This window comes from Ahaetulla prasina, chromosome 18 (genome assembly GCF_028640845.1).
Source record: "Ahaetulla prasina isolate Xishuangbanna chromosome 18, ASM2864084v1, whole genome shotgun sequence".
In the NCBI taxonomy this organism is placed as follows: domain Eukaryota; kingdom Metazoa; phylum Chordata; class Lepidosauria; order Squamata; family Colubridae; genus Ahaetulla; species Ahaetulla prasina.
Window position 1 is genome coordinate 4916870 of NC_080556.1, and position 134647 is coordinate 5051516.

Genomic DNA, 134647 nt, shown 5'->3' on the forward strand with positions numbered 1-134647 from the left:
CTGATCTTACTTTCTGTAAACTGACATGTAACTAGAATTCACTTCAGTGTGATGACACTTATCCCATCCTAGCGTACAAAAGATTACAGGTTTGTCCTCGACTTACGACCACAATTGAGCCCGAAATTTCTGTTCCTAAATGAGACATTTGCTAAGTGAATTTTTGCCCCATTTTACGACCCTTTCCTTTGCCGCAGCTGTTAAGCGAATCGCAGCAGGTTTTCAGTTAGTAACATGCTTGTTAAGGGAATCTGGTTTTGCTTGGCAGAAGGTCATAAAAGGGGATCAAATGACTATGGGACACGGCAACCGTCATAAATGTGGGTCAGCTGCATTTTGATCACGTGGCCATGGGGATGCTGCAATGGGAATGCTTTTAAGTGTGGAAAATGGTCATAAGGCATTTTTTTCAACGCCACTGTTAAGTCTGAACGGTCACCTAAAACTGTAAGTTTTTTTTTTTTTTTTTTGTTTACATTTATACCCCGCCCTTCTCCGAAGACTCAGGGCGGCTTACAATGTATAGGGCAATAGTCTCATTCTATTTGTATATATTTACAAAGTCAACTTATTGCCCCCCCAACAATCTGGGTCCTCATTTTACCTACCTTATAAAGGATGGAAGGCTGAGTCAACCTTGGGCCGGGCTCGAACCTGCAGTAATTGCAGGCTTTGTGTTCTTAATAACAGGCCTTACCAGGCAGAGCTAAACCGGCCCTTTTGTGTTTGTATGTTTGTATGTTTGTAAAATGAACTGTTGTAAGACAAATGTCAACTCACAAACCATCCCTGCCTTGCTCTTGAGTTGCCATAGGCAAGGGGGATGAGAAAACAGTGAAGCAGCACAGCAGCTAAAACAAAAGCACATTCCAGACATCTCTCTCTCAAGCCTGTCTCCCAGGGTTACCCACAGCGGCCGGAGGGGAGTGAGCTCTACGACCCATGAAATTCCTCCATTGGCGAATGTGACGAATGACACACTTTGGGGGGGGGGAAACAGGGTCAAGTCTGGGCCGTAAATTACGTGGGGTCAGAGTTGGCTTCACTTGAAGGGTGCCGACATTAATTAGGGCATCCGTCAGAAGCCTGACAACAAGGACTACTTGTATAAATTTGGATCAGTGGTAAGTTGTTAAGCAGACCATGGGATGCTGAAGGGCCTAAGTACTTCTATGGATCTATGCAAACATTTTTTTCCTTAGTGGCATCGTGGATGAGGAATATGGGCTCTCGTTTCATCCCACCTTCATTGGCAGCTCTCTTGATTGAAACAAAGCATCTGCAGTCAGAAGCCCTCGTCTCAAGTTCTTTCCTGACCTAAGGAAGAAGTAGAGAGGTTATCAGCTGTGATGAAGGGAGGACCAACCTGAGCACTGAATCATACTCTTTAACAAAAATTAAAACACAATGATCACAATCGTTAGTATAAATGCCTCCCTTTCTTTGCACGACTATGGCTATTTTCTACAATTTCTAGCGTACGTTCTTATTTGTTTATTCATTCATATTTTTAATAGTTAAGTTAGCTATACTTTTGTCATAATTTTAAAGCTTTAATCCAGCGTTCCCTCTGGTTCCTAGCCTCTTTTTGGATTGTACACCGTTCAGGCCCTTTTCATGTAGTTTTCCCCTTCAGATTTTTTTTTTTTAAATGTGACTTCCCTTTAGGCGTACTTTCTTTAAATGTGGTTCAGTCCTAAGATTTTAATTCTTACCAGTCTCAAGGTTGACTCAACCTTCCATCCTTCCGAGGTGGGTAAAATAAGGACCCAGATTGTTGGGGGCCAGAGGCTGACTCTGTAAACCGCTTAGAGCGGGCTGTAAAAGCACTGTGAAGCGGTATATAAGTTTAAGTGCTATTGCTACTAAGACAATATTTTGTTTGAGTATTCCATATTATGTGATTATAGCAATGGCTTTTTTTTAAATTTGAATTTATATCCCGTCCTTCTCTGAAGATTCAGGGCGGCTTACACTGTGTTAAGCAATAGTCTTCACCCATTTGTATATTATATACAAAGTCAACTTTTATTGCCCCCAACAATCTGGGTCCTCATTTTACCTACCTTATAAAGGATGGAAGGCTGAGTCAACCTTGGGCCTGGTGGGACTCGAACCTGCAGTAACTGCAAGCAGCTGTGTTAATAACAAACAGACAGAACTGACTTAACAGACAGACTTAGTCTGCTGAGCCACCAGAGGCCCCTTTCTTAACCCAAGTTTGTGTGGCGAAAAGCTTCTTTTAAGAGGTGGCTTTGAAACACCAGGATTGACAAGTGTCATCTGGAGGCGTGTCAGGAAGCAAGAAAGAAGGGGTGGGGGGAGAATATTATGTTGCTAGAAATGGACCAAAAATGCTGATTCCGTAAACTACTGAGAGAGGGCTATAAAAGCCCTGTGAAGCGGTATATAAATCTAAGTGCTATTGTTAATAGTTTTTTTTTTTAAAAATGCAGGTCTTGCAAATCTGCCTGGTTCCGTATTCCCAACAGTGAGCTTGTTGGTCCAACCTTTCCTTGCTGAGAAGGGCAGTGAATGCCGTCTTATTTTAATATTGTGCTGCAATATAATCCACTTTGGTGCATCGGGCCGCTTTGAGGGCCCAGGAAATCCATGTTGGGTTTCTTTTCCTTCCTTGGGTGTGAATGAATTACAGTTGCCATGTTGTTTCTCCCTCTGCCAAGCATATCCATTCACGGATTGGTTCGTGACATGATCTGGGGAAAACCTGCCTTTCTGCCCGTCCTTTCGTTTCCATGCCAGATGGTCTCGGAGAATATTCCTTCTCTTCTTTGTCTTCAGTCAGACCGATTCCTTCTGGTGAGGCTGAATGGGCTGCCAGTCAATTGTTAGGACTGGCGCCGCTGTCTGGAACTAACGCATTACCCACTGCAACAGCAGCCAAACCAAAAGCTCAACCAGGATAAAGAGGCTTAAGCTGCCGTCTGCCACCCTAATTTGGAAAGCCGGTAGCAGACGGTTGCCTTGCCGCTGAGAAGGAGTTGTCCAAGGTTGCCCAAGAAACCAAGCGCGCTAACGCCCACACTAGCTTAGCTAACCTCGTGGTCCATCAGAGGGGGGTGGCAAGGAAGCCAGCGGAGTTGGGAGAGGTGTGTGGATGAGCCCTTCTTCAGGACAGAAATGCATCCCTGACTTTATTCATTAGATTTATATGCCGCCCATCTCACAGAAATGGGACTCTTAAGGCAGTGTTTAATAAAAATCATTTTAAAAACCAGTAATTACAATAGCACTTTAGAATTAAAACATGAAATTATTTATCCTGTCTATCCATCCATCCATCCATCCATCCATTTATCTATCTATCTATCTATCTATCTATCTATCTATCTATCTATCTATCTATCTATCTATCTATCTATCTATCTATCTATCTATAATCTATCCAGAGGTGGGCTTCACATAATTTAACAACCGGTTCACCTAGTACAGAACCAGAAATGTGAGTGCGCTTGCACGTGGCTTCCAGCACACCTTCTCGAGCAGCTGCAGCGAGTAAAGCGGGTGAGGCGCAGAAATCAGCAGGGCTGCGTGGGCGGGGCGAGTAAGCCAGAGAGTGAGATATATAGGATGGGATAGCGCTGGGGTGGGTGGGTCAGAACTGGTGGTCAGAACTACCATTTCGCCCGAACCGATCTGAACTGGCTATATCTATCTATATTATCTCTGTCTGTCTGTCTGTCTGTCTGTCTGTCTATCTAATCTATCATTTATCTATATCTATCCATCATCTATCTCTATTATCTGTCTCGGTCTCTCTATTATCTGTCCACCTATCTACTTATCTACCTGCATACCTACCTCCTAAAGGGCTAGGGAGAGTACTAATAAAGGAGAATATTTGTAGCTCAGGGTTGAAATGAGGGGGTCCTTGGGGTTCCCTGAGCTTGCTTGTTTTCTTGCAGACGCTTCATTACCCAACTAGGTACCGTCATCAGTGCTCTTTTCCCAGTTCCCAGCACTGGTGACGTTACCTAGTTTGAGTAATGAAACGTTTGCAAGAAAACAAACAAGCTCAGAGGTCCAGATAGAGTGTTATATGTGACACACAATGTAGGCAATTCATTTAAAACCCCATGCCCTTGAGATGCCCCCCTCCCCCCTAGGCCTACTGACACAACCAAATTTTAAGGAACTTCTGGAAGGACATCAAGGATGGGGCCAGTCACATGTTGGGGCGTGATGCTCCATAAGGTGGGACCCATGGCAGAAAAGTCCAGATGCAATTCCTTAGTAGATGGGATTCGAAGCTTACCTCTTCTGCTGGACTTGAGGGGATGGGCAGAGGTAATCAGAAAGTGACGGTCCCGCAAATAACCTGGCCCCATACCATCAATGGCTTTCAAGGCCAAAGCCCTGCCTCGAGTGATTAGGAAAATGGATCTACATTCATGTGTATATGTATGTGAGTGGATGGTTGGATGGACGGATGGATGATCTGATGATACTGAAGGACAATAAAGTAATCCGAACAAATTCCTGTCTGCCGTTTCAACTTTCCGAAATCGAAAGAACACGCGAACAACATACAAGGAAAATAAGTTATTAAACTACACCAGATAAGCGGGGGAAAAAAAGCTTCAGGGTTTTTTTTTAATCTTCCCATTCATACATACACACATCCCAAATAATTTACAGTCAGGTATTCATGTTTACAATGACATCCAGGTCTCAATAGCAGCACAACCGTTAAAGAGAAACAGAATCAAAATTGAAAGGGGAAAGAAAGGGAACAGCGACTGTGACAGGTGTCTTACGGCGTAATTCTACCTAGGTTGATTCAGAGAAGTCTGTTCAATCCCCTGCTGGCAAACAAAGCTTTCATACCTGAGGTTAACACACCTTTGTCTGCCAGAAATCTGCTGGAGGTGGGAGAGGGGTGTCAGTTGAAAATATTGGCTTTCCAGAACCGCTGAGCTGTTTGCAGTTGGAAGAGGAGATTGGCTTGATCTAGAACAAGATGTCTCATGTGCCTCGATACCTTTCTAGAAGGTGTGTTGGTTTCAATTGCCATTAGGTCCCTGCAAATGAGACCAAGGCGGGGTGTGTCAGCTACGCTACCTTTCAAACTGTCTCCTTGCATTCTTCTTCTACTCCGTTTTCTTTCTCCCTTTTCCCATCATTAGTCATTTCTTGTTCTTTGGCTCCTTGATAATATCCCCTCCTCAACCGTTTTAATTCTTTTTTCTTTCCTTTTTTGTTTGTTTGAACTCTTATTCTTAAGAGATCCCACCCCAGCCTCTTGTCCATGAATGGTGCCATCTTGGCTCTGTTCAGAATCAGAAGTTAAGAGAATATGGATTTCACAGAACGCCTCCGCGTACGTGCCAGCTGGGTATTTGACATGGGTAGTTGAGCTAACATACGTCGCTTTGTCTAGCAACATGTGAATAGGACTGACGAAATGGATCCTCCCAATATAATTTGCTTTTCAGCCTCCAGCAGCGGAGTTGATTCTTAAAAAAAATTAATGGCATATCCCCAATTCTCTGTTTTATGTCTAAGGCAAAAGCTTCCTTAGTTCCTGACGCCAAAGCTATATTCTGCTGAGAACTGGAAAACATCCTACCACTGACATTTTGCTTGCAGAAATTCTTATTTTCTTCCTAGTCTGATCTAAAAATAATCATGCTGATGTTTGGCATAATTGACAAAAGCGGGGACTGAAATGTCTTCCAGGCAGGGGTGGGGATTCAACCAATCCGAAGGCTTGTTATTGCCAGCGAATCACAGAAATGTAGTTGCACGCAGCTATTTTTATTTCTCGCCTGAGGGTTCGACTATAGTCAGTTTCGGAAAAAGGCTAGGCTTAATTTTGGACACCGGCCGACTTGCATTGTGGTAACTATTGCTTTGTGCCTTTGCCTGTTTGACTTAGGGAACATGGGACAGAAGAGGAACAGAACATCAGAAACGCCCAACATAGATTTTTATGGGTCAACTCAAGCACAAAAAGTCCTTTTGCTCAAATGAAGAGCACGGATGCCTGTTATCGCATCCTCCCAAGACTCCCGGCGGTCCTGTTAATGCAGCCGATACAGAACGTTTCCTCGTAAATGTCCACTTAAGAGGTATTTTTAGAAGAAAAAAAATATATGTGAGTGGTTTAACATTTAACCTGAGTAAGTCTGTGAAATGTCGAGGATCCAATTTATTCCAGTCGAGGGTGGCCAGCTGAATCTGGTTTCCTCGGGAGAGCTTCGAGTCAAAACTAATGAGAGATTTAAATATATATATATATATACAATGGCCAGGCAGTCTCCCACTGCCCCAGCTCACCAAAAGTTAGACTGCTCTTTTCAAACAGGCTGCGGAACAGCTCAAAATAAAACTTGATTATCCGTAGGACAAATGTGGCAACAGAAATAACAGAAGGAAGAAGAAACAGTTTTCAAGTCAATCCAGGAATTCATCAGCACGCGGTGGGTGCGTCAGCTGCCTAGTTCACGGGAAAAAGGGGTGGGAGGGTTGTTGACCTCCGTGACCTCCATGAGCTCACTGTCTTCCACTGAAAGGCGTAGTCCCTGATCTGCCTTAGGAGCATCTGGAAAATCTGAAAGAGGACAATCACCCATTCCACCACCTGTCGAATGCCCAATCCCGTGGGTCCTATCCTTTGGGCTTTGACATTTCCAAGTGTGGGGAATTCACCGTTCCTCTTCCCACCCACCCCTGTAGAGAAACTGTCCTTTGAAAATGGCCTTGTGGCCGTTAACTCTTGGGATCTTGGTGTGTCCCTTGGTCTTCTTGGTGCTTAAATCGGTGAAGAACCACAGGCGGATATAGTTCCGGCATCTGATACTTGTTATGTTTGGAATATGGAGGGAGCCCCTCGTCGTGGACGAAGGATGGATTCTCGTAGCTGGCCTGACACTTCTCTGCATCTTGATCCGTGGCCAAACCTTCTTCGATGTAGCGGTATTTCTCCAAAGTCAAACTCACGCTTGGCACCTTAGGGGGACTTGACACTTTGTGTCTTCTCTTGGCCGTAAGCCGCCGATAGAAGAAGATGAGAGATAAGATGATGACGTCCACGAGGAACTCAAACATCTCGACCACCGAGAGGACAGAAGATCCAAACCAAAGACTCCATTGGCTTCCCATGTTGGACATCACCAGGGTCACCTAAACCCCCAAATAAAAACATGAACCATACAGTTAGTGGCTTCCGACGTTGTTGTCTTCCGGACATAAAATGCACGCGTGAAAGAGGAATTTCCCCCCCAACTTACGTTATATTCCGGAGACTCATCCCAAGAATAGTAATCTAATTGCTCATAGAAAATATTCACCTTGGCAATATCCTTGCTGAAATGGAGGGAAAGAAAATGTGAGCGAACCAAATTTCTCTAACAATATAAAGTTTGTCCTTGAATCTGAGAGCCCTGATTAAAAACAGAAACATTTCGTAAGCCCCCGAAAGGAAACGATCGTTGTTCCTATCGGGAAAGCAAGCAAGCCAACACACCACCTGCAAATCACGGGCAGGATTTCTCCAGCCAAGGAACAAGAAAATCCTGTAACTAACCTCTTCGTTGTGGTGATGTTGTACCTGCTGTCTGCCTGCAGTGCTCTGTGAATCCATTTCTGAAATAGAAATGCAGGGACTGAAGTTAAAATCTGAAAGGGAAGACATAAGAAGACAAAAAAAGCTGCATGCTAGATGGGGAGAACCGGTAGGAATAGGGAGTTCAGCCAAGAATTCTGATTGGTCTCAGAACGATGATGTAGGAAAGTTTGCCAATGATTTTGTTTTAAAATCATGCTCAAAGAAAGGAGCATGTGATCGTTCCCCCCGTTTTCCCCAAAAGAAGATTGGATGAAGCGTGACTGGCTCAAAGTCACCCAGGGAGGTTCTGTGGCAGGATTGCCATCATCCCACAGCACTGTCAAATTATTTACTAAGACCTGTATTACTATTCTTCTTCTCTTCCTTACTAGTATTCATCTCTTCCCACTTATGACTACAACCGTGAAGCCCACCCCTGTGTATACCCATGGTCTCTGTGAATTGTTATCCCTGAAAGATATCCCACGAAATATGACCTTTATCCTATCGGGAGCTATTGAGCTCGAGGTGTGCCCTGTCTGTTCTCAGCCTTCCAAGATCAAGAGAAGCATGGACAGCTTCCAGATTCTTTCAAGAACAGTGGGATGGAAGCAACTCTATGGGAGGTACTTTTAATTGTTAGGCTGTCCATTGTAAGTCGTTACTACATTCTTTCCCGTTTCCCAGTCTGTGCAAAAAAAGAAGAAAAGAAAAGAGAAGAGAAGGGAAGGGAAGGGAAGGGAAGGGAAGGGAAGGGAAGGGAAGGGAAGGGAAGGGAAGGGAAGGAAAGGAAAGGAAAGGAAAGGAAAGGAAAGGAAAGGAAAGGAAAAGAAAAAGCATTGCTTTACCTCGGATTTAGTTGATGGCCAGTTAGCGTATCCTGCGGAGAGCTTATACCAAGTTTCCCTGCCAATGACATAAGAGTTTGCTGTTAATTCCATACCCATCCAGCAAGTTTGCATTCGTGTTTACCTCAAATATTTTTTGCAATATTGTCAAGCCCTCCCCAAAGATTTGGGAATCACTGTAATTCTATAAGTTGATGAAAAAATGAACTGGTTGTGTACAAATCTTTGTCAAACATCTGTATGTGTGGGGGATTTTTTTTCTCCTGCAAGATTATCTTCTTTTTATATCACATCTAGAGCAATCAATACATTTATTTCTGAATGTCTTGTTTAATTTCTTCTTCTTCCTCTTCCTCTTCCTCTTCCTCTTCCTCTTCCTCTTCTTCTTCTTCTTCTTCTTCTTCTTCTTCTTCTTCTTCTTCTTCTTCTTCTTCTTCTTCTTCTTCTTATTATTATTATTATTATTATTATTATTATTATTATTATTATTATTATTATTATTATTATTATTATTATTATTATTATTAAAGAAGGCTTTCCATTTTAATGAGGATTCCCCGCCCCCAAAGTATCTTGCAAGATGCCGGTCCTTTTTAAAGGAGGCACTTGTTCACAGGATATGGGGGAAGATACTGGTGTTGGTTGATCAGTGCCCTGCACAGCTGGTTTCTGCTGGAAGCTAACTGAACATGTCACCACATTATAAAAAAAAAGACATTGAGACTCTAGAAAAAGTGCAGAGAAGAGCAACCAGGATGCTTAGGGGACTGAAGTCTAAAACAGACGATGAACGGTTGCAGGGACCAGACATGGCTAGTCTAGTGAAGAGAAGGACCAGGGGAGACATGATAGCAGCCTTCCAATATTTGAGGGGCTGCCCCAGAGAGGAGGGGGTCAAGCTGTTTTCCAAAGCCCCCGAAGGCCAAACAAGGAATAATGGATGGAAACTGAACAAGGAGATATTCAACCTGTAAATAAGGAGGAATTTTCTGACGGTGAGAACCATCAACCTATGGAACAGAAGTTGCCTCCGGAAGTTGTGGGAGCTTCATCCCTGGAGGCTTTCAAGAAGAGACTGGACAGCCATCTGTTGAAAATGGCCTAGAGTCTCCCACTTGGGAGGGTGGGGGTTGGACTAGATGACCTACAAAGTCCCTTCCAACTCTGTTCATCTGTAATGTCCCTGAGGTGGGGAAAGGTGGCCCAGGGAAGATTCAAGCCTTATATGTCTGCGTGCACGCTTGGAGGATCTGAAGCATGGGAGGAGATGAGATTTCACAGGACAAGACAGGGAACGGCAGAAAACGAGGGGAGGGTCAACCTGCCCTCCCTCCATCCACATGAACATTCCTCTGCTACTCACTTGCACAGCTTGGGGCATTGGCTAAAGCAGATTAGCTGGTGGTCGGTGAGCTCTTTGTACAGCAGATAGAAGCAATGACCTGGGGGAAAAAAGGAATGAGGTCAATAGAAAGAAGGCAACCACCACAGGTAAAACTGTGGCTGAAAGTTCAGGGCTGGAAGATCCCAAAGGAGAAGCTGAAACTGGACTTCGAGAAAATCCCCGTTTCCCGTTTCCAGACGAATACAGCTGGCCTGTCGCTTCCTATTTACAGCTGTGCAATGTCTGGCTTTCCCTTCCTGTTTCCAAACTAAATAACAGTTGGGTCAGGCTGCTGTCCAAATGCTAAAGGCAAGTAGGGGTTTAGGCTGCCTTGATCTCACGGAGACTTTGAAAGGACGAGTTACGGAACTGTCCTGTAGCAGCTCTGAGAACAAAGCAAAGATTAGCTCAGTAAATGCCATCAGCCCTTTGAGAAAGTCCAGAAGAGGAACCAAAACTACGAGGACTAAACGCAACTTTTATTGTAAGGTTACAACAACAGGATCTTGCAGGAGGCTTCCCCTCTGTTGCCTTTACGTTTCTGAGAACTAGGGAGGGGGTGTCAGGGTTCCAAGTAACACCCCCAACGAAATCAAACTCCGAGGCTTGCAAAGCTAACTCTTATTAGAGATGTCATATTGGCACATCTGGAAAAACCCGAATCTGAGAGCTTCCGGGTTTTCCTCACCTAAAAGAAAGTTCAAGACCTTGTCCACTTCTCCCACATGTCCACCACTGCTCCAATCAGTTCCTTCACCTAGAGAAAACAACCTCCACTTTCTTCTCTGCACAGCTGTCGGACACCATGGCTTTGAACCTCTCTGCGAAGTTTTGTTACGGCTAATTCTACTTCACTCATGCGATCCCCCCTCCCAACTTCCCACGGTAGGATTGTGGCAGGCCTGGATCCTGGAAGGCACCAAGGCAATATGGCTTCCAGGCATGACACGGGGTTCCTTCTGAGATGTTTCCTCCACCTCATTCCTTCTGTGGGCTGAGAGATCTCCTGTCAAACCATTGTTGCTGCCGTTGCTTTTCTTCCTGCCTCCCCCAAGGTTATTTTCACATCCCATTACAGAACGGAGCCACAATGACAAAATAAACAGGAATTGAAAAACGAAGGGGAAAAAAAAGAAAAAAAGAAACGTCCTCCCTTGTCAAACCGTACTGTATGCCCTTGCAAAACAAAGAATGGCATTGAAGCTCTTAAAATGTATAGTGTGAGAACTCATTTTGGCGCCAGGTGGCACTGCCAAATTGAGAGGGCACAAAGAAAAGGCAACGCTTGGGAGTTTCGAAAGGGCGGCAGAGGCAATAATGCGCTGTAGCCTAGAGTGAGAGGTTTGGCCCGTCTCCCCACCCCGAAATCTGACTAAAAGACAGTGAAGCAAGACATCCAACAAGCTTAGGGAGACAGATGTGAAGGACACCAGACAGATCAATGTCCTTGTCCGTCTTGATTCCTTACCCCAGGCAGGATGTTTATTGTAGTTGCAATACTCGGCCCCAGGAGGTAATGGGTAAAAATAATATCCACAGCCACACTTCTGAACCATATGATGCTGGAAGCAGGAATGCAAACAGGCCTGCAAGACGATGTGAAATGGCAACGTTGGTTGGGAGAGCAGAGCAAAACAGGGGGTTGGGTTCCTCTTATTGCACTGAATTTGGAACCTCAGATTCACTAGATTGCACGAGGAACATGGGTTAAGAGGAGCAGTGAGGGCTATACCTATAACACGAAAATGAGCGAGCAAGGAAAAAGTTCTGTTGACAAGAGGATAAAATGCTGAATTTCAGACAGGGATTGCAATTAGGTTCATAGCCCAGGCCGTTGTGACCTGCCAGCAGCCAGTGGATCTGGCAGCAGATTCGGACAGTGAGGAAATTGGGGAGGAACATGGGCCAGTCCTGGAGTCTGGGGAAGGCTCTGACTAGGGCTCTGCGTCGGAGGCAGAGATGGGGCCAGGGCCATCTGACAGTTGTCATCTGCCTTTGGAGTCGGACATCAGTGGAGCAGAAGAACAGCTGGAGCCTGTTCCCAGTGTGTGCATGCGCAGAGCTGCCAGGAGAAGGAAACTGCTAAAGAACAAGGGTCGACTCAGGAGTAAAGCCACAGGTGGACGGTGAATGGCCCCTCCCATAGGGGTGAAGGGGAGGGGAGTTTGCAGGAGACAATTAGTTCATTTGGGTGAAGATCTGTTCCTGCATTCTTGCCAAGTATTGTCGGTTACAGGGTGGAGTATGAAAGATATCAGCCTGGCCGCTCTCCAAGCCTGACAAAGGTCGATAATCGTGAACTATCTTGAAAGACTGCGGGAGAAGAAAGACTTTGATGGAGAGGAATTCACTGTAAATTAAATAAAAGGGGTTTATCGGGACGAGGGTTCGGCTTCGTGCTGCTGGGGAAGCCTAAGTCAGAACACAGGCATTGGGAGGGTTGGATATTGTCTGAATGGGGACATGTTAAATATATGCTGTATATCCTGTTTCTCCTAAAATAAGACATCCCCTAATAATAAGCTCAATTGGGCTTTTGAGCACATGTGCTAAACTAAGGCCCCCCAAAAATAAGCCCTCCCTGAAAATATTTAGACGCATGTGCAGCCATTTCCTCTGGTTAGGGTTAGGGAGACAGAGCTGGAAATCAGGTAAGTTGGTAAAAGCAGCCTGCCTTGCTGTACGTGCCCCAAAATAATAAGACCTCCCTGAAAATAAAGCCAAGCGCTTATTTCGGGGTTCAAAAAAATATAAGACAGGGTCTTATTTTCGGGGAAACACGGTATTTATACCGTGTAGTGATGGCTGCCAACTGGGAAGGCTTGAAAAAGAGGGACTAGTCAAATGAATGGACAAGATCATAACGGCCATATATTGTCTCCAGCATTGGAAACTGTAAACTGATCGATATCATTTCCTAAGGAGTTGAGTGACTAAAAGGATGCCGCCATCTCTGGACTTTCCAAGAGAAAGTCTAGGAATCTTGAACTTCTTTTCTCGGTTGTAACCTTGGCCCCAGGATCGACGGAGATGGGCGGAGATTCAAAGATGAGATCTGAACAAATAAATGGGGGCCGCGCCCTCTTCGCTTTCTCCATACCTGCAGTGTATACGTGCTGTTGTAGAGTAATTTGATGTTGACATCTTCCCCGTTATTGGTACATAGGCTGTAATTCCCACCCAAGCGTGACACCTCATCCTATGCCATTGGGAGAGAAAAAGAAGCATTTGATTGCAAAATTCAGTGTCTCCAAACCCAGCTGCTGATGCTTGGTACCCTCTGGACTAAAGTCGAAATACTTTCCCTATACCTGCCGTTTGGGAATATGCTTTGTTCGCTGGCCTTAGCTGGTTGCTTGGAAGAGTATATACTGTACATATAGAGAACAGTCTACTGCTCTTATGGCTAATGGGGCTCCTCATTTGTCAACACTGAACTGTACAGGTAGTCCTCGACTTACAGCCATTTATTTAGTGACCGTTCAAAGTTACAACAGTATTGTTTTTTTCACACTTAACAACAGTTGCAGAATCTCCATGTTCATACGATCAAAATTCGGATGTTTGGCAACTGGCATGTAATTATGATGTTTGCAGTGTCCCGGGGGTTATACGATCACATTTTGAGACCTTCCGACAAGCAAAGTCAATGGGGAAGCCAGATTCCCTTAACAACCGTGTTACTAACTTAACAACTGGAGTGATTCAGTTAAAACAACTGTGGCCAGAAAGGTCACAAAATGGGGCAAAACTCACTTAACAGCTGTTTTGCTTAGCAACGGAAGCTTGGGGTCCATTGTAGCCTGAGGTAGAGGACTACCTGTCAACCACCTGCCGGGAATTCTATAAATCAGGGGTCAGCAACCTTAAAATACTCAAAGAGCCACAATAGTCCTAACTGGAAGCCCCCTGTTCAATTCTGGAGCTGACCGGAAGTCCGGTTTCCCCCACCATTGTCTCTCCTCCTAGTGCAGCCTCCTTTTTCCTCTACCTGTCTTAACTGAAAGCCCCATCAATTGTGGAGCCAACCAGCAACGGGGAGCCGCAGCAGAGGGATGAAAGAGCTACATGCGGCTCCAGAGCCGCGGGTTGCCGACTCCTGCTATAGACAGTTCTTGAAAGTCGCCTTTGAGAGACCAGCAATCCCACCTGTTTGATGCCAATGGTACTTTTGGTCCCAGGCCTGATGTCAAAACCTTCGTGCTCCAAAAAGGGGGTTTGGTTGTGTCGGTGAATCATGACTTTCACGCCCGCCGTGGTGGACAGCAGAGGGATGTGGTCTTTTTGCTCCACTTTGAGAATGAGGGACAGGCCTGTATTGGGAAGCAGGAGGTAGGGGTAGGAGAAATGGGAGGACATTTTAAAATCAGGATTCAGCAGAAGAGGGCAGGGTTTGTTTCTATCGTTGCTCGGATTGTACTGCAGGCGAGGAGGCTGATAGAAACCGAATCTGCCCTGCACATGGCTTGCCTCTGATGTTGTGATTAGCAAGTATGGGAGCAACACTGGTTGTGTGGGTTGTGTTTCGCTTGTGAATTATTCACTGTGACTCTGCAGCCTCCCATGTGAATAGAGGAGGGAGTTAACTGCCTTGAGGAATACGCAGTGGTGGAGAATGCATGTGCTTCTATGTTCTCCTGTACGCACCGAGGAAATTCACAGATTTCAAATAGGTTAGGGGAAATGTCTGTTCACATTTAGTGTAATTTTGTGCCGTGTTTTCCCCAAAATAAGACCCTGCCTTATATTTTCTGAACCCCGAAATAAGCAATTGGATTTATTTTTGGGGAGGTCTTATTATTTTAGGGCGCATGGAGCAAGATGGGGCTCCTCTTGCCGTCTTACCTGATTTCCAGCTCTGCGTTTAAATATTTTCAGGGAGGGCTTATTTTCAGGGGGAGGCTTATTTTAGCGCATGCACTCAAAAGTCCGATTGGGCTTATTATCAGGGGATGATAATACAGCGATGTTTTTTTTTCTAGGACTTGTAAAAACAACAAAAAGCTCTGAAAGGCTCAAGGAGATTTAATGCCCGATTTGCACCGAGATGGAAACATCTCTGTGACTCACCCTATCCTCTTTCTTTGGCTCTCCCTAGAGTAACACGTTCTAAAAACAGCGTTAGCGTCTCATAAACTTGCTGTCTGCCTGTTTAAACACATCCTATATCTTATGTCTGCTATGCTCGGAGCAACCTGCATCTGGAATTGTGATAGCCCAAATGGCTGCCCAGGTCTGTAGCGCTGTTTTCGTTCTATCCGCCCTGCCCTCCAGATTTTTTTCCTCATTGCTTTTCACTTTCTCTGTTCTTTACCGTTAAAGTGACATGAGGTCATGGGATTCTGCTTTTCCACTGTTACTCTTTCCTTGATTAAAACCAGTCTTCAATTTTTTACACACACACACACACACACATACACACACACACACACACACACACACGTTTCCTCAAAAATAAGACCGGGATTTATATTAATGGTTGTTCCAAAAGACACAATTAGTTTTTATTTTCCTATTAAGTCTTATTTTCAGGGAAATACGGTACTAAATGCGTCCGTTTGGTTGACAATCTTAACTGGGGCTTACTTTTGGGTATGGCTTATATTGTGAGCATTCTGAAAAATCATGCTAGTGCTTATTTTCCAGTTGGGTCTAATTTTCTGGGAAACAGGTGTGTGTGTGTGGGTGTGGGTGTGTTGTTTCCCAGAAAAAATATATATGCACCCTGTTTCCCACAAAATAAGACCCAACCGGAAAATACTTTCTGTCAAGAAGTTGAGCATTATACCTGGATTGAAAAGAAAAGACTCCCTTCCCCCACATTCATTCCTAAACTGAATTAACTACAGGTAGTCCTTGACTTACAAAAGTTCATTTAGCGACAGTTCGAAGCTACAACGGCACTGAAAAAAGTGACTTGTGACCATTTTTCACAGTTACAACCGTTGCAGCATCCCCATGGTCACGTGACTTACATTCAGAGGCTTGACAATTGACTCACATTTATGACGGCTGAAGTGCCCTGGAGTCATGTGATTTCCCCTTTTGCGACCTTCTGACAAGCCAAATCAATGGGGAAGCCAGATTCACTTAACAACCGTGTTACTAATTTAAAGATCTGCAGGGATTCATTTAACCGATAAGTGGCGGGAAAAGTCGTAAAATGGGGCAAAACTCACCCTTCACAAATTTCTTACACAACAACATACATTTTTGGCTGAACTGTTAAGCTGAGGACTTAACCTGTATTAATTCTGGCTAACCCGGACTGACTCAGAAGTGAAGGAGCTACGTGTCTGGTTAGAGCAGGGTTTCCCAACCTTTCAGTACCCAGAAATCCAGGCTGGCTGGGGAATTCTGGGAGATGACATCTTATACTTGTCAAGGTGGATGAAACACTGGGTTAGAATGTGGATGGGAAACAAGGCAACGCTAGAAGTTGGAGCTACTTTTGGAAGCCGGAGAAACATCTTGGAGAAGGTGATTGTAAACCAATAACCCTGCCAAGAAAACTGCATCAACATGTTTGTTAAGTTTATCTTGATTTGAAGACTTTTTGATTTTGATATCTTTTTTTTTTTTGGAAAAACAGCAGTTGAGAGATCACCTTGCATTAAAAAGAACCTAAAGATAGTATCTTGTCTTCCCCACATGGCCAATCAAATCCTGAAAATAAAGGAAAACAGAAGGCGCAGCGCAGCAACCCCCAGCCGCTGGCATTTCAATCTAATTTTGCAAGATTTGGATTAATTGACTTATTTTTTTGGGTGGGTGGGGGATCTGTACATACCATAAACAATTCCCGGTTTGAAAGCTTTCCAGAACTTATCCGTTCCATTCTTGTTAAGGGTGAAGCAGCTTCCGTAGACCGGGTGGTGAAAATGTTCGTGATCGCTGTTGGGAAAAGACATCACAGAAAGAAAGAAGAATGAAAATAGGCCCAGAAAAAAATTGAAATGATAAAAAGCACTTTCTGGGCATGGTGATTGTTAACAGTGGGCCAGTTTTCTCCAAATTGGGAAGGGTTTTATGTTTCGTTTGTTCCGGTTGTGATAAACGGTATAAAGCAGAGGTCCCCCAACTTTTACAATATTGTGGAATGGCAGGTTAGGAGGAGACGGTTCCACGCAAGTGTCAGACAAGTGCACACAGCTCCATTGGCACAAGTACCCGCCACTCATGAAAATGGAGCTATGCGTGCACGCTCAGCGCTTCAGCGCCCCAGTTCTGAACGGACCATGGCCAGCTACTGGGTCATAGTCCAGTGGTGGGATACCCCTGCTATAAACAGTCCTTTTGCATAGAAGGTGGTCTCACCCTGTATATGCCCTGCAGCAATCCATAGGCTGAGCTATGAAAGCCATTGGCCTCAAATCATCCAGGAAGCTCCATAATCAATTGGTTAGTTAAATTGGGCCCTCATGTCCCACTCCAGCATTTATATATATATATATATATATATATATATATATATATCTTTACAGCAGTACGATCCGATTCAATCTAAATCTTGTGGAGACGTTGTGTAATCTGTTATATTTACACCCTGTTTGGTGGATTAAGTAAAGTTCACGTCTGGCGATTCCTTAGCATATTTAAGTGTTTGTGAATTTCTTAAATTTTGTCTGGATAAGCCTAAAACAAATGTTTGCTTAGCGGATACGGTGATAGCGTGGATATGGAGATAGCGTGATGATTTCGCTTCTTGCAGTCTGTTCCCTTGTATCCAGACTGGGCAGAGGTTGACATTTCCTGCTTGGGCTCCAGCAAATGGAGAAGGGGAAAAAAAATCCTAGGAAAGCTGATACATACAGACATGATGATGAGGCAGGATAAAATAATAATGGTGAAGAACCACATCAGTTCTAAGGTCAAAAGTCACCCCCTGCAGGATATTCAAGCCTACATCAGAGAGCTGGCACAAAGCGAAAGGTTACTGAAAATTTAAATGTTGATAGGCAAAAAGCCTTAGGCTGATAATAGGCCAATTAGGATCATTTGCTTCATCAAATCAGGCCTTCTGAAGTTGAAAGGGATTAGATGTCCTTAATCGGGAAGATTTAGAGCTAGCTAGAAGTTTGATCAAAATCTTGCTTAGCACAGAGATATAGCCAGTGGTGAAATTCAATTTTTTTTTTTTACTACTGGTTCTATGGGCATGGCTTGGTGGGTGTGGTGTGGCTTGTGGGCATGGCAGGGGAAGGATACTGCAAAATCCCCATTCCCACCCCACTCCTGGGCAAGGATATTGCAAAATCTCCATTCCTACCCCACTCTGGGGCCAGCCAGAGGTGGTATTTGCCTGTTCTCTGAACTATTCAAAATTTCCCACTACTGGTTCTCCAGAACCTGTCAGAACCTGCTGGATTTCACCCCTGGATATAGCCTGTATTTCAAGATTTGTGGATGGAATGGAAAAGTCTTAGGTGCAATTTCCGGGGAGACTTTTTTAAAAAAATGATTAGCAAACTTTTGTTATTTTATTTGCCACACTTCACGTGCAGATTTATCTAAATCAAGACCTCCAAGCTTGGCAACTTTTAAGACGTGTGGACTTCAACTCCCAGAATTCCTACATTGCAAGAAGGAACAGGGGGGAGCCAGGAGAAAGATAAACCTGGATTGGATCAATGCCTGTTTCTGAATTACAACAGACATGCTGTTCACCTGATTACTCTCCAAGCGTGCAGCTGAGCATTTCCCCTTTCTGGCGGGTTAAATATTAAAATCGGGTATCTATAGATATCTCAAATAAATAGAGAAGGCCGAGAAGAAAGAGGCATGGGAGGGAAGAAAACCCCAAACCAACCAATTTGTCCAGCCCAATGTGTGTTGTTCCAGTGACACAAAGTGAAACCTATCACTTCTTTGTGCAATCCGACTTAGCTTTGGGCTGGGTGGCTTCGCAATAGGGCAAAAAAGGGGTTAGCAAAGGTGGAGGTTGCAAAAAAGGGCTTAGCAAAGGTTGCACAGCTCTGCAATGTCCCCAGGACAATGTTCCAGGCAAGTGTCAGGAGAAGTTATTTAACCAGGTGTGGGTAGGTTTGCAATGGTTTTATCAGATTGTTCTCAACACGACAGCAGTTGTGTTGGAATGGAAAAGCTAATTGTGAGCATTGGGCGGCGCTCGGGATAGCTTCGTGCCTTTCCTTCCCCTCGAGAGATATAGGAAGCAGGAGGGAGTTTGGAGCAATGGCAAGGATGTCTCCCCTTCAATGCCCTGGATTTCTCCCCCCCACACCTCACCCCCCAAGGAGAAAGCTGTCAACGTCCTGTTGTGGAATTTCAGAAACGACTTGGTGATTGTGAAATTGGTGGTTTAAATAAGGGGTCCCCAAGCTTTCGGACCTCAGGGACCACTAAATTCATAATTTTAAATCCCGCGGACCACTAATATGATCTGCCTAATGACCGGCTGCATGGTCATGTGACTGGGTGGTCATGTGACTGGGTGGGCGTGGCCAACTCAATGTCACTCACATCGAGGGGCGCCGCCCCCTTGCCAGCCACTCCTCGCCTGACACCCCACCCCCCCAGCTCCTTAGGGCCCCAACAGGAAGCAGCTGTTGGAGCTAAGCAGCCACCAGGAGAAAGAGTTGGCAAAACAGGATCTGACCGAGAAGGAGGCTCAGCAGAAGCACTTCACTGAGGACTAGGAGCATAGGCTTTCCAAGCAGAGGGAAGACCTGCGGGAGTGCAAGGCCAGGTACTGGGGCCTGGAGGCTCAGTGGGCTGAGATGGTCAGCCAGTTCCAGGCCATGATGCTGTCCCACTGGAACGAGGCCCTCTGGCTCTTTGCCACCAGCGGCACTTCCCTCCAGCCTTCGCCCAAAGCCCCACACCAGGAGGCTGAAGCAGATCCCAAGTTGGAATTTCTGCCCCCCTCCGACCCGCACAAGAAAACCCCAAAAAGGGGGAGACTCTGTGCAGCAACACAAACATTCATTGCACGTATCCGGCCCAGGGACCTTAGTCTGAGGACCCCTGATTTAGTGCAATATAAAAAGTGCAAATAATTTTTTTGCAGATCACCAACATTTTCTCGCGGACCACCAGTGATCCACGGACCACCAGTTGGTGACCACTGATTTAAATAGGTGGGGTGCGCTTGACAAGCGGGGGTTAAAAGGGAAGATGCAAAAGGACACCCTGCAGTTGCTTTGAGGCTAATCCGTTTAATGATCTATGCTCGTTTCCAAAGGGGAAAACCGGCATTGTTCATTGTTCGCCTGGTTTTGCTTTCATTCCCACTCCCCCACCCCCCCGATGTCTTTAGCTCGATACTACGTACAGATAGTCCTCGACTTACAACTGTTTGTTTAGTGACCGTTCAAAGTTACAATGGCACTGAACGACCGTTTTTCACACTCATGACCCTTGCAGCAACCCCGTGATCGTGTGATCCAAATTCAGACGCTTGGCAACCGGTTCAGACTTACGACCGTTGCTGTGTCTCAAGATCATGGGATCTCCTTTTGCGACCTTCCGATAAGGAGAGTCAATGGGGAAGTAGGATTCACTTAACCATCGACCTGCCAACTGATCAACTGCACTGATTCACTTAACCACGGTGGCAAGAAAGGTCGTAAAATGGGGCAAAACTCTGTTAATAACTGTCTCACTTAACAACAGAAATTTGGGGGTCAATTGTGGTCATAAGTCGAGGGCTACCTGTATAGGGCGAAGAAGCACTTGAATTGGTTGTATCCGGATCCTTTCAAATGGTTTTTTTATGCAGTGATGGAATTCAAATTTTTTTACTACTGGTTCTGTGGCTGTGGCTTGGTGGGTATTGAAGGGGAAGGATACTGCAACATCTCCATTCCCACCCCACTCCAGGGCGAAGGATATTGCAAAATCTCCATTCCCACCTCACTCTGGGGCCAGCCAGAGGTGGTATTTGCCGGTTTTCCAAACTACTCGAAATTTCCGCTACCGGTTCTCCCGAACCTGTCAGAACCTGCTGAATAGCATCCCTGGTTTTATGATGTGAGTCAAAAAGGTTGGACAGGGGAAGGATTTCCATACTGGGGAGGTGATAATCCAGAGCAAAACAGCCCACCTCCCCCCAAAAGCAGAGGCAGACGTTAAATTACCTCGTTCGGCACGGCTCCCCATCGTATTGGCAAGAATAGATCAAGTTTTTGAAGTGATCATCATTTTGGGACGTTTTGATAATGGACGGGATCTGTGACATGATATTCATGTAGTGGAAACGGTACCACTCTTGGACGGCATCCACTCCAGAAATGTAGACCTTGTTGTAACAATTTCCACCTGTTGTGTTGCACTTGGGAACAAAATAGAAAAGAAAAGGGAAGATGCAAAGGGATACCCTGCAGTTGCTTTGAGGCTAATCCGTTTAATGATCCATGCTCGTTTCCAAAGGGGAAAACCCGGCATTGTTCATTATTCGCCTGGTTTTGCTTTCATTCCCACCCACCCAACCCCCCCGATGTCTTTAGCTTGATACTACGTACAGATAGTCCTCGACTTACAACTGTTCGTTTAGTGACCGTTCAAAGTTACAATGGCACTGAACGACCGTTTTTCACACTCATGACCCTTGCAGCAACCCCGTGATCGTGTGATCCAAATTCAGACGCTTGGCAACCGGTTCAGACTTATGACCGTTGCTGTGTCCCAAGATCATGGGATCTCCTTTTGCGACCTTCCAATAAGGAGAGTCAACGGGGAAGTAGGATTCACTTAACCACCAACCTACCAACTGATCAACTGCACTGATTCACTTAACCACGGTGGCAAGAAAAGTCGTAAAATGGGGCAAAACTCCGTTAACAACTGTCTCACTTAACAACAGAAATTTGGGGGTCAATTGTGGTCATAAGTCGAGGGCTACCTGTATAGGGCGAATTGGTTGTATCCGGATCCTTTCAAATGGTTTTTTTATGCAGTGATGGAATTCAAATTTTTTTACTACTGGTTCTGTGGCTGTGGCTTGATGGGTATTGAAGGGGAAGGATACTGCAACATCTCCATTCCCACCCCACTCCAGGGCGAAGGATATTGCAAAATCTCCATTCCCACCTCCCTCTGGGGCCAGCCAGAGGTGGTATTTGCCGGTTTTCCAAACTACTCGAAATTTCCGCTACCGGTTCTCCCGAACCTGTCAGAACCTGCTGAATAGCATCCCTGGTTTTATGATGTGAGTCAAAAAGGTTGGACAGGGGAAGGATTTCCATACTGGGGAGGTGATAATCCAGAGCAAAACAGCCCACCTGCCCCCAAAAGCAGAGGCAGACGTTAAATTACCTCGTTCGGCACGGCTCCCCATCGTATTGGCAAGAATAGATCAAGTTTTTGAAGTGATCATCATTTTGGGACGTTTTGATAATGGACGGGATCTGTGACATGATATTCATGTAGTGGAAACGGTACCACTCTTGGACGGCATCCACTCCAGAAATGTAGACCTTGTTGTAACAATTTCCACCTGTTGTGTTGCACTTGGGAACAAAATAGAAAAGAAAAGGAGGAAGATAAATATGCGGAGATTCTAAGAAACTGTAATAAGGGCAATCCTTGACTTATGACCGCAACTGAACCCCGACTTTCTGTTGTTAAGCAAGAGAGTTGTTAAGGGAGTTTTGCCCCATTTTAGGACATTTGTTGACACAGTTGTTCAGTGAAAGACTGCCGTTGTTAAGTTAGTAACACGGTTGTTAAATAAATCTGGCTTCCCCCTGGACTTTCGTTTGTCAGAAGGTCGCAAAAGGGGATCTCGTGACCCTGGGACACTGCAACTGTCGTAAATATGAGTCAGTTGCTAAGTGTCTGAATTTTGATCACGTGACCATGGGGATGCTGCAAGATCAGCATTCATAAGTCACTTTGTACAGCGCTGTCGTAACTTCGAAGGGTCACTAAACAAACTATCGTAAGTGGAGGACTACCTGTCCAAGGTTTGGATAGATGCTACTGCTTTCTTGGACACTGCTTCCTACAATAAGGTAAAGGTTCCCCCCGCACATATGTGCTAGTCGTTCCCGACTCTAGGGGGCGGTGCTCATCTCCATTTCAAAGCCGAAGAGCCAAGCGCTGTCCGAAGACGTCTCCGTGGTCACGTGGCCGGCGTGACTCAACGCCAAAGGGGCACGGAACGCTGTTCCCTTCCCACCAAAGGTGGTCCCTATTTTTCTACTTGCATTTTTTACTTGCTTTCGAACTGCTAGGTTGGCAGAAGCTGGGACAAGCTCACCCTGTTACGCAGCATTAGGGATTCGAACCGCTGGACTGCCGACCTTTCGATCGACAAGCTCAGCGTCTTAGCCACTGGGTCACCGCATCCGTATGTTTCCAACAATAGAGACCCGCAAATGGGACACAAGGGACGTTAGCCCTGCGAGTAGTGGATTATTCTGTCCTTTTAAACTTCGATCATTCTGGTCTAGCTTTTCTCCCTTACAGCAGACATTACTTCCTATGCCTGAGAGAGACGCAAGAATCAATCTTTAACAGGGGAGAAAACCTGTCTATTTCCCCCCCCCCTTTTAAATGGCTCCTCTTTGTGCCAGCACAAGGCAGCGAACACGAACACTGCCGCCACTAATGCGATGTTGAAATTAGACGTATATGGACCGCATCGCCACCCATAAATCTTGAATCCGGACGTCAAGATACTACGGGATCTTCTCACTGAGCCGGTATCTCATGAGCTCTGAGCAATACACTTCTTGCCTTCCTTAAGCTATTCTTAATTGCCAGGTTTGTTGCTGGGGTTTAACAATAACACATGCCTTAAGCCCATGATTATTATTTATTTTACAGGTACAAAAGGAGCGAGGTTATTGTGGGAGAGGCAAGAACTGCGCTGGGGGAAGTGCCTTGGGCTGGACTGAGTCATATTTATTTTTTTTTAAACAAAGCTCCCTCTTTCATCATGATGATTCTACACTAGTAAAAGCTTGCCTCACTTCTTCCAGATTGAATGGCCTGGGCTTTTCTATCACTGGCAACTGACTGATTTGCAGTAGAAGCTCTGCTCTCACCCAACTGGGGGGTTATCTCCTGGTGATTAAGGGTTATCTAATCAGGGAATTAAGAAACTTAAGGAAGATAAGCAAGGTTACTGGGCAAGAGTTCTCTTTTTCCAGATCAGCGCGCTGGGAATACTCGAGGTAGTCCTCCACTTACGGCAGTTCGTTTAGTGACCATCCAAACGTTACAATGGCATTGAAAAATGCGACGTAAGACCATTTTTCACGGTTACAACCTTTGTGGCATCTCCACGATCACGTGATCAAAATTCAGACACAGCTGCCTCATATATATGACCGTCGCGGTGCCCCGGGGTGGGGTCACGTGATCCCCTTTTGCGACCTTCTGACAAGCAAAGTCGACGGGGAACCCGGATTCGCTTAACAACGGGTGACTAACTTATCAACTGCAGTGATTCGGTTAACAAGGGTCGTAAAATGGGGCGAAACCTGCTTAACCAATGTCTCACTCAATGAAAGAAATTTTGGGCTCAATTGTGGCCGTAAGTCGAGGACCGCCTATACTAAATACGTTAAGTTTTCATTGATCTTTTGAGCAGGGGAGGATTTTTCCCTCCCCTCAAAAAATAAGTCTACGTTGAGAATCCTTCAAACTCTAAATTGGATGCAAGTGGTCGATCAAGGAAGGCATTACAAATAAGGTGTTCCACTTACCAGCCGAAAGCCCACTTTTCCACCCATCTTCACTAGGGCGACGTTACGATCCAGCTGAAACTTGGAGCTGTTGACCTTGCCAGGATTTTCTCCTGAAAAGTCGATGCTGACGTCTTCTAGGGTGCTCTTAGGAATGTGGAAGCCATATAAATTATATAAGGTTTCCCTCGCCAGATTATCCAGTTGAGCTAAATCTTGATTGATTGGACTGATCCTGGGAAGATAGCAGACATGACAAAGGATTGATAAAAAGCCGGGGGGGAAATTTCCGAGATCTTGTTTGGGAGGAAATTATTATCCTATTCCCTAAACGCTAGAGTATGCTGGGTTATGCTAATTATCCCATTAATTATGTTTGATTAATCTCCAGGAACTTTTGCGCTCACAGTCAACAGTCCTCAAGGACATCAGCAGGAGCTAAAATCAGTTCAGCTGTCTAGAGCCATAACATTGGCCTATTTACTCTCTGATCCCTGATTGGCTATGACACCCATATAAAATCATTTGATTCATTTATTCATCCAATGTGTAAGCGGCTTCAGTTCTCCCAGGGATGTTAAGAGGCAAACAATACTGTGTTTCCCCAAAAATAAGACCCTGTCTTATATTTTTTTCCCCACCAAAAAAAGCACCAGGTCTTATTTTTGGGGGTTGGGGGATGTCGTCCACTAGCTCACCTCACTTGCACGCATCGCCAACCCCGCCCCCAGCCTCCTATTCGCTGTCAGAGGCCTTCAGGAAAGCCTTACCAGTTGCAGAAGAAATGGGCTGGGAAGGCTGGTGTCGGGGTATGCGAGGCCTGGCTGCAACTGTCCGAAGGTAAGTAGTAGAACAGTTCCACCCCACCCACCCCCATCCCTACCTTAGCTTAATTTTTACCTGTGCACCAGGGGTGAAATGTTCCCAGTTTGGACTGATAGCGATGGCGGCAGGTGGTTTGGAGAACCGGTAGCAAAAATCCCTGCCCCCCCCCATGCCCAGCTGAGCCGTGCGATCATCAGAGGCTCTTTTTTTTTTTTAAAGCATTTTTTCTTTGGCCGAAAAAATGCTTTTAAAAGTTTTTTTAAAAAAGCCTCTGATAATCCCATGGCTCAGCCGGGATCATCAGAGCCTTTTAAAAGCATTTTTTTACAACCTCTTTGGCTGAAGAGATTGTAGAAAAAAATGCTTTTAAAAGTAAAAAAAAAAATGTTGGCCACGCCCACCCAGTCACATTACACCCCCCAACACCAAGCCACACCCACAGAACCGGTAGTAACAAATTTTACATTTCACCTCTGCCATGCACCTTGGAGTGGGCAGGATCTTAATTAGGGTTTATTTTGGGGGAGTAGGGCTTATATTGGGCACACGTGTTTAAAAAAAATCAAGCTAGGGCTTACTTTTGGGATAGGTTGTATTTTCAAGGAAACGGAGTATATAAAAACTAGAAGAAGTAGAAAACAGTAAAAGCAACAACAGTACAGATGACTAAATCCGAAGAGGAAACACCAAGTCCTAAAGAATAATATCCTTGGAACAACTGTAACAATTAAGATGGTAAGGAGCTTTTTTGGAGTTGGCAGGGGAAACTACTTCGGTTCAATTTTCCAAAATTCAGAAGGAATGGGGTGGATGGTGGGGGGTGGGGGACTTACCTAGAAGGATTCAAACTGCAAAGAGTGATGGCAGGGAACATTTTTGGCTCTGAATGAACCGACATTGACATGACCACAGGGTAGGCCCAGTACTGGTTGAAGATCAGCGCAAACTGCCAGTAGAGCATAGCAAAGCTGGATAAGAAGAGCAGGGCCCAGAAGGCGGTTTTCATCCTATTGCTGTTCGAGCAGACCAAGCGAATGGTGCCATGGATCGTGGTATTTAGACAGAAGAACTCAAAGAGGTCCTTGAAAGAGCTGTAGAATTCAATCAGGGCCGCGTCCTCCTCTTTTGTTTCGTTCTCCGTTTCTTTCGGCAAAACGTCCTTCATTCTGTAAACCTGAAACAGGAGGTTGGGATTCTGAATGAGGGCAACCCAGAGGTAAATAAATACCAGAGTCAGGCCCTTTTCAGGGATTTATAATCCATCACTCCTCCTCTTTTTTCTCTCTCTCCCCCCCCCCCAACTCCTCTCCAAGTTTGAGAGAATTTTCAAGCAGCGTGATTAATCCAGTGCCTGGATTCTAACCTTGCTGTCTGTAATAATTCCTCATTCTTACAAACCTTAAATAGGTCTCCAGGTCCAATAATTGTCCAGGAGAAGGAGTGAGGAATTTAAATCACAGGATACAACTTTCAGGAGTATCGTTCCACTTCCCAGATTTCAACACTGACTGGTTACACGTGTCAGTACCAGTTACGAATTGCAGTGTCCTATGGGGTGGGCTGGGTAGATGATTTTTTTTTTTTTTGGATTTTGAAAGTCTTGTCAAATCAACAAAGGGAATACAGCAGCAGTCTTAAGAGAACAGCTGTTTCTTCACTCTTGGAACCTATGCTAAAAACTGATTAGTCAAGATTGGTTTTTTTAAATTATCATTTTAATACAACTTTTTTTTTAAAGCAGTGACAGCTGAACTATAAAAACTAGACACCTGTTTCCCGAGAAGTCCTTACACCAATTTAAAAAACAGAGCAAAGTCTTTATAAGATACTGCACTCTGCTGGTTGAGATGAAAGATAGTCGAATGCGTACTGGGCAGAATGAGTAACAGTATTGATGTACGTAGTTTCAAGGCATTCCACCAAAAAATGTTCCAGGTCAGGCCAAATTTGGAAGTTTCAGACTTGTATGACAAAAGCTTTTCAGGGAATTGTTCTAAAAAGCCAACAAGCAGGAATTTCATGGCGCCAGAAGCTTAAAGAAAAGGAAAGGACAGAGCCAGAGAAGTTATAAGGCAGGGACTGGCAACCTTAAACACTCAAAGACCCACAAAGGTCCTAACCAGAAGCCCCCCTGCTCAATTCTGGAGCCAACCGGAAGTCCGGTTCCCCCCACCATAGAGACTCCTCCTAGCGCGGCGTCCTTTTTCCTCTACCTGTCCTAACCGAAAGCCCTATCAATTGTGGAGCCGACCAGCAACAAGGAGCCACAGCAGAGGGATGAAAGAGCCACATGCGGCTCCAGAGCCATGGGTTGCTGACCCCTGCTATAAGGAAATGGACAGGAGAAGCATTTGCCTTTATAAATGTCTCTGTAAGGAACTGTATTTTGGGATGTATTTTGCAGAAAACATCTATATCAGGATGGCGGTTACTAAATTCATCTCATTTCCATCTGCAGTTATCATGCTTTCTATGCTGACAGCCAGTGGAGGGATCCTACCGGTTTAAAAACCGGTTCGCTGAGCGCGTGCTTAGTGCACACACACGCTCTTGTCTCGCTCGTGCGCCAGATGCATGTGCAGAAAATTGAACTTCCACGTCGCTGAGAGCAAGGAAAACAGCTGAGGAGCGGCAATCCACTCTGCCGACCCAATCATCTGGGCTTTGGAAGCAGAAATATAGGTGAGTATAACGCAGGGGTGGGTGGGCCCATTTCAAAGAAAGAGAGAACCAGTTCACTCATGACTGGAAGTTAACGGTTCACCCGAACCGGTCCAAACCGGTAGAATCCCACCGGTTTCTGCTTTATTTACCTCTTCTCAGAAATGTTCCCCTTTTCACTGTTCAGAGGTTAGTTATAAAAAAATGCAAAATTCTGCTGCCTGTAACACACATAAAAAAATCCCCGTCGCGGCCTGAAACGTTGAAACACTCGGTTTGAGTTCTACCTCTTCCCGATCCGTTGGTTATCTGACTTCCGAAGCCATTTACATTTCGAATGGTTTTTCCTCAGTAGGAAAGTTAAGGCGGGTTCCAGGCAGAAAAGGAGTTGTGTAACAGCTATATGATGCAAGCAATTGAGTTATATCAATGTCATCATCAGGTTAAAAAAGCTAAACACCGGTTATTATCCGTACGGATGATAACATTAGGCCCCGGACAAGTAGCTACTGAATCATCTTTGCATTTCCAACACCACGTTGCATAGAAAATACAGTGATTCAAAGCCAGATTCTGCACCCGTTATCCGACATTGTGACTTCTGATGTAATGAAATCCTGTTGGAGGATGAGCGCCACCGTCTGATCCACCCATCAAAATTCACTAGCTAACAGGAAAAGTCCTTGATGCCATTTGGGGAGATCATAAAAGTCCCGCCTACTCAGTCAGGTGGAGTCAAAAGCATCACTAACCCATGGCTTGATGCACAGGAAGTCCTCGACTTAACAAAAGTTCACTTAGTGACCGTTTGGAAATTACCACGTCACTGGGAAAAAAAAAACACGACCGGTTTTTCAGACTTGCAACCGTTGTGGCATCCCCATGGTCACGTGATCAAAACTCGGCCGCTTGGCGACTGGGGTTCATATTAATGACGGTCGCGGTGTCCCGAGGTCATGTGATCCCCCATTTGCAACCGTCTGACAAGCAAAGTCAAGTGGGAAGCCAGATTCACTTAACAACGGTGCTACTAACTTAACTACTGCAGTTGTTGACTTAACAAATGTGGCATGAAAGGTCGTAAAACGGGGCAAAACTCAACAGCTCCCTCTCTTAGCAAGAGAAAATTGCGGCTCAGTGATAAGTCAAGAACTTACTTGTAGATGTCTAAACAACACATGCTTATAATCTAGCATTCAAGTATCTTTGGATCAGATCGTTTTCTCTTTGGTCACAGTTCAACCCCAGGGCTGTTGTTTCCAGAGGAAGAGGGACGAAAAAGATGCTGGCACTTAAAACTGGGGAGAAAGTTCTGCAGTTCTATGGCCCAATCTTTGCCTTCTGGGCACTAGATCCTGGGTTCAAGTTCTTGCTACACTCTTTGAAGACAGAGGAGAGGCCATTTTGTGGGAAAGGGCCTGTACCTGTTTTCCAGGTAACAGGTATCTTTTATGAGGACTTTTATACGAGCTTTGAGCAAATAAGTTTAGCTAGACAAATAAATTCACAACCATGCTTTTACTAGGCAACTTGCCAAGTGTCCATCTCCATTAGATGTCGGAAAGGTGCCGCCAGATGAAAAAGGGGACCTTTCTTCCTAGCTTAGTAACCCCTCTCAAACTGTGGAATGGATTTATTCGATTCTAAGAGTAAAAACCGAATAATCAGCATCTTCAGAGACACCTGTCTGTTGTGGCCCGCCAGCAGAACTGGCAGCAGATTCGGATAGTGAGGAGGTTGGGGAGGAACGTGGGCCAGTCTTGGAGTCTGGGGAAGGCTCTGATGAGGGCTCTGCATCGGAGGCAGAGAGGGGGCCAGGGCCGTATGCCAGTTATCAGCTGCCTTTGGAGTCAGACATCAGTGAGGCAGACGAACAGCTGGAGCCTGTTCCCAGTGTGCACATGTGCAGAGCTGCCAGACGAAAGGAACAGCTAAAGAACAAGGGTCGACTTGGGAGTAAGGCCGCAGGTGGATGATGAATGGCCCCTCCCAGAGGGAATAAAAGAGGGGTGAAAGAGGAGTTTGCAAGAGACAATTAGTTCATTACTGCATTTTTCCCAAGTATCGTGGCATCTGAAAGATCTTGGTCTGGCCATTCTCCAAGCCTAATAAAGGTCGGTAATTGTGAACTAACTATAAAAGGGGTTTATCGAGACAAGGACTCGGCTTCGTTCTGCTGAGGAAGCCTACGTCAGAACACCATCAAAGGAGCCAAAATAGGAGAAAGCAGTCAATCCTCACCACAGTCCAACCCCAGTGCTGTTGTTTCTGGGGAAAGAGAGGAGGAGATAACACTATGTAAGCTACCTTGAACGATGGGGTAAGTGCAGTTAAATGCTGAAGATAACCATGCCCCCTCCAGAAGCTTTGCCCTCTCTCTGCGTCTACTCTGAGTTATATAATTCACTGTGTCTGTTCTCCTCTAACTTTAAAGATGAGAAGAGGAAGTTTCCACCCCCCACCGGGAAGTAAACACCAATGAATTTCATAGAACATATTCTGTGACGCAAAGGTCTGACTTTAGTCTGCAGCGGATTGTAAACTTAAAAAAAAGTATGTGGCTTTGATTCACAAGAAAGCACTAATTTAAAGAGGTTAAATGCTGCCATCGCCTTAAAGCCTCCTCAGGAGAGAAGACAAAATGTCCATCAACGGGTTTTTAAGGGGAGGAAATGGATAGGTTTGGGTTGGGGTGGGTGGGAGGGATTTAAGGGCGGGTGTTGGGGAAACCCGCCGGTGGGAGTCCAGTTCCTGCGCATGCTCGTGGCGGGGTTGGTGGGTCCGAGGTCATGGGGGTTGGTGCTCCATTGGTTGAGGGTGGTGACATTTCCACGGTTAGGGGAGGGGCAGATATGGCGGAAGTGGGGCTCACATCGTGTTAGGGGGCGCGCCGATGTCTGCAGGCGATCGCGCGCCCCGAGCCCTCAAACTTCTCCCGTTTCCCGGATGGTCAGGACCCTCAGGGCCCTGGCCTTCGGCTGATGTTGTGCAACGCACGGTCCGTGGCCAATAAGGCCCCCCTAATTCACGATCTTATTCAGGGGGGTGCCGCGGACCTTAGGGGCGCACGGAGACCTGGCTGGGCCCAGAAGGGGGCGTGCCCCTGGTCGAGAGGTGCCCGCCGGGTTTCCGAGCATTCCATCAGCCGAGGGGTCAGGGTAGGGGTGGTGGGGTGGCGGTTGTGATTAGAGAGTCTAGAGTCGAGGAGACCACTGTGCCTCAGATTGCGGGTGTGAATCCTTTTGTGAGATGGGGTCATAGATGTCAGATGGGCTTGCTGGTCGTGTACCTGGCTCCTTGCTGCGTGACAGCTGCCCTGCCTGAGCTCCTGGAGGTGCTTGCTGGGGTGGCAGTTGAGACCCCCAGACTTCTAGTCATGGGGGACTTTAACTTGCCATCTTCCGGCTCGTCATCGACAGCTGCTCGGGAGTTCACGGCTTCCATGACGGCCTTGGACCTGACTCAAGTAGTTGATGGCCCTACTCACATTGGGGGTGGCACTCTGGATCTGATTTTTATCTCTGGTCAGTGGCTGAGAGATCTGGATTTGAAGGAAATAGTTATTGAACCTCTGTCATGGTCAGATCACTCTTCTTCGCCTGGACTTTCTGACCGCCACTCAACACCGCAGGGAGACGGAGCCAGTACGCTGGTTCCGTCCCAGGCGCCTGATGGACCCTGAGAGGTTCCGGACGGAGCTTGGGCCATTTCCTGAGGGTCTGGCTCACGACACGGCTGAGGAACTAGTTGCGGCCTGGGAACGGGCCGCGGCGGGGGCCTTAGATCGTGTCGTGCCTTTGCGGCCTCTGACCCGGCGCAGGTCCCAAACGGCTCCTTGGTTCTCCGAGGAGCTGAGGGGGATGAAGCGCCGGAGAAGACGCCTGGAGAGTTCTTGGAGGTCCAGCCGCTCCGAGGCTGATCGGACACTAGTGAAGTCCTATACTAGGACTTACCTAGTGGCACTGAGGGAAGCGAGGCGTTGCTACGCCTCCTCCCTCATTGCGTCGGCAGATAACCGCCCAGCCGCCCTGTTTCGGGTGACTCGTTCCCTCCTTCATCAGGGGGAGCGGGATGACCCGTTGCAGGGACGTGCTGAGGAGTTTAACGGTTATCTATACGATAAAATCGTTCAGCTTCGGGACGGTTTGGACCAAAATTGCAGTGGCCCAGGGGAGGCGTCCGAGGGTGGTCTTGGTGATATTTTATGGGATGAGTTTGACCCTGTGGCTCCCGAGGACATGGACAGGTTGTTGGGTAGGTTGAATGCCACCACATGTTTACTGGACCCGTGCCCCTCCTGGCTGGTGCTGGCCACCCAGGAGGTGACACGAGGCTGGCTCCAGGCAATTACGAGCGCTTCCTTGGTGGAGGGAGTCTTCCCGGCCGCCTTGAAAGAGGCGGTGGTGAGACCCCTCCTCAAGAAGCCTGCCTTGGACCCAGCTGTTTTAGGTAATTATCGTCCGGTCTCCAACCTTCGCTTCGCGGCGAAGGTTGTAGAGAGTATGGTGGCATATCAGTTTCCCTTACACCTGGATGAAACTGTCTATCTAGACCCGTTCCAGTCCGGTTTCCGGCCCGGTTACAGCACGGAGACGGCTTTGGTCGCGTTGGTGGATGATCTCTGGAGGGCCAGGGATAGGGGGTGTTCCTCTGCCCTGGTCCTATTAGACCTCTCAGCGGCTTTTGATACCATCGACCATGGTATCCTGCTGCGCGGTTGGAGGATTGGGAGTGGAGGCACCGTTTATCGGTGGTTCTCCTCCTATCTCTCCGATCGGTCGCAGACGGTGTTGACGGGGGCAGAGGTCGGCCCGAGGCGCCTCACTTGTGGGTGCCGCAGGGTCGATTCTCTCGCCTTTGTTCAACATCTATATGAAGCCGCTGGGTGAGATCATCAGTGGCTTCGTGTGAGGTACCAGCTGTACGCTGATGACACCCAGCTGTACTTTTCCACACCGGGCCACCCCAATGAAGCTATTGAAGTGCTGTCCCGGTGTCTGGAAGCCGTACGGGTCTGGATGGGGAGAAACAGGCTCAAGCTCAATCCCTCCAAGACAGAGTGGCTGTGGATGCCGGCATCCCGGTACAGTCAGCTGCAACCGCAGCTGACTGTTGGGGGCGAGTCATTGGCCCCGACGGAGAGGGTGCGTAACTTGGGCGTCCTCCTGGACGAACGGCTGTCCTTTGAAGATCATTTGGCGGCCGTCTCCAGGAGAGCTTTTTACCAGGTTCGCCTGGTACGCCAGTTGCGCCCCTTTCTGGACCGGGATGCCCTATGCACGGTCACTCACGCCTCGTGACGCCTCGCCTGGATTACTGCAATGCTCTCTACATGGGGCTCCCTTGAAGGGCATCCGGAGACTGCAGTTAGTCCAGAATGCGGCTGCGCTGGTGATAGAAGGAGCCCTCGTGGCTCCCGGGTGACACCTATCCTGCGCAGACTGCACTGGCTACCTGTGGCCTTCCGGTGCGCTTCAAGGTGTTGGTGACCACCTTTAAAGCGCTCCATGGCATAGGGCCGGGCTATTTACGGGACCGCCTTCTGCTGAATACCTCTCACCGAACCGTGCGCTCTCACAGAGAGGGACTCCTCAGGGTGCCGTCAGCTAGGCAGTGCCGTCTGGCGACGCCCAGGGGAAGGGCCTTCTCTGTGGGGGCTCCCGCCCTCTGGAACGAGCTCCCCCCAGGACTTCGCCAACTCTCGGACCTTAGAACCTTCCGTCGTGAGCTTAAAACACACTTATTTAGGTGCGCAGGACTGGACTAGGTTTTTTAGATTTTTAAATTTTTGAAATTTTAAATTTTATATTGATTTTAATTGGTTTTGGTAATCAGGCTGGTTAGAATAAGTTTTTTATTAGTGTTTTAATCTGTATTTATATGTTCTTTTTATATGCCTGTTAACCGCCCTGAGTCCCTCGGGAGATAGGGCGGTATACAAATGTGATCAATAAATAAATAAATAAATAAATAAATAAACTTAGAAAGTAGTTTTAGAAATGCAAATGAAACAACTCAGTGACAAACCCTAAAAATCAGCCATTCCTGCCAAACAACTGATAAAAAAGAAAAGTGGATGAAGAAAAGCAGTGTGTTAGGATTCACTTGCAGCTGGACAAAGAGGAGCTTTTACAGGTTTCTCCTGTTTCCAGAGAATTCGCCTCAAAATATGCTACCCTGGTTTCCCCCTAACTGACAGTTTAGACTACAGATTTATATAGTTATAGAAATTCCTGGCGCAGGCAGAAGTTAATTATGATGCCACGTTAACAAACCAAAGTGACAAGATATGCGTGCCATTAAGTGGCTAAAGATAAAGCCAGATTCATAGACTGTCTATGAATAAATACATTATTCTGAATTTGCAAACATGTAATCCTGTTACGAGACCATGGGGATTGTTTTGGCTGGGGTGGGGAATTCTATTGCCCTGTAAACCAGTAGTTCTCAACCTGTGGTCCAAGGACCCCAGGGGGGTGGGGGCTGCAATATCATCATAGGGGGTCCGTGAAGAATTGAAGAAATGTTCCATTTATGAACTTATGATGGGGGTCCATGGCCACAAAAGGTATTTAAAGGGGGTTTATGGTGAAGAAAATGTTGAGAACCGCTGATCCAAACTATATTTGGTGCTACAAAGCTTCACAGCCCGCTGCATAAGCTTAGAAACACTTTCTGCTGATTTATTCTCTTAATTTATACCCTATTTCCCCGAAAATAAGACCCTGTCTTATATTTTTTTGAACCCCGAAATAAGCACTTGGCCTTATTTTCGGGGAAGTCTTATTATTTTGGGGCAGGTGGAGCAAGATGGAGCTCCTGTTGCCATCTTACCTGATTTCCAGCTCTGCGTTTAAATATTTTCAGCGAGGGCTTATTTTTGGCGGGAGGCTTGGTTTAACGCATGTGCTCAAAAGCCCGATTGGGCTTATTATCAGGGGATGTCTTATTTTCAGGGAAACAGGGTATCTGTTTCAAAAATAATAATGATAATAATTGGGTAAAAGTAACTTTCCATGATTTTTTCCCCCTCCAAGAAAGTCTTCATGATCTGAAAGATGATGACCATGGCTGTGCTTTAACAGTTGAATGGATTTTTTTTCCACCCGAAAAAAAACTGTTTGTTATTTTTCCTGTGAAAGTTGCATTCTTCTGTCAGCTGGGAACATCTGCATTTTTGCGGTATTCAGGATACTTACGATGCATTAAGTATTTCCGAAGGAAATACTTTATATGTTCAGGGTGCATGAGTTAAAAAAAAATATTATTGTTTAGACCAGGGGCATCCAACCTTGTGAAGGCTTGTGAACTTCAACTTCCAGAATTCTCCAGCCAGCCAATTCTGGGAGTTGAAGTCCACAAGTCTTAAAATTGCCAAGGTAGGACACACCTGCTTTAGGCTGTCATTCCAAAAATTGTAGTCAGACAAAGCAAAGGTGATGTTGGGGGGGACTGTCTTAATATGGTGGGGAAGATACAGATACCTCGCATGCGGCAGATAATTTATTTACTCATTCCAAGCCTCTTTATTCATTTCGCTCATTCAGCTTCTGCTGGATCTATCCTTAATTGTAGTCAACAGTGATATATATATATATCTATATATATACCAATCATCTGTATCCTGAAGCCACACACAATAAATGCCCAGGAAAGAGAGGAGAACAAAATACCTCTAGTTCTTGTGCCCGCTGTTATGTAGGATTCTGCTGAGCGGCGTTTGGCAGAGCTGTGAGAAGGCGTCTCTGGGTTTGGCTTGAAGCAGCTGGCAAAAGTATCCCGAAAGCGTTCCTTTATAACCACAGATAAGGACTAGGAGCTGTCCAGCCTCAGTATGCAAATAGGGACCGTTGAGTCATATTTCCAAGGGGCTGGAGTTTTTCAGCCTCTGGTCCATCAGCTGGGCTTCCTTGCCTTTTCAAGGGAATCAGAAGTGATTGGACCAGAAAAGCCAGTTAGGAAGGGGGCGGGGGGGGGGGATGACAAATTTCACTTTGTTGGAATGTTGATGGTTCTGCTCGGTTTGGAATGGAAGGGCTCTTAGGAGGGTTTTTAGAGGGGGTCTGGTGCCGTCTTGCGCTTCTTTTCAGAACCGCTCGCTCCTGGGTTCCAAGTTCAAAGAGGCTCTTTGAAAGTCCAGGTTCCCATCTCTTTTCATCACTAAATGATTCAGACGTTTCTTCTGGTTTCTTAGAAGCTCTAGGACTTCAGGTTGATGTCAAGTTGCTTCCTGTATCCCCTGCGGTCCCAAAGTGGTTTCATGGAAGAGCTACTCTAGTAGGAGAGAGAATATAATCAGAAATAAAGGGCATGCACACTGTTAACAGAACCTGACTGTCTGACTGATTTCCAATTTAAGCAACTTTTAGTCCTTTTATCTTATTTCCTCCCCCTCTCCCAATGTCTAATCGCGTAATGAAATCACAATGCAAAAAACCCAAATCCATATTCTATCAATTGTGTTTCTTGTCTGAGAATCTAATCAACACACCAAGAATGTCTTTATTTCTTTGATTTTCATCTTGCCTTTATTATTTTTACAAATAACTTAAGGTGGCTGAATATACCTAACACAGCTCCCTTCCTCCTATTTCCCCCATAACAATAATCACCCTGTGGACGATGACTGGCCCAAGTCACCCAGCCAGCTTTCATGCCTAAAATGGGACTAGAACTCACTGTCTCCTGGTTTCTTAGTCTTAATCACTGTACCAAACTGGCTCTCAGATTTACACGCACATGTAAATACAGGAAACCCTGTAAAACAATGAGTCTTCTAATGGGAGATTCTTATGCACAATTATGCATACTTTATTTTCTTGTGATCAGGAAAACCAGAAACGTATTTGTTAACGGTTGAAACTTAAAACGCCTCGGACTCTGGATGTGAACATTGCTGACCAGGGAACAGAACTGAACCCAAAGATGTAATCTTAAATATTTTACAGCACCTATCTTAGAAGTAACCCGCTGCTCCTGGAGAATCATTGTTCCCCTGGGCTATCTTCCCAACCTCTTCTGCCTTTTTGTTATCAACTGCTTTTGCAGATAAGAGAGCATCATTGTTACACTTTCTATTTTACCTGAATTCTCAGGTTAGGATTAGGAAAGCCAGACAGGGTGGCACTTCAGCAATGCTGTGTGCTTAAAAAACATAGATTTACTAAACCAGGGGTCACCAACCTTTCCGACCTCAGGGACCACTAGATTCATAACTTTAAATCCTGCAGACCACTAATATGATCTGCCTAATGACTGGCTGGGTGGACATGGCTAGGTGATCATGTGACTGGGTGGGTGCGGTCAACTTGATGTCACTCGCGTTGAGGGGCACCTCTACTCGCCCCTCCCCTCCCCTCCCAGCCCCTTCTCGCCTGCCCACCCAGGCTCCTTAGGACCCCAACAGGAAGCAGTTGTTGGAGCTAAGCAGCCACCATGAGAAAGAGTTGGCAAAACAGCTGGCTCAAATTGGATCTGACCAAGAAGGAGGCTCAGCAGAAGCACCTCACTGAGGACTAGGAGCATAGGCTTTCCAAGCAGAGGGAAGACCTGTGGGAGTGCAAGGCCAGGTACTGGCGCCTGGAGACTCAGCGGGCTGAGATGGTCAGCCAGTTCTAGGCCACGATGCGGTCCCACTGGAACGAGGCCCTCCTGTACTTCCCCACCAGTGGCACTTCCCTCCAGCCTTTGCCCAAAGCCCCATACCAGGAGGCCAAAGCAGACCCCAAGTCGGAATTTCTGCCCCCCTCCGACCCGCAGAAAAAGACCCCAAAGGGGGAGACTCTCTGTAGTAACACAAACGTTCATTGTACGTATCTGTCCCAGGGGGCCATAGTTTGAGGAATATAAAAAAAATGCAATTCATTTTTGTGCAGACCACCAAAATTTTTTCACAGACCACCAGTTGGTGACCACTGTACTAAACAGTCCAACTGAACAGAGTTTCCTGAAAAATATTTAAAATATTGGCGTCAGGAGTCCAGCTTTGTTGCCGTTGAGAAAGTTGTTGCAACATTCTCTTGAACCTGTTGTGATGCCTGGAACCTATTTCAATCTCAGTTCTACTTGGAGGGCACAATCCTAACCTGAATTGTGACTAAAGCAGTACTAAGCCATTCCTCATCAAGCAAAGTTACTGCAAGTTTTGGAATGCGTAAGAAGCTTCTTCCTTGTAAAATCTTATCCCCACTGATCTGATTTAATGGGTATAAGGAAATGGTAGGTTGAGCAAAAGGGTGCAGGTGTCGCATTTTGAAACAGAGTGAGACAGATTTGCAACTTGTTGAATTAATGTGCAATGCAAGCCTTTACTATAGGATATAAGTATGGCAAGGCGCACATATGATACATCAAAATATATGGCCTTGAGGGTGAGGGTAGGGAACTGCTCGTCCAAAAGTACAAATACTAGAAAAATGACGATGAGATGTAAGAAGCAGTTTTTAATGTGCATCCGAGGAATTCATAAACTGATGTAGAAATGGAGCTCTGAACTGGGTTTGGAACAGGAGAGCTGAGAAACGAGGGAAATTTAGAGATAGAGATGTTGCTGGCAGGCAACTAAATTGTTCGCGCAAGAGAGCGGCTGTATTTTTAAATGCAAACCAAGCATCTGTGATCAAAGAGGGCGCACAGGGTGCAATGCTGCTTTTCAGGATTCCAGCCATCTCATTTTTTTTTATTATTGAATAGAATTCTTTATTGGGCAAGTGTGATTGGACACACAAGGAATTTGTCTTGGTGCATATGCTCTCAGTGTACATAAAAAGACAAGATACATTCGTCAAGAATCATAAAGTACAACACTTAATGATAGTCGTAGGCTACAAATAAGCAATCAGGAAACAATCAATATCAGTATAAATCGTAAGGATGCAAGCAACAAAGTTAATCATGCGTGGACGGAGATGGGTAATGGGAACGATGAGAAGATTAATAGTAGTGCAGACTTAGTGAATAGTTTGACAGTGTTGAGGGAATTATTTGTTTAGCAGAGTGATGGCGTTCGGGAAAAAACTGTCCTTGTGTCTAGTTGTTCTGGTGTGCAATGCTCTGTAGTATCGTTTTGAGGGTAGGAGTTGAAACAGTTTATGTCCAGGATGTGAGGGGTCTGTAAATATTTTCCCAGCCCTCTTTTTGACTCGTACAGTATACAGGTCCTCCATGGAAGGCAGGTTGGTAGCAATTATTTTTTATGCAGTTCTAATGATCCTCTGAAGTCTGTGTCTGTCTTGTTGGGTTGCGGAACCAAACCAGACAGTTATGGAGGTGCAGATGACAGACTCAATCATTCCTCTGTAGAACTGGATCAGCAGCTCCTTGGACAGTTTGAGCTTTCTCAAGTTGGTGCAGGAAAAACATTCATTGTGCTTTTTTGATGATGTTTTTGATGTTAGCTGTCCATTTTAGATCTTGCGATATGGTAGAACCTAGAAATTTGAAGGTTTCTACTGTTGATACTGTGTTGTCTAGTATTGTGAGAGGTGAACGTATGGAAGTATGAAAGTATTTCACTCCCTAGTCCCCATCACATTTCCCAAAAGCCAATGAGGTAAATCTGCATATACTTTTTTCTGTCCAAACTGCTTGGAAGAGTTCCTTCCACCCAGCCAAAGTTTTTGCGGCTTTTGCTACATTTGGGGATACGCACATTTCCCTCTTGTGCTCAGGAGTTGTTTTGTCTGGAAAAGGTACAGCACACACACTGCCTGACCACTGGAAACTGAAAGAACAAGGCTCTTAAGCTGCCATTTTCTCCTAAATCTTGTGACTCTGACAACAATGTCCGTACCACAATACTATTTAGATACCCGATACCCTGGGATTTCTTTCAGGCACAGGAAGTGGTCTTGTAATATGATTTCTGTGTGCTCATTGCCTTTCTCACCTTTGCGTCATAGGAAAGATCCAGATCCAGCTTGTATGTCATTTTAGGGTTCAGAGCCGGTTATACTAAACGTGCAAGAGTTAGAACAGTTACTTCAAACACGTTATCTCCCACTGACTAATTTTTCCTTTGATGTAGCAAGTGCTGTTTACCCTTTGAGCAATACTGATTTTCCCCTTTGTATACTGTAACCTTTTATCGCTACTCATCCCTTGTGCAAGGCTAAGACTAATTCTACTTTGAAAAAAAAAAAAGCAACAACTCAACCTTCTCTAACCTGTTGGTATCTCTGTTCCAATCATCTGCAGGCTGAACAAAATATTCCAGCCCGAAACGTAATTGGTATCTCTGTTCCAATCATCTGCAGGCTGAACAAAATATTCCAGCCCGAAACGTAATGAAAAAGAAAACTTAGCAAACAATTTGGGGGAAGTGACTCTGATTTCACACATGCTATTCCCCAGAAAAAAAGAAAACTTTCAGAGTAATGTTTTGATGCCAAGATTTTCTCCTTACAGAGACCACAAAGCAAGAGTCTCTGTATTCAATTTTTGTGTGTGAATATTAAAAGATGAACCGATTTGGACACTTTGAACCAAATCCTGTTGGATCTTCAGCTATCCACAAGTTTTTTTTCAACTCAGTACTGAATCCAAAAGTATTCAAGATTGCTCAATTATTGTAAAGAAATGCAGTTAGTCGAGTCCATAGTTCAAAAACACTCATTTGGACATGTCCTTCAATGCAAACTTTTACATGGGTATTTAAAAGCTAAATTCACAGGTTTATGCTTATCATGAGTCAGGTGATATTTCTTAGATTCACCTCCTTAAGAAGTTCGTAGAAAGTTTTTCACATTTATCTCCCCCTGGATAAATGTACATCTATAAAGGAGGATGTTTGCAGCTCAGGGTTGAAATGAAAGGTCCTTGGTGCTCTCGGAGCTCGGCTGTTTTCTTGCAGATGTTTCATTACCCAACTAGGTAACATCATCAGTGGTAGTAAGGAATGGGGTTTGTTCTCAATTTATATTCTGGTGGTTTACCCTGTTAGTGTTGGTGGAAGCGGCCTTGGTGGTCCTTTGGTTGGGCTGTTAGCTTGTTTGGAAGTTCCTTGATTGGGGTATTGTTTACTTCTTGATGGTTGGTCTGGAATTAATCTTGGTGTCAATCTCTACTCATCCGGGTGCGGATTCCTAGTGGGTAGGTACATTGGCCTTTCGGTTCCCTTTCTGGCTTGTCGATTGCTTCTTTTACGCAATATGCAGATGTTGTTTACGTCCGTCCATGTGTCTATTGATGGCTGACTTGTCAAGAGTGCCAGGCTTCCAGGAATGCTCTAGTATATTTTGGGGAATTGGCTTTTTCTCAGGTGGTCACGATTTCCCAGTTGAAACTATGATTAATTCTGTCCACGTGTTGTGAAATTAAAGCGTTTTCTTCATGTCTTCTGACTGCTAGTTTGGTGTTCACGGGTGTGTTCTGCTGCTTGTTCTTCATAGTGGCTCTTGCAGTCTTCAGATTGTATGTTGTAGATGACTCCTGTTTTTTTCTTTTAATAGTATAAAGGTAAAGGTTCCCCTCGCACATACGTGCTAATCGTTGCTGACTCTAGGGGGCGGTGCTCATCTCCGTTTCAAAGCCGAAGAGCCAGCGCTGTCCGAAGAAGTCTCCGTGGTCATGTGGCCGGCATGACTCAATGCCAAAGGCCCACAGAACGCTGTGACCTTCCCACCAAAGGTGGTCCCTATTTTTTCTACTTGCATTTTTACGTGCTTTCGAAACTGCTAGGTTGGCCGAAGCTGGACAAGGAACGGGAGCTCACCCCGTTACACGGCAGCACTAGGGATTCGAACTGCTGAGCTGCCGACCTTTCGATTGACAAGCTCAACGTCCTAGCCCCTGAGCCACTGTGTCCCTCTAATAGCATACTTCTGTCTAAATTAATACCAAATGTTAAAGTGAATCTTTTTCTGGGGAAAGAATCCTTTTTCGGGTCTAAGCAACTAACTACCCATCTTTGTATAATAATCAGCCCTTTCCTTTGGCCTAAAACAAACACCATTCGTTATTTTAGCACCCACAAACTTACAGAAAGGAAATTGACTTTCCCCTTGGGAATTATTTAACTTTTGCTTTTGGTGCTAGAAATTATCTCCTGCTTTTGTTCCAGGTAGAACAAGAGGGCTTTGCACCCATGTGTACTCGGTCTTCTTCTAAAACTTGCAATGGTTCTCTTTTTCAGACATCACAATTTTTTTGCCCCACCAATGAGACTTCTAAAGATCTGGTCACAATCCTGTCACACAAGGCTGGTGTTGTTGTTGTTGTCATCGTTAGCTGCGAAGTCATGCTCGACCCATCGTGACCCCATGGACAACGTTCCTCCAGGCCTTCCTGTCCTCTACCATCCTCTGGAGTCCATTTAAGCTCACGCCAACTGCTTTGGTGACTCCATCCAGTCACCTCGTTCTCTGCCATCCCCTTCTTCTTTTGCCCTCAGTCTTTCCCAGCATTAGGCTCTTCTCCAGTGAGTCCTTCCTTTTCATTAGGTGGCCAAAGTATTTCAGTGTCCTCTTCAGGATCTGGCCTTCTAAAGAGCAGTCAGGGTTGATCTCCTCTAGGACTGACCAGTTGAATCACCTTGCAGTCCAAGGGACTCACAGGAGTCTTCTCCAGCATCATAGTTCAAAAGCCTCAATTTATTTATTTTATTTTATTTTATTTTTTACATTTATATCCCGCCCTTCTCCGAAGACTCAGGGCGGCTTACATTGTGTAAGGCAATAGTCTCATTCTATTTGTATATTTACAAAGTCAACTTATTGCCCCCCCAACAATCTGGGTCCTCATTCTTTGGCGCTCAGCTTTTCTTATGGTCCAACTTTCATAGCCATACAGGGCTTGTGTTGGTGTTGTCTAATTTTGGCATCACATTGTCAGCAGTAAAGACAGTTCCTGAAACAATCCTGTGTTTGGATTCGCACAATCCTCTAAAGAAGAAACTTTACCAGATGATCTCACAAGACACAAAGCCCCAAAGTCTAGCAGCCAAGTTCATACAAGTTTGTTTTTTTTTTAAGAAACTCACGTTCAGGTAGATTTTATATATAGATTTAAAACATCTCTCTGGCATTTTTCATTTTTAAAATATCAGAAGCAGAATAAGCCCCTGACTGTTTCCTTACTTTACACGGAATGAGACAAAAATGATTGGCAATTTTTTAATTTATTTTTTTAAAAAACCGCAGATGTTGAAAGATTATGATTCATCAAGTTGCTTTAATTCATTTTATATTTCTGTGTTGTTGCCCTAAGAATCATTCATTATAGGATGACTAACTAATTAAATTCATGTACTTAAAAAAAAAAATCCTGCTCTCTCTTATTTAATTTTAGAAACTTGACATGTTTTTATATTGAACAATTAATTCAACAAAGAACAAATAGTTAGAACAAATTAATCATTGGAACGACTTACCTCCAGAAGTTTCAAGAAGAGATTGGAGAACCGTTTGTCTGAAATGACACAGGGTTTCCTGCTTGAGAAGGGGATTGGACTAGAAGACCTCCAAGGTCACTTCCAAATCTATTATTCTGAACACATTACTCGGATGAGAATGAGGTTCGAATGCTACAGCTTGCAGAAAAATGTCCAAATGGAACTTCCATGAATAGGAGTAGTCTGTCTTCTAGAATATCAGTTGTTGGGGCAGAAACATACAATTATTGGCTTTCTGATGCAGCTATCGCAGGCTGATAATTCAGCAGAGCCATCCGCGGTAGTAAATGAAGAAAGCAGTCTTTCTTTCCTTTTTTTTCCCTTTTAAATCCTTTTAAGATGCCTTGTGCTTAGAGGGGAATGCCTTTGTCAAGGAGACACTCCTTTCCTGTGGGCAAAGAAATATTTCAGATGGCTCGGGGAAGTGTACACGTGTGCTCATCTGTGGAGTCATTAAGCGATTAACCAAAAAAATGTCCCTTAAAATATGATCACAATCAATTCGTATTTGCTGTCTATCAAAAGGATATAGTTTTCTTTATGGCCAAGAGACAATCTCCTATACTTAAGAGAAAAAGGGCTAAACTTTTGCGCAAAGAAGAAGAAATGATTTGTAAGTTCTGGTCTGTTGGATGCTAGCTTTGGCCTTAGATGCAGAAACCGGTGCTCTGAGAAGGGCGGAGAATTTATTTTCAACTGCCGATCCCAAAAGTTCCAGGCTTGACCATATAATATATCAATAAGTGAAAATGTCAAATATTGGAGAAGGGGGTGAAATTCCTTTTACTGAAAACTGCTTGCAAGAATGAATATCGATAAAAGAGAATACATGCAGCTCAGGGTTGGACTGCAGAGTTCTTGGTGCTCTCTGAGCTTGGCTGGTTTCCTTGCAGACATTTCATTACCAAACCAGGTAACGTCATCAGTGCTAGTAGCATATCAAATAATAGCAAACCCCTTTCCCTACCTACCTAGCACCAAGAAGCCCTGAAGAATGAATATGCTGGGGAAAAGATGGTTGAAGGAGCTGGTTGAAGGAGAAGACACATTTTCACATGCTTGGGGGGGGGGGAACCCACTCCTTGTAGATTGATTGTCAAAGTTCGGAAGATGAGAGAAGAAATTAAATTGAACTTGGCAGTTTCACCCAAGTTCACACATGTGTGTGGGGGGGGGGTGCAACATGTTGCGCTGTCAAATCTCCCGCGCTTTTCCAGGCGAGGAGACAATGAGCTCCTTGTGGCTTGGATGAAGCAGTCATTCTCAAACAAACAAGCAACACGAGACTGGAAGTGACACATCACACCTGCATCTCAGGTGGCAGGAAAATGCAAGCAACCGACCATGTGAATTGTTCTCCGACCGGGCATTTAGAGTGCCATTGCAGACACACTTATGCGTCATGTTCAGGTTCATGATACCCCTGAAGAGCTTTTGTCTGGAGGAAGGAAAGCATCCTAGGAATGAGGCAAAGAAAGACGAGCCTCTTTTAGCTGGGCTGGGGGGTGGGGGAAGCAGGTTAGGCTTCAGTGCAGAGACAGTTCCAAGGCAGCTGGTGATTTGCTTCCGAGAATTGGATAAATGGAGGTGAAAACAACCCCCCATACACACACACATCAGACTTTCCTCTAGGGAAGATGATTTTGGCTCAACCCAACTCCATCGTGTTGCAGCACAAATGATTTGCCTTAAGCTGATGATGATAAGTGATTAAAAGGTAAAGGTTCCCCTCACACATATGTGCTAATCCTTCCCGACTCTAGGGGGCGGTGCTCATCTCCGTTTCAAAGCCGAAGAGCCAGCGCTGTCCAAAGACGTCTCCGTGGTCATGTGGCCGGCATGACTCAACGCCAAAGGCGCACGGAACGCTGTTATCTTCCCACCAAAAGTGGTCCCTATTTTTCTACTTGCATTTTTTTTTTTGGCGTGCTTTCAAACTGCTAGGTTTGCAGAAGCTGGGACAAGTCACGGGAGCTCACCCCGTTACGCAGCGCTAGGGATTTGAACCTAAGGATTCGACTCACTAGGGTATCACTAGGGATAAGCGATTACTGCAGGTCAAAGTTGTACAGTGTATATAACTGGCTTCAGCCTTTTCCTTCTCTCCCTGCACAGCTTCACAGAGAAATCCAGGAAGAATCTTGCTTTTTAAAAAGTATATCCCCTTTTGTTTCCAGATTGCCTCCAAGAGAACCTTCAGTGCTGAATTACACCTCAGCCAAGTGCAGGTGAAGGAGAGGCTACCAAGACTGATTCCTTGTGTATTTCAGAAGAATCGCCTAAGGACTGGAGTGAGTGTTAATCCTGTGTTCCACGAAGATGATTTAAACCAGGAAGGACAGCCAGGTTTAGCCAAGTGCAGGTCCTGGCACCAGTATATGTTTTTCATTGCTTCTTCCATCAAGGAGTTTCACAGGTCATACTCTGAGCCATTACACTTTGTTTGGCGAAATGGAGAAGCGGTCTCACTTACTCCATCCTGGCTGCATGGCCATCCACAGACATGAGGCTGACCAGGAGCGGTTTGGATGATGCTGGACAGAATTACTCCAGATGAATCAAGGATCATTCTCTTTCAACATGTGCTCCTCTATGTCTCCAATCAGACAGCTGGACTATTTTGGGACATACCATTATTATTCTTCCAGAAGAACCCCAGAGCCATGTCGAGAAATAGCCAACCTGACAGGCCCAAACATGTTTCCAACTTGCAGACCACTTGACAAGTGACCAAAGATGCCATTCCATCAGAATAGAGCCGGAAGGGACCTTGGAGGTCTTCTGAACCAACCCCCTGCTCAAGATGGCGACCCTATAGCAATCCTGAGAAGTGACTGTCCAGTCTTTTCTTAAAAACCTCCAGTGATGAAGCACCCACAATGTCTTGAGTTGTTCTGATAACAACTTCATTCCAAACACCCTGCTAACCTTTCCCTAAAGCAACCTCATCTTTTGTGTGGAAGTGATGAACGTTGTTTTTCCATCAGCAGGTAATCCTCATTGGGGGAACCTATCAATTACTTTCCTTAGCTTGTCCAGACAATAAAAACAAACAAGACAGCTGCAATCACCGGTTCTCCTTTGTATGGCAGAATACAGCTGGGCAGCTTGATTTTTTTATGTTTTATGTGGTTTTATATGGCTCAAGAAATGGGAATAAGTCCTTTAACACTGCTATCCGGATGTAGCCTAAGTAAATGGCCAGAGTTAGCTTGAGATAACATGGGCAGCCTATAAATTTTATAAATAAGTTTTTTTTAAAAAAAAAATGAATGGCTTTTGTTATTTACTAAAATGCTTACAGCAGCCTTCTTCAAACCACTGCCTTCCAGATTGGGGGACTATAATTCCTACTGGCGGGAATTCATGATGAAAAGTATCCACAGGAATTAATCTTAGAAGGCATAGCAATGGTTCTCAAATTAAATATTTATCACGGTCACTAGACTAGCCTAAGAAATGGCTCTATTTTTTGGCAAGGGTCAACCTTGCAAACTTCTCTTTGAAACCTTGGGAGAGGTTTCACCCTGGGAAATATGTTATTTGTTTCATTTCATTTGTGTTTCACAGGGTCCCAACTGATAAATCAGCCAATGGTAATTAGGAATAAATGTTGTTTTTTTAGCTTTCTTTGAGGAGAAACCTACGTAGGAGCAAAGCCAACAGTCTATTGTGTGAAAAAAATATGGGAAAGACTGGCTTGGCCTCTACTGGAGATGTTAATTGGCTTTCAGAATAGGTAGGATTATCTTCCTATGCAGGGACAAAAGTAAGGGCTCTTGGCACCAAAGTTTCCTTAAAAAGCATTTCAGTGGGAATCTCAAAAACATTGTGACAGGTCTGAAGGCCGGGAACCCTGACAGATTGTTGTTCAGCCTACCTGTTGACCACTTGAAAGCATCTGGCTGGCATCTGACTGACCTTAAAAAAAGCTGCCAGGCAAAATGACCTTTGCTCTGATGCCATCTGAGGCTTTTTTTAAAAAAAAACCAACCCCAGGTTCCCTTGCATTTTCTTAGCTCTATTCCTTACATAGTTCTGCTGATTCACCTGCTGATAACTAGACAAATACTAAAGGGGCCCTTGTAACTTTTGCAAACCTGATTCAGCAAACCTAGAAAGCTCTCGATGACTCCAGCCGTTCTTCGGAATTATAAAATGTTTTGATGAATTACGAAACACCGTTCTGATTAACTCGTTAACATTTGAACGTTTGCCTTATTTAAATATCCTGAAGTTTGGCTCCACTGTCACTTTTATCTCCTGGCCCTGTTCCTATCTGTTTTACATAACCTTGGTGCTCAAAAATGAAAGGAAACAAAACAGAACAAAACCAGGTGAAGGTTCTCCCACCAAATTTAATTATGTTCCAGTGAATTCAAAACAGTGTCTGTACGTCAATCACTGTCACTGCCTCTAGATTTTATGCACACAAAAAGAGACTGAGACTCAGAGAAACCAGTTCAATACATCCTGAGATCTTTTGTGACTGGGTGAGGTTTTTAACATATTATCCCAGACTTGCATTGCTGTGATCTTCCCAGCAGGACAAAAAATACACATTTGGTCATGGTCTATTTTAACACCCAATACCTGGTAGAACTGCCAGCCTAGAAATGCAGATCCTAAATACATTATATATAGAAATTCAGTCATAGATACAGGTAGTCCTCAACTTATGACTGGTTGCTTAGTGACCTTCTGCAGTTATGATGGACCTCCCCCAAAAGTACTTATGACGATTTTGAAATTCCAATGGATACACACATACCACAGTGATGTGATTGCATTATGGATGCTTGGCAATCAGTTTATCTTTTATAGCCATTTGCAGCATCATATAACTGTCTTTTTCAATTATGGTTGTAAGACAAGGAATACTTGTGAAATAAATCTGTACTGTCAAGAGCAGTGGAACGTCAGCTGCCCAAATTCCCCTCCTTCATGACATCAGAGAGTAATGGCTACAAATAAAACAATGTTTTTTTTCCCCTCTGAATTTTATAATTAATTATTTGAGTTCTGCGAATCTGTTCAGCCACTTTGGGATTAAACCAAAATACTCTTGGCTGTCATTAGAACACATTTGTTTTTAAGGTGAAAATCAACACTTAAAATTCCTAATTGTATATTTAACCAAAAAAAAAAGTGTTGCAAGATTTCTATGCCCATTATAGACTGAGAATTTAGGATATAACGATATCTTTGGAGGATTAGAACAGTTTTTGAAAGTTAAATTGACCTATTTAATTCATGAGCACTTCAAAATGTTCCATCTCCTTCCACTTATGACTGTAACTTTATTGCTTGTATCCTTACAATTTATATTGATATTGTTTCCTTATTGCTTATTTGTAGCCTATGACTATCATTAAGTATTGTATCATTAAATATTAAATTTGTACCCTATGACTATCATTAAGTGTTGTAAGTGTTGTGCCTTGATGAAGGTATCTTTTCTTTTATGTACACTGAGAGCTTATGCACCAAAGACAAATTCATTGTGTGTCCAAACATACTTGGCCAATAAAGAATTCTATTCTGTTCTGTTCTGTTCTGTTCTGTTCTGTTCTGTTCTGTTCTGTTCTGTTCTGTTCTGTTCTATTCTATTCTATTCTATTCTATTCTATTCTATTCTATTCTATTCTATTAGTTTTGCTCCCCATTTCTTTCAGTGAAACCAAAGCTAATGACCTCTTAGTGCACTTGCTTGACTGGAAAAGATGTGGGATGTGGCGACTGGAAATATCAGTGAGGATGTCAACGAGTCTATAAATATTTAGTTTATATTTAATTTATTGAAATGTTTTGATTAAAATTTTAGTTGGATCAAAATCTGAAAGGCCGTTTTGCTGTGGGCTGATTCTTTTCAGCAGACCAACGTTTAGAAAGAGTCACAACTATAATCCATGAATTCCTCAGGAGCTGAGCTCAAACTGAAGGAGAATTTACCTCAGTTTAATGATAGCGATATTTTGCTTACCTTCAGCTTTGACTCCATGCCAGTCGGGTGGACAAAACTCTGCACCTGGAACGGATCCCTGAAGAAGGAAAGGACAAAATCCCAGGTTCTTTTCTGCCTTGGCAAAGTGTATCCATCCTCAAAATGGCTCGGCAGATCTGGAGAGTTTCGGCCTTCCTTTGGGAAGAGGAGTGATCCCTGATCCTATAGTTTGATTAATCTGCAGGCAGGAGAAAACAAGACGTGTTGAAATCTTTTTTTAAAATGGGCCCTGGCTGCCCTAGTAATGCACATGGGATCACTTAATAGCAGTATTAAAATACCAGAGAAATGACTGTAACCTGTCAAGCAGCATTAGCTATCCCAAGGGGTGAGCTGGATAGTGGTGAGAAATAAGGCGTGTTCGGTAAGCTACCCTGAGTTTGATGGATGCCTTTTTATCCTGACAGGTGATTGTCATATTAGGGCAATGCAACTAAATGGGCCTTTTGTAGTAGAAAGGAAAGTAGATAGGTAGATAGGTTGGCTGGCTGGCTGGCTGGCAGAGAGTGGGAAGAGAGGGAGGGGCTGATTGCCCAAGCTAATTGCTACCCATAGGGGTGCAGTACTCTCCATATAAAAATAAGGGGCAGACAAGAAGGGATAAATAAGAGTTGTAAGGGACTTTGGAGGTCTTCTAGTCCAACCTCCTGCTTAGGCAGGAAACCCTCCACCACTTCAGACAAATGGTTATCCAACATTTTCTTAAAAACTTCCAATGTTGGAGCATTCACAACTTCAGGAGGCAAGTTGTTCCATGGGTTAATTGTTCTCACTGTCAGGAAATTTCTCCTTAGTTCTAAGTTGGAGAATTACTATTTGAGAATTCTATTATGATGCACGTTACACAAAAGAATTATAACCAGACAACACACAGTTTATATGGATTTTGAACATGTTGCTTTTTTTATCTATATTCATTTTTTCTAAAAAAAGAATATTTTTCTCTTTTTCTTACGGAAACCTAGCAAGCCATTTTTTCTGGCCCTGAAGTCAAAATACTGTACAACCCATTGTGTTCCTTCTCTCTAGAAACCTTTGAAAACCGCAGCTTTAATATGTATTGGCTAAACATCTACATCAGCGGTTCTCAACCTGTGGGTCGGGACCCCATTGGGGGTCGAATGACGATTTGCCAGGGGTCGCCTAAGACCATCGGAAATATGGGAAGTATACTTGCGAGTCGAAGAATCGCGCTCCAATGGTTGACTCCACAAGCCAGCTGCAGGCTCTTCAAATCGCTAGCCGAATTCGGCTTCAGGTGCAATGAATTAAAAAAGAGAGAAATCTTTGCTCTGATCTCTCCCTCTCAAGCCAGCTGCAATCACTCCCCATCGCTAGCCTAATCTGGCTTCAGGCGCTATAAACTTAATAGGGGAGGAGTCTCCGCTTTAATGCCTCCGTCAAGGCAATCGCAAGCAGTTCAGATCGCTAGCCAATACGGCTTCAGGCACGATAAATTCAAAACGAAAATAATTTTATGGTTGGGGTCGCCACATCGTGGGGAATTGTATTAAAGGGGTCGCCACATCGTGGGGAATTGTATTAAAGGGGTTGCAGCACTATAAAGGTTGAGAACCACTGGTCTACATCTATCACTAGCAACATTTAAATATAGGTAATTCATATATCTATATCTATATATCATCTATATATCTACATACCTATATATCCAAATCTGTATCTATATATCTAATCTATGTATCTACATCTATATCTATACCTATATCTATATATATAATTTTACTTAATTTACATGCTCCTCCAATCATGACTGGGCATATTCCAAACCCCAGCCCCGCATATCTTTTTACTTTATATACTTTATAAGCTCCTCCCCCCCTGCATCTTAAAACTATAATAGACCCCCTTCAAGGTAATACTCTCAATATATGTTTTCTATTTTCTATTGAAAACTTTCCTTTTTTTCTATGCATCATGGAGTTACATTATTCAGTTACTTGTTAACAAGTATCCAATTTAAAAAAACAAAACAAAACACCAAAGTTTGAAAAAGATGCCCTGAGGCGGCATAGGCACCTTCGAAGTAAAATGGGTCTCCATATTTTCTGGGTGTGGGCGTCTTAAATATATTTATTTAATAAAATATAAATAAATAAATAAATAATAAATAAATAAATAAATAAATATTTATATTTATTTATTTAAATATATTTAAACATAGAGTTTGTTCTATCTATATAGTTCTATCTATAGTTTGTATTACATATGGTTTGTTCTCGACTTCTGAGGTGAAGCGACTGAGGGGGAAAAGCTTTGCGTCCATGGCGCTATTTTGGACCGCGCTCGCGTCATCCCGGGCGCATCCCCGCGCGGTTTCCACGGCAACGGGCCAGCAACGCGCGGGAAAAAAAGAAAAAAAAAAAAGAGGACCAAAGCGTCTCGAGCGGCCCCACGCGCACGCGCACAACGAATGAGCTATTAGAGGGGTGGGGGGGTTTAGAACGCTCCGCCCTGGGGGGAAAAAAAAAAAGCCGACTACGACGACAAACACGGCGTCGCTCTAGCCCCGCCCTCCGCCGGAGCTCTATGGCAACCCCCGCGCCCTTAAAACTTTTCTTCTTCCCATATCCCTTCGCCGCCGGTGGCAAGGCCAAACCGGAAGCGCTCCCCCCCTTTTTTTCCCCCCCTCGCCGGAACCGGAAGTGGCGAGGGAAAAGCGGGGAAGCCGGCCTTTTAGTCGGGCCTGCCCTGGGCAGCCATCTTGGAGGGTCGCGGTGGCCGGAGCTGGGGCAGCCGCGTCTGAAGGAGACAAGGCGCCGCCGGGTTGTGAAGCTGACTCCGGCGCCCGGCTTCCCCTTCTCCCCCCCCTCCCCCTCGCCCCGAGCAAAGAGGATCGGAGCCTAGCGAAGAGCGGTAAGGACTCGGAGCCGGAGGGCCCCTTTGTTATTGGAGTGGTTCCCTTTCCCCCCCACCCCATGGTGCTGATGCTGACTCCCATCGGGCACAGCCTGGGCGCCCTGGCAAGGGGGGGGGTGGTGGGCGTCGTTATGACCCCTTTCTTTACTCGCTCTCCTCCGGCGGGGAAGGGGAGGGGGTTGGGTGGGTGGGTGTGCCGGGGATCGTTTAGAAAAAGGGGGTGAAATCCAGGAAAGCAGGTCGTGTGGATGCAGCTCCCGCTAAACTGGGAGCCGAACACGTGTACTCCAAACGGGGAGTTTTGGCCAAGGACACCCCCACCTCACCCCACCCCTCCTCCACCAAGCCGGGTTGCTTGCTTTAGGAACCGCAGCTTGGGCTTTCAGGATGCTAACTTCCCCCACCCCACCCCCTCGGATGCATCTAGCTTAGTTTACTTTATTGTCATTGTACATGGTACAACGACATTAAATGCCGTCTTCATTGTATTATATATATACTCTGTGTGTGTGTGTTTGTGTGTGTGTGTATGTATATATAAAATGTATACATGTATATTATATATATGGGTGTGTGGGTGTATATACATATGTATATATATATTATATGTGTTATGTATGTATGTATATATATATGTATATTATATGTGTGTATGTATATATATGGGTGTGTGTGTGTGTGTGTATATATAAAGTGTCTTGGCGACGTTTCGACGAAGTCTCATTCGTCATCTTCAGGCTTCAGCTTCATGCTTCTAGGAGCAACGTGTGATCGCAACTGTTTCTTGCTTTTAACTGCTAGCGTGGGTTTTAAAAGGTTAAAAGGAAGAAACAGCTGCGATCACACATTGCTCCTAGAAGCACGAAGCTGAAGCCTGAAGGTGACGAATGAGACTTCGTCGAAACGTCGCCAAGACACTTCCAATTTTACGTGGGAGAAACCCGAATAACCAAAGACCTATGTATATATATGTACATGCATATATATAGTTAGATAGATATAGATATAGTTTCCTGATTGCTTATTTGTTCCCTATGACTATCATTAAGTGTTGTACCTTAGAATCCTTGATGAAGGTATCTTTTCTTTTATGTACACTGAGAGCTTATGCACCAAAGACAAATTTCTTGTGTGTCCAATCACATTTGGCCAATAAAGAACTCTATTCTATCTAATATGTATGTATGTATGTATGTATGTATGTATGTATGTGTATATATATATAAAGTGGACTTTTTTCCTATCGAAGCAACCTGGTCTACCCAAATATAGGAGGGAGCATTCTGATTCCCTTTCGCCTTTCAGGCCCAGTCCAGGAGCCCTCACAGGCAATCGCTTTCGCGACAAGCTATTTTGTGTTAAATTTATATCTACTGACAAAAGAAATAAAGTCATAATAATATAACTATAAAAATAAAAACACAAACATACATCCTTTACATTCTATATAATTCAAATTGAAAACCCGATATTGCACTATGTACCGTAGAATTCAGTATGGTTATTGCCCTGGGAGAGAAGCTTGAGAGATATAGGCTGATGAGAAACTCCCTCGCCCATCATCCCCGGCAGCTGGGGCTTCTGGGAGTTGTGTTCTATCTAGGCTGTTATAAACTGGCTATCTGCTATAACTGGGGTGGCAGGGATGGTGGTGCTGATGGGGACACTTAGCAAAAGCAGGCAGAAAGAAGCTGGGTGGTTTTGGCTTTTTATCTATGGTGCTAAGCTGGAGATTTTGCTTTAGTTTAGTGGCTTAGCTCAGCTATTGTGGCTTGTTCGCTGAACTGTCTCTTAATTGATTTATTCGACTTTCCCGACTCGCACAATATATAACTTTTTGGGGGCGGCTTACGGTTGCGTGGAAACATTTTTAAAAAAAAAACCACAGCCAAATTATATTGATTGTTTCCTAGTATGATTCAACTGCTTATTTGTACCCTATGACTATCATTAAGTGTTGTACCTTATGATTCTTGATGAAGGTATCTTTTCTTTTATGTACACTGAGAGCCTATGCACCAGAGACAAATTCCTTGTGCGTCCAATCACACTTGGCCAATAAAGAATTCTATTCTATTCTATTCTATTCTATTCTATTCTATTCTATTCTATTCTATTCTATTCTATTCTAAGAATTCAAAACGAAACGCAGCATCTGGAACCGCAAGAACAGAATAGCAGAGGAACAACATAAAAGGGGTGGGGGGAAAAACCCCATTGTACAGTCCATTCACAAAAGCCTTTCATTCTGGAGAGTGATTGGCTCTGTCCAGGTGATCAGGGAAGAATAGTGCTTTTTTGAGTCCTGGCAGATGACATTGTTTCAACCCAAAAGTGGAGCTCCCCAGGGTGAACGGAGAGAGATGGACACGGGCAGTAACCTGGTCTTGTGCCATGAAGGGCTTTATTTAATCTCAAATCTTGAATTAAACGTGGGAATCGTTAGGGAGCCCTGTGGAAGTCACAGTGCACAGGTGTTATGTGAGTGCATCAAGGTGCACCTATAATTAGTTGCATCCTGGATCCTGGATTTCAAGGGCCTTCCCACGCAACACACATTGCGGTTGTTCAGGTGACCAGGGGCATGAGTGATCATAAAAGCAGGCCCTGGGATCAGGCACCACTGACAACACACGATAAACCAGCCACAGCTGTCCTGTGGTTCTCCAGCAGAAGGCCAAAATTGAAGATCCATAGGATAGGATAGGATAGGATTTTTTTTATTGGCCAAGTGTGATTGGACACACAAGGAATTTGTCTTTGGTGCATATGCTCTCAGTGCACATAAAAGAAAAGATACGTTCATCAAGAATCATAAGGCACAACACTTAATGATAGTCATAGGGTACAAATAAGAATAGGACAGGGATAGGATAGGATAGGATAGGATAGAATAGAATAGAATAGAATAGAATTTTTTATTGGCCATGTGAGATTGGACACACACAAAATTTGTCTTGGTGCATAGGCTCTCAGTGTACATTGCATCTCGGTTCTTATTCGTGGGGATTCTGCCCGATTTAGAAAGAAAATAAGAGGAACCCCTCCCCACCCGCAAAAGCAGCAAACTCAAAACCTGTAAGTTGTTTGGGTTAAGCCAAAGCTTATTTCTCACTATCCCAGATCCCCACAGCTTTCAGTCACCGGGAGACAATCTTTGCTTAGGGTGTAATAATATATCTGATTTTTTCAGACAACATTGACTTGGTATAAAGCTTCAACAGAGTCTAAGGCAGTTTCTGAAATGTGTGGATTGTCCCAGTTTATAGCTGCACATAAACTTTGTCTGGTGTAACCTGGTTTAACCTTTGCTAAACAAAGGAAATGCTTTGCTCCTTCATCTAGGTCACCATTCCAGCCTGGCTGCCACATAGGGCCTGGCGTGGTCTTGTTTGTCCCCAGCCTCTGTCCTTTGAGCCTTTGCTCGCTGGAAGGGACCGGTTCCGTTTCTGGGAAAGCGATCAAAACTTAGAATTAAGGAGAAATTTCTTGACAGTTAGAACAATTAATCATGATGTGCCTCCAGAAGTTGTGGGTGGAGTTGTGTTTTTTTTAAAGAAGAGATTGGACAGCAATTTCTTTGAAATGGAATAGGGTCTCATGCTTGAACAGGGGGTTGGACTAGGAATCTTCAAGGTCCTCCTCCAACTCTGGTGAAAAAAGCTGATTGGCAGGTAGATCGGCCTCCCGGAATACCCCCAATCAGCTGTTCCCAGAGGTGAATTTTAGCAACAGGTTTCTTGGTTGTGAGCTTTTGTGCCTTGCCTTTTTTTTCTGCCTCTGAAAGCCTCCAAAACAGCTTCAGGAAAAAAAGCCTCTGAAACTCTGTTTGGGGGCTTCTTTTCTGAAGCTTCATTTCTGATGCTTTTTTCAGCCTCTGAAAGCCTCTGAAACAGCTTCAGGAAAAAAGCCTCTGAAACTCTGTTTGGGGGCTTCTTTTCTGAAGCTTCATTTCTGATGCTTTTTTCAGCCTCTGAAAGCCTCCGAAACAGCTTCAGAAAAAAAAGCCTCTGAAACTCTGTTTGGGGGCTTCTTTTCTGAAGCTTCATTTCTGATGCTTTTTTCAGCCTCTGAAACCTCCGTTTGAGAAGCTGGGCATGGCTACATTCAGAGTATAAGACGCACCCAGATTTTCACCCTCTTTTTTGGGGGGAAAAGGTGCGTCTTGTATTCCAAAAAATACGGTAACAACTTCTTCAGCTGAGTGCCTCAGATTAACTAGGCCTGCCAACAGGATGGGGTAATCCCAAATTATTTCCTTGCAAAAATACAATAGGCCCTCTTCTAAGGAATTCTCCCATTCCTCAGAAGGAAAATGATCTTGTGGAATTAAGCCAGGGGTCAGCAACTCGCGGCTCTGGAGCCGCCTGTGGCTCTTTCACCCCTCTACTGCAGCTCCCTGTCACTCAAAATATGGGTCACAACCACCAATGTGCAACACCCGCCGGCGCGCGATCTATTGAGCTTTTCAACCCCCGGTAGGCCAACCGTGGATAAATCCAAGAAAAGAAGAAAGTTTCAGAAGAAAACAATTCATATGTAGTTGAATTTAATGCAACTACATAGGCTAGTTTTGTGGCCACTCAAGAAATAGTCAGGCACGGGAAGGGTTTTGTGGCTCCTGGTGTTTTCTTTTCTGTGGGAAACAGGTCCAAATACCTCTTTGAGTGTTTAAGGTTGCAGACCCTTAAACTAAGGCAAGCCTCTTATGTAACAAGAAAGCCCTTTTCTTTTGAGAAAAGCTTATTATTGGAAATTAAACTGGTAGGCTTTTAGTGCCAGGGAAGAGAATTAATACATTTTTTTTAATTTAGGGTATGTTTATATCTAGGCATGGTAGATAGAGTGTTTCTTTTTCCCCACAATAGTCCTTTGGGATTGTTTGATTTGCGCCTCTGCTTCCTAGAGTCTAGCCCAGCTCCTTGGTGACCTCTTCCCGATTCAGTATTTGTATTTATGATTCAGCTATATCTGAGCAAGGAACTGTTGAGGTGAACTGGATTTATTTTGCCTTCCGTCATCCTTAGTCAACGAGGTTATGACGTTTCCTCGCCAGGTAATTCTGGAAGCTACCTGGATGAGATAGGCAGGCTGTGTGGTATTTGGGTGCTACTTGGCTGGGGTACGTTTTGAGGAGAGGAATTGATCAAGGCAAAAGTGGGAGGCAAATAAATTTGGGGCAAGTTGAGCCCTTTAGTTGTGAAGTCTTTCACTGGGACATATGTGAATCCTGTTCCCCATTTCCCCTGGAAACGTTAAAAGAAATGGCCTTGATTTGGCTTAGAGATGATCTCCCTGCTGGCTCATTTGCCAACAAAAGGCAAGTGCATTGCAGTTCTGGATTGCTCCCAGTGGCTGCCAAACATTTGCCTTCCTCCCCCAGCTGGTACATCATCCCAAGATGCTGTTGGGACTGCAGGCCCCCACCCACCCCAAATTTCCTGGGCTTGAGTTCTTCACCTTTGGAGCTTTCTTATGGATCCTTGAATGTCTCCTGGACTTTGTGATGACACTGATCCAGTTCTCCTTCCAGCTTATAAAGAGGTTCTACCAGAGGGAGGTCCATGGAGTTATCGACAGTCCAAGCAAATTTCTCTAGTCGGTTGCGTGAAGGTGGGCAGAGGTCAGAGATCGGCAGAGGGGTCAAGGGTGGTGGTGGGTTTGGAGTTTGGAGTTTGTCTTACTGAGGAAAAAACCCGGATCTCCAGATTCGGATTTCATCCAACTGTGCCGGTTTACCTATACTAGTAAAAGAACTTTGAAAGATTTTTTCTGCAGGAGGGGGTTTTCTGGAACGCTGACGCCTATGTGACTTCGAAAACTCAGGTGCCAACCCTGCAGCTGACCTTAACTGAGGCCATTTTGAGGTCACCGAAAGGGGCGTGGGAAAATACCAAGCGGGCTTTACGGGAAGCGGCGGAACCCCACGCAACGCAAGTCGACAAACGCCGCAGCCCCCCCCCCAAAATGCCGTTCCACGCGAGGAGCAAGGTTTCACCTCTCAACGAAAGTACCTAAAGTTAAAAACTCCCTTGCAAAAAACTTAAGACCAAAATTTCACCGGGCCTTTCCCTATAGTGAAAGTCATCAACGGTACAACTTTAAACTCCCTCGCTAGTTCGGGAATGTGCATCCGGTTTTTAACACGGCAGCTTGTTAACGCCAGCAGTAGGGCTCTTAGATCAGGCAGCTGCAAAACCAAGAGTAGTGCAAGGGGAGATCCGTTAGGAGGTGAAGCACCTCCTGGATTCTCAGTTGCATAGGGGCCGGTTGCAGTACCTAGTGCAAGGGGAGGGGTACCCCCCGGTCTCTGAAGCTACCCAAAGTCATTCAAGCTGACATTCAGCCTGGCTGTGTTAAAGCAAAAATGAGAATGGTGGCAGTGCAGCTGGAATGAACAGAATAAAAATAGAATTACACTATCATTAAGTGTTGTGAGTCTTACGAATGTATCTATTCTTTTATGTACACTGAGAGCTTATGCACCAAGACAAATTCCTTGTGTGTCCAATCATACTTGGCCAATAAAAGAATTCTATCTATCAAATAGAATAGAATAGGAATAGAATAGAAAAGAATAGAACAGAACAGAACAGAATAACACGAGTTGGAAGGGACCTTGGAGGTCTTCTAGTCCAACCCCCTGCTCGGACAGGAAACCGTACACCACTTCAGACAAATGATTATCCAACCTCTTCTTAAAAACTTCCAGTGTTGGAGCATCGACAACTTCTGGAGGCAAGTTGTTCCACGGATTAATAGTTCTCACTGTCACCACTGTCCATGGGGTCGCTCGGCAGTAAAATCCCCTTTTGCTCTTAATCTGATCCCAGGTTCAAACCCCAGCACCTTCTGATCTCGCGTCCAAATCAGGAGACACAAAGATGTGTCGGTCTTTGGAATCGGTGGTCTAGGGGAGAAGAAGATGATGCTGGAATAAAATATTCATTGTGCCTCAATTATAGGACTGGGTGAAAATGTCCCACGAAGGTTGTATTAAGTCTCCCTTATTGAGTTCTAAAGCATTTCACTTCCAAGTCAGCTAAGAGTCCTTCTCTCAGGAATGCAAAGCTGGTCGCTGTTTAGAATTCTTACCAGCTATCTTACACTTTCTCAGAGCATTACATACCAGCCTCAATTTTCCCATCCTCCTACACCTGGATATTTCACAACGGAGCACAATCAGAAAAAAACAAAAACAGAACAAAAGAATTGGAAGTGACCTTGGAGGTCTTCTAATCCAACCGGTTGCTCAAGCAGGAAACTTTATATAATTCCAGACAAATGGTTGTCCAATCTCTTCTTAAAAACTTCCAGGGTTGGAGCATCCACAACTTCTGGAGGCAAGTTGTTCCACTGATTAATTTTTCTAACTGTCAGGAAATTTCTCCTTAGTTCTAAGCTGCTTCTCTCCTTGGTTAGTTTCCTTCCGTTGTTTCTTGTCTTGCCTTCTGGTGCTTTGGAGAATAGCTTGACTCCCTCTTCTTTGGGGCAGCCCCTGAGATATTGGAAGACTGCTATCATGTCACCCCTAGTCCTTCTTTTCATCAGACTAGACATACCCAGTTCCTGCAACTGTTCTTCATATGCTTTAGCCTCCAGTCCCCTAATCCTCTTGGTTGCTCTTCTCTGCACTCTTTCCAGAGTCTCTACATCTTTTTTACATCATGGTGACCAAAACTGGATGCAGGATTGCAAGTGTGGCCTTACAACAGCGATTATAACTTGTTATCCCCCCCCCCCCGGCTAACCACTTTGAGGCTTCTCTTTCAGCTTGTGGAGAGCTTAAAACCCTTTGGCTCGGTTGTTCCTTATCCGTTTCCCCTCTCTGCCTGCAGATGAGCAACTCCAGCAACAAACGCGCCCCCACCACGGCCACCCAGCGACTCAAACAGGACTACCTGCGCATCAAAAAAGATCCAGTGCCTTATATTTGTGCTGAGCCTTTGCCATCCAATATCCTTGAGTGGTAAGAATCGGGGGTGGGGGGAGGTGTTTGCTGAACCCAAAAGGCGTCAAGAGATTGAACCTCCTTAAGACAAGAATGGGGGGGAAAATAGTGGTAGGGAAGTTCTCTAGAGGAGGGGTGACAAACTCAAGGGCCGCAGGGCCACTCCGGAAGCAGCGAAGGATCGGCCCGCATTGCCTCTGCCTCCCGAGCTACGTTTTCCCTGGCTGAGGGTTGCAGGAGGTCACCACAGCTGAAAATGGAGCTCACGGTGGCAGAGTGGTTAGAGTGCAGTACTGCAGGCTGCCTCTGCTGACTGCCGGCTGCCTGCAATTTGGCAGTTCCAATCTCACCAGGCTCATGGTTGACTCAGCCTTCCGAACTAGGTAAAATGAGGACCCCAATTGTTGGGGTCCTCATAGGCTGACTATAAATCGCTTAGAGGGGGCTGTAAAGCGGTATATAAGTCTAAGGGCTATTGCTATTCCCTCCCTCCCTCCCTCCCATTAGAATGCAGTATTGCAGGCTAACTCTGCCCACTGCCAGCAGTTCGATCCTGACCGACTGGCTCCAGGTTGACTCAGCCTTCCAGCCTTCCGAGATGGGTAAACTGAGGGCCCAGATTGTTGGGGGCAATAGGGCTGACTCTGTAAATCGCTTAGAGATGGCTGTAAAGCACTGTAAAGCGGTATATAAGTCTAAGCGCTATTGCTATTGTGCACAAGGGCTTTGTGTGGCCCTCCCGGGCTCCATTTTCACTGGCAGAGGGTTGCAGGAGGCCGTCGCAGCTGGAAACAGAGCTCGGGAACCCGTTTCCACTGGCAGAGCACTTGGTCCACCAAAGGCACCCCCAACACGAGTGATATCAAGCTGGCCACGGCCCCCCAAGGTCAACCACAGCCCTGATGTGGCCCTCAGTGAAATTGAGTTTTACACCCCTGTTCTAGAGGCTAAAATTCCTGATCCAGCTCACTTTTCCCAAAGTCTCACCAGCTACTTAGTATTTTTTTCACACTGTTGGAAGTTTCTGGTCTGTTTTAAGCCTTATGGGAGGGGCCAATCATCTCTTGGCCCTACTCCCCAGTCGTCCTCTTTGCTTGAGCTGCTCTTGCCTTCTGGCAGCTCTTCTCATGCGTGCATTAGGAACAGGCTCCTCCTGTTCCTCTGCCTCACTACTGTCAGTCTCTGGAGGCTCTGGAGTCCGCACCTCACTCCCAGATGGCCCTGGTCCTACCTCAGCCTCATCGCTGTCCAACTGTTGCCAGCTCCGCAGGCTGCTGGTGGACCACAACAGATCTTTTGAAAGGGCAGTATATCCTCGTTCCTCACTTCTGATTCGATATATGACTTGTGTTAATTGTACTTTTTGTTTTGTTTTTTTGCAGGCATTATGTTGTACGAGGACCTGAAATGACACCCTATGAAGGTAAATTGTAGTTTGGCATCAGAGTAAAAGCACGCTAAACATGAGCCTCCCTCATGGAGAAGTTGGGAACATGTGTTTTAGTCTTGCTTGAGCACAGAGTTCCAGGGCCTTTTTCCCCCCCGTTCTCTTTGTTTAATATTTTTATAATCACGTGTGTGTGTGTATATATATATCATAGACTCCTACGTAGTTGGTCAAGAAGCATCAACTTCCAAAATTTATTGCCAGGAATGTTTGTAGTTGCCAGGTGAGATTCAGGTGCTTCAGAGCCTGGGTGGCGCAGCGGTTAGAGTGCAGTACTGCATCTGCTGACTGCTGGCTGCCTGCAATTTGGCAGTTCGAATCCCACCAGGCTCAAGGTTGACTCAGACTTCTATCCTTCCGAGGTTGGTAAAATGAGGACCCAGATTGTTGGAGGCCATAGGGCTGACTGTATAAACCTCTTAGTGGGTAAAATGAATCCCTCCCTCCCATTGGTTAGAATGCAGTATTGCAGGCTAACTCTGCACACTGCCAGTGGTTCGATCCTGAGCAACTCGCTCAAGGTTGACTCAGTCTTCCATCCTTCCGAGGTGGGTAAAATGAGGGCCCAGATTGTTGGGGGCCATAGGCTGACTCTGTAAAGTGCTTAGAGAGAGCTGTGAAGCACTGTGAAGCGGTATATAAGTCTTAAGAAGGGTGAAGGGCTGGTATCTAGAAGCGCTAGCATCGTAGGAGGATAAAGGAGATGGCCAGAGTAACTCATCAGGCAGGACTTGTTTTTAATCTCATCTGCATATTTCGGAGAACTTTCTCCTTTTCATTGAGTTGCTTGTAACCAAAAGGAGGCCCCCATCGTTAAATCCAGAAGTTTTCTTCTCAAACTCCGTTCATCAACTCCTTTGGATAACATGCTTTGCTGGGAAATTTAAAAACGGTTCTCTTTTCCCGCTATTCCTCTTTCAGGTGGCTACTACCATGGGAAGTTAATTTTCCCCCGAGAATTTCCTTTTAAACCTCCTAGTATTTATATGATCACACCAAATGGAAGATTTAAATGCAATACAAGGTAAGATCATTTGCTTAATGATTTCCTGTTTTCTCTCTCTCTCTCTCTCTCTTGGCCGGTGATTTGAAAGCATCTCTTTCACCTCTTGCGCTTAATTAATATTGAGAAATATTTCACTAGGGACGACTTGACCTCGTGGTACCATGTTTGAATGTAAATCCGCATCTTCACTTTGAACATGATTGCTTCCGCCCTGCGTATTCTCAGTTGTCTTGGAAATAAACAGGTACCCTGTTTCCTCCCAAAATAAGACATCCCCTGATAATGAAACCAATAAGGCCAAGCGCTAATTTCAGGGTTCAAAAAAAATATAAGACAGGGTCTTATTTTTGGGAAACATGGTAGTCCTCGACATACGACCACAGTTGATTCCCCCAAATTTCCGTCGCTAAGCTAGGCAGCGGCTAAGTTGAATTTGGCTCCATTTTATGACCTTTGTTGTTGTTAAGCAAATCGCTGCAGTTATCATTTGGTGGTTAAACAAATCTGGCTTCCCTTTGGTCGTCAAAAGATGGCTGGGACGGTTACAAATGGTGATGCTGTTTTATCAATGGCTAACTAGGAGAAACAGAAGTTAGAAACTTAAAAAGCATCAGGAGATGATTAATAACCCTGAAGATTTACTAAAATGGATGAGCAAATATTATCTATTTTATTCATTTAACATGAAACTCAAGTCAACTGAACATTCAAAAACGCATCACAAATACCATTGACTGGTGCTAATGGTTGATCTGGGTTGCTGCCAGCGTCCTAGGTATCAACCAAGTACCTTCTTAAGATGTACGATGTTCCGAGTAGCGCAGTTTTTTGCAGTTCTCCTGGTGTTATTGCGGGAAGTTGCAATTCGTTGATGTATCTTATAAAATTCTTGGACATGGTACCAAGTGCCCTGATGACAATGAGCATCACTGTGACATGTTTCATCCATAGCCGTGTAGTTTCGATGGCCGGGTTGCAATATTTCGTGATTTTTTCCCCAGTTCTTTTTCTTCGACTCTGGCATCTCCTGGTCTACGTTTCGGTTTTCGACAACCGTGATATCTGGTGTGTTGTGTTCCAAATGACAATCTGTCTGTATTTGAAAGTTCCACAACTAACAACATAATAATTATTATTATGTTATAAATATTATTATTATTACCATTTCTTAAAAACAACTGTATTCAGACAACACAGTTTATATAGACATTGGATTTTTAGGTTTAACGTTATAAAAAATAAAAAAATCATTTAAAAAAAAAAAGGGAATCTTGTCCCGGTGAATATTTGCTGTATCTCTGCTGTGATGGAGCTTCGATGTTTCTGCTTTTTTTATCCCCTGTAGATTGTGTCTTTCCATTACTGATTTCCACCCCGACACGTGGAACCCAGCTTGGTCCGTCTCCACAATCTTGACAGGCCTTCTTAGTTTTATGGTTGAAAAAGGCCCCACTCTGGGCAGTATAGAAACAACAGAATTTACGGTGAGTGAGCCTCTGTTGCCGACTGCCGTTTGTTCGCTTGCTGATTAAAAAAATCAGCCACAAAGGAATCCAGAGGCAGATGTGGGACTCTTGGTTTTCTTTTGGTAGTTCCAAGACTGACTTTTCCCCCCCTCTTCTCTTCTTGCTCCCCCAGAAGAGGCAACTGGCTTCGCAGAGTTTAGAATTTAACCTAAAAGACAAAGTTTTTTGTGAATTGTTTCCCGACATGGTGGAGGTGAGTGAGTGACAGGCTAGTCTTTTCCTTGGGCAGTGGTTCCCAACCAGTGTGCCGCGGCACTAAGGGGTGCCGTGAGATCTTTTGAGGGTGCCGGGAACTTTTGAGCTACGGAGATTTTAAATATCTATTTCCTTATAAGGGTGCCGGGAACTTTTGAAAGGCTTTCCAAGGGTGCCTCAAACAAGAAAAGGTTGTGCCTCAAACAAGAAAAGGTTGGGAACCACTGTCCTTGGGTGATCTTTCCAGTTTTTTGGTGTCTTTTTTATTACACTTGGTCGTGTTTTTTTATTTGGAGACGTCCACGGTCCAGAGCAACATTTACTTCACCTAGAAATCCACCCATCCTTGTGAAAAGAGTCTCAAGGCTCTTGATTGTGTCACCACCTGAGCCCATTCCAGCCTCATCTTAGTGTCCATGGCTTGCTTGTGAGCAATAATGCCATTAGAGCAGGGATGTCAAACTCAATTTTATTGAGGGCCACATCAGGGTTGTGTTTGACCTTGGTGTTGTGGTCCACTGACGGCCAGCAGAGCTGGCAGCAGATTCGGACAGTGAGGAGTTTGGGGAGGAACATGGGCCAGTCCTGGAGTCTGGGGCAGGCTCGGATGAGGGCTCTGAGTCAGAGGCAGAGAGGGGGCCAAGGCCATCTGGTAGTTCTTTGCTGCCTCCGGAGATTGGCATCAGCGAGGCAAAAGAACAGTGTGAGCCTGTTCCCAGTGTGCGCATGCACAGAGCTGCCAGAAGACAGGAACAATTAAATAAACAGGGTCGACTTGGGAGTAAGGCTTGGAGATGATTGGCCCCTCCAATAAGACACAAAAGAGAAGCAAATGGAATATGAGCTTTTGCAGGAAGCAATTAGTTCATCTGGTCAGTAAAAGCTCTGGAAAAGTTCTGTTTGACTCTGTGCTAAGTTTGGCCTTGTCCTGGGTGTGGCAATTAGTCCTCTGGCAGCATTCCAAGGGAGATAAGGTGGGTGTTTGTAAACACTCCCCTGATAGACTGTTTGAGAAGCCTTTCGGACTGGGAATGACAATAATTCACAGCCATTTGAATTAAAGAGGTTTGCCGGGACTAAGATTGTGCTGTTTACTTTCTAAGGAAGCCTAAATCAGAACACTTGGGGGTCGGGGGTGTGTGTGGACAGGATGGGCGTGGCCAGCCCAAAATCACTCGTTGAGGAGGCAGTCGCAGGCAAAAACGGAGCCCAGTTGGGATGCGTGCAGCTTCCCTGAACAATGTTTTCGCTGCCAGAGGGTTGAAGCTGTCGTGGCTGAAAATGGAGCCTGGGAGGGCCCCATGTGGGCCTACCGTGCTCCATTTTTACTGGCACAGGTACTGTGGGCCGGCCCTTCGCTGTTTTCAGAACAGCCCCGCAGACCAGTTTTAAGCATCCTGTGGACCAGATCCAGCCTGTGGGCCTTCAGTTTGACCACCCCCGCATTAGAGGATGACTATGGACATCTGAAAACCAGACCAGAAAGTTTCTCTTCTGCGGGCTTTTAACCATAAGCATTATTTTTGAAGGTTTTCCTTTAATTGTATTTATTTATCTTCCAGATTCTTATGTCCTATTGATACCTTTAATATTCCATAAATTTAAAACAGAGGGATTTGAGATATTTGCATAAAAAACAGTTCAATAGCTTCTTTTACTTTTTTCTCCTATACCATAGGTTTTCATACTATAGCGGGAGGCTTATAGAATCCTTCCATCCGCACAAAAAAAGAGCTAGGGAAAAAAAAAATCTAGGATCGTGGGGTTTTTTGCCAGAAACAAATAGGAGCCTGCCATCTGAAAGCTCTGAAAAGGTTTTGGTTCAAACCCAGAATGGTGAAACTACCGTATTTTTTGGACTATAAGATGCACCTAAATTTAGAAGAGGAATTCAACAAAAAAAAAGTTTTTGGCCTCTGCACGCCCCATTTTCAGGCCTTTTGCAGCCGTTTTTCAGCCCGTTTTTAAGGCTTTTAGCTGCCTGTTTTCAAGGCTATTTTCAGCCTGTTTTCAAGGTTTGTTTCAGCCTCTTTTTGAGGCTTTTTTCACCCATTTTTGAGGCTTTTTTCGGGCCGTTTTTGAGGGTTTTTCAGCCTTTTTTTGAGGCTATTTTCAGCCTGTTTTCAAGGCTTGTTTTGGCCTGTTTTCTAGGCTTTTTTCAGCCCATTTTTTGAGGCTTTTTCAGCTCGTTTTTGAGGCTTTTTTTTCGGCTTGTTTTTGAGGCTTTTTTCAGGCCATTTTTTTCTGAAAAAAATTGGCCAAGAAAGCCTTGAAAATGGGCAAAAAAGCCTCAAAAATGGGCTGAAACTCCCCCCCCAAAAAAATGGGCTGGAAAAAGGACAAAATAGGGCGTGCGGAGGCAAAAAAAAAAACAATGAGCGGAGCTTCGGCAATATTTGGTCTATAAGACGTGCCAACATTTTCACCCCCTTTTGGGAGACAAAAAAGCGCGTCTTGTAGTCCGAAAAACACAGTAAGTTCCCTCTTTTAACTGAACTTCGGCTTGCTTATCTGACAGAATTTTCAAACTGGCACGTTCGATCTTTGATCTCTTCCTGCTCTCTTATCTCTCCTTGCCCTTCTCGGCTTTCCAGGAAATCAAGCAGAAACAGAAGGCCCGAGATGATCTCCACAGCCGGCCGACGACTCTCCCGCTTCCGGATGTCATCCCCGACGGGGAAGCTCATCACGGTCAGAACGGCCTGCCGATCCTTAATGGGCACCCGCCTTTGGCTGCGGCGAACAACCCCCTTGGCCTCCAGCAAGCTAACCGCCACCACGGACTCCTGGGTGGAGCTTTGGCGAACTTGTTCGTTATAGTGGGCTTCGCGGCCTTCGCCTACACAGTGAAGTACGTCTTGAGGAGCATCGCGCAGGAGTGAGAGACGCTCTGGAGTTTCTCCTCCTCCTCCTCCTCCTCCTCCTCCTTCCAAATCTGGATTTTGAGACCAAAATAACAGTAGTGGCAGGAAGGAAACGAAAACGAAACATTTGGGACTCTGCGGGGTCTCGAACTCCCGACTGTGGGCTAACTGCTGTGATGTGTACAGGGTTTTTTTCTTGTTGTTGTTGTTTTTAATGACTGGTTTTGGCCCATGGAATTAGTTGTATCGGAGGGAAGGGGAAAACCTTGCTTGGGATTGAAAGGATGGGATGGGAATGGAGCAAGGAAGAAGACAAACACTTAACTCCCAAGAAAAGAAGAAGAAGGAAAAAAAAAACCTTTCTGAAGCTGTAGGATCTAAATTTACCGGCATACAAAATCTCCGTTTCTTTTTTCTTTCTTTCTTTTCTTTCTTTCTTTTCTTTCTTTCTTTTTTTTTCTTCAGTGCACTCTGAATTTGTTCTAGCGATCTTGGAGCTTTTGGAGAACGGGGGCTGGAAGCATCCACTTTTAAGGCGACGTGGTGTTTTTGGGTTGATAGAGAAGACTGGGTTGGAAGAAGATGGGCAGCCCTTGCCTGTTTTTAATACGGATGGGTAGCTGAGGAGCGGGAGGTAGGGGGATAGAGGAATAAGGGGGCGCGCTCGTTGCTTCCTTGAGATCCCTTAGATTGCCTCGCTCGACGTGTTGACTGCTGCTGAACAGGTTTCCCAAACCGAGCAGAAGTTTGCGTGAAACACTACTACATCTTCCAGGAAGCGTTTCGCATAATAAGCTGCCGATGGCGGGAGAGTGAACGTAAAACTTTTTTTTTTAAAAAAGTCAAGCGTGGAGTTGAGGGTGAGGGTCAAGCTTTTGACTCTTTTGAATCGACACTGAGCCGTCCCCGCACAGTTTAGGAGTTTTGGCGCTAACGCCTTTTTTCGCAAAAAGAGACGCCTTTTCCCGCTCTCCCAGACGAACCCTAACGGTCAGCGGTTACTTTTCGGAGTAAGGTGGTGTGTATGTGTGTGTTGTTGTTTTTTAAAAGCAGGCACGTTCTTTACCCAAACCTCATCACAAAAGTAACGGTTTTTCTCCTTTTTTAAAAAAAAAAATTCTGGCCCAATTAAAAACTTGCCCAATTGCTCTTTAAAGAGAAAGACAGAGAGAGAGAGAGAGAGAGAGGTGACAATGAATGGCCAGGTCTAACCAGCTCTCCTTGGTCTTTTGATGAGCATTTAAAAAAAGAAAAAAAGTTTAAAAGTTTGGTGTTCTGTTTCTTTTTTTATTTTCCCCAAAAGGACCCCCGTTTGATGACTTGGGGTTGCAATCATGTTTTGTGTTTTTGTAATTCATCTCCAGGTTTTGCTGCTACAAAGAGAAGGGGAGTGGAAAGAGTGAAGCCCAGATGGGTGGGCGTGGGAAGGAATTTTTCAATCAATTCCTTCTGGGTTTGACCCCGCGCCCACCTGCCCACCCCAAAGGCTTTGGGGCTGTTGTCTGCATTAGTCCTAGGCCTGGGGTCTGCAAAGCCACCAAACCTGAGGGACTCTGGGAGTTGAAGTCCACAAGTCTTAAAAGAGCCAAGTTTGCAGACCCCAGGCCTAGGCAGTGGTGGGTTTCACTTACCTTTGCTATCGGTTCGCTTGCGCATGTGCAGAGTGTATTTGAGGACATCCAGGCGGGTGGGCAGAGCCTCCCACCGCTTCCCCTACTACCAGTTCGCCCGAACTGATAGCGAACTGATAGCAACCCACCACTGGTCCTAGGCTTTCTCTTGCTCCAGTTGAAAGTATCCCTTCTAAAGCAGGAGTCACTCAAAAGCGAAGATTTTACATGCTTTACACGGGAGAAGTTAAACAGATAATATTCGGGGGGGGGGGACACCCTATTTATTCTCAGCCAGAACAACTGGACCTTTTAACATTCCCCATTCTGGGACAGGGGGAAAAAAAATCCCACAGTTGCGCTTCTGGAATTGGTAGGATGGTCTTGTCCATATATATATAAACAGAAGAAAATTTTAGCTACCCATTTAGCGTGGTTTTATCAGCCCCCCCCCCCCAGGTTGGTATTGCCAAGGTCGAAAGAGCCCTGTACTGCTAAATACAGCTTTTTTAAAACTTTCCCTTTGTTCCAAGGTATTTTAAAGATGAAGGTTTCTGGCTTTTCGTTCACTTTTGAGTTATACTGGTTTTATTCCCATTTTTGTATAGCTCCCACCCGCCACCCCACCCCCGGAAACCCATACACAAAACAAAATTGGAAAAGTTTTTGACTATTGGAGTATTGACTGGGGAAAGGCAACCAGAAAAGATGAATTAAATCCATAAGCTGTTTAATTTAAGAGACAAAAAGTGAATTACCTGCTTTCGACCAATTTCGCTGCCAGTAGGTGTGGTTTAGTTCTCCCAGTAGCTCTATACGTGAAAACAGACGTTTGTTAAAATAAATCTTTATTGTCAGCGTATGAATGGGAAAGAGAGAGAGAGAGAGAAAGATAACTATGATTGAAAAACAATTTTAAGACAGCCTCAATATGCCAGGCGCTATTGTGGGTTTACATCTCCCATCATCCCTGGGTCACAGGGATCTGGGACAAACTGGAGAAGGGCAGTCGGTTGGGGAGACTTGATTTAAAATATGTATTTCCGTTTTGTTTTTTTTTTAGAAATACTTCAGGGATTGTCTGGCTTTTGAGGAAACTTTGTGATTATTATTATTTTTTTTCCTCTCCTTCTAAAGCTTGGCCTTCTGTCCATGTTTTTGCACCCGCGGTGGTCACGAAATCTTAAATGTACATATTCATACCAAGGCATTTCTTTCTACTTGAAAAAAAAAAAAGAAAAAGAAACATAGGTCGCGTTCTTTAGTACCTGGAAGGGGTGGGAAAAGAGGAGACTTCTGTTCAGTGCAGGTGACTTGGTTCACAAATGGAAGCTAAGCTTGGGTTTGTTTAACCATAGTTTGTTGAATAAATCACTGTCTGAGTTCACACTTGTGCTCGATTGCGTGGGGTGGCTTGCAAGCTGCATCGATGGGAGTTCTCACACGCGGGTTTTGACCTCCCTAGGAAGGCGTTAGCGGAAATCGGCTTCATGAATGAATTGGCCTGCTGGCCAAAGGGGAGTTTTTAGAGGTTTGTTTTCTGTAGCGCCTTCAAAAGGGCAGAATTTTTTTTTTTATTGTGTGCGTTGTGTGTGTGAAGGGGAAGAGAATGTTGTGTGGGTTCTAAGCCAGGTGAGGAACCTTATTTTTGTTTTAATCCAACAATATTTGGTTGGTCACTTGCAGAAGAATCCTCTAGCGCAGGGATATCCAACCATGGCAACTTTTAAGACCTGCCTGACTTCAACTCCCAGAATTCCCCAGGCTGAGGATTTCTGGGAGTTGAAGTCCGTAGGTCTTAAAATTGGACATACCTGCTCTAAACTGGGCATACCTGCTCTAGTGTTTTAGGGCCTATTGGAGCTGGAGTAAATATTTATTTAGGCAATGCAGTTATATAGAGATCGTGGGGGGGGGGGGGGAGAATTGTGACCAAACGGAACTTCTACTATTTGCAAGAAGTTGCAAGTAAAATAAGGGGATTCATTTAGGTAGAATGGGTATTATTAAGCAGGGACATGATAGATACAGATGGAAAGTTTATGTCCAGAAGCTTCCAAGTATGGGATTATGGGGACAAGTAATCGCAGAGGTCCTCTACTTTGGAGCAGGTTTGAATATCAGCTGACCTTCTGAAGCAACCCATGCTTGAAGCAGCTCAGAGCTTGGGGGAAGAATCTTTGTAGACTCCTAGAAGTATAATGGACCACACTGGGAAGTTGAAACAGGAGAAAAGCAGGGACGATTCATTTTCTATTGCCAAGAAGTTACACTGGGTGAATGAAGGACCTTTTTCATGAAGGGCCTCCTACGAAATGGAGCTGCTCTGGACCCCATGCTCATTGATGCAACAACAGATGACGCTGCCTTAGTTTTTTTTTAAAAAAATAGGCTTAAATTCTTAGGCCTGGTTGCAACTTGACTGAGATAAGAGAGGGGATAAAAGGATGAACAAACGACTGAGATATAGAGAAGCCAGTGGCTTCTTTCCCTATTTGTGTTGCCTTCACCTGGCTGATACACGCATTGGTTCCAGGTAGTTTCAACTGTAATGCAATAGTTTAACCAGCAGGTGTCGCTACGACACCAACGTTGGACAAATGGCAGGTAAGCCGTGATCTCAGGTTTTTTGTGGGGGGGAGGAATTGAGTCGAATCTTGGTCACATCCTCTCTTTGTTTCTGGGGTGTAAAATAAGGGAGGCCCACCTGGAGAAACCCTAATCCTGCAGGCCCAGAATTCAAAAGCTGCCACAAAAACAAGGAGAAACACGAACACGGGAAACCGGTGTTTACAAGCACGATTTCGGGAGACGTGAAAACTTCGGTCTGATTAAAACATGGCTCCATTGGTGACCGTGATCCATGTGTGGATGCAACTTGGGGATTTCCTGGTGGTTTCCTATCCAATACCTAACCAGACCTTGCCCTTATTTCTGGCTCCTAAGGATTAGCGGGTACCCTCTTCCCTACTCAAAACAATTCTGAGAGAAGACAGGCTAGGACATCTACTTATCGACCGATCCAGATGACTGGGCTAAAATCAAGCTGTCCATTTCAAAACCGTGCTGATTGCGTTGACCGAAAACCCCAGTAACCGCGTAAGAAACAAAACCTTCCCAGAACTACAAAATAGTTAAAACAGCCCATCTCTCTTCACACTGTATCTTTTTCCTTCTCTCCCCCCCCCCCCCCGCCACCCATTAAAAACTATCTTCACATTCCTTGCAAAACTACGCTGGCAACCATTTCTTTGTTAATAATATTTAACTCGCTTTGGCGTCGCCTTGCGCTTCAAGCCCTGTTCGGGGGTTAGCTGCAGACAGGCTTGGGAATCTGTCAGGGCGGGTGGGGGGGGGGGAGACACGACTTGATGACATGTTAATAGGACAATCTGTCATATGGCAGCTCGGCAGCCCAGACGGTTCTGCAGACCGTGGCGAAGGCAAGCTTTTCTTGTGGTTGTGTTAATACTCCCGTCTTGTTTTTTCTCACACAAGCTTTGACCTAGGCTTCCTAGACTGACTTATCCCCTTTCAGATTGAGCCCATGGCATCGCAAACACGGATACGGCGCCAAACAGAACCACCTCTTCGATTGGAACACTTAAAAAGATTTTCCTAGCTTCAGATAGTTCTATTCTGCGCGCAGTTGTGGGTTTATGAACCCACAAATGAGAACCTCTCCCCAGGGGTGGGCTTCAAAATTTTTAGCAAGGAGTTCTCTGCCCGGTTGCTGGGTGGGCGTGGCCTAGTTGGCCTCCTGCACCATGACCTGGGCGGGGGGAGAGGCTTTTTGCCCTCCCCAGGCTCTGGAGGCTTTCCTGAAGCCTCCAGGAGGGCAAAAATGGACTCCCCAGGCTCTGGAGGGCCTCTTCCCAAACTTCCAGTAGGCCTGTTTTTTGCCCTTCCTGCACCTCCGCGCGCGCTCTGCACTTAACCTGCATCCAAAATGGACCGTGTGGGGACTCCTGAGAGGGATAGTGTGGGCGGGGCCAGCCAGGAATGGGATTTGGGTTCTCCGAACTGCACAGAATCTTAGCTCGAGGTTCTCCCGAACCCCTGGGAACCTCCAGCGGCTCCACCCCTGGCCTCTCACCCACCTTATCTTCCAAATGGTCTTGACAGAATGGAAGATGAAATCCTATGACACTCTCACCTCATGGGGGAGATGCTTGAAAAGGCTTTCACTATTGGGGTTTATGGGGGGCGGGGATCTGGGCATATCACTGGGAAGAAAGAAAAGGGTCGATTTACTCCTCGAAGTGATCTACTTTTGACTCGGGTGTTGCAAACAACCGATTCCAAGACAACGAAATCCCATCGAAGGCCAGCGGTAAACACAAATCTTTACAATTATTTTTTATTTTTAAAAAAAAGCAACGTGCTAATTAAAGCCAGCCCACTTAACAGCAAAAACGCAATTAACTTTAATCCCGGGCCTTTAAAAAAATTGTTGATAAAAGCAGCCAATTAACTAAAGACTTGATAAACCATTAAAATGTAACAAGTCAGCATGCTACCTTCTCTGGCTAAGAATGAACGTTTGCAGCGTTGCCTAGGTGATAAATTGCCAGTTGATTGGCAGAAGTCAAGCAAAAGAGGATTTCTTGGTCTGTTTTGACACTAATAATTCTCTTTCCTCTGCCCCCTTTTAACAAATTTAAGTCTACAAATCTCTGATTTGCTCCTATGGAGGAACTCCTATGATTAGGCCTGCTGGCTTTCTAAGTAAGAGCAAACCACAACAAACTTCCAAAGTTTGGTTCAATTTGGGGAGAATAAATTAGGGTAGATCCCTTATTTTGGATGTCACACGAATGGAAACTTCAACCTTAAGCAGGACCGAGAACTCCATCCGAGTATTGTGGGAGAGAGATGGGTGTCTTCTAGGTGTGATATAAATATAGTAGCCCTTGACTTACGACCACAACTGAACCCAAGATTTCTGTTGCTAAGCGAAACAGTTACTGAGTTTTGCCTAGAGGTGGGATCCACATAATTTATTTACCGGTTCACCCAGCACCAAAAATACGAGTGCGGCGCACGCTTCACTCGCATGTGCCACCTCCGCGCATACGCCCGGCCTTCTGCACATGTGCTTCACTCGCAACGCGCGCCTTCCGCGCCTACGCCCAGTCTCAAAAACGTGCCTAAATAGGACAGCATAGAGCCGGCGGGGCAGTTGGGCAGGCCCACCCGCGATTTCCGCTACCGGTTTGCCACAACCAGTCCGAACCGGCTGGTTTTGCCCCATTTTACGAACTTTCTTGGCACCGTCGTTAAGCGAATCACTTCCATTAAGTCACGCAGGGACTGACATTGCCACCATGATCAATGTCGAGTTGGTTGGCAAACACCCACATTTTGATCGCGTGATTACGGGTATACCGCGACAGCGGTAAGTATGAAAAAATGGGTTTTCAGTGCTGTTGTAACTTTGAACGGTCAATGGACTGGTGTAATTTCGAGGACTATACCTGTACCAGCTCCGGATTTTATCCGACGGTACTTGCTGGAATGGTTTTCTGCAAGGTTACGAAAAAAGCAAGGGAGACCGCAGCCTCTTGTCTTGGAGAAGCCACTGAACTTCAAAATACTGAGATGCAGGGGTAGGGTTTTACATACCTCTACCACTGGTTCGCTGTGCACGCTTGTTTTACGCGCGCATAGATTGTCTGCGCATTGCACTCGGCCTTCCGTGCATGTGCTTTGCTCGCTTCTGCGCTGCGCCCGGCCTCAAAAACGTGCCTAAATTGCACGACTTGGAGCCAGGGCAAAATCGGTGCGAACCGGCTGAATATCAATTCTGCTGAGATGGACTGGGCTGCCCGCATTGGGGGGGAAAAAAATACGAGGTTAAAAGTACAGGGAGTCCTTGTCTTACCACAAATAAGCCCGAAATGTCAGTTGCTAAGCGAGGCGCCTCATTTTTTATGACCTTTTTTTTTGCAACCGTCATAAATACAGGCCAGTTTCCAAGCGCCCATATTTTGATAACGTGACCATGGGGTTGATGCAGAGGTCATAAGTGTGGAAACTGGTCATATGTCACTTTTTCCAGTGCTGTTGTAACTTTGAACGGTCACTGAACGAATGGTTGTAAGTCGAGGAGTACCTGTATATCTCTCTAGGAATGTTCTCGTGCTTGCTTACTCCCTGCCACAATGGTGCTTCATCAGCCGACGGAGTGGTTCTTCGGTGGATATGTGGACGGACTTTAGCTTGCAAACTTTAATAGCTCATTGAGTAGCTTCACCAAGAAATACGAGTGAGTTGTTGGCTCTTAGCCTGGAAGCCTTCATTATTATTACTACCTACGTGCTTTAAGCTGAAGGACGACAGCACTGGATTGCCGGTGTGAATCAGAGCTTAGGGCAATGGGCTAAGATTGCAGACATCCAAGTTCAAGTGCTTTCTTGGCTGGGAAACCCACTGTGGGGCTTTTTGCTTGCTGGTGCGGCTTTCCGATCATTGACTAGCTTCACCAAGAAATAAATTGTTGGGCTCTTAGCCTGGAAGCCTTCATTATTATTATTACCTACGTGCTCTATGTTGAAGGACAACAGCACTGGATTGCCGGTGTGAATCAGGGCTTAGGGCAAAAGGCTAAGATTGCAGACTTCCAGGTTCAAGTGCTTCCTTGGCTGGGAAACCCATTGCGGGGCTTTTTGCCAACCTTGCCGGTGTGTGTGGGGGGGACACTTCTGAGGATTAAAACCGGAGGCTGCCTGGCATTTTCCGATCCTTTCAAAAGGGACCTGTAAATGCCAACAGGAACATCTGTAAAAAGCGAGAAGCCATCGAGTCCGACAGGCACACAATACGGCTGCCTCCTCGGCTAAAGAGAGAGGATTTTGGGAGATGGAAAGAAAAAGGATCTGCAAAGGGCTAAACAAGACACAGGCAGGGGAAAGAAGTTTATTTCTGATTTAAACATCTTTGGCACAGGAGGGGGAAGAGTCTGCTTTCTCCCAAGAGTCTCCCCTTAATAGGAATGCGAAAAGGACCAGCCTCAACAGCTCTTTAGAATGCAGTCCCTCCCTCTCCATACAAATTACCCTCCTTTCTCCCCCCCCTCCCTCCTTCTCCTCTTTTTCACTCCCCTTCCTTTCAAGTTGATGCACAAAAACTCTCCCACAAAAATTGTATTTATTCACGGGGGCAGTACAACTCCAGGGAGGTTTCTGCAGAGCCTGCAGCTGCCAGGCAAGGAAATGCAAGAAGCCGGCGATTTTGGGAACCTGCCCTTGCCAAACTCTCAGCTCAGAGATTGAGGTGGAGGGGAGAGAGAAAGAGAGAAGATTCAGGAGAAAAGCTGGTTGATGATTGTCAGCTTGTTTCTTAGGCGGCAGAAAAATTCAGGAAGGGTTTGAGCGGGTTTTTTGTTTTTTTGGTTTTTTTTTGGTTTCTTGGTTTATTTTTTGGATAAGCGGGAAATTGTGGACTTTTAAGATCTGGGACATGGCACGTCCAGAAATGTGATTTTTTAAAAAAAAAATCATCGGTAAAGTAAGCAACTCTGCCAAATTTCCGATATACGGGTAGATTTGAGCAGACAGCTTTGGACATCTGCAGGTGTGACATCGGGAGGGAAAAAAGACTAGCAGGAGTCTACCAGATTACCCTCTTCCCTTCTCCTGCACCTGACTCTCCAGTCCTTCACCTTTGGGTCTCAAAGGGTGCCTCCAACGGATTCTGCAACCTTTGGCCTTTTTTCCGGACATTTTTTGCCAAAAGTAGAAGATGACACGGGGAACGCCGGTTGACCAAGTTTTTTTGTTTTGAGCAGGGGGAGAGTGACTCCTCAACGCGGGTCACTTTGGCGTGGCTGACGTCGAAGCAGGCCATCCAAAGACCGAAAACGACAAAACTGCTGTGCGATGGTTACGTGTTGCTTGCGGATGGGATTGGCTTGGGGTGACTAGGAGCAGCAAAGCCGCCAGTTTACGGAAGGGACCCAGGAAAGACAAACCCAGCATCAACCCAAAGTCTGATCCAGTTCCATCGATTTCCATCTTGGGAAGGTTGCGTCTCTCTGGCTCGAAGATGATGTCCCCAAAAGAGAGGAGGAGACGATACTGGCGTTGGTTGGTTCTGGCAATGCTCATCTGCCAAGAATTCCCCAATTTCCCGCTGGTGTTGGCCAAGAAAGAGCGGAAGAAACCGAAGGAGCCTAACCAATACACCGAGGCGCTTTCTAACACCACTCTTTCTAACAGTGAAGAATTGAACGGACACTCCAAGGTAAGGGTGTGTGTGTGTGTGTGTGTGTGTGTGTGTGTGTGTGTGTGTGTGTGAAATCCAGCAAATTGGGGTAGATTTGTTTTTTCTCCAAATGGTCCCCCCCCCCATTTGATCGGGGTTTCCCCAGATGAGACAAGCGAAGGTCGAAGGGTTGGGATTCCCAAGACTTTTCCTAATCCTCCGAAAAGATGGAAATGGAGCCATCATCATGGTTTCCGCGAAGGCCTTTTTTAGGAGAACTTGGGTTTGGGATGACAGTTGGATGACTGGTTCGATGGCATTCAATCTGGCAATATGGGGGAGGCTTCATCTCGTTTCAGTTGGAGTGGAAGAGCTGAAGGGACTGTTAGGTCTGACCGAGACCAGGAAAGCAAGCTTCTGTTATCAAAGACGGTTTATCTGACATCGGCAAGACACACCTCCCCCCCCCACCATTGTACCCCGCTTGTAGGATTTCTCCCCGCCCCATGATAATCTAATCGGGTTGGAAATGGGTACGAGGGAAATTGCTCTGATCAATCCAAGCAATCTCCGTCATAACTTTTGGAGAGATCTCGTGATTGAGAAACCAAAGCAGGAGGAGGAAGGGGGACAATTGTAATTTCTATGACTCTCTCCTTTTCCCAGCATTGTTCGTGATGATGGGCAATAAAGCTATTTGTTCTGTTCTATTCTATTCTATTCTATTCTATTCTATTCTACTCTATTCTACTCTATTCTACTCTTCTCTACCCTACTCTATTCCTATTTCTATTCTATTCTTCCCCAAAGAAGAGGGAGTCAAGCTATTCACCAAAGCACCTGAGGGTAGAACAAGAAGCAAGCAATTTAGAACTAAGGAGAAATTTCCTGACAGTGAGAACAATTAATCCGTGGAACAACTTGCCTCCAGAAGTTGTGAATGCTCCAACACTGGAAATTTTTCAGATGTTGGATAACCATTTGTCTGAAGTGGTGTAAGGTTTCCTGCCTAAGCAGGGGGTTGGACTAGAAGACCTCAAAGGTCCCTTCCAACTCTGTTAGTCCTATTCTATTCTATTCATTCCATTCCATTTTTTCTTTTCTTTTCTATTCTATTCTTAATCCTTATCTTATCCTTTTGGTACATTTATGGGGGCAGCTCTCTGGGTAAAGGGGGATTGCACAACCACCAGGCCCCAGCCCGCATAGACTAGGCTGTCATTCCAGGCCGCTGGACTACAAACTCCACACCTCTGGGGTTTGATGGGAGAGGGAATCCAAACCATCCGAAAAGGCAGTTTGAGAATGGAAGGGGGATGGAGGTTTAGAAGTGGGGATTAACTCAAGGTGGAGGAGGTGAAGCGGGAGGTTTATAACATTACAAGCCAGCCAAGGTTTGTGTAAGCGTGCAATGGGCAGAAGTCACTTCCGCCATCTCTTTCTGGCAGCCCCTCCCAAAACCTAAGCTGGCAAATATATATATATATATATATTTGTTTTCTGAGGTTTTCGCAGGTGTTTGTATGTAGATCTTTGGTTGGGGTCTCCCGTATTTGAGTGTCTTGGCCGACGAAGCTAAGACAAACTAGCAGCAGTCAAGCAAAGAGAAATAATTAGCCAACATGTCAGGGGCTAAGTGTGGCTAGGAAGAGAGTCCTCCAATTTACTTATCAGGATATATATAAAATATCAGCGCAGATAGAAGTGCTTATTCACATCCAATGTTTTTAGGGGCTCCCTTCTGGCTCCCTTGCTTGCCTAATCTAGTCGGCCGTCTCCCCCAAATTCTACGGACATCACAGTGAAAGGAAGCTAAGACAAACTAGCAGCAGTCAAGCAAAGAGAAATAATTAGCCAACATGTCAGGGGGCTAAGTGTGGCTAGGAAGAGAGTCCTCCAATTTACTTATCCAGGAGGCAAATTATCCCTTTAATTAAATTAATTAAAGACCAAAATGAAGTGGAGGGGGTAAATAAATCACAAAGAACTCATAGGATTCAATCCGTGCCTCTCAAAGTTTCAATCCTTCCTAAAAAGGAAAGTTTTCCCATGGAGGCCCTCAAAGGAAGATTCCTATTATTTTATTTCCATTCCTTTATTCCAACTTTCCAAGGCGACGGATGTGTTTAAATCTAAGAACAAAATTTACATTAAACGGAGACAGCGTTTAAATAGAGGAGTTGGATCTGTCTGGTGATGGATTGCTAAATGCGATGTGCACCCATGATCAGGTGCAATCTATCTCCAAATGCCAAGCGGTGAGGACAAAACTATCCTAACAGTAACAGTAACAAGATTTGGAAGGGACCTCGGAGGCCATTTAGTCCAATCCACTGCTCACGCAGGAGACCTAAAGTAGGGATTCGAACCGCTGAACTGCCGACCTGTCTGATCGACAAGCTCGGCGTCTTAGCCGCTTGAGCCACCTAGCTGCTGGAGAGCAGGAGGAAAGATTCGAAAGGATTTCTCCCGCCCTCCCTTTGTCAAATAGTTTTCCATTCCAGAAGTTGGTAGCAGTAACGACCGTTTTATAAAAGCATTTTTTGTTTAAAATAAAAGAAGATCTAACAGGTTATCCCACCCCGTTTGGTACTCCAGGCTTATGTTGCCATTGTGAATGATGAACTGGCCTTGAATTGCAAACACTAATCCTGCAGTTAAGACCATAAAAGGCAAATGGATTTTCTGGACGATTTGCATAAATCATTGAGGCTTTTTGATTTATCATCCCACGCGGGTGGTGCTACATTTATCCTGCTGAAGCTCACTGCGAGAACCCACCGCAAACCCCATCCACATTCATATATGCCGTGTTTCCACGAAAATAAGACCAGGTCTTATATTAATTTTTGCTCCAAGAGATGCATTAAGGCTTATTTTCTGGTTAGGTCTTATTTGGGGGGAGAAATACGGTACTAAATGCATCCATCTGGCTGACAATCTTAACTGGGGCTTATTTTGGGGGTAGGGCTTATATTACAAACATCCTGAAAAAATCACGCTAGGGCTTAGTTTCCCATTGGGTCTTATTTTCGGGGAAACAAGTTAGACCAAAGAAGTCTTTCATTGATTTGACTCTCCTTCTGAGCCTGACTGACGGACTGTCGGCAGAGAGGGAATCGGTGGTGCCAAGATTGGTGGTATTTTCTCACCCCAAAACTGGTACAACAGAGCAGCCGAAGAAGCTCAAGAGAACCAGTAGCCTTCTAAATGTTGAGTTGCCTTTTCCAATGATAAAGTTTCTAGACAGCATGGAATCAAAGCCGGAAGGGATCTCGGAGGCCTTCTGGTCCAATCCCCTGCTTAAGACTGGTGATGGTGAACCTATAGCACACTTGCCAGAGATGGCACGCGCAGCTCTCTCTGTGGGCAGGTGTGCTGTCACCAGCTGTTCTGATTTCAGATGCTCACATGAATGCTGGCCAGCTGGTCTTCACGAGTGCTGGAATACAGCTTTTTGGGCTTTTTGGGGGGCCATTTTTCAGGCCAAAAATGGCCTGAAAATGGGCTGAAAAATGGCCCCCAAAACCAGCTTGAAACGGCCCGAAAAACAGCCTGAAAACAAGCATGCACGGGCTGGCCAGCTGGTCTTCAGTTTTTCAGCGTTCCTGTGCATTCATGCTTGTTCCAGTTTGCGCACTCGGTGCCGAAAACGTACATCATCACTGCCTTATACTATCCTAATCAGATAGTTGTCCAGTTTCTTTTTGAAAATCTCCAGTGATGAAGCACCCACATGGTTCAGGGCAATATTGACTATAACCTTCAACATTGGCACAAGATATTGAATTCGATCGGGGAAAGATGGGGGGGAATTGTCTCAAAGCGCCATTTCCAACTGGCTAGGCCAGCGGCGAGGATAATGGAGGTAACAGTTCAGCGACATCTTTAGAGGTTGGAATAGTCTCTTGACAGGAAGTGCAAGCTTGGCCTCTAAGAGAAGGTGTTTCCCCAAAGTTGCATTTCTGGAGCTGAGAAATATATCTTACATAGATTAACAGAGTCGGAAGGGACCTTGTAGGTCATCTAGTCCAACTCCTCGCCCAAGCAGGAGACCTGCCTACATCGTTCCTGACAGATGGCAGTCCAGTCTCTTCTTGAAAGCTTCCAGTGATGAAGCTCCTACAACTTCCGAAGGCAACTTCTGTTCCATGGGTGGATTGTTCTCACTGTTGGAAAATTTCTCCTTATTTCTAGGTGGAATCTCTCCTTGATCAGTTTCCATCCATTATTCAGATATAAGAAACGGGATCCTAGGAACGTTTTCTGGACAGCTTACTCAAATGGCAATCTTTTTACAAGATAACTGCAAAAGAGGTCGCCACAATGTTAAAAAGATGTGGAGACTCTAGAAAGAGTGCAGAGAAGATCAACCAGGATGGTTAGGGGACTGGAGTCTAAAACATATGATGAACGGTTCTAGGAACTGGGTATGTCTAGTTTGATGAAAAGAAGGACTAGGGGAGACATGATAGCAGTCTTCCAATATCTCAGGGGCTGCCCCAAAGAAGAGGGAGTCAAGCTATTCTCCAAAGCACCTGAAGGCAGGACAAGAAGCAATGGGTGGAAACTAATCAAGGAGAGAAGCAACCTAGAACTAAGGAGAAATTTCCTGAATGGTTAGAACAATTAATCCGTGGAACAACTTGCCTCCAGAAGTTGTGGATGCTCCAATACTGGAAATTTTTATAAGATGATGTCGGATAACCATTTGTCTGAAGTGGTGTAGGGTTTCCTGCCTAAGCAGAGGGTTGGACTAGAAGACCTCCAAGGTCCCTTCCAACTCTTTATCTATCCATTCTTGTCTGCCTCTTATTTTTATGTGGAGAGGCTGGTTTCCCTATCAGGAGCATCTCCCTATAAAAGGCCAAGTGTGGTATTAGCACAGTCCCTTTGAGTTATAAAAGAATGGATCTACAGGCAGTCCTCAACGTACGACCAGAAGGGAGCCCCCAACTACTAAGCAAGGCAGTTAAGTGAATTTTGCTCCATTTTATGGACTTTTCTTGCCTCCCCCCCAATTGTGAAGCGAATCACTGCCGTTGTGAGCGAGTAACACAGACGTTTAAGTGAATCGGGCTTCCCTTTCAACTTTGCTTATTGGAAGGCCTGCAAGTGGTGATCACCCAAAATGATTGCTAAGTCAAGGAGCACCTGTGTTCTGACCTGACTCCCAAACACAACAAACCCTTCGCAATTAACTAAATGTTCCCCTTATTAAAAGTGCCAGCAGCCCCGGAAAAAAGTCTCTCTCACCGCAGGCTAACAAGTCCATCCGGCAGGGAGATTAATAGTTGTCTGCTACACCTCTTCATCTCCACCCCCCTGCCTTTTATCCCCAGAGCTAGGGTGGGGATTCACTAGCAGCAGTGGCTCTTCCGTCCCAAGGACCGGCCCATAGATTTCCACTGCTCTCCTCTCCTCTGCCTTCTGCATGTCAGGCACTGGACTCAGCTGTTCCTCCTCTTCCACGTCAGCCACCTCCAAACCTGGGGGCTGTTGACTCACCACCTGAGGGCTGTAGGACAGCCCAGGCTCTGCCTCTGTCTCTCTCTGACAGCTCCATTCCCTCTTCCCTCTCGGAGCTCTCAGATTGCCTCGATGCTGACCCTGACTCCCACGCCGCTGCTACTGGAGGGGCCGGTGGCCAACAAGTCACAACACCCTCAAAGACAGGGACTGTTACCCCAACAATATGTTCGCACCTAATTGGACACCCATTGATAACCGGGGGGGGGGAGGTGGGAACAAGGGGAAAAAACCGTATGCTTTGGGTGTGAAAATCCCAGATCCAGCGTTGCTTCTTCTGTAACCGCTTGGCTTTAGTCAAGTGTTCTTTCACTAACAATGGATCTTCCGTTTCTAACTGACCAAGCTGGGACAGGAAAAAGAGCTGACAATGGTCAGATAATTCATCTGATTCAGTTGCTGGAGGGGCCGGCTGCCGACAGGCCACTGTTGTGTCTCGTCCGCTTTCACCGCAGCCGGGGCCTTCTTATCTGCTTCCGAACGCTGAAGAATGTCCTAGTATGCCTCCCAGCCCCAGCCCTGGCTCCATGCCCAGACAGGCTGAGGAGGAAGAAGTACCTCCAGCCCCCAGCTCTGGCTCCATGCCCAGGCAAACGGAGCAACTAGACCCCTCCCCCTCCCCCACAGCATGTGAGCCTGAGGAAGGTCAATTGCCAACAGCTGCAGACTGGAGTGACTTGCTTCAGAAGAATTGATAGGCGGTGGCGACAGAAGGAAGGGAGGGGCAGGCCTGGATAAGTGCTGAGTCATGGAGCCACACCCCATGGCCTATATAAAGGATCTGCTTTCTGGCATTCTCTGAGTCAGGCAAAGTCTAACATATCTTGCTGAAGTCACTTTCTGGTCTCCTGCCTGCCTTGAGAACTTTGCTAGGACTTTGGCAGAGCTGCAGAGGCACGCCTGATTCGGATTTCCCTGACCCGGCCGTCAGCGGAGGAGTGGGACACAACAGCCACAACAATCCGCGTACCTCACTTGTGACTTGCACTTGTGATCTTAATCTATCCTGGTTATGACATGGGGGAGGGGGAAAAAAGCAAACTCAAAAACAAAATGAAAACCCCCACACAGTTCCAGATTCCCAACCCACAAAAAATAACAACCCCCCCCCAATTTCTTTTTGTGGGAGTTTGCAATCTGAACCTCTTAACTGGAGATGTGGGGAGAGGTTCTGCCGACCAGGTGCTCTTGTCAGAGAAGGTTTTTCAGCCTCCGTTTGAATCGCCGCCTCCGTTTTCTTGAACAGCAACCCCGACGTTTGCGAAGTTGCAGAGGGTGTGGTGTCCTGCACAACTTTGCAGGTGCTGTGTCTCTTGGCCAGCATGGAACTGGAACGGATTATTCCACAGGTTCAAGGGGTGCGATCACAATAGTAGCAGTCTTTAAAAACCGTAATAGGTCCTTTGTTCTGACAAGAGTTTCAAAATACTTTAAAATGCCATTTATTGCTAAGCTGTGGTTGTCTGCTGCAGAACTAGGTAATTATCCCCGGTTGGTTAATTAACTAACTGGGGTAGGATTGGGAAGTAATTAACCTCCCGGAGGGGAAGGCAGGATGGATTCCCCTCTAGACAGCCACAAAACGCAATTCTGTCTACTGTACTTAAGAGTTGTGGGTCCAATTGATTGGGAAGAGTGTAGTTTTATGACAAAAACAACATGATTTTCCTAGATCAGAGACTGAATTTTACCTCAGAGGTTGCCCTTCAGGAAGGAGCTTAAAAGGCGCTGTGAGACAATGATTGGAGAGGAAAGCTTAGCAATACAAAAGGGCCTGGATTATATTTATTTTGCACTTGGGTATGGTTGGTATCATCAGCTGCAGGGAAAGCAAAGGTTTTCTTTCTTTCTTTCTTTCTTTTTTTTGGAAAGGCGTGAGTATTAAAAATAAAAGTTTTCTTCCCTACCCCTCAATCCAAAGAAGAAAAACACACTGGCAGACTACAACTATTGGCTAAAAGAGCGTCCATCTCGGGCTTATCTGAATTGACTAGAGTCGGTTTTTTCCCTTCTCTTGCCCTCCTTCCCTCCCTTCCTCCCTCCCTCCCTCTCTTCCTCCCCTCTCCTGTCTTTCTCTCATCTCTGTCTCTCTCTGTCTCTCTGTGTGTCTCTGTCTGTCTGTCTCTCTCTGTTTGTCTGTGTGTGTGTGTCTCTGTGTGTGTCTCTCTGTCTCTCTTTGTGTGTGTGTGTCTCTCTGTGTCTCACTGACTCTGTCTCTCTCTGTCTCTCTGTCTTTCTCTGTCTCTCTCTGTCTCTCTCTGTCTCTGTCTCTCTCTCCATGTCTCTCTCTCTCTCTGTGTATATATGTCTCTCTCTGTGTGTCTCTCTGCATCTCTCTCTGTCTCTCTGTGTCTCTCTCTCTGTCTCTCTCCCTCTCTGGCTGCTGAGGCCAATGATTGCCAAGATAAAGAGAGTCTGGCACATTAATTCACTGGATTCTTCATGCTGGGCCAAGAGGATTAAATAATGCTACAAGGGCAGAGTGATCATTTTAACCATCAATCATGTAGCTGGTGGGACAGTTGGGCAGCGGGCTGTCTGCAAGCAAAGGAAGCTAGCGATACCAAGAGGGACAGGCAGTCACCAGCCGTCCAGAGTTCCCGAGGGCACTGCCAGCCCTCGGCAGGCAGACCCCTTCGGGGTGGCTCAGGAGCCCTGTTTTCCTTAAGCAGAAGAGTGGCTGTTTTGATCATTTTTGCTTGTTTTCCCATGCCATAACCACCTCCTCATTTTAAGGGAGAAGTTGAGCCCGTTGGTTCTTCCAGCAATTTTACAAAGAAAAAATAGAGTTGAGATGAGCCGCCTGCCACTTCTTCCTTCTTCCAATTCCTTCTTCCAATTCCTCCTTTTGTCTGAAATGGTTTAGGACAGGGGTCGGCAACCTTAAACACTCAAAGAGCCACAAAGGTCCTAACCGGAATCCCCCCATTCAATTCTGCAGCCAAGCGGAAGTCCCGTTTCCCCACCATAGAGTTTCCTCCTAGCACAGCGTCCTTTTCCCTCTACCTGTCCTAACCGAAAGCTGACCGGCGACAGGGAGCTGCAGCAGAGGGGTGAAAGAGCCACATGCGGCTCCAGAGCCACAGGTTGCCTACCCCTGGTGTAGGGTTTCCTGCCTAAGCAGGGGTTGGACTAGAAAACCTCCACGGTCCCTTGTTATTCTATTCTATTCTTTTTTTGCCAGCCTGCCTGAATTCTGGGTCAGGCAGGCAAACCCTGAAAAGTGTCGTGCTGTCTGTCCGTGGTTCACACATTAGAAAAACAAGAGGCTTAAAGGTTGTGGGTATGACTGTACATCCATTCGTTTAGTGCCCGTTCGAAGTTACAACGGCACTGAAAAAAACATCCCCATGGTCATGTGATCAAAATTCACATGCTTGTGACGGTTGCAGTGTCCTGGGTGGTCATGTGATCCCCTCTTGCGACCTTCTGACCAGGGGTGGTATTCACTTACCTTCGCTATCGGTTTGCACATGTGAGCGCACATGCTACCCCTGTGCATGCGCAGAGCCTTCCGCGCATGGGCAGAGCGTCAAAAACAGGACGTGATAACATCCAGGCAGGTAAGCGGAGCCTCCCGCAGCCGCTGCTTCCGGTTTGCACGAACCGGCTGTACCCAGCTAAATACCACCACTGCTTCTGATGAGCAAAATCAAGGCGGAAGCCAGGTTCACTTAACAATTAACGTGACTAATAACTGTGGTAGGAAAGGCCATAAAATGGGCCCAAACTCACTTAACAAATCTCTTACTTAGCAACAGAAATTTGGGGCCCGGTTGTGAGTCACAGGTGAAATGTGTTTGGTCCCCAAATCCAAAGCTGAACTAGACATTTTGGGAAGTTCAGTTCTCCCTCCTAAATGCAAAACCATTCAGCTGCCAATGTGCTTTCTTTATCGCTTGATATGAAAGTGTTTTCTTATCTCTTAGTCACCCTTGAGCAGGGCTGTGATTGACACCCTTGAATCAACCAATCAAAAATTCAGTATTTTTACTTCCTTTGCGCGAAGTGGAACAACCCATATTCCCCCCCCCCATCTTACTTTAGCTGTTATCCTGGGTGGGCTGCTGGGGGTTCGGGAGAACCTCTAGCTAAGATTCTGTGCAGTTCAGAGAACCCTCAAATCCCACTCCTGGCTGGCCCCACCTACCTCTCCCCTCCCAGGAGTCCCCACGCGGCCCGTTTTGGATGCAGGTAAGTGCAGAGCATGTGCCGAGGTTTGGGGAGGGTGAACAGGACTACTGGAAGTCCAGGACACCAGAAATGGGCCCGTTTCCAGCCTCCGCAGGGCCTCCAGATCCGTTATGACCACACCCACCCAGCAACCGGACGGAGAACCCCTTGCTAAAAGTTTTGAAGCCCACCCCTGGCTGTGACTATACATCTTGGTGGGGGAATGGCTCCCAAATATATCACGGTGGTTCTAGGAAGCTTTGCCAGAGAAAATAGCCAAAGAGAGTCCAGATTGGGATTGACTATGGTGGGTGGAAATCGGCTCCCTTATTAAGCCACCCACCCACCCCGAATTCAATTTCACGTTTTAACTTTTCAATGCCCTCTTTGAAATTTACATTCCGGTCTCTGAAAGCTTCTGGGACGGCAACTTCGTCAGCTCCCTCTCTTAAGGCAGGAGAAAACTGGAGTAGGTTTCATGTAAGGGAACCCTGGAGTTATTTTGCATATGGCGAGTGAGCCAGAAAAATGACGCTTGAGAATCGGTCCTCTCATTTCACGGATAGCAATTTGGGGTCCCGGGGAAAACGGTAGAGTCTTGATCCAGTGCCAGCAAAATCTGCTTGGCTGCAGGGTGTGCCTGATGGATCTAAACATTGACACTAATTATTCAATTACCGTGGAATGCGCTTAACTCTCCGCTAGGAGTGACTCGGGTTCCCCTCTTGGCTCACCGTGCAGACAGCTGTGGTTCCGCAAACATCTGCCTGGGGCAGCAGAGGCAGAGGAACTCAGGGATCTCTTACAATTGGCCCCCCACGTGGCCCTTTCATTTATTTAAAATAAAAAGGGGGGGGGAGATATCCGAAGAGGCTATCAGAATCGAGGAGTTAACTTATGGGGATATTCCAGTATCCTTCCCCTGGAGTGGGGTGGGAATGGGGATATTCCAGTATCCTTCCCCTGGAGTGGGGTGGGAATGGGGATATTGCAGTATCCTTCCCCTGGAGTGGGGTGGGAATGGGGATTTTGCAGTATCCTTCCCCTGGAGTGGGGTGGGAATGGGGATTTTGCAGTATCCTTCCCCTGGAGTGGGGTGGGAATGGGGATATTGCAGTATCCTTCCTCTGGAATGGGGTGGGAATGGGGATTTTGCAGTATCCTTCCCCTGGAGTGGGGTGGGACTAGGGATTTTGCAGTATCCTTCCCCTGGAGTGGGGTGGGACTGGGGATTTTGCTGTATCCTTCCCCTGGAGTGGGGCGGGAATGGAGATTTTGCAGAGTCCTTCCCCTGCCCTGCCCACCAAGCCACACCCACCAAGCCACGTCCACAGAACCGATAGTAAAAAAAAAATGAATCCTACCACTGGTTGGACGGCAGTGGCACAGTTCTTCACGAGATGAATTATCCTTCTCTCCCCTTGGATAGAAAGCCAGCAGACCCGGCCTGGATAATGATCTTTTAAGATGGATGAGTAAGCGATTCCCCGGATCTTGGGGAATCCTGTCTAGCAGGGCCAATGAAAGAACAAGGGATCTTAGCGAAAGCAAGAGACCATTATGTTGCATTTTCAGAGTTCCAGCAAACTGATTGGAAGCCAAATACGGTGGACGTTGAGAAAAATGTTTGGATGTGGCCAGCTAATGTATTTAGCTGCGCAGAGATAGCATCCTTTTCATGGAGTGGTGCAGTGGCCTAGAGGTGGAGCTCTTGCTTCACCATCAGGAGGTTGTGAGTTCGATCCTAGGTAGAGGCAGGTATTTCTCTCCCTGGGCAGGATGAGAATATATCTGCTGAATAAAACTCCACATTGGTGACAGGAAGGGCATCCAGCCAGTAAAACACTCTGCTAGCTCCATTCAGTTGCCCAGAAGGGATTATGAGGGTCATTAAATGAAGATGATGATAGCATCCTTTTCGTCTATGTTTAGTTGAATTTAGTTCATCTACAGTTGAATCTTATCTTTTCATTGTTTGGATTCTTCAATGCACTGTATCTTTTGACAGCTTAATCAGAATTGCATTATGTCCCAGCGAAGCACATATAATTTTGCTCGTTTCTTTTCCCGGCCTGTGAGCCAGTTGTCTATAGTCTTGGTGTTCCCCAACTGTATTTTCTTTTTAAGAGCACTGGTGTAAATTGCTGTTTTGTAAATCGATACAGCCGCTTTGACACCTCGTCTTTTTAACCCCCGTTCATCTTTCTGCGGAGTGATTGCCATCTTACTTTTCCATCTTTCATCTTTTTCATTCCCACGGGAGATGCAAATATTTTAAAAAATAAAAAGGAATGGGGGAGGGAATCTGCAGGCTATAAATTTAATAATCTCTCCTTCCTCGATGGAAGTTTTGCGTCTTGGATTTCAGATCCAGAATTGAGAACCGGAAGGTTCATAAGGCAGTAAAAACGGGGATGAAAAATTTCTCCGCCAGCCGGCCTGCCAGTCATTCCATCCCTGGGCTGAAGAATCACAGTGTCATCTTTTTTTTTTACTCTTCCTTCCTTTAGATGCTAGAATCCCCAGACCCACGTATCACTGATCCACGCCGAACATGGATTTCATTTGTACAGCGTCCGGGTGAAGACAGCAACTCCAAAAAGAAATGCAAAGGGAAAGATAAAAAAGTAGGTTATTTCTGGAAGCTTTTGCTAGCTGGTAATGATAATGCTGACGAAGATTTTTTTATTTTTTATTTTTAATGACCCCCATAATCCCTTGCGGGGTGGAGTCGGGGCAACTGAATGGAGCTGAGTGTTTACTGGCCGGATGCCCTTTCCTGTTGCCAGTACGGAGTTTTGTTCAGCAGATACATTTCTCACTGTGGCCCAGAGAGAGAAATATCTGCCTCTACCTAGGATCAAACTCACAGAGAGGCTCTGGAGGCTGGGAACAGCAAAAAACGGGCCTTCCGGTCCCACCGGAAGTTGGCAAATGGGCCATTTCTGGCCTCCGGGGGTGGGTGGGGAAGGCCATGTTCACCCTCCCCAGACTCCTAGAAAGGCTCTGGAGCCAGGTGTGAGAGAAAAACGGGCCTACCGGGCCATCACGTGCCAGGAGCAGGGGGACGCATGTGCGTAGAATTATGGATGTGGGCACGTGCGACCCTCCCTCCCAGCCCCTCCTCCTGGCTCGCAACGGCGAAAAGGTTAGCCATCACTGCACTAGGGCTTATTTTCCAATTGGGTCTTAATAGATAATAAGACTTAATAGGTAATAATAGTTGTCAGACTGTTGTTGTGGGATCTGCAGAAAATGGTGCAATGTGCTGAGTGATTGCCCTTAATAGGACCCTCCATTGCATGCTTCTTTCTCCTTTCCTAATTTTCCTCACTGGTTTGTTTGATCTCCACCATCTTTCAATGATCCAGGGTTTTCATGGGCTTTTTCTCTTGAATCGCCCCTTTCGGTCCCACACGGAATTGCAGGCACACAAGGGAAGAAGGTTCTTCGGCCTCTCCTGCGGCCATTACTCAGGAGGCACTGATCTGATTCCTAAATGACGTTTCCAATGTGAATTTGGTTTGTGGCAGATCCTTGAGGCCGCTTTTCTACAAGGAGCTGTCCGTGCTACTCCGGGGTCCCTTTGCTCACTGTCTTTCTGCTCATTTTTCTCAGCCGTGATTTCGATCTGTCTCATTTCTGTTTCCATTTGAGAAAATTCCCCACATTCAGAGGTGCTTTCTTCCCAATAACCAGGGGTGAAATCCAGCAGATTCTGGCGAACCCGTAGTGGAAATTTTGAGTAGTTCGGAGAACTGGCAAATACCACCTCTGGCTGGCCCAAGAGTGGGGTGGGAATGGAAATTTTACAGTAGCCTCCCCCTGGAGTGTGGTGGGAATGGAGACCAGGTCCAAATCAAACCATGAATTTGGAACTCGGCTAATGAAACGGCAACTTATCCTTCGGCATAAGAAAGTTTCTGAACATCTTCTTTTTCTCCACCATTGAGGACTTGTATACTGCACGAGTCAAAAAGAGGGCTGGGAAAATTTCTACAGATCCCTCACATCCTGGACATAAACTGTTTCAACTCCTACCCTCAAAACGACACTACAGAGCACTGCACACCAGAACAACTAGACACAAGGACAGTTTTTACCCGAACGCCATCACTCTGCTAAACAAATAATTCCCTCAACACTGTCAAACTATTCACTAAGTCTGCATTAGTCTTCTAATTGTTCCCATCACCCATCTCCTTTCACTTATGACTGTATGGCTGTAACCTTGTTGCTTGTATCCTTACGATTTATATTGATACTGTTTTCTGATTGCTTATTTGTACCCTATGACTATCATTAAGTGTTGTACCTTATGATTCTTGATGAAGATATCTTTCCTTTTATGTACACTGAGAGCCTATGTACCAAGACAAATTCCTTGTGTGTCCAATCACACTTGGCCAATAAAGAATTCTATTCTATTCTATTCTATTCTATTCTATTCTATTCTATTCTATTCTATTCTATTCTATTTTTTTCTCCCTAGCGTGGTCTTGCCGGACCTCCCGGACCCCCAGGTCCTCCAGGGCCCCCTGGTCTTCCTGGGGCTGAAGTCACCCATGAAATCCTAATGCAAGAATTTAAAGACATGTTAAGAGGTAAAGCAGTTCATTTCTGGCTCTTTGGCTTTACTTAGAAACAAAGATCAGTTCGGGGTAATCGCATCTGCAATCCTTCTTCCCCCCCCCCCACAGAAGCTACTGAACGGCGGGCATCTCCAGTTCTCCCATCCCATCCCAGTGAGATGCCGGTAATGTTACCGCCTCTGGAGGAGATCTCCTTCTACCGGCGAGTGGAGGAAGCCTTCCACTGCAAACTCAAGGGGCAAATCATCGTGGACAAGAAAACGTTGATGGAACTCCAGAACTTCCAGATGGTGAGACCAAGCAGGGAGCCTTATTAGGTGCTTGGGGAATGTTTTTAACATCACACCACAGGGTTTGATTACAGTGCCAATAGCAATAGCACTTAGACTTTTCTACTGCTTTATAGTGCTTTTACAGCCCTCTCTAAGCGGTTTACAGAGTCAGCCCTATTGCCCCCAACAATCTGGGTCCTCGTTTTATCCACCTTGGAAGGATGGAAGGCTGAGTCAACCTTGAGCCAGTCGGTCAGGATTGAACTGCTGGCAGTGGGCAGAGTTAGCCTGCAATACTGCATTCTAACCACTGGGAGGGAAGGAAGGAAGGAAGGAAGGAAGGAAGGAAGGAAGGAAAAGGAAAGAAAGGAAGGAAGGGGAGGGAGGGAGGGAGGGAAGGAAGGAAGGAAGATAACAATAGTACTTAAGATGTATATAACGCTTCTCAATGCTTTACAGCCCTCTCTAAGCAGTTTACAGGGTCAACGTTTTGCCCCCAACAATCTGGGTCCTCATTTTACCCAACTCGGAAGGATGGGAGGCTGAATCAACCTTCAGATGGGGAAATTTGAACTGCCAAATTGCAGTCAGCCGGCAGTCAGCAGAAGTAGCCTGCAGTGCTGCACTCTAACCACTGCGCCACCGTATAGATTTGGAGTGGGCTGTTAAGACTAGGGTACAAAGCCACTGGAACGGAGCTTGATCCAAGCGAGACTTCTTAGTCCTGGTAGTACAGGTAGTCCTTGAATCAAGGCCACCATCAAACCCGACATGTACGTTGCTGAGGGAAACATTTTTTAACGGAGCTTGCCCCCCTTTTTACGACTTTTCTTGCCACCATTGCTAAGCGAATCGTTGCCCACTCCAGGGGAAAGATACTGCAAAATCTCCATTCCCACCCCATTCCAGGGCAAGGATACTGCAAAATCTCCATTCCTACCCAACTCCAGGGCAAGGATACTGCAAAATCTCCATTCCCACCCAACTCCAGGGCAAGGATACTGCAAAATCTCCATTCCCACCCAACTCCAGGGGAAGGATACTGCAAAATCTCCATTCCCACCCCATTCCAGGGAAAGGATACTGCAAAATCTCCATTCCCACCCAACTCCAGGGCAAGGATACTGCAAAATCTCCATTCCCACCCAACTCCAGGGGAAGGATACTGCAAAATCCCCATTCCCACCCCACGCTGGGGCCAGCCAGAGGTGGCATTTGCTGGTTCTCCGAACGGCTCAAAATTTCCGCTACCGGTTCTCCCGAACCTGTCAGAACCTGCTGGATTTCACCCCTGCCCCCCAAAAAAACCAAAACCCTACGCCGACTGCCTATCCATGTGGTCATCAGCAGTTGAGATTGCCCAGAGGAGACTTGTGGTAGGATTTCCATGGAAAGCCATGGAACTTTATTGAATGTGTTTGGCTTGTTCCAATAGTTGTTCTCTTTTGTGCTGGAGTTACATTCCCCACCACCCCACTCCGTATGAGTTCTTATGAAAGACAGCGCCTCTGTTCCTTTGCATGTAGCAGCTTAGCCTTTAAAAGAAAAAAGAAATGTATGGGGGAGTGGAGATTAGGGAGGGTGGGAGAAAAGTGTCTCTTGGAGTCCAGGCAGGGTCAAAGTTCCCTCCAAGGATAACATTGGTGCCACTCTAATTGGCGTGGAGAAGACATCTTAATAGCCATCAGTGTACAGGCGAAGGCTGGATTGAGCCGCTGCTGCGCTTTTTCTAATTGGGCTTGGCAGATTCTCTAGACGCCTGCCCTGCCAGCCAGCGCAATTCCGTGCCATCTTCAGCAAGGAGCTGAGCCAGATGGGTTTAGAGAGCATTCCTGCAATGATGTATCCGAGGCAGCGGCTGCCTGTGGGCCCAGCCGGCCCCGATGACAGAGTTTTCGGCTGGTGGCGATGAAAAGAAAACGAGGCTTATTGTCACCAAGGTTTCAACACTTTTCACCGGTGGGCGCGTCCGCAGCCATCTCTGCACAGGTCTCTTTAACGGGCATTTGATCCTCCGTCAGCGAACTGCGTTTAACAAAGTGCAATTATTGCGGCTTTAAAGTACGTTTTCTTCGAAGCCACTTGGACAACTTCCCTGCCAAGGAGGGAGAGCACAGGACTGCCCGAATTTAAGAGGGGGATGACAATCTTAATTCGGGAATGTCGATCTTTTAAGTCGCCAAAAAGGAGCCGTCTGAAGTACGTGGAGAGGAATATCGGGAACTCAGCCGGAATGTTTAAAAAACAAAATTAAGGTGGAAAGATTTTATACCTGATGCAGAGCAAAGAGTTGGACTAGATGATCTTCCATAACGCTTCAGATTCTAGCATAGAATAAATTGTAGCCACCATACCTTACTGATTTAACACCACTTTATAATGCCTTGGTAAGATCACATTTGGAATACTGCAGGCAGCTTTGATCGCCTTGATTTAAAAAAAAAAAGGATGTTGAGATATTAGAAAGAGTGCAGAGAAGAGCAACAAAGAGGATTAAGGGACTGGAGGCTAAAACATAATGAAGAACAGTTGCAGAAATTGGGTATGTCTAGTCTGATGAAAAGGAGGACTAGGGGTGAAGTGATAGCAGTGTTTCAATATTTGAGGGGCTGCCCCAAAGAAGAGGGAGTCAAGCTATTCTCCAAGCACCTGAAGGCAGGACAAGAAGCAACGGGTGGAAACTCATCAAGGAGAGAAGCAACTTAGAACTAAGGAGAAATTTCCTGACAGTGAGAACAACTTGCCTCCAGAAGTTGTGGATGCTCCAACACTGGAAGTTTTTAAGAAGAGATAGGACAACCATTTGTCTGGAATGATATAAAGTTTCCTGCTTGAGCAACCGGTTGGATTAGAAGACCTCCAAGGTCACTTCCAATTCTTTTGTTCTGTTTTTGTTTTGTTTTCTGATTGTGCTCCGTTGTGAAATATCCAGGTGTAGGAGGATGGGAAAATTGAGGCTGGTATGCAATGCTCTGAGAAAGCGTAAGATAGCTGGTAAGAATTCTAAACAGCGACCAGCTTTGCATTCCTGAGAGAAGGACTCTTAGCTGACTTGGAAGTGAAATGCATTAGAACTCAATAAGGGAGACTTAATACAACCTTTGTGGGACATTTTCGCCCAGTCCTATAATTGAGGCACAATGAATATTTTATTCCAGCATCATCATCATCTTCTCCCCTAGACCACCGATTCCAAACACCGACACATCCAGTAGTGGGATTCAGCCAGTTCGCACCACTTCGGGAGAACCGGTTGTTAACTTTCTGAGCAGTTTGGCAAACTGGTTGTTGGAAGAAATCATTAGGGCAGAGAACCGGTTGTTAAATTACTTGAATCCCACCACTGGACACATCTTTGTCTCTCCTGGTTTGGACGCGAGATCAGAAGGTGCTGGGGTTTGAACCTGGGATCAGATTAAGAGCAAAAAGAGGGGAGCAAAGCATTCTGGGACAGTGGAATCGGAAGCCTAGGATGGCTCCAGGCTGAGATCTGATTCGTCTCTCACGTTTTTTTTTTCTTCCTTAGCGCTTGGGAGTTTTTAAAGAGAAATCAGCGAGGAAGTGGAAATTAAATAGAATTTTGTCTTGTCCATTCCCCAGAAGGAAACAAAGGACGGTGACTCTGTGTGTCGTAGTGTTTGAATCCAAAAGGATTCAACGCTCCAAAATGCAACAAGTTGATAATATGTGCACTTGGAATGGGGGGAGCGGGGAGTATCTCATGGCTGCATCCCCCTTCCCCAGCTGTAATTAAACCAACTTTGCAATCTTTGAGGCTTAAGGGCTGTGTCAGGGAACCTGGCAGATTCTCCCAACTGGCGAGCGGTTTAACCTATTAGCGTATCACGATTAATTCCATTCCTTCCCAGCGCACCACATTAATTCGTTCCCTTTTGTGAGTGTGTTGAGAGAGTGGGAGGGAGACGTGAAAGAACAGGAATGTTTTCTCAAGCGGCAATTTACTGGTGCCGGGAAAACTGCTTTCTGTTTTCAAGTCAGCGGTTTTGAGGGGAATTAAGTCTCTAAGATTTTTTTTTATTTTTTGTGCTTAATTGGTTTTAATGAAACAAGGCAAGAAATTGGAGCTGTCAGAAAGCGCTGCCATCTCCAGAGAAGAGGGGAGTAAAAACTTAGCAGGGGGAATCAAAGAACTGGGAGGAATATCGAGACGAGACAATCCTCGTCCGCTGTCTAAACCAGTATTTTCCCTCCCCGCCCCCCCGCGCCCCCAAAAACTTGGCAACTTTTGAGATATGTGGACTTCAACCCTCTCAGAATTCGCCATAATGGTTGGGAAATTCTGGGAGATGAAGTAGAGTTGCCAAATTTGAAAAAAAAAAAAAACAACACTGATCTAAACTTATACATTCGACTCAGGAGCCTCTCATGGCCGCGGCACATATCCGTCGTAACCTTTTGGCAAACGGGCATTATAGATTGTTTGCTTCATACGGGGAAGGTGGGTGTTTAAGGATTGCAACCAGCAGTGGGTTTCACATCTCGTTGCTACCTGTTCGCCTCCACGCGCACGCTTGCTTTGCGCACGCATGTGCCCGGTTCGGGCGCGCGCCTGCCTTCCACACATGCCGCGCATGCTCTTTGCTTGCACACGCGTTTTCCGCGAATGTGCTGAGCCTCAAAAATGTGCCTAAATAGGACGGCATAGAGCCGGGGCGGGGGTGGGTGGGCCCACTTATGATTTCTGGTGCCGGTTCGCCCGAACTGGTCTGAACCCGCTGAATGCCACCCCTGATTGCAACCCACGAAACAAAACAATTGGCTGCACGAGCCCCGTTTAGTTTAGAACCACGATGCAAGGGAAAGAAATGGGCGAGTCCCAAACTTTTTAATACCTAGCCCTATTTTTCTGCTCCCACTAAAGCGGTTTGCTCCCCCCCGCCCCCCAGTCTGCCATAATATCCTGTGATCTTCCCCAGCCTGATTGCAAGCCACCTTATATAAGGGCCAAGCAGTAGGTAGGAAATATGATTCAAAAGAATAAAGTGAGGGTTTCCTTTATCTGTTCTGACCTAGGCTTTCCCAGCAGCGTGAAGCCGAGTCCTCGTCCTGATAAACCCCTTTTTATTTAATTTACAGTGAATTCCTCTCCAGCAAAGTCTTTCCTCTCCCACGGTCTTTCAAGATAGTTCACAATTACTGACCTTTATCAGGCTTGGAGAGTGGCCACACCGATATCTTTCAGACGCTGCAATACTTGGCAAGAATGCAGGAACAGATTGTCACCCAAACGAACTAATTGTCTCCTGCAAACTGCCCTCCCCATCACTCCTCTTTATTCCCTGTGGGGAGGGGCCATTCACCGTCCAGCTGTGGCTTTACTCCTGAGTCGACCCTTGTTCCTTAGCTGTTCCCTTCTCCTGGCAACTCTGCGCATGCACATACTGGGAACAGGCTCCAGCTGTTCTTCTGCCCCACTGATGTCCGACTCCGAAGGCAGCTGTCAGACAGCCCTGGCCCCCTCTCTGCCTCCGATGCAGAGCCCTCATCGGAGCCTTCCCTAGATTCCAGGACCGGCCCATGTTCCTCCCCAACCTACTCACTGTCTGAATCTGCTGCCAGATCCACTGGCGGGCCACAACAATATGCTGAGGAACACCAGCTTGGATGGTTAATCCTGCTACCATCTTAACCTTCCTTCCTTTTGTAAAACAAAAACAACCCCCAAAAAAATCTCATTATTGCCATGTCAGAATTGAGGAGGTGGCAGCGCGAGACTAACTTGGCAAGGTGAATTCATGATGCTATCCAAACGACGTCTCCCTGCCACCGCCTCCCCAATTCTGACATGGCAGTCATAAGATGCCAAATTAATAGATTTCCCTCCTCCACCCCAAAAAAAGTTCAGTAAAGTTCATTTTCTCTTCCCTCCACCCCCACCCCCCACCCCGAATTTGAGCCAAACCCGCATTGCATGAGCCAAGGCAAACAATGAACACGCCATGCTGGATTTATTTTAACTTAAGTCCGATAATCTTCCCTGCGCGCAGCTTGTCTAGAACGAGTCCCTTGTCGTGGAGTTGCTAAACCAGCCGGCTTTAGGCCTGCTGAACTACCCCGACACTCTTTATTTAAATAACAAGGAGAAGAAAGACCCTGAGAGCGTTAACCTCTGCAGAAGAAAGCAATTTAGGTTGCTTGAGGGAGGTGTGAAATTGCCTGGAGCATTTTTGGGCCAGTCATCTTTTCTTTTAATTTTTTTTTTTTAAAAAAAGACTTTTTTTGGCTCCTTTGGAAATCCCACAGATGTTTTAAGGACTTAAAAACAACAGGTCTTTTAAGTATTTGTCTATTCGGCTCTGCTGTATTTTTTTTTTCCCCAAAAGTTTTGGGGATTTCTCCCCACCCCACCCCCCTTGCCTTTCCTTTATCCTTCTTAAATTTGAAATGTTGGTGGAGTTGAACCTGCAGACCTCCGAACATTAGGATGTTCAAATTGCTGAGATAAAAATCCTCTCTGCCTTCGCTGAGAGGGCCCAAAGACAGGCTAAAAAGGTACGGACCCTTTTGTAACTCACAATAAAAATCTTTCCAAAGTGCTGCAAAAAAAGAAAAAATTTAAAAAATTTCACCTAAGGTTGCACAAAATCTTGTTTTCGCTGACACGTTGTTGTCCCAGATTGCTTGACTGCAAGGATTTGGCAGCTTCCGAATCGATTTTTAGAGAACTCATAAAAGGTAAAGGTTCCCCTCGCACATACGTGCTGGTCGTTCCCAACTCTAGGGGACGGTGCTCCTCTCCGTTTCAAAGCCAAAGAGCCAGCGCTGTCTGAAGACGTCTCCGGGGTCATGTGGCCGCCATGACTCAACACCGAAGGAACACAGAATGCTGTTCCCTTCCCACCAAAGGCGGTCCCTATTTTTCTACTTGCATTTTTTTACGTGCTTTCGAACTGCTAGGTTGGCAGAAGCTGGGACAAGGAACGGGAGCTCACCCCGTTATGCGGCACTAGGGGTTTGAACCGCCGAACTGCCGACTGTTTGATCGACAAGCTCAGTGTCTTAGCCTCAGAGCCCTTCAGAAAACTCAAGAGTCTGACATGCACTGTGGATAGGAGACCACCAAGAAATCATCATGGAACAAAACAATAGCAAATTACTTCAGTTTTGTTGCTAAGAAATAGCTCAGCACTATCATCAGAAGTTGAGTTGTAGGTTCTTACCTCTTCATGGAATGCTGATCATTCTTTCCTAAACAAGGCAACAGAAAGCTGAGAAGAAGCACAACCTGTTTTCCAAAATCTGTATAAACTCTGGGTGGGAATTTCTGACAGGCTGTCATTCTGTCGAACCTGATTGGACAATAAAAGAACGAATGGCACAATAAACGACGACAGTTCTGCTAAAAAATATCTCCAGTCTTTTTCATTCAAACTTTACCGAACATAAATTGTTCTGCATTTTTTTCCAGAGGGAAAAAATAAATGAAGGACGTTCTCATTTCCGAGGTTCTAGTACTTATGCAGTTATGAAAGTGACTGGGAGGGGCAGAGAACCACATGATGGGATCTGTCAGGGTACAATCCTCTTTCCTGAATTTTGTAGCCTGCCAGTCTCCCGAGGGAAATATATCTGTGGACTGTTTTTTTAAAAGATCAGGAAGCATGGAGAGACTTAATACAGGGGTCAGCAACCTTAAACACTCAAAGAGTTTTTCGGGAGAAGGGCGGTATAGAAATTAAATTATTATTATTATTATTATTAAGAGCCACAAAGATCCTAACTGGAAGTCCCCGTTCAATTCTGGAGCCGACCAGAAGTCCGGTTCCCCCGTCATAGTCTCCTCCTAGCGCAGCATCCTTTTTCCTCTGCTGACCGGAAGTCCGGTTCCCCCACCATAGAGTCTCCTCCTAGTGTGGCGTCCTTTTTCCTCTACCTGTCCTAACCGAAAGCCCTATCAATTGTGAGCTGACCATCAACAGGGAGCCTCAGCAGAGGGATGAAAGAGCCGCATGCGGCTCCAGAGCCCCGGGTTGCTGACCTCTGGACTAATAGAAAGTAGCAGTTAGCATTCCGGATTTCGGCAATAAAATAAAGAAAAACACTTTCAAGGAAATGTGAAAGAAATTTCAAAATGCTCTGAAAATTTGGTTTAAACCCCCCACCCCACCCCACAAGTTCCTTTTGTACCGAAATACGATTTTCAGAAAATTTAAAGGCGAATTTTTGGGGAGAAAAAGAAAATTGGAAAGCCTTAGGGCAGACGTAATGCATCTAAACCTAGCTGATTACACCTCTTGCATATTATGGAATGGGAATAAAGAATGGTTGAACTGGTCGGAATAACATTTCAATTCAATTCTATTTCCTCCCCTCCTTTCTCATGCAGCCTTTAGCTAAAGGAGCTTTTCTTCGCGGATCCGGATTAAATTTAACAACTGGGAGGTTTACCGCTTCGGTATCTGGGATTTATCAGTTTTCGGCCAACGTCCATGTAGGTAAGTGATAGAATTTATTCATGGTTTGGGTTCAAAAACGTAATTTTCCCCCCCTTTCCATGGGCAATTTTCTGGTTTAAGAGAATGAACATTACCCTTATCCCCACCCCAAACCTATCCCACCAAATATCAATGGCCAGAAAACACGAGATGAGTTTTGCTCAAAGAATGGACAGAATAAAATCAATGGAAGAGTTCGATACACATTTTGCACTCAAACGTATATTCAAAACTCTTCCGGTTGATTTTATACTGCGCTGTTATTTGCTACTGATAACTGCAAGCATAAAAAATCCCTGCTAGCTACAGATCCTAATACATTTAAAGCTTAGGTTTTAACTACCAGTAACTTTTACTTCCAGTAAGGTGGCTCAGGGGCTAAGACGCTGAGCTTGTCGGTTGAAAGTTCAGCAGTTCAGCAGTTCGAATCCCTAGTGCCGCGTAACGGGGTGAGCTCCCGTGACTTGTCCCAGCTTCTGCCAACCTAGCAGTTCGAAAGCAGGTAAAAAATGCAAGTAGAAAAAATAGGGACCACCTTTGGTGGGAAGGGAACAGCGCTTCGTGCGCCTTTGGCGTTGAGTCATGCTAGCCACACGACCATGGAGATGTCTTTCGGACAGCGCTGGCTCTTCGGCTTTGAAACAGAGATGACTATCACCCCCTAGAGTCAGGAACAAGTAGCACATATGTGCGAGGGGAACCTTTACCTTTACTTAACTTCTATCTTTACTGTGTCGCATCAAGAAACGTTTCGTGGACAAGAAAAGGAAGAGTGGCTAAATTTGTCCACTGTTTTTGGGAGAACAGTGAGGAAAGTGTGTGAGAGTCACCGTGTGTGCTATTTGTGTGAGGAAGTCAAAGCAACGGCACCTAATTGATGCCAGAGATGGCCAAGGACACAGCATTCATGCATTAGCTTAGTTACATAATGCTTTGTGGTGCTGAATCTACAGGACCTTGGACAGCTCCAAGCATCCAAATTGCTTTAGCCAAGCCTGTTTTACCCTCTTGGGCAGTTTACCCTTTCTCATTCATATCCCTGTTACCTATATTCCAGGGGTGAAATCCTACCGGTTCGCTCCGATTCGGGTAAACCAGTAGTGATTAAAAAAAACCCGCTACCGATTCAGTCGACCCGGTAGTTTAAAAAAGCTACTGGTTCCTCCAAACCGGTATTTCCGGCAATCAGCTGTGCCGCACAGTCTAACAAAGCTAAATCGCGTGGCACAGCGTGGGGTAGTCCTGCCTGAGCAGGGGGTTGGATTAGAGGACCTCCAAGGTCTTGATTTCTGCTCCCAACCATAATTATAATTTATAATTTCTGAAGGTGGCGGGGAGAGAATAATGATAATCACCCTTCACCAAATGGTGAAGTAACATTTCTTTCAACCAGGCCCAGGAATCGTGGTTAGGATGTAAAAACTGATTGGAGGGCCAATGCTGGAACATCCATTCCTTTTGCACTGTACGCTCTTGAATGCTTAAAAGAGAAATGATCTTTCTTTCTTTCTTTCTTTCTTTCTTTCTTTCTTTCTTTCTCTTTCTTTTCCTTTCTTCCTTTCTCTCCAAGACCACAGTGAGCTGAAAAGTAAACTGCAGCTTCGAGCAAGAGACAATATCCGAGTCTTGATCTGCATTGAATCCCTCTGCCACCGATATACGTGAGTACATCGAGTTGTTGGAATTGTGGGTTTGTTTTCTCCTGGGTCACTGGAGATCTATCTTCGGCATTTTAATACGGTTCCTCCTGCCTATTCTTTCTGCAGGAACTGTCTTTCCCAGGTGCTGTGAGCTGTTCCTTTATATACTTTTCTATTTTGATAAGTGTCCTCTTCCTCTTAGCCCATCATTCCCGTTTATTCCTTCCCTCCAATCCTTTTTTTCCAATCTCGGTAGCAGATTTTTTTTTTATTATTATTTACATTTATATCCCGCCCTTCTCCGGAGACTCAGGGCGGCTTACAGTGTATAAGGCAATAGTCTCATTCTATTTGTATATTTATAAAGTCAACTTATTGCCCCCCCAACAATCTGGGTCCTCATTTTACCTACCTTATAAAGGATGGAAGACTGAGTCAACCTCGGGCCGGGCTTGAACCTGCAGTAATTGCAGGCTGCTGTGTTCTAATAACAGGCTTCTAACAGCCTGAGCTATCATTGGGCCTCTTTTGGCTCCATGACCCATATAGGCATGAATACACCACAAACCTCCCCAGGCTCCGGAGGCTTATCTCGAGCCTCCAGGAGGGCAAAAACTGCCTCCCCCAGGCTCCGGAGGCCCTCCAGAGGCCAGAAATGGGCCTGTTTCTGGACGTTCGGAACTTCTGGGAGGCCTGCTTTTTGTCCTCCCAGAGCTTTCAGGCAGGCCCTGCGCTTACCTCACATCCAAAATGGGCCGTGTGGAGACTTCTGAGAGGAACGGGGCAGGGTGGCCGGGGCCAGCCAGTCCTTGCAACAACCGGTTCAGCGAACCAGATTAAGATTAGCGTCCGGTTCTCCCGAACCGGTCTGAACCGACTGAATCCTACTCCTGATATTGCCAGGTTTATATATCTCTGCTCAGAAATCAGTCCCAATGTGCTCACCGGAGTGTGCATTATAAACTTCTGGCCGGTTTGGAAGAGGCTCCATTTCCCCTCCCCCAAACTAGGTTTAGTTTCATCTAAAGAATTTGTAGTGTGAAGGGGAGGAGTGAATAAGGGCTCAGGCAGGGTTTGTAGAGCTCCAATAAGTACTGCCAGTTTACCAGACTTTTTTAATCTGTGAAAATATGGCCAGGCTTGTCAAATCTATGACCTTCCTTCCTACTTGATCTCAGTAGTTACATCCTGTCCAGCTAATGACTGTCTCCTTCTTTTTGCACCTGCCTAGATCTTTGGAGGTGATCGCTGGGCTGGAAAGCAACAGTAAAGTTTTTACGGTTTACGTCCATGGATTGCTCCAACTCCAGGTAAGGATTATGCAACGGATGGTTCAGATGAATTCTGAGTTCCAAGAATTTTGCCCACCATCTCTTTTCTGTGTCCAAATGCTGCCAGCCGCACACTCTCTCCAGATGTGTCCAGTTGTCCTGTCCAGTGAGTCCAGTTCCAACCAGGGGGCTCTAGGAATTTGCACTAACTAAAGGCTGGGTCTCAGAGGGACCCCAGGTAGATGGTTAATGTCAGAGATCTTTTGTGACCAACTGAGTGAGATGTCATTAGGATTCAGCTAGTTAGAATAGAATAACAGAGTTGGAAGGGACCTTGGTGGTCTTCTAGTCCAACCCCCTGCTTAGGCAGCGACTTCAGACAAATGGTTATCCAACATCTTCTTAAAAACTTCCAGTGTTGGAGCATTCACAACTTCTGTTCCACTGATTAATTGTTCTCACTATCAGGAAATTTCTCCTTAGTTCTAAGTTGCTTCTCTCCTTGGTTGGTTTCCACCCGTTGCTTCTTATCCTGCCCTCAGGTGCTTTGGAGAATAGCTTGACTCCCTCTTCTTTGTGGCAATCCCTCCAATATTGGACCACTGCTATCATGTCTCCCCTAGTCCTTCTCATCATTAAACTAGACGTACCCAGTTTCTGCAACCATTCTTCATATGTTTTAGCCTCCAGTCCCCTAATTGTTCTGGGAATCCATTTGAGATCAAAGGACTTCTGGATTTCACCCATTTGATAGCCTAGCTCTGCTCATTATAGTTTCAAATCGCTTGCATCTCCCTCAAGATTTTACTCATGTTGGTACCCATGGATGATCTGCCCTCTTTTGCAGAAGTCATCCCTGCCTACTGCCATCACCAAGCCCTAGCTCTGAGCACTACAGAAAGTTTGATTGGATTGGACAACCCTTTGTCTGAAACGGTACAAGGTAGTCCTCGACGTACAACCGCAGCCAAGTCCAAAATTCCTGTTGCTTAAAGTGAGCCAGTTTTTAAGAGAGTTTGGCCCCATTTTATACTTTTGTTGCCACATTTGTTAAGTGAATCACTGCAGTTGTTAAGTGAATCAAATCTGGCTTCCCTATTAACTTTGCTTTTCAGAAGGTGGGAAAAGACGATCACATGATCACGGGCCACTGCAACCCATATAAGGATAGGGGTCTCCTCCTTGAGCAGCGGGTTCGACTAGAAGACCTCCAAGGTCCCTTCCAGCTCTATTCTGATTAACCATCATAAATATAAACCAGTTGCCAAATGTTCAAATTTTGATGACATGACCATGGGAATGCTGCCAGGGTCTTAAGTGTGAAAAATGGTCATTAAGGCACTTTTCTCAGCAACTTTGTTAACTTTGAGCATTCACTAAATCGGAGGTCTCCAACCTTGGCAACTTTAAGACTTGTGGATTTCAACTCCCAGAATTCCTCAGCCAGCAAAGCTGTTGGAGACCCCTGCACTAAATGAACTGTGTAAGTTGAGAATTTACCTGTACAGGGTTTTCTGCTTGAGCAGAGGATTGGACTAGAAGACCTCCAAGGTCCCTTCCAATTCTGCTATCGTGGTTTGTTGATGAAGCCAACAGAGGTTCGGCATCCATGTAATGTCGCATTCATTTTCCCTCTTCCTTTCTCCCATATTCACAGGCTGGTCAATACACCTCAATCTTTGTGGACAACAGCGCCGGGGCCCCCGTTACCATTCAGAATGGATCTGACTTCATGGGCATGTTCGTGGGAGTCTAACTCCCAAGACAATCTGCCACGGAGAATGGAGGAGGAGGGGAGAAAACGCATCTGGCCATCTGATGGACAAGCTTGAACTCTGAACCCTGCCTGACCAAAGGACCCACCTTCTCTCCGCCATTAGCGTTCTTGCCGCCAAATGAAGCAAATGTCTTTTTTTTTGTGTTGGTTTGTCCAAGGAAGCCTAGCAACAATCTCAAGAGAAAGAAAGAGGATAGTTTTCAAACGCGGAACCCAAAGTCCAGATATAGTTTCCTTCCATTGGCAGATTCAGATTTCCCACCTCCGCTCTGAAATCCAAGGAAATCTCTGATTCCAACAAGGCTGAGGAGGGCTGAGAATACGTTGGGCATCAGAGTTTATTGGTAGAACCAGTGTTTTCCGCATATATTCAGGAAGTCAAAACACTAGAAAATAAAGCGCCCTGTGCTTTTAGTATTATTTTGGTCTCAAGGAAATGCCCAGGGTTCAAACTGAACGAGGGTTCATCTGTATTCATCCCCCCTGTCTACAGACGAAGACAAAGTACATCGGAGAAACCGTAGGACTTGTCTGGACTCGAATGCTAAATCCTGCCGACCCGGTGTGGGAGAACTCTAGGAATCTGGTTGTCAAAAAAGAATCTTGGAAGGAGACAATGGCAAACGATCCTAGTGTTGGATGGCCACAAGTCATGGTTTGGGGGAACTGACGCAGCTCAAAACAGATTTGGTCTTTATAGATTGGTTATCTCCCAGATCGGTGGGGTCAGAAAAGATCTGCCTCGTCTCTTGGAAAGCTGCCGTCAGGTCACGAGGACAAGTTGATGGACTAACACGCAACTAACGTTTCTTACGTTCTCCGTCTTGTGTTCTTTCTCTGTCCCAATTCAAAGCAGGACATTTTTTTTAAAGGTCCTCTTCTCATTAGTTTGAAGATTTGGGATCCTTTTAGATTTACCTTAATATTTAAAAAGTGCTTGCAACCTACAGCCGATTTATGCCTGGGTGGAAAATTCTTCTGTTAAGTCATTTCATGAGGAGTGGCTAATTTGTCCTCGAGTAATTTATAAAGGGGTAACGCTCTGCAGGGCCCTCCATAAATGCCCTGGAAAGGAAATGTGTGCACTTCGGTTGCAGAAAAACCCAGTTTTAATTCTCAGGACCCTGGAAAGGGCTAGCAGGGCTTCCTACCAGGGGTGAAATGCTACCGGTTCGCACCGGTTCGGGAGAACTGGTAGTAAAAAAAAATGCTACCGGTTCGGATGAACCAGTATTTCTGACGATCAGCTGTGCCGCACGATTTATATTAATATACTTATATTATTATATCTAAATTGCATGGCACAGCTGTTCCCCCCCCTGCTTGCTGTTCTATTTACCTTTTTAAGCCTCCTTTTCCTGAGCATTTAGTGTTCACTGCGCGTGCGCACGTGCAGCGTGTGTTTGGTGTGCACCACGCACAGCGAACCGGTGGCAAACCTTGGAGGATTTCACCATTGCTTCCTCCCTGAAATTCTGGAGAGCAATTCAAGTGGCTCGGGAAAATGCAGCATCCTACTACGTTTCTCCCCTGGGATATAAAGATTGAAATAATTATACTGACCAAATGCACTAAGACAAATTCCTTGTGTGTCCAATCACACTTTGCCAATAAAAAATTCTATTCTGTTCTATTCTATTCAAATCTAACCTGAAAATTTGGATTTTGAGTTAGGGCTAGGAGACAAGGCCGTGTTAATTGAAAAGGACATATCCACGCTGGCATCGTTTAAGTTTCTCTCTTCTCGTATGTCATTTGCGTCACTCTCTTGATATCTGCTTCCAAGCTCAATTTCAAGAAACTGGTACCGGTGGTTTTTCAAAGTTTTTTCCTACCATGCCTTGCTACCAGGGTGGGCCTGTGCTTTTAAACGGTCCTCCTTAATTGCTATTAGAATGGAAAAGAAGTGTATATTGTTTAAACTCTTCATGCTTGACCCTAAGATCCCAGTCCTTAGTGTCGGAAGGTCGTGCAAAGCAACCAGATCAAAGCGAAGCTTCAACCTGAACTGAGCTAACTTCTGCTGAGACAGACCTGCTGGCTTTGTTGAGATCATTGCAAGCGAAGGGGAAGGATAAACATGATGCTCGGCCTCGCACACATACATCAAGAGACGAGCACACAAATATGTACACGAGAACGGCAGGAGTGGAGAATAATCCAGTGCCATATCTTTGAAGATGGCTGAAATCAAGTATACAACCTTGGATTGTTGGAAAGTTACAACGATCCGACTCGGGATGGTGCTGAAGATGGTGGAAGCGACCCCATTTGGACTTTCGTGGGATTTCCCAGAGCAAAAACAAAACACCGGGTGAAATAAGGGGCTGCCCCCTTTCCTGTCCGCGACACCTTCATTTATCCCTCGCAGCTTGTGACTTTGCCTTGTTGTGTCCACCTGTGACCCCCAACAGCAGGTCAAAGGTGAAATGGTGGGGTTGACCTCTGCTCATGCTGAAGAGCTGAACATTGGCAGTGAGGGAATTCGCACTGGCAGCCGAAGAATTGTGGCAGGGCTGGTTTCTCTCTTTCTAAAACTTCAGAAAGTCCCAGATCTAGAGGAACTCCCCAGTGTGAATGCAAATTTTTTTTGCTACCGGTTCTGTGGGTGTGGCTTGGTGGGCATGGTGTGGTGAGGTCATGTGACTGGATGGGCGTGGCCAACTTTTTTTTTTTACTTTTTAAAGCATTTTTTATTACCTATTCGCCCGAACCGGTAGTAAAAAATGCTTTAAATTTTTTTTAAAAAGGTTCCGACGATCGTGCAGTGCAGCTGATTGTCAATCAACTGTGCCATACAATGGTTGGAACCCTTTTTAAAAAACTTTTTTAAAGCATTTTTTACTACCGGTTCGGGCGAATAGGTAGTAAAAAAAAAATGCTTTAAAATTGTCAATCAGCTGTGCCGCGCGATCGTCGGAACCTTTTTTGTTTCTTTTTTAAAGCATTTTTTTTACTACCAGTTCGGGCAAACTGGTAGTTTTTATCACTACCGGTTTACCCGAACTGGAGCGAACCGGTAGCATTTCACTCCTGGAACTCTCCTTTTGCAGGTGTGAATAATTGCCCGATTTGGAACCCATTTGATAGTATGGCTAGTTTCTGGGAGAAATTATATGCCGGGGGTAACTATGGGAAGTTCTTCAACCCTCCAATCTGAGTTAGGGAGCTTGGTATAGGTTCCTTTTTCCTTTTCTTTGGGGCTGGACATCTTGAGAAACACACAACGATGTCAGGATGCAGACAAAATTGTAGAAAGAATTGCCATAAAGATAAATGGGACAGAAGACTGCCATTGAAGCAGCAGTCCCAATTCTTTTCCTATGTTTAATCCCGCCCTAGATTATTTTAAAAAATTGACCTTTTCCTGCTGGCTGGGTGACACTTTTTATTTTATTTTATGATTTCGAGACTGAATAAGATGTCAAAAAATTGGAGAGAGGGAAAAAAAAACATTTCGAAGCAAGTGCAACCATTATAGCAAAATGTCTTGGCTTTTCTTCACTGTCTTATGTTTTAATAAGATACATAAATAAATCTGTATATTTAGCCGCATTGTATACACTGTGTAGTCTCTGCCTTCCCCTCTCTCCCAGCCAGGGTGAGTCTAGAAAGTTGTAAACAGATCACAGCACACCGGATTGGTTGCCAAGTGGTCTGGCATGATACAAGCTGGCTGGCAAAGTACATGTTGACTTTAACGTAAGGATCAAAGATTGCAAGGAATAGCATTGTGCAGCTTTAAGGGAAGCTGGAAGCTCTGCTTAGGAGACAGGATCCTGGCTAGCTTTCCATGTCGCTTCTGAACCCTAGAGATCACTTTTGAGATTCAAAGGGTGTCCACCCTATGCTGCTTCTTGTATGCAGCTCTTCCATCATTTGAACTGACACGGTAGCAGTGTTCCAATATCTAAGGGGCCGGAATGGGACTTTTCGTCTCCTACCCTTGGCCGCGCCTCCTTCTCCGCCAGCGTTCCTCCTCTGGCGATTCTCCTCTGACTTTTCTCCTCGGAAGACATGCCTCCACTCATTCAACCTGGGTAATGGGCCACGACCCCTCCATCCCATGCACTTCGGTGGGGCTGATTCACAGAAGGAGGGTTCATCCTTGGTTTTTCGCCGCCAAGCGCCGGAGGAGGAATGCTGGCGGAGAAGGAGGCAGGGTAGGAGACGAAAAGTCCTAGACCCTAAGGGGGCTGCCACAAAGAAGAGGTGGTCAGCCTATTCTCCAAAGCAGGATAAGAAGCAACAGATGGAAACTAATCAAGGAGAGAAGCAACTTAGAACTGAGGAGAAATTTCCTGACAGAACAATTAATCTATGGAACAACTTGCCTCCACAAATTGTGAGCGCTTCATCACTGGAGGTATTTAAGAAGGGAGTGGACAGCCATTTGTCTGGAATGGTATAGGGAGTTGAGCAGGGGGTTGGACTAGAAGACCTCCAAGGTCCCTTCCTCCTGTTAGTTAAAGATGAGACTGTCACTCTCCTCCCATCAACTCAGCTTAACGATAACAGAAAAAATATTGAAAAGATATATCGGAGAGGCAGAGAATAGGGATTGGAAGGGGGATTCTAACTGAAAAACGAGCATAGCTTGAAAGTGAGGGATGGGCCATGATATACAGGAAACTACCTGCTGTTGTTTCTTGTTAAACGTCCTCCACAAATATTGGTGGGGAAAACCAAAGTTGCTTTGTTGCCAACTGACCTGCAAGAAAGCAGGACCTGGAGCCTGTTTATGTAATTGATGGAGCATGTGAGAATGATCCTATGGGAGAATGCAAACCTAAAAGGCTGGAAGTCTATGGCGGTCGGTGCAGTTTGGGGTTGTGTAATCCATGGTGCTCCCATTTTCGCAGGCTGGCAATGATCAGCAGGAAACCAGTGGGGCTAATGGTTATAGATTCCAGGAAGCGTAGCCAAGCGCGACATCTCCAATTGCTCATCCGTGATCCAGACGAAGGGTTATTTTTATTTACAAAGGATGGGAGATATTTGGCCTCGAGAAGGCTTGCACTACAATCAAGCCACAGGTGGATTGTAGCAGATGAAAGAGAACCAAGCTACAAACCAGGATCAGTGTGAGGAATGTGCAGTTCTTTGGGCAAGTGAACTGCCCGGCATGGCAGGGATCTCTTTACCATCTTACAGTATGTTCCTCGCCTTCAGATCAGAACTTGCTGGACAAGCAAGCCACTTCGGTAGAAGTGTGCACCAGCTGCCAAAAAAGCCAACACAGTCCTAGGCTGCATAAACAGGGATAGAATCAAGATCACGTGAAGTGTTAAGACCACTTTGTAAGGCCTTGGTAAGGTCACACTTGGAATCCGGCATCCAGTTTTGGTCGCCACGATGTAAAAAAGACGTTGAGACTCTGGAAAGAGTGCAGAGAAGAGCAACCAAGAGGATTAGGGGACTGGAGGCTAAAACATATGAAGAACAGTTGCAGCAATTGGGTATGTCTAGTTTGATGAAAAGAAGGACTAGGGGAGACTTGATAGCAGTCTTCCAATATTTGAGGGGCTGCCCCAAAGAAGAGGGAGTCAAGCTATTCTCCAAAGCACCTGAGGGCAGAACAAGAAGCGATGGGTGGAAATTGATCAAGGAGAGAAGCAACTTAGAACTAAGGAGAAATTCCTGACCATACAATTAATCATGGAACAACTCTCCTCCAGAAGTTGTGAATGCTCCAACACTGGAAGTTTTTAAGAAGATGTTGGATAACCATTTGTCTGAAGTGGTGTAGGGTTTCCTGCCTGAGCAGGGGGTTGGACTAGAAGACCTCCAAGGTCCCTTCCAACTCTTCTATTCTCTTCTCTTCTCTTCTCTTCTCTTCTCTTCTCTTCTCTTCTATTCTATTCTATCCTATTCTATTCTAAAAAGTTCTGCAGAAAATTGAGGCATTCTGTTTTCAGTCTCAAAGAGGAAGCCTTGCCCCAAAATTGCCCCATGCCCTTTCCATCGCATGCCTGCCCCTCTCCCCTTCATCGGTTTGCTAATGCCACCAACCCATTTCGTACTCGGAAGGCTCCGTGGCTCCCCTCTCGTGTTTTCCCTGGCAAAGTTTTCGACAGGTTACGTCGTTTTTTAAAGCCCTCTTCAGATTTCAGGGGTTTTTTTTTGTAAATGATTTTGATGCCACGTTCCAGACTGACTCCATGGGTATTTATGTTGGATTAGCGGTGGCTTTCTGCCTTCCCTCAGCAGAGGGAAAAAAAAGAGATGAAAACCAGCGGGTATATAAACTTCTTCTGAGTGGCAGGGAGTTTAACCCTTCCTGCAAAACCCTTTCCCCGTCTTATTAATAGCTTGCAGGGAGTGAGTTAGAAGTACTGATCCAAGATAAAACCATGTATCCCTTTGAAGACCCGAGGAGCTGCTAATTTAAGGGCATGCAACTCACACATTTGTGCAGCTGGGTGTTGCAGAAATCGGAGTTGTGATCTTTACCATCAAGGAAACACTCTGGATTTCTGGGATCCTTTAAGCCAGATGCTTGCAGTGGCTCTCCCAGGCATTTTTATTTGGCTAAATTGGAATTTGTTCCGGGTGGGTGAACGGAGCCTCTCACCAGCAGCCCTACCGGATTGCGCGACCCGGATAGATCCGGCTGAATTTCACCACTGGAAGAGATGTCTCTTCTACAATTTATGCCATGGGAAAACAACAAGCTGCCAGGCCTGACTCTCTTTTTTTCTCTTTTTAAAAGTTTTTTTTAATGTTTTTTATAAAAGTATCAAATCAATGCAGGAACAGTGTGGCACCTGGGTGTCACACATTCTAATACAAATAAAACTAATCAGGCACTTCATAATTATTACATTCAATCAGCATATGTATTTCTAATCATAATACACATTTATATTAGGTTACAGTATCATTGTTCAATTATCCCACGTTTTCACTTGTTATTACTTTCATTTTATGATATAAAAATGTATACACTAATATTCCCCCTTCTCTTATTTCTGTCACTTATTCTAGCTTTTAACCATTTCACCTTTCACTAAGAGACTTTTTTTTTCTTTTCCTATCTAATTTCTAATCATGTCACCTATCTAAAAAAAAAAAAAGGAAAAGAGAGAGAAAAGGAAAAACAACTCAGAACAACAAAAACAAGAAATCATCTATCCATCATCACTTGCCCGCTTCAATACTTCAATTGCTATGCTTTAAAAGAAAGAGAGGAAGAAGGAAAATCAAATCAAAACAACAATAAAAAAGAAAATCATCTATCCATCGCCTCTTGCCCGCTTCGATATTTTAATTGCTATGCTTTTTTTTTTTTTTTTTTGACCTGTCTCCCAAATTCCTCTCTTAAATCTTTGTATCTATCTGTGTCTGTTTCTTGGATGCGACTCTCTTTCTGACGTGATCAGAAAGAGACAAACGTGGTCTCTATCACTGCAAGTAAAGTATTCTCCTGGCAAGGCAGGATGGTTTTGGGAAGGGTGAACTGAGATGAACCAGCCCTACAGGAAAAGTTGAGCAACCGCTCAGCTGGTATTATCATTTTTCAACACAATCTTATAACTGCATCTTTGTTTGCTTTCGATCTCCGGTGACTTCCTTTGCAGGGAGTCCTTCTGCAATACGATGCCACAAGGGCTCAAGCCCAACACTGACGGATCTTGGTTATGTTTGTTATGCGCGAAGACGGTGATTGCTGATTCATATTTACGACAGTTGCAGTGGCCTGGAGTCCTGTGATCACCTCTTTTTGTGTCCTTCCGACACACAAACCAATGGGGAAGCCAGATTCACTGAACAACTTCAGTGATTCACTTAGCAACTGTGAGAAGAAAGGTCGTAAAATAGGGGGGGTGTGAAGCTCACTTAACAATTGTCTCGCTTAGCAACAGAATTCTCGGGCTCAAATGTTGTCGTAAGTCGAGGACTACCTGTACTTAAGTGAACACAGGCCAACATAAGGCTTAAATTTCCATTTGGGACTCGGGTGCATTTATTTTTCTGTCCCCCTTTTTTTTTGAAGTTCCAAACAGAATTTTTAATCTGCCTGGAAGGAGAACCAGGAGGTGAGGGAGGAGGAGAGGAAAGACAGAAAGATATTGGGGGGGGGGGAGAGGAGGAATAGGCCTTGAGTGAATTATTTGCCTTCTAAATTAGCAACACTGCTGACATGCTGTTAAAAGGATCTGTCTTTGCCTCCCAACATAACATTTATGACACACTATAGCTTTGAGGCATTTGGTGTGTTCTTGCTTACACTCTACTTACACACACATACATGGGCTTATTTCTTGTTCCTCCCAAAAAACTGTGGGTTTTTTTTTTTTTAAAAAGGCATTCCTTCCTTCCAGTGACATGTCAGAACACAGGGTCCCCAGGAATGACTCAGTTGTAAGCGGAAGGCTACATCCTCACAACCAAAACAAGGTGCTTGGAATTGACCTGCAGTAGATTCTCCAGGAAACTTGTATCGGTGGCCACTGATATCATAAAGCAGGAAATTCAAGACAAAAATCCAGCCCTCAAGCATATTAACAGGACTGGTTGAAACAAACTTTGAAGCCAGGAAATAACTAAGGAGGGACACGGTAGCTCAGTGGCTGAGACCCTGAGCTTGTCGATCGAAAGGTTGGCAGTTCAGCAGTTCGAATCCCTTGTGCCGCGTAACGGGGTGAGCTCCCGTGACTTGTCCCAGCTTCTGCCAACCTAGCAGTTCGAAAGCACGTAAAAATGCAAGTAAAAAAATAGGGACCACCTTTAGTGGGAAGGGAATAGCGTTCCGTGCGCCTTTGGCATTGAGTCATGCCAGCCACATGACCACGAAGACGTCTTTGGACAGCGCTGGCTCTTCGGCTTTGAAATGGAGATGAGTACCGCCCCCTAGAGTCGGGAACGAGGGGAACCTTTTACCTTTACTTAAGGAGGGAAACCTTAGATTTCAACCTAGAATATGAATATTTTGAAACCCTGAAGGTCCTTCCATCTCGCTCTTGATTCTCACCCAACTCAAATCACTTCAATCCAGCATCATCCCAATTTAGCAGAAGCTAACAATCAAAACAGTCAACCAAAACAAGAGGAAGGTCAGATCAGGAAGTGGGCCGAAAGGATCAGCAGGTGTGGAAGAAGGGAAGACTGCTATGAGAAAGCAAAGAAAAAGACACTTGTTGGAGAAAAAGTAATCCATTTGGAATATAATGTCAAACCAGCATTCTATAACCAGATGCAATTTAGCCTGTGTGCCCAGTGCCGGCTGAAAATTTGGAAGATATAATCTCGTCACATCTGGAAGCCACCAAATTGGGGAAAGATTTAGGAGTTAGAGGTTAATTGTCCCCTACCAAAAACAACCTGCCACCATTTGTCCTTGCTGCTGTTCTCTATTTAGCCACAAGAGAAATCAAATATGGTACTCAAAGATTCCTCAAAGTACCAGTAGAGCTAAATGGGAGAAAATCCCTTCAATGCAGGTCTTTGTTGTTGGTTGCAAAGTCATGTCCGATCCATCACGACCCCATGGACCACGTTCCTCCAGGCCTTCCTGTCTTCTACCATCCTCTGGAGTCCATTGAAGCTCACGCCAACTGCTTCAGTGACTCCATCCAGCCACCTCCTTCTCTGCCGCCCCCTTCTTCTTTTGCCCTCCATCGTTCCCAGCATTCGGCTCTTCCCCAGGGAGTCCTTCCTTCTCGTTAGGTGGCCAAAGGATTTGAGTTTCCTTTTCAGGATCTGGCAGGTCAAGAGAGGCAAAATCCAGTTCAGAACCTTGGTTAGCTCCGCACTGACCCCTCATTGACTGAGTTTGGAAGAGATGTTAGCTGGGTTTAGTTGCTACAACCGGCCATCGTGTGGCTTGCTTGGAGCCTACATTCTGTGTTGTGTGAATCCAGCCATGGTGGCTTGTAAATCAGGATTAAGACTCAGCTCAAAATTTGAGCCCACCAATACAAGTTTGTTGTATTGTGTGCTATTGGAAGCCTGTTTCAGATTTTTAATATATATGGCCGTGATGGCGAATCTATGGCACGCATGCCACAGATGGCACACAGTGCCCTTTCTGTGGGCATCTGAGCCGCCACTCCAGTTCAACTCTAGCCAGCTGGTTGTTGGGTCTCTGCCTTGCAGGCATGGTGGGGAGCGCGTGCGGGGGGGCATGTATGTATGTCCAGGGGGCAAAACGCATGTGGGGAACACTTGTATGTGCAGGGGCGGGCCGTGTGCGGAGGGGGGGACACGCGGGAACATGGCATGTGAGGCCGCGTGCGTGCACACGAGGGGTGGGGGCGCATGCGGGGGGCCACACACACATTGCATTTTGGGGGTGCGGGCGCACTTTGGGCACTTGGTCCGGAAAAGGTTAGCCATCCCTGATATATGGTATAACAACCATAATAGCCTGGTGCCAAAGGATTATGTACTAAGCTGGATCTAATTATCTGATTAGTTCTGGACAAGAATTATCTGATTACTTCCGAAGAAAAAAAAACTAACGAATTATTTCTGGGTGTGGGGAGGGGAAATCCATTTTAGGGGCTCACCGAAGCAGGGCTTGTACTTTTTAAAAGCGAGGAAATCGTAAAACGAGAGGGGAAGGAGAGGAGAAAACCAATCTAAATTCATATATCGTAGGTTCCAAATTTGGAGCGGGAGGGTGAAAATCCACGAAGGCCAGCATAACTGGGCCCAAGCCTCTGGCTGGAAATCCAGAAGCTGGATGGATTTATGGCTTTGTGGGTGAAATTAATGAGCTCCCAATAGCCCAGCTCCTAAGTGCGTTCTCTAACCAATTTTGCTTCACTCGGAGGCACACAATGGAGGCCAACGTCTTAGATTTCACGAGGCTCCCCTGTGTCCTCCTGGCTTGGCAAAAGGGTGTTTTTTGGGGTTTTTGGGGGGGGTGGGTTACAGAATGCGGCTAAAAGCTCCATTCTTTTGCAGGGCACTGTCTGACTTCACAGTCATTTCCACCGCCCTGTGTTGCAACCGCCGAGTGGCGCTCGAGGGCAGCATCCGAACTACAGGGTTGCCAAAACACCTGGCAATGTGGCGAGACTGTCTCTAAAGCGCCCATCCCAGTGCAAGTTGAATCGGGGTCAAAGCCAAGGGGGTCGGCCTTGTAATGTGCACAGCTGCGGAGTTAACAATTGGCCTCTGAGCCGGAGGTGCGATTCAGCCGGTTCGGACCAGTTCGCCTGAACCGGTAGCGGAAATCGCAGGTGGCTCACCCACCTTCCCCAGCTCTATCCCCATCCTATTTAGGCACGTTTTTGAGGCCGGGCGCCCACGCAGAAGGCACATGCACCAGCAAAGCTCATGCGCACAAGGCCGGGTACATGTGTGGATGGGCACTCACATTTGCGAACCGGTAGGGAAAGTAAGTGAATACTACCCCTGCTCTAAGCAGTTATAGAGCAGCGGCTGGCGGCAAGGATCTTTCCGGAATGAAGCCCGCTTGGGAAAAGCGTCCGATGAATTTCTAAAGAAGTGATCGATGGGTTTTGGATCAGATGAGCTTCTTCGGCTTTCTTAACAACAACAAAACACAACACTGAGGTTTAGAGTCATTCGAAAGGGGGGCGTTTTTGTGGAGCCGTTTAGGGTTCTGTACTCCAAAGCAGCTTTGAGCCATAATTCATTGGTTTTTTTTTTTTTTTAGGAGACTTCTATTGGCGAGCATATTCAGTGGGTTAGACTTTTGTTGAGGGACAAGATTTTTTTTTTTTGTTTTGTTTACATTTATATCCCACCCTTCTCCGAAGACTCAGGGCGGCTTACAGTGTATAAGGCAATAGTCTCATTCTATTTGTATATTTTTACAAAGTCAACTTATTGCCCCCCCAACAATCTGGGTCCTCATTTTACCTACCTTATAAAGGGTGGAAGGCTGAGTCAACCTTGGGCCGGGCTCGAACCTGCAGTAATTGCAGGCTTTGTGTTCTTAATAACAGGCCTTACCAGCCTGAGCTAAACCGGTCCTTTATCTTTATCTTTTTTCCTCTTTTTAGTCTTTTTTCCTCTGCTTTTTTCCTCCCCCGGAGCCATTGTGGCATACTTACATCTCCCTCTTCCAGCTTCTACTCCACAATGAAATGACTGACCATGGGCTCGCACACAGGCTCGGCCTTATGCTGCATGGACACACACCTGCGTGTGCAGGTGTCTCCACCGCAAACTGGGATCGATTGGTAAGCCTCTGCTCCAGATGCAGGCAAACACTCAACGGCAGATTCTGCTCGAGTAAAGAATCGTATTTGGAGGCCGTTCTTTGTAACTTTTGGAATGAAACTGACAGCCTTGCAAGGTAGGCCAGGGCAGGAGCAACCCCCAGAAGAACTCGCTCTATTTGATCGCTAAGGTTACAGTAACAGAATCTAGCAAGCCTTCAAGTACATCTCTACCCATCGTCCTCCTATGGGCTCCTATTCAAGAAACTTATACTGCTTTATAATGCTCTGGTAAGGCCACACTTGGAATCCTGCATCCAGTTTTGGTCGCCACAATGTCAAAAAGGACCCAGATTGTTGGGGGCAATAAGTTGACTTTGTATATAATACAAATGGATGAAGACTATTGCTAACATAGTGTAAGCCGCCCTGAGTCTTCGGAGAAGGGCGGGATATAAATGCAAATTTAAAAAAAAGACACTGAGACTCTAGAAATAATGCAGAGAAGAGCAACTAAGAGAATTAGGGGACTGGAGGTTAAAACATATGAAGAATGGTTGCTGGAACTGGGTATGTCTAGTTTAATGAAAAGAAGGACTAGGGGAGACATGATAGCAGTGTTCCAATATCTCAGGGGCTGCCCCGAAGAAGAGGGAGTCAAGCTATTCTCCAAAGCACGTGAAGTCAGGACAAAGAAGCAATGGGTGGAAACTAACCAAGGAGAGAAGCAACTTAGAACTAAGGAGAAATTTCCTCATAGTTAGAACAATTAATCCGTGGAACAACTTGCCTCCAGAAGTTACAAATGCTCCAACACTGGAAGCTTTTGAGAAGAGATTAGATAAAAAATTTGTCTGAAGTGGTGTAGGGTTTCCTGACTTGAGCAAGGAATTGGACTAGAAGATCTCCAAGTCCCTTCCAACTCTGTTATTCCATTCCATTCCATTCCATTCCATTCCATTCCATTCCATTTGTGTTGTATTGTATTGTATTGTATTGTATTCTATTCTATTCCACCTTCAGTGGGGTTGCCTGGCCAATCCATTGAAATAATTGGGGTGGGCAGATGCCTGAAGGCAGGGGTCCCCAACCCCCAGTCTGTGGACTGGCACCCGTCTGCGGCATGCCAGCAACCGGGCCACGCAAACAAGTGAAATCCCATCCGGGGGTTGTAGGGAGCACACAAAACCACGTCCATTGGTCTGCGGAAAAACCTCAAGAGAACCAGTCCCTGGTGCCCAAAAGGTTGGGGAACTGCTGCTTTAAATTCGAACACGAGAACTGGATTTGGACTTGAACTTTTGGGACCATCCTTGTCTCGTAAGGAATGTCCCTTCAGTCAAGAGGTGCGATCTCTTCTGCCTCCCAGTTTCCCCAATTTCTGTCCCCTCCCTCGCATCTTTGCTTCAGGTTTCCGAGACCCAACGAGACCCCTCCACGCCGCGGTGGCAACCGACTCTGCAGCTCAGTCTGCGAATCTTCGAAAAGGATTAGGGTTTAAACTTCAAATAGAAGAATGTAAATGTGTCTGGCTCCACAGCGGCTGGAAACTTCTCGCCGGAGCCAAAGCTGGTCCATACTTGGCGAAGACGAGCCGTTTGTCTGCCCACCCCGAATTGCATTCCAGTTCTCGGGGGCTGGAATATGTTGAAGACGGGGCTGTGCTTCGCCCGCGCGGGATGTCGTACAATAGATCCACGGGCAGGCTGCAGAAAAACAGGGTTGCGAATTGGGGTTTTGGGAGATCAGGCCTGGAATGGGGTTTCTGCGAACCAGATTGATGGCTCTGTTGACAAGCTAACACTGTAGCTCAGGCTACTGAGGATTTAGAAGAGGGGTGGGGGGGACAGCGCCACAGTGATAGCCAAATGCCTTTCGCTGGATTTCCCCAAGTGATTGCTTCAATTCCTCGGGGCCAGGGGTGCTATTCAACAGGTTCTGGAGAACCGGTAGCAGGAATTTGGAGCAGTTCGGAGAACCGGCAAATGCCACCTCTGGCTGGCCCCAGAGTGGGGTGGGGATGGGGATTTTACGATATCTTTCCCCCAGGAGTGGGGTGGGAATGGGGTTTTTGCACTATCCTTCCCCCAGGAGTGGGGTGGGAATGGAGTTTTTTGCAGTATCCTTCTATTCCAGTGATGGCTAACCTTTTTTGCCATCGCGTGCCAGGAGCAGTGTGTGTGTGTGTGTCACGCATGTGCGTGCCCACACACATAATTCTATGCACCCTGCTTTCACGCATGCATGTGTGATCCCCCAGCTCCTGGCACACAATGGTTTGGTAGGTCCGGTTTTGCTCCAGAGTTGGCAAATGGGCCATTTCCAGCCTACGGAGGGCCTCCGGGGGGGATGGGGAAGCCCATTTTCGCCCTCCCCAGACTCCTAGAAAGGCTCTGGAGGCTGGGGAGAGAGAAAAACGGGCCTTCCCCAACACCTCCCAAGGTCCTCCGGAGGCAGGAAACAGCCTGTTACCCTACTTCTGGTGGGCCCAGAAGGCCTGAAAATCAGCTGGCCGGTACGCGCATGCGCACCGGAGCTGAGCTTGGGGGCCCATCGATATGGCTACGCGTGCCATAGGTTTGCTATCAAGGTTCTATTCAATATGATGCTGGGGGAAAGATCGCATAACATTCGTTTTTCAGAAGAGGGAACAGTCATGCATTTGTCCCCGGCTTTTTCACAAGGGATCCAGCTCACCCTTCTCTTTGATTGACGGATGAGTCTGTAAAGTTTGGGGACCACTGTGTAGAATCAACCCTCCTGTAACGGCAAACCTTTTTTTTTTTTTTTGTTTACATTTATACCCCGCCCTTCTCCGAAGACTCAGGGCGGCTTACAGTGTATAAGGCAAACCTTCCTGGACAGGATTCTAGATGGAGCTGTGTACCCAGAGCAAGCATCCTAGAATTCTTTGCTTCTCGAGTTTTTGAAGGGGTCCACTTGCCAGCATGTAGAGAGATGAACAGAGTCGGAAGGGACCTTGTAGGTCATCTAGTCCAACCCCCCTCCCGCCCAAGCAGGAGACCCTACGCCGGTCTCTTTTTGAAAGCTTCCAGGGATGAAGCTCCATACAGCTTCCCCCACCCCCCACCTCCCACACATGCATGAGCCCAACGTCTGCATGCAAGCCAGCTCCAAATTCTAGACGTTTAGGTCAGGCTGGACAGCTTTACGAGAGGCTGTACAGAAACCACGAAGCCAACCGACTGAGACAGAGGCTTTGCAAAAGCAACCAGCCAGGCTTTCTGCCAGCTTCTCCTTTGTGAGGATTCTGGCTGGACGAGGTTACCTGGACCTGAATTTCTTTCTTTCTTTTTTTTTGCTGCAATGAATCAGTTACAAATAATACCGTGTGCGTCCTTGCGCCAAACCGAGTCATGCGATTTTTGAAATCGAGGCAAGGAAAAGAAAGAGAGATCCGTCTCATCCAGCTTTCTGTTTCCCACCAGAGCCAGCCAGTTCCTTTTAGAAAGCTTGCAAGATGGGTTCCCCCCATCCTGTAGTTTTTCTCTGACATCTGAGAAAGATGAACAGAGTCAGAAGGGACTTTGGAGGTCATCTAGTCCAACCCCCCGCCCAAGCAGGAGACTCTACACCATTTCTGACAGATGGCAGTCCAGTCTCTTCTTGAAAGCCTCCAGGGATGACGCTCCCACAGCTTCCGGAGGCAACTTCTGTTCCATGGGTTGATAGTTCTCACTGCCAGAAAATTTCTCCTTATTTCCAGGTTGAATCTCTCCTTGATCAGTTTCCATCCATTATTCCTTGTCTGGCCACATACATATATTGATTTAGATTACCTATATCTATATCTATCTATCTATGTAGGTCTTTGGTTGTTCGCGTTTTCTCCCATGTAAAATTGGAAGTTTCGACAAAGTCTCATTCGTCATCTTCAGGCTGGTATTTACTGCTTCGTGCTTCTAGGAGCAATGACCTAGAACCCATCTTTGCTCCTAGAAGCACGAAGCAGTAAACACCAGCCTGAAGATGACGAATGAGACTTCGTCGAAACGTTGCCAAGACACTTCCAATTTTACACGGGAGAAAACCCGAACAACCAAAGACCTACATACAAACACCCGTGAAAACCTCAGAAAACAACTATCTATCTATCTATCTATCTGTAGGTTTTGGCATATTCGGGTCTTTTTCCGTGTAAGGGGGAACCTTACATGGAAAAAGACCTGAATACGCCAAGACCTACATACCTATACCCATGAAAATCTACGAAAATATATTTATATGTATGTATGTATGTATGTTTGTATGTATATAATCTAAATCAAATGTCTTCAGTGTTATTTTTTCTTCTACCTTTGAGTCCGATTCTCTCAAATCTTTTAGGAAGAAAATGAACCTTACCAAAACATACTTCAAACCTTGCAGCTGAAAATGGGAGGATGGTTCAATTAGCATTGGCAGACTTCCCTACTGCCCAAGGCCTCCCCCTTCTGCAGCCATTCAGTCTCCTTTCCAATGAGAGAAAGGGATTGGCAACCTCGGCTTCCAGCTCCCAGAGGAGAAGCTGCGATTTAGGCTGATAAAACTTGGAGAACCTCGAAGAGAGAGGCATGGTAATTGCCTCAGTAGCATCCCCCAAAACTTGGCTATTCAATAATTGACCTTCTCTGCATCTCCAAGGACCTTCTGCCAAACCATCTTGTTCGCAGCGTTCTCTCAAGTCTAACCTTTGATAGCACTAATTTCCCAGGAAAGCCGAGAGCAGAATGTTAACTCTTGTTTTAGTAAAGTCGGGTTCTGGCTTGGTTCCTCCCCAACGGACCCCTTCAAATTCTGTTTGATTCCTGCCGAAGGAAGAAAAGGATAATCTGTGTTTCTTCAACAATGTTGTGGCTTTGAAGCTGATTCGGTTCCTGTGTTGGACCCAAAAACAGGCAATGTGGGCAGAGGTGGGTTTCACATTTTGTTGCTACCGGTTCGTCGCGCGCACCTTCCACACATGCGCCCGGCCTTTCATGCGTGCACTTTGCTCGAATGTGCATCTTCCACACGTGTGCCGGCCTCAAAACTATGCCTAAATAGGTCAGCATAGAGCCGGGGCAGGCTCACCCACGATCTCCGCTACCAGTTCACCCGGCTCGGTACGAACCGGCTGAATACCACTTTTGAATGTGGGAACATCATTCAGAGATGGGATTCAAAAAATTTTTTTACTACCGGTTCTGTGGGTGTGGCTTGGTGGGCATGGTGTGGCTTGGTGGGCATGGCTTGGTGGGCGTAGCAGGGGGAAGGATACTATAAAATCTCCATTCCCACCCCATTCCAGGGGGAAGGATACTGCAAATTCCCCATTCTCTCTTCACTCCAGGGGAAGGATACTGTAAAATCCCCATTCCTTCTCCACTCCAGGGGAAGGATACTGTAAAATCCCCATTTCCTCCCCACTCCAGGGGAAGGATACTGTAAAATCCCTATTCCCTCCCCACTCCAGGGGAAAGGCTATTGCAAAATCCCCATTCCCTCCTCACTCCAGCAGGATGGATACTGCAAAATCCCCATTTCCTTCCGAAGCTGGGACTCGGGAATCAGAGAATAGATGGGGGCGGGGCCAGTCAGAGGTGGTATTTACCAGTTCTCCGAACTACTTAAAATTTCCGCTACCGGTTCTCCAGAACTGGTGGAGAAAGCCACCTCTGATTCCACTGCTTGTACAGTTGCAACATAGCAAAGGATGCTGGGAAAAGTACATTGGCAACAACTGGAATATCGTCCGGTTTGGAATGAAGCTTAGAGAAATGGAGGGTGTCAGGGATAATTGGTGAAGGTCTTCAAAGGAAGAAAGGGAAAGAAAGCTCTTGATCCAAACAGTAGAAGCGGGCATGATTCTAAGACTTCCTCTCATTAATGAAGTCTGCAAAGACTGCCTTTCTAAGCCAAACAGCCAATTTGCTCTTGAGCGCAGACTTTTTCTTGTCTGCGTTTCTACAGGCCCCCTTGATTTTCCCCATCCCTCTCCTTCTACCGCCATGTGTCTGAGATCAACGGGCGAAAGGAGAACCGAGCCTTTAAAAAGGAGCAGCCCCCCTCCTCAAAGCCGACAGCAAATCCACATTAAACAGGATTAAGAGTGTGTTGAGATGGTGTCATACTTGGCTCCCTCCCAAGAATCTTGGCTCGCCGAGTTCTGAAGTCAAGCTGCCCGGGTTTTTTTTTTTTTCTGTTTCAAATGATAGCCTGGAATTTTGATATATTTTCTTTGTAAAATAAACACATCGTCTTGCGCATGGCCTTCTTTTCATCTAGGTCAAGATCATCACCTCGAGCATTTTGGGGGGGAAAGAGAGTGAGTTACAACGCTGGAGGAATAGCCTTGGGCTTGGATTACAGAAATGGCAACCTGATCTGAGCTTCCTAACTTTTAAATCATAATGGCGGCATTACAGACTAACCTTGGATCAGATCAAAGGCCGCTGTAAGTCCATGCGCCGTTTCTCATAACTGCCAACCAACGGCTTCCATTGACTAAGCCGGTGATGGCGAACCTATGACACGCGTGCCACAGCTGGCACACTGAGCCCTTTCTGCGGGCACATGAGCCGTCACCCAGCTCAAATCCACCGCGCATGCGCCTCCCACCAGCCAACTGATTTTTGGGATGGGTGGGGGGGCACATGCGGGAGATGAGCGTGCATGCGTGGGGGGGGGGGTCACATGCGCTGGGGTCACACATGTATGTGTGGGGGGAAACAAGGGGTGGCGGTGTACCCCCCCATGGCCAATTTTTGGGCCCAGGTGGCTGCAGGGGGGTCTACTAGGCCCAAAAGAGAAATTGATCAATCAATCTCCATTTCAAGGCCATCGAGTCAGCACTGTCCGAAGACATTTCTGCAGTCATGTGAGCGCTATTACTTTCCCACTGAAGTGGTACCTATTAATCTACTCGCGTTCGCATGCTTTCAAACTGCTAGGTGGGCAGGAGCTGGGGCGAAGACGTCATGTGGCGCACGGACGGGTCTCAAACCTAGGCTGATGGCTTTTCAGCAGCTGACAAGCCCAGCGTCTTAACCACTGAGCCACTGTGCTGCCCTTTAGTGGTTTGGGGAGAGGGCCTAAATTCTGAAGCCATCATGACATGTTGGTAGGAAAAGCTAATTCAAAGACACGCATCATGATTTCTTGGGAAATTACCCGGCCTGTTAAACAAGACTGTGACGTTGGATCTAGGACAGCTGAACATTCCAAAGTCCAACTGTGTGCAGGTTTCTTTTCTGAATCCAGATGAAGATTTAAATTAACTGAGTTCTGTTTATTTATTTATTTTTATTCACCAGGCATCTGAAGGTTATGCAAAAGTGCATGGATAAATATTAAGTGTCCCGGTCTAGATCCTACTGCTGACACTTTGCTTTCTTGCTGCCATCGATCAAATCATCCTGCTGTGTTTTTGAAAGAAGCCATTCTAGAACATTCTTCATTCCAGAAACGAAAAGTATCTTTTTCTTAAGAGTGTCATCTTCGGGAGAAGAGAGGCTGACATGAAAAATTTGCTGGGGGGAACCTGAGAAGAAGCACCTCCCGTGCTTTATATACCCCATGGGAAGGTCCTTCTCTACCACCACTGTGCTCCAAACAGTAGCTTGCTACATGGAAAGCTGGCATCAGAAACACAGTATATAGTGTGAAGACGAGGAGGAGATACAGATGGACAAACTCTCATCAAGGCCTTCACTATTCGGTTGCCAAGAACAGCTTCAGCGTCTGACAAGCCGAGAGTGGTGTCTCTTGGCAAATGGGGTGCTGTTTAGAAACTGTCTTGGACATCTTGGCAAGAAAGAAAGTAAACCGGACCCCCTGCCTCGGCTTCTTAACCTTGCTGCCAAGGCCCCCCTCGGGAACACAAGCATGGCTGGCATTAGTAGTAGGTGAACCTTTCCAAATGGGGAGCATTTTTGACCCAGAGAAGAGGACAAAATGCTGGCATTGCAAGTCTTCATACATTTTTCCCCACCGTGCATTAACAGTCCATTTCTAACCACACAAAATCCGCTCTAGTACAGATACTCTGGCAAAGATCTACTGGCTACGTTTGTCCCCCAAATACTAGGTTCATTCTGGTTTGCATTTTTGTGGCTCCCGGTTCTGTGCTGAACCTAGAATAACAGAGCTGGAAAAGGCCTTGGAGGTTTTCTAATTCAACCTTATGCTCAAGCAAGAGACTATACCCGTGATGGTGAACCTTTGACGTTCCCACATGCCGGCCTGCGTGCTGGAAGTGGCATGCGAAACCATCCTGTGAGGTATGCATGGCCCCATTGGCCTTTGCGCGCGCGGGAGTACCGATACAGGAAGAGCAGCGATCTATTGCGCATGTGCGAGCCAGCACCCAAACACCTGGATACTGGCATGGAAGCGTGCCCGAGGAACAGCTGGCCAACTTGCATGCATGCAATGTCAACCTGGAAGTTCGGGTGCCAGCCAGAATGCCACTCATCTGGGTTCCGCCGCTCCCGCCCACACAGTGGCAAGCTGAGCGGCGCGGGCGTGATCACAGGAACGCGGAAGAGGAGCCTGCGTGTCCGCCCATTCTTTGCGGGATGGTTTCGCATGCCGCTTCCAGCACACATGCCATGGGTTCGCCGACACTGCTCTATACCAAGAGTGTGAAACTCAAGGCCCCGAGGCCGGATCTGGCCCGTGGTATGCTTAGATCTGGCCTGCGGGGCTGCCCTGGAAACAGCAAAGGACCAGCCCGTGGTGCCTCTGCCGGCGAAAATGGAGCTCACGAGGGTCATGCATGGCACCCCTTGAGCTCTGTTTTCACTGGCAGAGAGTTGCAGGAGGCCGTTTTTGCTGGCAGAGTGCTCGGGCCACCACTGGTGCCTCCTGACACAAGTGACGTCATGCCGGCCATGGACACCCTGGCCCCCTGAGGTCAAACACAACCCTGACGTGGCCCTCAATGAAATTGAGTTTGACACCCCTACTCCATATCATTACAGACAAGTGTTTGTCCGATCTGTTCTTAAAAAACCTCGAGTGATGGAGCGCCCACAATTTCTGGAGGCAAGCCATTCCACTGATTAATTGTCCTCACTGACAAGAAAGTTCTCCTTAATTCTAGCCCTTCTCCTCATTTCACTGGACAAATCCAGTTTCTGCAACTGTTCATCGTGTGTTTTAACCTCCAGCCCTCCCTAATTGCCTTTGTTGCTCTTCTCTGCACACTTTCCAGAAGTGCAACATCTTTTTTTATTTTTTATTTTTTGGTATCGTGGTGACCAAAACTGGACGCAGAATTCCAAGTGCGGTCTTACCAAAGTAGCATCGTTCGGTTGGGATTCAACGCGTTGCACAGAATTAAAAAATGGGTCCATTTCGGGAATCACTTTCCGCATGTGGAATTTTTCCCAACTCTACTCAGAAATGAGTGTTTTCTTCCGGCATGGAAACTCTCTCTTTTGCTTCCACAGAAGCCTTTCAAACAGAGGTTTGGGTTCACGACAGTTTCTTATTTATGAGAACTCGGATTGCACGGTTCTCGGTCCAGGCTGGGCTACAGTTGGCGACAACGTTTTGCTTCGTTTACATTAAGATCACTTGAAAGTCTATAATAATACCGTGAGTTTATGTTGCGTTTTTCAATCACAACAATGCCTAGAGACTCGGTGGAGCCGCACTGCTCTTTGTAGACGAAGGGCGAAAGGCGAGAGATATTGCTGGGAGCCCACCAACTTCTCGGTTGATAACTCATCTGTTCATGCTTGAGAGGAAATTTGGATGGGTGACTTGCAAACCGGAGGGCTCATTAATCAGACCTGTCAAGGAGAGCCAGCAGTAGTTCGTCCCCATCTAAACCAAGGCAAGGCAGCCTTTCAGGGTTTTCTTTACAGACTGTACTGCCTAACTAACTGGATTCTCACATTGGTGGAGCTCAACCTTTGGGTTTACATAGTAACTTGGATGAGAAACAGGCTGGGTTTGTGTGAATGTAGCTGGCAGGCTTTTCATTGTCTAAGCTTCTTTTGTCAAATCAGAATTTCTTAGAAGCCTGTGTGCAGAAACTTGGTCTGTAGTCATGTGACACAGCTAACCGAGTTATCCTCTCTTCCCATCATCAGACTTCCATCTGTACACATATACATGATCCAGTCAGTTAAGCATCCCAGACATATTGAACAGAATAGAATAACAGAGTTGGAACGACCTAAGAGGTCTTCTAGTCCAGCCCCCTGTTCAAGCAGGAGACCCTATACCAGTGAATGGTGAATCTTTTCAGCACCAAGTGCCAAAAAGGGACCACTCTGTGCACGCACTCTGCGCACAATCAGGAAGAGGAGTTTCCCCGGGGGCAGGCGTGTGCCAAAAAATTTATTTCCAGTTTTCCACATGCACATATGCACCGACCGGCAAGTCTTCCAGTTACTGCCGTGCATGCACACGCACCGATCAGCTGGCTAGCGCGCATGTTCACAGACCAGCTCTTCTGGTTTCCGGCACTGACTTTTTTTTGGGGGGGGGGAGATTGAGTTGAAGTCTTCCCACTTTCTTCCAATAACGCACTGTTTGGCGCCAACCCTGTTCCCACAGAGGAAGAAAACCCGCCAGTTCCAGACATTGTTAAACTACACTTCCCAGCATCCCTGGGAAGAGGGATTTAAAAAAAAACCTGAAACAAGTACCGGCTCTTAAAGTTATGATCAGAAAGATGAGGGGGGGAAAAACACACAGGAATTTGAAAAGAAGGGTACTAGTTACCAGTTGAGCGAAGAGAAGGAAAAACTAAATGCTTTCATTCCTTCTACCACAGCCTGATGGAACCATGGCAGCTTGAGGGGGTCCCCACGAATCCGCTGCCTAGAGATACTAATCTTGACACGTCTTTGCTCTGCTTAATGTCTCTTCTTTGACATTTGGCGAAGAGAGACAAGGGTGGAAACAGAGGGGGGTGGAGAACGACGAGATGGAGACAACGATTTTGGGGCAGACATTTGGTGTCACAACAGATATCCATCCTTGAGTTGAGCCAGGAGATATCTTGCTTCATTGCTCTTTCAGCCGGCTCGGCTCCAATCATCAAGGTGTCCCATCTCTCTGTCTGCTGGGGAGGGAGGGAGAGATGGAGGAGGGGGGGTAGGATGAGTAATGTTTACACAAATTAGTTTAATCCCCTGCTGCTTCTGGAGATGTCATCAGGGGGGGCCAAGTGGAATGCAGGATGATGCTGCAGTGAAATAATGAGGGTCTCAAAAAGTTTGTGAAAAGAAGACGACAAGAGTGAAAAGCTTCTTCTCTTGCTCCCAATGAAGGCTTACATATAATTTCTTCTATCAGAAGATGCTTTTCCAACGCAACAGAATGTCGGTTCTCCCCATTTTCTCTCTCTCTCGCTCTCTCTCTTTTTTTTTTACAAATGTACAATCTTTGGGGGGTGTTTTGAATTAAAATCAGCACTTGTGGCAAGTGGGGAAAATCTGATGTACCTCAGCTTTCAAATGGGTCTGGATCAGGGGTGGGATTCTACCGGTTCAGACCGGTTCGCGCGAACCGGTAGCTCCAACGATTAGCTGGGAGTGAACCAGTTAGCTCCGATGATCAGCTGGGCCTGCTTGCCCGCCCCAGTGCTTTACTTACCTTTTATCTTCGCAGCTGATTAGCATGGCATTGCCACACATCAGCTGTTTTAATTCCCTAGCACTAACGCGGAAGGTGATTTTTCATTGAATTGTGCACACAGGTGGCAGCACGCGATTACCGAACTGGTTGTTAAACCGGAATGATCCCACCATTGGGTCTGGTCTGGATGCCATCCATCCTTGCTTCTATAAAGTTATTGTCTAACTCGGGATAAGTAGCTTCCTACCTTTCCAGGTGGGACAATGTAGCCTGGTTGGTGGAAACCAAGCACTCTGGAGAGCTGCTTAAGGTCTCTCTCCAGTCATTTCATGCCAAATATGTTCAGTGGGAATTCTCTGAGGTGAGAATTAGTTAGTTAGTTAGTTTATTGTCATCGCACCTTGTACAACGAAATTAAATGCCATCTTCAGTGTACATTATAACTATAAAAATAAAACAAACACACATGCTTCACATTCTATACAATTAAACTGAAACCCTCTTGATATTGCATTATTATTGCACTATACAGTAGAATTCAATATAGTTACTGACCTGGGATAAAAGCTGTTTTTCAGCCTATTTGTCCTTGTTTTTATCATCTGCCAGATGGTAATAGTTCAAAAAAAGGGTGCCCAGGATGAGATGGATCTTTAAGAATGTTTTGAACTTTCTTAAGGTAGCGGGAGCTATAAAGCTCTTCCAAGGAGGGGAGAAGGCAACCAATGATCCTCTGGGCAATGACGTTGACCCTCTGGAGCGCTGTCCTATCTGCCACTGTGCAATTGGCAAACCGTACTCGGGTGCATAAGTTAAAATACTCTCTATAGTGCAGTGGTAGAAGGTCACCAGTTTTCCATTCAGTTGTTGTTTCCTGAGAAGTCACAGGTGGCATTAAGAGCTGTAAACCTAATCTTGCGTAGCTTCTGCTCCAGTAAAATTACACTACTAACCAGAGCATACAAAACATTTGCTAGACCAATTCTCAAATACAGCTCATCTGTCTGGAACACACATTGCATATCGGACATTAATACAATTGAGCACATCCAGAAATATTTCACAAGAAGAGTCTCCACTCCTCTGATCGCAAGAAAATACCTTATGCCACCAGACTTGAAATTCTGGGTTTAGAAAATTTAGAACTACGCCGCCTTCGGTATGAACTGAGCATAGCTCATAAAGTCATCTGCTACAATGTGCTTCCTGTCAATGACTACTTCAGCTTCAACCACAACAATACACGAGCACACAATAGATTCAAACTTAAAGTGAGCCACTCCAATCTCGATTGCAGAAAATATGACTTCAGTAACAGAGTTATTAATGCCTGGAATGCACTACCAGACTCTGTGGTCTCATCCCAAAATCCCCAAAACTTTAACCTAAGACTGTCTACTGTTGACCTCACCCCATTCCTAAGAGGTCTGTAAGGGGCGTGCATAAGAGCACCAGTGTGCCTACGGTCCCTGTCCTAATGTTCCTTTTAGTTGTATTCATTTTATGTATTCAATTCATACTTATATATATTATTTAATATGTATTTGACAAAATAAATAAATAAATAATCACTGCTGGGCCCTTTTGACCAGTGCTGCAATGTGAGCGCCCCAGGTCTTCTTATATGCTAACACCCAGGAACTTAAAACTGGCCACTTGCTCACTCGGACTCCATTGATAAGCAAGGGCTGGATGTCTGATCTATTCCTTCTGTAGTCCACTCTTATTTGTGTTAAGGATCAAATTATTGTCTTGACACCACGAAAACAACTGGTCCACCTCAATGATTATAGAATTGTTGGGACATTGGGAAAGGACTGCTGAAGAGCATATGAAGAACAGAGCATTGCCATGTGAGAATAAGCATGGAGATGGCCTAGAATAGCCCCAAAATGCTTTACTGTTCCTTCAGGTGTGCACAGATCTCTGCGACAGAGAGTGAATAGATGCGTAGCCACCTAGCTCAGCATGTCCATTTTCTAACCCAAATTTCCTTGTTTCCAAAACTGGGATCTTCACGGCTGTCTTTGAAGCATTTGAAATGTGGATTGACAGACGGCTGTTACGTATAAGCTTGAGTTGACAAAATCAGAAATGAGGAGGGGATAAACCGCTTGGGAAAGCCAAGGGAAATCATCGAAACCATTAAAAAGCGAAAGTTAGAATATTTGGGACCTGGGATGCGACACCTGGGAAAATATGCCACACTTCAGGGAAAGATTGAAGGCAAACGAGGTCCAGGTAGAAGAAGAAACCATCATGGCTTCAAGATCTAAGCAACTGGTTTGGACAAAACTCAACAGCACTTTTTCGTGTGGCTGTTTGATAAAAATAGGGTCGCTAACGAGATCGCCGACGTCTGATGACAGATATGGCACAAGAAGGAGAAGAAGACGGCTGTCTTGTCCAACAACTCACCTGATGACCAGAGAGGTGTCGTTCAGTTCAAAGACAGCATCAGTTCACACCAGAGGCACCTGCGTGGAGGCCCACACATCCATTTAGAAGGATTCCGGCCAAGTAGAAGTGTGATGTGAGGGATCACACCTGGTGGCCCCATGTTGATCCAACCAACATTGGTGGTTTCAACTGGGGAGGTCTTTATTTGGGATGATAACACCTCCAGAGGACTACGGAGGTGGACAGAGGGGGTAACTGAAGCCTCCTTGTTGGTCTTCCTCAACAGAGCAGCTTTGAATAGCCTCCCAAGGTGTAAAGCTTTTCCCCTCCCCTTTGAACCCAAACAAACGACATCTGCCCCTCTGAGAGCAGGCTTGTGCTTTCCTGTTATTCAATTATTCTTGGCAGCTCAAATGTTTCTCCTCATTAATCGTCTCAGTCAGCGAAGAGAGATCAACACTCAACACTCCGACGTTTTCACCCCAGCGTGGAGGGATTTGAGCAAGTTATGGAGAAGGAGAGGATCACACTTACTATCGGCTGGAAACTTACACCTTGAAGGGTTCGGTTTCTGTTTTTTGTCTGTGTTTGGGCATCTCAGCCATCTCCCCAGCCTCAAATATGGGATCACTGAGGGCAAAGCTTCTACCAAGACACAAATATAGACAGTTGCCTTAGTGTCTTGGTGCATCTGATATGGTGAAGGTCTTCGTCAGAAAAAGCCCACCTGCTTACTCGCATTCTTTTTAGCTGAAAATGATGGGGATACCCTAACATTCCCTCCATGTAGTCTATCACTGAATTATGATCTGTCCCACAGGTAAACCGGTTTCCTCTGCTAGAGTTTACATCAGTGGTGAAATCCTCCGTGGATTGCCTAAAAGCAGGATTTCCTGCTTTCTAGCAAATATAAATCGCATGGCACAGCTGATCGTTGGAAATACTGGTTCACCCAAACTGGTAGATTTTTATCACTAGCAGTTCACCCAAACTGATGCGAACCGCTAGCATTTCACACCTGGTTTACATCAGCAGTAGAAAGCAGATGGTTCTCTAGATATTGTTGACCTCTACTCTACCTTCCTTGACATTGGCCATGTCCAATGGGTTTACTATTCAATGTCACCTGGAGAGCTGACTCCAGGTGAGTTGTTCAGTAGGTGTGAAAGACGTCCTAAGCCTTAGATTCTATCCAGGTGATTCATGGCCCATTCTAGGTTATGAAGGCCACTTAAATATTTCCTGGGTGACAATACTGTTATCTGCTGTGACCACTGATTCTCACCTCACTCACTGGCAGGACCAAGGCAACATCTGGTATTGTCATTGTCCCATCACTCTCATGCTGCGCTATTTAATTTTGGTTAAATGGCTCGATTCACCTCCCATTTTAATTTTGCATGATCATTCCAAGAAATTAAAAAGAGGAGTGGTGCGGTAGCCTAGAGGTGGAACTCTCGCCCTTACAATCAGGACGGTTCAATCCTAGGTAGAGGGAGATATTTCTCTCTCTGTGCATGATGAGAATATATCCGCTGAACAAAACTTTACTGGCGACAGGAAAGGTGATCCCTATTTTTCTACTTGCATTTTTTACGTGTTTTCGAACTGCTAGGTTGGCAGAAACTGGGACAAGGAACGGGAGCTCACCCCATTACAAGGCGCTAGAGATTTGAACCGCTGAACTAATGACCTTTCAATCGACAAGCTCAGCGTCTTACCCACTGAGCCACCACACCCCTAAACAATATGTAGACTTCTCAAATTTTGTGGGATTTTGCACAAGCACTCTCTTTATGTCTGTAAACTTGTACACACGTGCTGAATTGCAAGCTACATTCCAGCATTTAAAGGTGTTATTGATGTTTTCTTTGAGAGTTTCTCTGTGTTCAGTTGTGAGCCAAATGTAGATCATTTGTCCATTGCCAGAAATGCACAGAAAGATCAGGTGAGGTGCCCCATCATGCCACACAGAGCCAAGCATCTTATCTCATTTCTTCATCTCCAGCCCTGGGTGAGCGAACTCTTTGGCAACACTTGGCATCGTGTGAAGTCAATGTTTTCAGCACTATAAACGTTACATCGGTTCCACTGTCCTCTCCACCCCCCCATAACCTCACACTGAGAATTCCCCAGTTACTAAGCAAACAAGGGTAAATTCAGCAGCCCTGCCTTGCTAGGAGTGAGATCACCTCTTCACAGTCCTTCTGTTCTGTGCCCTGTCTTCAGCTGTGGTGGGTTTGCAGTCAGACACCTACTCATCTTAAATGTTTTCTAGTCGGCCAGCCAGGAACGGCTATGGCAAGAGGTTTTTTTTTTTTTAAACCTATCTCCTCTATGAGCTTTTGAAAAAAGCAGCTCTTTAATTGAAGGGGAAAATGTTGGTCTGTGGCAACGCCACACGTAAGACCATAAAGCTCCAATACCAGCAGGGACCTTGGCCACAATACTTCACGAACCCCACCCCCCCAATGTGGATGTTTGCCTTGCCCTTCCCCACTTGAAATATTATATTCCAGTTCTGGTGCTCCTAATGTGGATCTCAGGGTGGGAATGATTTAAGTGCATTTTGACCCAGGGGTGGGCTTCAAAATTTTTAGCATGGTGGGCTTGGCCTGGTCGGCCTCCTGCACCATGGTGAGGTGGGGGGGCCGCATGTGTTTGTCCTCCCTGGACTCCGGAGGCTTTTTTCGAGCCTCTGGAAGGGCGAAAACAGCCTCCCCAGGCTCCGGAGGCGGGCCCGTTTCCAGCCTTCCCGAACACCCAGTAGGCCCATTTTTCGCCCTCCCCGAGCCTCCGCACATGCCCTGCACTTACCTGCATCCAAAATGGGCTACGTGGGGACTCCAGAGAGGGGAGGGGAGAGGTGGGCATGGCCAGCCAGGAGTGGGATTTGGGGGTTCTCCAAACTGCACAGAATCTTAGCTAGAGGGTCTCACGAACCCCCAGCAGCTTACCCCTAGTTGGGCCCCAGACTCTCAGGGCCATCCAGAGCACTGTTTGGAACAGTTGAGAAAGTGGACAAGGAAAGGGCATCTGAGCCAGAGATCCGTTTAAGAAGGAGTGACCCACATGGAACTCTGGTGCAGCGACGCGATGGGGCTCGCTCATTTTAAGCCACAGATTGGATCGGTCGGGTTCTCACTGAAGCGCAGTAGCCATCATTTAAAAATTATGTTACAACAATCCACAAGGAGTGGATTTATTTGTTGCACCGAGCCAACAGCAAACAAACCATCTTCTGGCTTAACTCAGCCCTACACAAAGTTTACGTCTTTCCATCATTTTGCTTCTCCAGGTGTGCATAAATGCATAGGCTCATTCAGATAAACGAAATGGGAGGCAGTTTGGTGATGTGGTTAAGGCAGCAGGCTAGAAACCAGGATATTGCGAGTTCTTGTCCCACCTTAGGCACAAAGCCAGCTGGATGACCTTGGTCTAGGCACTGTCTCTCGGCCCAAGGAAGGAGGCATTTCTGAAAAACTTGGCCAAGAAAACTGCAGGAACTTGCAGAATCAGCACGATTGAATGGAAGAGGGGGAAATTATTTGGATAGGAATGCACACATATGCATTCTATTCTATTCTATTCTATTCTATTCTATTCTATTCTATTCTATTCTATTCTATTCTATTCTATTCTCTATTCCTATTTTCTATTCCTAGTCTAGTCTAGTCTAGTCTAATCTAGTTTCTATTCTATTCCTATTTTCTATTCTACTCTATTCTACTATTCCATTCCATTTTTCTATTCTATTCTATTCTATTCTATTCTATTCTATTCTATTCTATTCTATTCTATTCTATTCTAT

General features: G+C 45.7%; 3 protein-coding genes across 3 annotated transcripts; 2 read left to right on the forward strand and 1 right to left on the reverse strand.

Moving 5' to 3' along the window:
- Window positions 1-4618: 4618 nt before the first annotated feature.
- SCNN1D (sodium channel epithelial 1 subunit delta) lies at window positions 4619-49488 on the reverse strand. The gene is made up of 13 exons (XM_058160891.1): window positions 49311-49488; window positions 26112-26452; window positions 24475-24688; window positions 22076-22269; window positions 16593-16696; window positions 13952-14115; window positions 12903-13001; window positions 11271-11388; window positions 9782-9860; window positions 8419-8476; window positions 7550-7608; window positions 7254-7329; window positions 4619-7146 (listed from the first exon to the last, which is right to left on the reverse strand). Exons 1-13 carry the CDS (start codon window positions 49326-49328, stop codon window positions 6733-6735), a joined length of 1938 nt encoding a protein of 645 aa, XP_058016874.1. The 5' UTR covers window positions 49329-49488; the 3' UTR covers window positions 4619-6732.
- Window positions 49489-51999: 2511 nt separating this feature from the next.
- On the forward strand, window positions 52000-70194 carry UBE2J2 (ubiquitin conjugating enzyme E2 J2). The gene is made up of 7 exons (XM_058161247.1): window positions 52000-52205; window positions 60047-60177; window positions 61542-61582; window positions 62528-62630; window positions 63958-64096; window positions 64251-64331; window positions 66928-70194. The coding sequence occupies exons 2-7, from the start codon at window positions 60047-60049 to the stop codon at window positions 67213-67215; spliced, it is 783 nt and encodes a 260-aa protein (XP_058017230.1). The 5' UTR covers window positions 52000-52205; the 3' UTR covers window positions 67216-70194.
- Window positions 70195-72181: 1987 nt separating this feature from the next.
- C1QTNF12 (C1q and TNF related 12) lies at window positions 72182-106058 on the forward strand. Its single transcript, XM_058161348.1, has 8 exons — window positions 72182-77051; window positions 89225-89341; window positions 91207-91318; window positions 91415-91596; window positions 99926-100034; window positions 101605-101695; window positions 102906-102984; window positions 104603-106058. Exons 1-8 carry the CDS (start codon window positions 76854-76856, stop codon window positions 104699-104701), a joined length of 987 nt encoding a protein of 328 aa, XP_058017331.1. The 5' UTR covers window positions 72182-76853; the 3' UTR covers window positions 104702-106058.
- Window positions 106059-134647: the final 28589 nt, after the last annotated feature.

Bases quoted from the DNA above. Each gene is read 5' to 3' on its own strand.
- UBE2J2 (XM_058161247.1), top strand. From the start codon at position 60,047: ATGAGCAACTCCAGCAACAAACGCGCCCCCACCACGGCCACCCAGCGA. The intron at 60,178-61,541 runs GTAAGAATCGGG...GTTTTTTTGCAG, and splicing joins CCATCCAATATCCTTGAGTG to GCATTATGTTGTACGAGGAC. The intron at 64,332-66,927 runs GTGAGTGAGTGA...TCGGCTTTCCAG, and splicing joins TGTTTCCCGACATGGTGGAG to GAAATCAAGCAGAAACAGAA.
- C1QTNF12 (XM_058161348.1), top strand. From the start codon at position 76,854: ATGATGTCCCCAAAAGAGAGGAGGAGACGATACTGGCGTTGGTTGGTT. The intron at 77,052-89,224 runs GTAAGGGTGTGT...TCCTTCCTTTAG, and splicing joins AATTGAACGGACACTCCAAG to ATGCTAGAATCCCCAGACCC. The intron at 91,597-99,925 runs GTGAGACCAAGC...TTTCTCATGCAG, and splicing joins AACTCCAGAACTTCCAGATG to CCTTTAGCTAAAGGAGCTTT.
- SCNN1D (XM_058160891.1), bottom strand. The intron at 24,689-26,111 runs GTAAGTCCCCCA...CTATCTTCCCAG, and splicing joins TGCAGTTTGAATCCTTCTAG to GATCAGTCCAATCAATCAAG. The intron at 7,330-7,549 runs GTTAGTTACAGG...CCTCCATTTCAG, and splicing joins AACATCACCACAACGAAGAG to CAAGGATATTGCCAAGGTGA.